The sequence below is a fragment of the Camelus bactrianus genome, chromosome 6, assembly GCF_048773025.1.
Source record: "Camelus bactrianus isolate YW-2024 breed Bactrian camel chromosome 6, ASM4877302v1, whole genome shotgun sequence".
In the NCBI taxonomy this organism is placed as follows: domain Eukaryota; kingdom Metazoa; phylum Chordata; class Mammalia; order Artiodactyla; family Camelidae; genus Camelus; species Camelus bactrianus.
Genome location: NC_133544.1, coordinates 89,945,440 through 90,067,335, shown reverse-complemented (window position 1 = coordinate 90,067,335; position 121,896 = coordinate 89,945,440). Strand labels below are relative to the sequence as shown.

Sequence of the window (121,896 nt, the reverse complement as noted above, 5' to 3'; positions counted from 1 at the left end):
CAAGGGGAATTATCTGGATACTTGGAAAAGACCGGCAAAAAGCCAACCTGAATAACAGGTCTGAAGGTGCCAGACCAGCTCAGCAGGCCACAAAACTGTTAACTGGGAATGCTGAGCTGGGTTCATTTCTGTTGGCTCAGCAATCATTTCAGCATCTTCTTTGGATGCCGAGAAGCCCTCGGTGCAGGAGCAGTGGGAGCGCACCTTGAGGAAGAGCGGTTCTCCTCTGCCTGCACTGGGACTGGGAGCAAACTCCAGCATCATGTGGTCCCCACCCCTAATCTTCCAGGTGGGGAAATCGAGGCTCCGACGGGGTGAAGGGTCTGCCAAGATCACACAGCTAACCAAACCTTTCCATGCCCGGCCAAGAGTCCCCTCCACTCCATTCTACTTGAGAATCACACTTGGAGAAGGTTCGTGTGTGTGTGTGGGTATGAATGAGTGTACTCTGTGTATGTGATTGTGAGCGGGTGTGGGAAGGCTTTACATATGTGAGAGGGTGTGTGTGTGACAGGGAAAGCACTGATGAAGGAGGGTCTGAAAGGAGACTAAGCACAGGGCAGTGGTGCCTCTCCCCTTCCATGGCTGCACATCTCCTTCCGTGCACAGCCCTGAAAAGGTACTGCCTCCCTGTCCTCTCAGTTTCCTTTATCTGCCATCACCCTTCTTTCATGGATGATAAGTAACGTCCGATTTTAGTCCGTGGCTTCATATTCTTCCCACATTCAGTTCTCTCTGACTCCAGGACTTTACTAAAATTGTGCAGACTGCCCTGAGCGTGTCCTGGGCCCCCTCCACCCTCCAGTGAACGGACAGAGGGCAGTAACCAAGGGAAGAAAAGAGAAGTAGCCCGGGAACCAGGGCGTCTACCCTGAGGTGATCCACACCCAAGGCCCGGATGGAAAGTGTGAAGTGTTGACATATTTCCAAATTATCCTTTTTAATCTCACAAGCCTAAAATGGAAATCTTGGCAGATCCCAGGAAATTAGCAACTTGGAGATACGAAAACTACTATATAGCTCGGTTTAACACGTGCTTGGGCATATTTAAGACATATTTAAAATTTTGGAAAGGGCAAGAGAGTTTGGCTTTTTTAAGGAAAGGGCTGGCAGAAGAAGACTGTACCATCCTGCACGCTGCGGGCTCCAAGGCTGAGGCTTTACATGTGTCGGAGGGGTCTGATCATCAGAAAAGGCAGGGCAGGTGAGCGGAGAGAGCCAGGCAGGGGGCGGAGGGCACAGCCGGCTGGTGGCAGTGACCCCGTCATCAGGTAACCACAACCTGATTAGAAGGAAACCAGACTGGGAACCACAGGAGTTTTCACTTTCTTTGTGCTCTGACCACAAAAGAACAGAAACAAGAAGTCAGTTGTCTCTTAAAGGGACTCGGAGAGAATCGAGCAAGCAGAGACTATCCCGCCTAGCAAAGGCCAAGCCAGAAGGAATGTGGACCAGAGGTTCCCAGACAGGCAGGGGCTGGAAAGTGTTACAAGGATTCCCGGAGGAGAAGAGGAGAACCTTAGGTCAAGCAGCAATTAATGACAGCTCCCGTCCAAAGGCACCAGCCTGCGCCTCACTGCTCTGTGTCTCTCTACACCCCAGCGAAACCACAAACTTAGTCTCCTATGGAGTAGAGTACATTAATGCATAATATTTGGGTTTTTTTAATCCTTTCTTTTTATGGAAGAATCCTGACTGACCGGATCTTATGCGCTATCATTGAGATGTCAACTGTTTACACCTGGAGAAGCAGTGGCACCTTACCATCCAACCCCAACGGAGCCTTCCCTGTGTGATCCGTGACAGTTAGTGGCTCAGTGGCAATGGTCCTCATGGTAGGAGAGATGTGATAGAAATAAGATAGGTGGCAGGCCATGCAGAATTTCCTTCCAGAGCGGCACACCCATCCCCTTCTCTGACACTGGGAGAAGACTCAAATATGAGTAAGAGTTGTACTGCTATAGAAACAGCTTTGAAACTATTATGGGGGCCACATGAGTCATATTTAGTTGTTAACAGGTGTGGCCTCGCATCCTTGTGCTGTCACATCAAGTTGAAAACCATGGTTATAGATGAATGAAAGAGAAAAGAGGTGCAGGTGGGAAAGCTTCCAGGGCTCCAGGCCGTGTTGAGGTCCCAGGCTTCTTGTCCCAAAGACAGAGAACACAGGGCTCTCTGGGCTCCCTTCCCTACCAGCCTCAGCGACACTCAGACAAGCTCCCAAGCATGAGGCACATCCCAGTTCTATGATTTTGCTTGCATTCTCTTCTTTGTACAGGCATTCTAACTCTCAAAATACTTCTGCTATTCACTTGGGATATTCTTCATCTCAAAACCACACCAAAACACATCATATTCATACCAACATCAGGACAATTGTCTAAATGCTACGATCTTCTGAAACCTTCTTCAACTTTTGGGAATTTTAGAAAGCACATATGAGAAGGCACTTATCTTTCACCCAAAAAGGCACTGACTATTCTAGGACATTTGTGGCAAATGTTTTAGTTTGCCTGTACCCTGATTGAGAACAAAAAAATGTATACAAAGCTCGTTACTTCTTCTGCTATGTGCCCCGGTTTTTTTGTTCAACTCACCATGATGGAATTTTCTAATAGCATTTTAATTATCTGTCTAACTTCTCTTGGTCTCCCTTGCCCAGATGATCATCTCTGGGAATGGGATCACATCTTATTCATGTCTTTGCACAGCCCTCATCAAAAGGTCTGCGTATAGAAACTGATTAACAAATGTTTGGTTTCGGATGTATGGATGGAAATAGAAGTACAGTATGATCTGCTTCCTAAAATATACGAATGTGATCTGCTTCCCATAATGAGAAAGGACCTATAATTTAATAACCAAGTTTGTACACCCCTCCCTTTCCACTTAGAAAGTCTACAGCTATGGGGTTAGTAGTCAGCAGCCTAGAAATGGTCTTTATTGAGGCAAACTGTGGTCCCCTTGAGTTGTCCAAGGTCCTGATTTCTGCCAGGCTCTCATTCAAACTAGTCCAGCCAGGGTGTAGAAAAGCCTTGAGCCAAGTCTCATGGTGCTCCCTGCTTGCCCACAAGGGCTGATGTGAGCTGATGCAACTCCACCTGCCTGATTACACCTCTCCTGGTACGCCGAGCCAGTTGCCCCATGTTGGTTCCTGGGATTGACTTGTGATGACATTTTCTAGGCTTAGCCATTTCCTCTCACTACATATGCCTTTTTAGTTCTCCTGGCCAAAAAGGATTCTCTGTAAACTAGTGAGAAACTCATTTATTCCAAACAGTAAATGATTTGCACGGTTTGGTGTATTACTCCTCCTCAAAACCTCTGCAACTTAAAGGGAACGCAATCTTAAGTCAAAAAAGGAATTGTGGCATTTCAGGCATAAGCATACACTCAATTCTTTGCTCCTGGGCACATAGTCCCTGTCCAGAGCTACTGGCTACCCAGCCTTCTTCCCCTCCTCAGCAACGCCATCTTCCTACCATTCTTATTCATAGATGACTTTGGCCCCTGCATCATGTGCTTCATGGTCCACACGGATGACCATCCAACATTGGGATGGCCATCAAGTCCTCTTTTTTTAAAATTTTATTTTACTGAGTTTTAGTCAGCTTACAATGTTGTGTCAATTTCCAGTGTAGAGCATTATTCCTCAGGCACACAAGAGCACACACACATTCACTGTCGCACTCCCTTCCACCGTGAGCTACCACAAGATCCTGTATGTATTTCCCTGTGCTACACAGCACAGTCTTGTCTATCCATTCCACATGTATCTGTCAGCATCTACAACTTTTGAACTCCCAGTCTGTCCCTTCCCACCTCCCTCCCCGCTGGCAACCACAGGTTTGTATTCTGTCTATGAGTCTGTTTCTGTTTTATATTTAGACCATTAAGTCCTCTTAATCATTTGATCTTCTCAATCCCAGCGACCATCTTCCCTACTTCACATTGGTCACTACTCCCCAAGCCACCTAAATCTTTTCATCATGTTTCATTTTATGCATAAATCTTAACTTTCTCTCCAGCTAGCTTGGTCAACTTCTGCCCAAATGGTTTTTGAGCCTCCTGGGAACCTCCAGTCAATGAACCCTTCACTTTCTGCCAACCCATCACCTAGCCTCTTTCTTTATTGACCTCTTTATCCAACTTAGATCGCATGGCCCATCACTCCACAGCATTTTTTCCAGAATTCCAAACTCCTCTGTCGCTCTGTCCTTTTATCAGACCCATCTGGCAAAAAGTCAGCTCCGAATGGACCCAACGCCCCTCTTGCTCTGAAGCAGAGCACATGTCGAGTCCTACTGAGAAAGTAACACACAACATCTCACCATGTACTCACGGTAACGATTCTCACATGTCTTTCAGCCCTGCCCAGTACGCATGCCACTTTTCTCTCGTCAACTCTGCAAAGCACTTCTGGTCTAATCTGCCCTCCACAAACCTCTGACTCCCTCACTTCTTACCACCCTGCCTCCTTTTTCTCAGGGAACACTGAGTCTGTTATGAGGATCTCTCTCACCCACCCACCACCGAGTGCTCAAGCCCATTCCCTCCCACCTGTTCCCTGGCCTTTTCTCCCTCCCCCAAGCCAAGGCTGGTTCGTCCAGATGGCTTAAGATCCAACTTCTGCCGCTGTCAGGAAGTGTACATTGGCCACCAACCCTCTCTAATGGATTTCTCCCAAAGGCACTGAAACGCCCATAAGTCTTTTCCACTTAAAAACTGCCTTCTCTCAACCTTGCATACCCTCTAGCTGTTGCCTCATCTTTCTTTACCCTTTAAGCCAAACTTCCTAAGAATGTTGTTTCATTTACAGTTCCTCACTCTTCTCACTCCTCAGCCTACTCCTGGCTGGCTTTAGTCCCCATCATTACCCCAAAACAGCTCCTGCTTGGGTCACCAGAGATCTCCATGCCCCCAACCCAGGCCTGTTTCCATCCCCATCTCACCGCACTGGTCAGCTTCTCACTGGCCCTGTTGGATCCTCTCTACTTCTCAATACCCACTCTCTTCCCTCTGCTCTAGTGACACACCCCTGCCCCCCTCATAGATTTCCTGCCAACAGATTTTTCTGTCTCCCTCACAAGCGTCTCCTCCTTTAGCTGACTGCTTCATATTGGAATTCCTCCAGACCTGCTCCCAGGCCCCCCTCATCTTCACTGTAAACTCTCTCCCTCAGCAAACTCACCAGCCTCATGGCTTCAGATTCTGCCTATACACAGCTGAACTCTGAAATCCACCTTGCCTCAGTCTTCAGTTCTTTCACACCTTCACACTCTTTATTCTGCCAGACTCTCTCTGCATGACCTGGGCACCATGTCTTCATCCAGACATTTTGCGATCAGTGTCAAGGAATTCCTAAACCAGTTCACCCAGCATCCAGCAATCTTCCTGACCCCAAGATGCTGGTGAACATCCTGTGACAAAGCCCTCTGCTTCAACCTCAGAGCCTGCCCCGGTGTGTTTCTCCAACTGGCAAAGGATTAAGGCTGACTTTGGTGCCCAGAAGACTGGTTAAAACCCTGGCTCTGTGATTTTCTTGTTGAATGACCACAGGGTTCTACTACTTAAGGAGGTTATGTTATTTAACCTCTCTAAGCCTCGATTTCCTCATCAATAAGGTGGGGATAATAATACTCGTAATGTCTAAGAATTATACTAATTATATGAATATTTATGTAGTAGGCATAGAACAGTGCCCACCATATAATACGCAATCCTAAAGGTAATTTTATTATGAGTGTACTTATATTCAGCCTTAATGATTCCTTATTGTGTTCTTCTCTGTATAGACCCTAAAATGTTTCTATTATTCCCAAGTCCTTGACGGGCAGACACTGATCTCTTGACATTGACATGCTTCATTGTGAAGATCAAGACCTCCCCCATGTGCTTCCTCAGTGCCTTAAAGGTCCCTCTCTAGGTAGCCATGGGGTCCTCCTTCCCGCAGGCCCAGAGACTCTGCTCTGTCTCCTTACAAGGCAGTCCCTTCTTCTTTAGGACCTCCAGCTGTCACTGCTCAGGCACCTCCCTCCACCAGTCATCCACTCTACCCTTCTTATTCAGACTCTCCTACCTCTCCTTCTACCTCAGGACAGAAGGGACCTCAAGTCTCTCCTAGCCCTGAGCAAAACAAACAAAAATTAGACCTTCTTTCTCTTGCCTTTGCTCCACTAACCATCATCTTTTTTTTAAAGACAATTTCAGAAGTACTTGTTTTATTTTAGAAACTTAGTCTTGTTTTCTGAATAATTGTTAAAGTTCTTTTTAAAAAGGCCAGGGGGGTGGAGGGTGGGAAGGGATAGACTGGGATTTCAAAATTGTAGAATAGATAAACAAGATTACACTGTATAGCACAGGGAAATATACACAAAATGTTATGATAACTCACAGAGAAAAAAATGTGACAATGAGAGTGTACATGTCCGTGAATGACTGAAAAATTGTGCTGAACACTGGAATTTGACACATTGTAAAATGATTATAAATCAATAAAAAATGTTAAAAAAAAAAAGGAATGTGAACAAAATTTAAAAATTCAATACTCATTTTTTACTGTGGTGGTGACTGTCATGACTCATTATGACATCTGTTGAAATGAACTAATGGATATTTTAACAACTTTATCTCCATGTGTCTTTAGCTGTTTCTGCCCTTGCATTCAAAACTTATTTAGACACTTCAAATAACCCGGTTTGGCTCTTTTAGTCAACAATATAACATGCATTTATACTATAGGATGCTAAATATTTGATCAAGATTTGATAACAATCAACTTAAAAAATCAACTGTACTAGGAGGTACAGACAAACTGATGTAGTTAATCCATCCCCTAATCTTCTGCTTCAGACATAAAGCAGTAACCAATGGTATATTCAAGTTCAAACCAAAAGGACTTACTGAATGGCAATATCGAAGAATGAGTGAAGTGAGAGCCCCGGGTCTTCTAGAAGAGCACAATGGCAGCCTGGTATCTACACTGGCCAGAGCTTAAGAGTGGGTTCCCGCTACCCATCTTCTTGAATGGAGTCTACACAAGTTTCTCTTCCCAGCCCCTTACCGTGTGCCCTCTGTGCTCTCAAAGGCTTCCCCTCCCTGCAGGTGTGTCCCCCTCCCCGTCAGGCCTTTCTGCCACATGTCACACAGCTGACCTCGCTCCCCTCTGGAGTTGCCTCTTCCCCAGGAGGCGCTGGTACTGGCCCTCCTCGTACTCGGTCTCCACTGCGGTCTCCTCCCACTAAGCAGACACACTGGGTATGAACCTCTGTCTCTACTCAAGTCTTCAAGAAATACTGCATTTCCTTATTTTCTGTTAATTAACTGGATTTCAACCCCAGGCTCTCATCCTGCTGGGTTGGTGAGAAATTGAGCGTCAGTCCGTTTTCCTCCTCTTTTCTTCTTCTCCTTCCTCGGAGGGGCTCTGCCATAGTTCTCAGACAGGACACGGGGCTGACTAAGGCGGAACACAACTTCAGTCCCCTCTGAGAGTTGCGCTGTCTCAGGCTCCGAAGCCCTGCGCGCCCTGCTCTTTCCCACCAAGCTTGCACCCGTGAAGCTTTGGGCTGGCAGCCCAGGCAGCAGGGGCTGCCCACTCTGCGGCCTTGCCGGTGCTCAGAATACCACCAGGGTCAGCGAGAAGAACCTCACTGCTCCCCTCCAGGACCGCAGAACTTGCCCAGGGAACTCTTCAGTCACTGGGAAACCCTCCTTGCCTCGACTGCCCTCATCGTCTACAGACAGCCTTGACCTCACAAACGTCAGAGCCCTACCTTGTAAGGCTTATAAGCATAGAGTCTACAATCTGCCTCGATCAGGGAAGAAAAAACACAAAGAGAAAAGATGAATCTGGATCTCAAAAAAGTATTCCGCTACCAAATTCATCAGTGTGCTTGCCAGGAGTTGGGAGATTAGGTTGTAATGTTTTCTTTCTTTTTTTCCCACCACAGCAGATATAACCAAATATGTGTCTGGTGATATGAGTATGAGATTATGCTATATTTTTTTTGCTTGCTATTCCATTTTTAATGTCTCAAAATGAATAACAAACTTTTAAATCTCCAATAAAGCTTTATCTTCGAAAGAGACATTTCTCAATTTATGTCCCTACACCCTCTTCCTTGATGATCTCACCTATTTTCAAGGGTCTCCCTTTTGCCATAGCACAGGTGGTTCTGAAGTACATCTCACTGCCTCTCAGCCATCTCCTACATGTCAGGGTGTCCTTTCCAGCTAATCCCTGGATGTCTGCATTTGCACATGCAACAGGGAGCTCAGGCTCAACCCACTGCCCCGCTGACACAGACCCCCCGGCCCCCATCATTCCCATCCATCATCAAGTCCAGTCAGCTCAGCCTCAGAGCCTCTCAACTCAACCTCCTTTTCTCCACCTCCTCTGCCCCCCCCAATCCACGCCAGCCCCACCCTCACCTGAAAAACTGCAACAGTTCCTGAACATCTCCTACTTAACTCTCCAATCTATGCTCCACACAGCAGCCTCCCTGAGATTTCAACCCCGCACATCACGCGGGGTCCTTCCTGCATAAAGTCCTCCCGTGGTTTCCTTTCAGGTTAGTATCCAGACTCTGCAGTTTGGCCTCTGATGTGGTCTGAGTTCGGTCCCCACTCAGCTAGGTCTTCCCCTCATTCCCTACACCCCAGCTACCCTCACTTCTTTTAGTTCCTCCAACAGGCCAAATCCTTTCCCACCTTCACACCTCACGTGTGCCCAGTGCTGTTGCTCTGTGCAGAATGCCGGGTCCTTCATCTTCCCAGGGCCTTTGAGACAGCCTGTGATGGTGTTTTTCTTTTTGTGATCTTTTGTTAATGTCTGTCTTGCACTCAATGCGGGTAGAGATGTGTACACACCCCACCCCCGCCCTACTCTCCGAGCAGGCTAGTTCAGTGCCGGGCACACAAGTGGGACTCAATAAATGCTTGATTCAATAAACGAATGAATGTCTAGGTTTGAGGCTGTCCTATCCTCCCCACCTCTCCCCACCACCCTTGCCTTCTATTGTGTTTCCTCCTTCAATCATTGGTGCTTGAAAACATCCCACCCCTCAGGCTCAAAATCCTTGTGTCCCCTTTGACTCCTTTTCCTCCTCACTCCTTCTATCCAACATGTAGGCAAAATACATCATCTACCTCAGATTAGGTCCAATACACAAACTCCTCTTCTCCATTTCCAGTACTTGGCCCAGGTGACCTCTCATTCGGATGATTAAAGTTGCTGCCTCGTGTCCCCTCCCCCAGTGACTCCAGTCTGTTCTCCCCAGAATCTGCAGAATTATTTTCCTGAAGTTCAGACAGACCTCTTGTTCAAAACAGCTTACTGTTCCACCAAATAAAATCTGAATGGAGCATCATGCAGCAATTAGAAGCAACAGATTAGATTTCAACACAGCAACACGGGTGAATCTTAAAAACACCATGTTTAGTGAGAAGAGTAAGAAAGGGGATGAGATTATATCACACAATACCACTTACAGACATTAAAAATACATGCAGCAAAAGAGTAAACGTTTTACAGAAACATACATAAGCAAAAAGATAAGCATCAAATGCAAAAATGCAATTCCCTGTGGGGAAAAAGAGAATGGGAAAGCAGTGTAGAAGAGAAAAGGGAAGAAAATAAATGAGAAGGGCTTGGCATGTACCAAGCATAATAAATGGACCATGAACTCAGGAGGATAAACAAGACCCCTAGGAAAAAACAGACAACAACAACAAAACCACTTGTACCCCACATAGGTAAAATTCAGTTCATTTTCGCACCTCTCTTCATCGTTCTTAGGATATTTCTTTCCGTATCGATGTGCAAAGCATAACTTACTTTAATCAAGCAAGCACCACGGTGCGCTTTAGCACTGAGGTGATGAGCCATCCACGTCCTCATGTTGCCCAACGCGAGACAAATTCCCAGCTACGATCCTCCTGACCACTTCCTGTTAGCGATCACTTCACTCAAGCACAGTTATTCTTTTCACAATCTGAGCTTAGAGCACTATGTTAAAAAGAACAAAGTCTAATAAACAACCCTGAGCCTTTACCATAGCTTTTGGGTCCACTAGTGACACCATATTCATTTTATCAGGTATAGTCAGCTGTAAGGTACAGCTACATATTTCAAAGGAACTGGAAACTCTATATATTTTTTAATCATTTTTGATACCCCACACTTAAGCTCCCACCTGCTAGGAATTATGAATCCAAAATGGAAGTGCAGTCTCAGAAGGCATGAGGTCACTTGGAGATCAGCTTTGCTGGCAGAATCCAGGTTTCAAGGAGAAGTAATAAACATTGTGGACTGACTGGTCTCATAATCCCCATTCGTCCCCTTCCAGTCAGCACAGAATTGGAAAGGATGAATAGTTGATCATGGGATTCCTAATTCCATCTGGGTCTGCAAAACACGGAGAACACCTGCTTGCCTTGGGATGAGCATGCCCAGGACAACTGTGTTCTTTTATTCCATCTCAGACATAGAATGCCTGCTCTGAGTGCCCCTTGGGTAATACAGAAAGGCTTTGCTAATGTAATTAAAATAAAGCTGAGCTCTTTAAACTCTAAATAGATTTACTTTGGTATCTGGGCAAATAGTATTTCCTTGGGAATGAATCAGATTGGACACAGATATTTCTAAACGGTTGGCGGAGAGGTGAGAAGCTGGTATGTATTTTCCACTCCAAGGTGAACCGCTCGATAGTTTAGATCTGTTTGACAACAATTTGGAGTGGACATGCAGTATTTTAGAATAAGAGGCTTTGAAATCTTACACTGGAGTATGAATCCTGGTTCTGCTACCTAAATCTCTGTGTTATTTGGGTAAATTTTACTAATATCTTTGAGTCACACTTAAGTTTACACATTTGCACATTATGGGCAACTCTCTTATCTTTGAGAGACAAATGAACGTTACGTGATTGTGTGAAATATCTTCCAAGGTGTCTGAGAGTCAGAATCCAAGAGTAGTGCCAAAGCTACACAGGGTTTTAGCGGGGATTCGGTGAGACTGTAAGTGTGAGATATCTACAGCCACGTCTGGCATATGGTGGACACTCAAGTAGGGTCCTCGTTGTTCAGCAGTGCTCTCAGATTGCCATGCTTGTGTTTTCTACAATTAGGATTAATTCCTTCAGTGACGCTTGAAGGTTACACTTGAAATCTGTGTTTATTTCTGGCTGGAAGCCTACTTCTGGGCGCAATGCAACTCTGTTCTTTATTTTTTTTTTCAACTTTTAATTTTTTAAATTTAAGTCTAGTCTGTTTACAAAGTTGTGTTAGTTCCTGGTGTACAGCATAGTGGTTCATTTATTCATATATATTCATTTCCATATTCCTTTTCATTATAGGTTATTACAAGACATTGAATATAGCTCCCTGTACAGTAGGACCTTGTTTATCTGTTCTGCACATAGAAGTTTGTATCTGCTAAACCCTAACTCCTAATTTATCCTTCCATCTCCCCTATCCCCGCTGGTGACCATAAGTTTACTTTCTATGTAAGTCTGTCTCTCTTTTGTAAATAAGTTCATGTGTCCATTTTTCAGATTCCACATATAAACGATATCAATTGGTATTTTTCTTTCTGGTTGACTGACTTTACTTAGCACCATCCAAGTCCGTCCATGTTGCTGCAAATAGCATTATTTCATTCATTTTATGGCTGAGGAGTATTCCATTGTGTGTATACATCTATACATCTATATATCACATCTTCTTTATCCACACCCCTGGCCCTGACTGGTCAGGCCAGCCCCCTGGCATCCCCTCCACTCCGAGGTGGCTGCATGACTTGGCCATCTGGTCACAGGGTCTCTGTAAGCTTGTTTTCTTTTCCCGTTTGCTCATCTGTCAGGAAAAGAGGTTTGACATTGACATTTCTGCCTCCAGTTCATTGAGAAAAAAAAAAAGAGGAAATACTCTGCGTGTGTTTCTAGAAGGGACGTGGCCTTCAGCCCTGAGCCCGAGTGTTCATCCTCTGGGGACTTGCTCCAGATTTTCCTCTCCTTTCCTCATCCTGTCCTGCTAATTGCTTGGAAGACAGACTGAAGCAGAGTGTGGACAGAGTGGGAAGAGGTCTGCATAGGGGCTGGATTAACTGCATGTCACAGAAAGAAGAGGCTCCAACGGAGATGCTTCATTGCAAAGCCATGATCATGGGAGTGACCGTTTCCAAGACCTGATGGAGGCCAGAGCTCAGAGTGGCGCGGGTGGCGGTCCTTGCTGCAGGCAGTCATGACGGTGGCGGGCAGTGTGGGGAGCCCGACCCCAGAGCCACCCTCACCCAGCAGGTACACGTGCTGTCTCTGGATCAGCTCAGCGCCACCTGAAACTCCAGTGGGTACACAGAAGGCCCTAGAGTGGTCCCCAGAGCAGGGCTCAGGCCGCTCCTCGCCCTCTGCTCAGGGGAAACAAGAGATTCCACGGTCTGCCTGAGCATGGCCAGCACCGTGGCTCCAGGACTCGCAGGCCCAGGCCGATCAGCACGGCCAGCCCGGGGTATTGGAGCAGAATGAGGACAAGCACCAGCAGGAGTCCCTCCGAACAGCAATCCCTTCTTTCTCCTTGGGACCATTACTGACTGGATAATCCGGGTGCAGCACGAATCAGAGCTGAAGCCAGGAGAGCTTAAGCCCCTGAGCAAAGAAGACGCAGGGCTGCACGCCTGCAGGTGTGAGGACTGTGGCAAGTGTGAGCAGTGCACCCACCCGAGGCCACTGCCATCAGACTGGATCTGCGACAAGTAGGGCCTTCACTTGGCCCGGAACGTGACTGACTAGGGGACGTATGTGTGCGTGTGAAAGGTCTCACCTCTTGTTCTAATGACGACGAGGACCACCACACTGACAACTCACATTCCCGCAGCCAGTCTCACCGGACAACCTGCCCCTCTTCCTGCCCTGTCCACGGTGTCACCTTTCAGCAAAGGCTGCCTCAAATCGTGCCAGGGGTGCTACAACCCAGGGAAAAGGCCTGGGTGACACTGTAAAAATTCAAACACAGTTTGCTGCAAAGTTGCCACCGTGTTTTCCAGAGACAACGTGCTGTATCTCTGTATATGTACCACCACCTGCAACCGCGAAAACCAAGTTGTGCCACGCTACAGTCACAAAACATCACACCGATACACTGCACATTCCGAAGAGTGTGACCCAATCAGCACATTTGCAGACTGTATCTTGCCCCACAGAAACCTTTACCGCAAAACCCTAACTTCCTTTTGGGCCCCATGCACACCACACAGTCACAGTCAAACTCAACCCTTAGTTTCTAGTTTTTCTAGTGCAAATAGTATCTGTTTGAAGATCCACCATTCTGTAAAAAGAATATTTATTTTAAGAGGCTCTTTTAAGTTTGGCCTTGCTGGAACTGTTCATAAGGGATTTCAAACTGAACTGTTAAAAAGGCCTCCCAAGGCCAGGAAAGCCACATCACCTGATCTAGGTGGATTTTTCTTGTCTTGAGTTTCAGAATCTCTTGAGGTTCCTGCAACTGCCACAAAGTAGCCTTCATTATTCACTTGGAGAGGCTGCTAGGAACCTAAGAGCTTCCAAATTCAGAGGTCTCAGGTTGAAAGAAACGATAAGGGTTTCGATTCTGTTTATAAAGGTGTAATTTACCAAATTGCTGTAAGCCATAATTATCTAAAGGGGAAGGTTCCTCTATATTTGGAAAATAAAGATTAAAAGCCAGTAATATTTCAGACAAAACCAAGAATTCATACTATATTCATCAGTTTACTCCATCCCATGTAACTAAACCTTTTGTTAACAGTTTTATGAAATTAGAGATTCCATTAGACTTTTAATTTCTTACCCAGCTCAGTGGTTCGATTTGACAATCAGAAACCTGTACTTGTCGAAACGTCCTTTCCACAAACCTTTTGAAAAGGAGGCATTTTGCAAGGGCATCAGAGTAAAATCTTAACTGTCTACGAAAGACAAAGTCTAAAGGCATGTTTAAAAACCGGACTGCAATGCAATTGACAAAGAAACTTGATCAATGATGTGACACACATTTTAAGACAATAACTAGAATTATGGCCGACAACATTTTATCAGGACATACCAGATTTTTAGGAATTCCACATAATTTCTAGAATCTCTATATTAATAACATTCACCCATATAATACAATCTAAGACATTTTATCATCACTCATTCAACAATGCTTCCCACATAATTTAACATTGCAAATGAACACAACACATCTAGGATCTCTCTCTGGGATGCTCCAGGGGCCCTCTGAAGCATTTCAAAGTTAGCTGAAGGTCTAAAGAATTTAATTAAAATTTAATATCTGGGAAGTTTGTCAAAGGGCTTTAAAACACTTGGTCAGATAAGATCATAGGTCACTGCAAAACAATACTTATCCACTTAACCAGGGTGACAATAAAAGCTTTCAAGGGAAGATAGGGAACAGATCTCCTCAAGACAAAGAAATTCACGTAATCTGTTATCAAAAGCAGCTCAATAGTCTAAGAAAATTTTGTTTTCCTAACAGAGAGAGAAAAACCAAATGCTGCCTTGCATCTGTCTACTCTTAACCAAATCCATTACCTAATTACATTTAATCCAGTCTTAGATTTTCTTAGGAAATCCTGACCACGTACAAAATTCTTTTCCTTGTGTTTTTTTTCCCCCAGAAACCTCCTGCAAATTTCTGTATCCATGTTGCTTTGTTCCTTATTTTTTCCATTCAGAAACAACCAGCTCTAGGACAAAACCATCTCCTTTTTTTTTTTTCTTCCCTTTAACACAAAAACATTTCTGTTCCTCATACTTTCTTTTACTGAAAACATGCTTCCCATTTTTCTTACATACTGAAGGGCATACATTGGCCACACAGCAGTTAAGTTAAAATACCGTCTTTTCCCAAGTCATGGGGCTATAGCTAGAGTTGGACCGACCAACCAAAATTCTGCCCAAAGGGCTGTCTGATGGAATGGAAGTGGTGCCAAGCATTTTCATCTCTAAGTGCAAAACACAAACACAGACCTCGGCCAGCAGATGGCATCCTCAGAAACAAGAAAGACCAGAAACCAAAACTGAACTGCAGAAATACAGAGTGTCTTCCAAGTCCCGCTAGCCTGTGACCACTATCCAATTGGCGCCTTCCAGGTGGGAAATTCTGGTTAAGGGGGTTCCACCAGATCAGGAATTCCTACCCCAGGGATTTCCCCAAACATGGTCCAGGGGCCTCAGTGCGCACACCCGGGGGCTTACCCTCATTCTGGCGGAGGGGTCGTGACTTCTCTGAGGCTGCTTTTCTTCTCCAAGTAGCTTCCATGCAGCAGGGAGTCCAAGCCGGTGCAGGCGAGAGAAAAAAGGGAGTGTCCCCAAAGCGGAAGTGGCTTCGGCAGCTGCTGGGACAGTCTCTCTTCCATTCCCTACTTTCGCCCGAGTCCCATCTTCCAGGGACAGAAAAGTATGTGACACTGATGAAAGAAATTGAAGAAGATGTAAGTAAATGTGAATACATCTCAAGTTCATGGGTTAGAAGAATTATTAATGTTAAAAAGTATTTCTACTCGAGTGATAGACACATTCTTATGCAATGCCTGTCAAAACTCCAAGGGCATCATTCACTAAAACAGAAACACAATTATGCAATTGAAACTTGAGTTTTTAACAAATTAATAGAGTACAAAAGTGTTTAAAAATAAATTAATTAAATGTTCATCTTTGTAAGTTAAAAGAAGGCAAAATAAACCCAAGTGAATTAGAAGATTCAAATCACTTTAAACAAAGTAGATATTAACAAAGTTTAAAAAATTAGGGATTAAGAATGAAGTGAAGAAAGATTATTTTATTAATAATAATTTTAAAAAGCAAAGCTTTCAGGAAATAAAAGAACAAAACAGGACAATTCCTACTTTTCACTCTGGTTCAGCATGTAGAGTCTGGAAGTTGTCACTCTATCTACAACAAGTAAAAAAACTACACAAACCAAAAGCAGTGCCTCCTGTTAGATGGAGGCCTCAGAGAATTTAGGTCCAGGGCAATTTGCCAGCCCCGCAACAGAGAGACAGACAGATGGACACAAAGACTCTCATTTAACAGAGCAAAACTGCACAAGCAGAAACCTCCAACAGAGAGACAGACAGATGGACACAAAGACTCATTTAACAGAGCAAAACTGCACATGCAGAAACCTCCACGGACCCCAGGGAGGAACTTGAACCACAGCTGACAAACTGCTGGAGGCTCAGTGAACTAGTCTGAGAGGTAAGGGGACACGGCACTAGGAGGGGGCCCCCCTTTTTTGTTCAGGATTCCTACCAGGTTCTCACACTGAAACCTGGGGGAAATGTGCTTCACTTCCAGTAGGAGAGAAAGAAACTATTTTGAAATAGGACCTCACTTCATTCTTCTTAATGCCGCCTGCCCTCAAGAGAAATGATTTTATCAGACGGTAAACAACTGAGGATTGAACAGAACATAACTGACCTGAAATACCAAAATCTAACACACTTTAGAGAAACCATATGCAACATATGTAAGAAAAGCGCCAGCCAGAGAGCTAACCTTTACTATCCCAAATAATTCACACACGGTAGAGAAACTCTATGTTTGCAACCAATGCGAAAAAGCTGTCACTGATTGTTCATTACTTTAACAAAAACACATTCTCATTTTGGAGCAAAGACAGGTGTGTGATCACTCTGGTTGAACCCTCATCCAAGCTCCAGCCCCGGTGTATGCAAGAAAACTATAAGAGTAATCTCTAAAACACAAAAGAAGGAAAAGCTTTCTTTATTTGGAGAAGAAAACTCCGCGACTGCACCAAATAATTCCTAACGGAGAATCAGTTCAGTCAATTACACGTTGGAATCCTAGTCCTCACACAGTGACACTTGGACATGTGAGGATTCTCACTGCAGGAAACACTGTCAATGTCATAAACGGAAGAGGGTCTTCAGTGATCATCAGTCAATATTTATGATCTCACATTATGGACATGACAATATTTAAGTCAACGTGGTGAGGCCATCAGCTGGAGTTTCTGTCAGAAAACTTACACTGAGAAAACACTCTACAAAGAATCCTTTAGCACACCACTGAGCATTGGACATTTGCCAATGACCTATTACTTAAAATGGTAAGATGAAGAGGTAGGATTCTAAAGCATTCCTGTAAATGCTGAAGGCACAGTTTGAAAACAATAATCGACAAGATAAATCAACTGCAGTAGATTCATACTTGCTGACATACAAACAGTAAGAGTTGTTGCTGAACAATTTGTACATTTGTCTTGACAAAATCATGGAACATTACACTGAATAAAAATAGGCCATTTCTCCTTCAATAATGTATTACTGGTAATCATTTAGTCAAGTCCTATAGTTAGAGGAATAACAAACACTATCACAAAGGCATACATAAATCAGGAGAGAACTTTGAATGAACCTGGAAATTGACAAAAATGTCTTACATATTGTCTATATGCATAGACACATACATACATATATATTTAATGTATATTCATGAATATAAAAATAAAGAGAGAAAATTCTGATAAAAGAAAATTAAAATATAGTTTAACTTTTGGGTGGAGGCTTACAGGCCTGTCCTCAGCAGCCCTCCCCCACCGGTTCCTCCACCTCCTCTGGACCGACCACCCTTATACCCCCCTGAGCACAGCCACCAGCTTGGGGCAGGCACTCCCATAGTGGCACTTCGGCACCTGCCTCCAGGTAGCCTCGCTGCTGGGCAGCACGCATACGCGCGCGGACACACACACATACACACACGCACGAAACTTTAAAAAAAGCTACCCCTGCAAAATGCCCTGCGTGCAAATTAAAAATACAAAAATATCCTTACACTCCAGAACCCGGGAGGAGACGATGAAGGGCTTCGGTGGAAGAGCCTCTTGGGGAACCAGTTCCATCCAGCCCAACGTGGGTCCCCAGGCTTTGCCAAGGGCGCTCGGAGGTCGACGCTGCCCCCTCCTCCGAAATACTCAGCGGCTCCGGGGACACTGACCAAGCATGGGTGTTGCGGGGAGAGGTGGGGGTGGGGCGTGGGGACGTGGTCCACGCACTGAGGGGTGGGCGGGGCGAGGAGCGAAGCCGGAGTGACAGCGGTACCAATGCGGGGTACGGGAGTCACCGAGGAGACTGAGAAGCAGAAACCAATCAGAGAGAGGCTGATGGCATCGCGGCCCCCTTCCGCCCCCGCGCCGCACTCGGGACCGCCCTCCTCCAAGCGGCTCTGCACGCACCCATCACGCGCCTCTGAGTCTCCTTGGCGCCGCGCGGCCTCCCGGGCCCCCATGGCCTCCCTGGCATCTCCGCCTCGCACCTTCCCTCCCGCCGCGCCGGAGGCGCACGGAAGGTAAGAAAAAGAAAAAAAAATAGTTTTTCTTTCTTCTTCCCTTTAGCTTGGCGAGCGTGCTGACTTTCGGATCTGTTTGCCCCCCAGCTCGCACTCACCTGCAGTCGCCTGGGACTGCGGGTTGAAAGCTCGCTGAGCTCTGCAGAGCCAGACGGAAGCCTCTATGCCACCGCCTGTCCCCGGGGGGAAATCGTCCTCCAAATCCCTCCCTTTCTCTGCGTTTTACTTCGAGTCCGTGCATCCCTTGGCGGTTCCTCCGATCTCTGGCCAGAGCACGCTGCCCAGAGCCAGCTTCGTCCGGCACCCGCTCCCGGGCATCTCGCTCCCCTGCCCGCCCTGCAAGGCGAAGTGGAGCGGGAAGGGGGTTTGTGAGGAGCCCTGCCTGCTTCCCGCTCCCACGGCTCCCTCTCCGCTCCCTCCGGCTTCTCTCCTGCTTCTTTCCAGCTCTCCCCAGCCGCCGTTGGTGTGTGTCTGAGTATGTGCGTGTTTTTTTTTAAATTGCTCTTTGCTTTTGCAACCCTGGGGCCAAAGCAGGGTGGCAGCAAAACCTAAAGGAGAGGGGCGTGGTGTTACAAAAAAGCAAGCAAGAGGCGCTTAGATTTGCAGCATTGGAAAGCCCGGGGAGCACCCTGGCTCATTTGTTGTCTGGGTTCCAGACAAAGGCCTTTCAGGTTTTAGAGCTAGCTTCTCCTTGTTCTCAAGGCCTCACACCTCCTCCAGGTTTAGGATCCAAGGAGTCCTAGTAAAAAGTTCTCCCCTAGGCCGTCGCAAGGGACTGTCAGGGTGAGAGTTGGGGGGATTTCCAAGAAGCAGCAACCGTGCCTCCCACCCCAGTTTTGGTAGCTGGGCTGAGGTTCGATTTGCGAGCAAACATCTTCTAATCCTGGTGGGTTTAGGTGAAGGGGATTCCGGGGTGAAGTTGGAGATGGGAGGCTCCGGTTTGTGCATCTCCCCTTCAGTCTCTGCCTCCTGTCCCCTGCCAGCTCCGCAAGGTTCATTTTTAAACAGTAACAAGGAGCCCGTCCTAGGGGATGGCGACTGGCAGTAACATTGCACAGAACTCTGAGACAGGCAATGTGCCCTTCCCTAATTTACTTTGTTGTTAGATGTGGTGGTGGTGGTGTAGTTGCTGCTGAGAGATGGGCAGGAAAAGAGGACATAGAATACTGCAGACGTGGGAAGGGATCCATTTGCAGGACCCCTTAGAACAGCAGGGTGTACACATATCAGATCATGGAACCACGGAGAATTAACCATGGGAGGTGTGTTTCATAGCTCTTCCCTGAAAGCTCCCACTCCTTACTCTGGATGAAAAGGTCCTGAGAACAAGCTGGGAGAAAGGTCTGGTTGGCAGATGAAACTGCAATAGTGGCGGGTCACTCTCCCCTCTTCCAGGAGGTGGGCTCCGAGGAGTGCAGTGTGGGTGGGATGTTTCCCTGAAGTCATCAGTCGGATGGTCATGTGCTCTGGAGCTCCCATCTTCCAGGCCGGAAGTGACGGGGCAACATGTAAAGGGGGGACTTGCAGCTAAAACACTGAGCAGGCACTCTTGCTCCTTGTTGGAAGGACCTGGAAACCAAGTTGCATGGAACAGGGTCTCCCCCAGGTCGCAAAGCTCAGTTCAGACTTCTGGGATGCTGAGACCTGCTCCGAGCCACTGTCACCCAGGAGGGAAGGGCCTCAGGCAGGAGGAGGGAGCTGCTGGACTGCACGTGCCGTGCTTGTGAAGGATCAGCTCTGGTGACGTGTGGCGTATGAGCTTAGCTTTGGGCGCGTAACAGGAGAGGTTCTTGGGAGAGGACTGGCTTTTTCCTCTGATTGAGGGCCTACTGTGTGCCAAGCACAGCAGTCCTCTGAGTCAGGGTTGGAAAGCCAGGCACAGAGAGGTCGGGGAAAGTTTCCAGGTCACACAGCAGTAGGGACAGCACTGGGGTCTGGTGCAGACCTGATGCCAAGCCCACACTCTCTCTCCTTTCCCAGGACCGTCATGATCCCACATGGCAGTGTCCCCCAGACAGGCCCGAGTATGGGACCTGGGACCTTCCCTCCCTAACATGCCAGGAGCCTTAAGAGGGAGGGCAGGGCACTTTCTGAGTCCATGGTGCCCAGAGGCTGCTCTCAGCGAGGGGCCCAGCACACACTCTGGGCCAAATCCTAGCTCTGTCCTGAGTCACTCTGTCCTCCCTGCCTCAGTTCTTCTGTCCACACGGGGCTGGATTCAGCAGCCACTTCACAAGGTTCTGAGGAAGCAGCGCCCGTACACAGGGAGCATCGTGGGGTCAGCGGCACTGGTCTCCTCATCTCGTCCTCCCCTCTTTGCTGGACGAGAAGGAGTCCCAGCGGGGCCCAGGCTTGTCCCGATTCTAACGCCCACTCAGGGTCCAGCAGGGGGTGGTGCCCAGGCTAGACTCCGTCCTCTGCCCCTTCTTGGCACCCTCATTCCCCGCACCTTGGCTGCCTGGACACTCTGTGCCCCCCCACCACCTGGCACCCCCCCAGGTTATTCCAGTGCCCTCTGCCCCTTGGCCCCACACCTTCTCCATGTTGAGTGGAAGTGAGGTGATGGACACGCTGGGCCTCCTGGATGTTCTGGGGGAGCCCGATATCCCTGTCCTGCCCAGGGTGGGGAGAGGGTGTGTCCCCATTCACGCTCTGATTTGCTCAGATTCTTGGCACCTACTTTGCTGGGTGGATTCGGGGGACAGAGGGATGGCGTGAACGCAGGAGAGCTGGGCACAGAGGGGACGTCAGCAGAGTGTGAGGAGGGGGTGAGCCCGGGCTGGTCTCATAACCCCGTCAGCCTTGGCTTTTTCATCTTTAACGTGGGACAGACTGCTGTGAGGTGAGCGGGAGCCTGGCCCACGGCCAGACACTGTCCTACGTGCCTTAGAAGGAGGAACTCACTGACTCCTCGGGGAAATCAATGAGGCAGGGACCGGGGTTATCAATAACCCTTTCTACAGGCGAGGAAACTGAGGCACAGAGAGGTGAGGTGACCGCTTCAGATCACAGAGCCCAGGCTGTGTGGCTCCAGGGACCGGGCTCATGGTCAGTGCCTACTCTGGGTGTCCCCTCCCTCCCTTCACCTTCCACTAGGACCCACAGCTGCAGCCTCATCTCAGCGTGATTGTTCGTGGGGAGCAGGGTGGGGGCACTTGGGGCCCATTTTCTCTGAGCACTGCTTTCCAGGAGGCTGAAGGTGTTAACCGTATTCGCTGCTGGACACCCGGGCCCAGGCCAGCCATGCTGCAAGGCCTGAATCGGTGTTGAGCGAATACCTGAACATCTGCGTGGTGCCCCCCATTTCCTAGTCTCCACAGCACGCCTGCCTGCATGGCTGACACTTCCTGGCATCAGGCCTCTGCCAGGGACAGTCAAGGAGACCAGAGCTGCTCAGCCAGGGACAGGGAGCCTCATGGGCCCTGTGGCTGCCCCACGCCTCTCTTGGGCTGTCCCGGGCCAGTCCACAGGGAGGCCCAGCCAGCTTCCAGGAACAGCAGTGAGGTCCCCACCCCAAGGGTGTGGAGTAGGTGTTGAGGGGTGTTTCCTGAGGGTGACTCTGCTTCTGAAGGGGCCAGGCTGCTTTAACGTCCATGCCAGGCCCCCACCCCTGCTGGCCGCATGGAGCCAGTCATAAAGGACACAGGCCATGGGGCTGAGGTTATAACAGGTCCCTGCTCCCTCTCTGTGCCTCAGTGTCCTCTTCTGTAACAGAACCAGTAACAGGGCCACGGGAGGGCTCACTGAGACCCTGCTCTGTGGCCTTGGGTGGCCACTGCCCTCTCTGTGCTTAGTGTCCTTGTCTGTAATAGAGAACTAGTAACATTTTTCCTATTGACTTTTGGTCACGTTTTTCTGAGTCCTTTTCCGTACTGGGCCCAGGGTGCTCACAGAGCTCACAGACTGGAGAGGTAATCAGAGTGTGGTCACAGCCCTAGGGGTCCCAGGGAGGCCAGAGGGGATCACCAGCTGGGAGGCGTCAGAGGGGTGGGGAGAGCTGAGCCTTGGGGCTGAAGGATCCTACTGGTGGTGGCCTCTCTCACAAGGGGACTTCACAGGGAGGAGTCAGTCGTGGGGTAAGGGCTGAGCTCAGTCTGGGGCATGCTGACCTGGAAAAGCTTAGCATAGGTATGTCCGGAGGAGCTGGATGTAGGGGACGAAGGTGCCACCGGGGTCAGGGTTAGAGCTTGAGTCCCAGATGAGGTGGGGCAGGGGTGCAGCAGAAGGGGCTTGAGGACGTCCAGATGTTCACTCATTGGGTCCTCAGGGTGGAGATCGTCACATCCATTTCACAGCCACTGGTGCCTAACAGCTGGGTCCAGGGAGGTCACTCAGGAAGCACGTGCTAACTTGATGCAAATTCTTCCATTTCCACTTTAAATCCCTGGGACAGAATTGGCTAAATTCAAAGCTTGGTGACTCGGGTTAGTTAGCTAGAAAGTTGAACCCAAGGTTTACAAATAAAAGCAGCATACGGATTGAAGGCAAGACTAAGAACCCACAGGATCACTAAGACTGTCCACGCGCAGACCACTGTGGCCTCGGGGCCTTTGCACTGGCCATTCTCTCAGGTGGAAACTTGCTCCCTCTGCATTGCTTGCTCCTTAAACATCTCCAGTATTCTGCCCAAATGGCCTCCATGACTTTATTTTTCTCCATGGAACATATCACCGTCTGATTTTTGTGTACATTTTACTTATTTTTCTCTGTATCCCCCACTAGGCAGTCTGCTGCATGAGAACGGAGACCCGCCTGCTTCACTCCCTGCGGTGCCCGGTGTCTGGATCCCACCCAGCACACAGTAGGGCCTCAGTGAATGTGTGCTGAGTGTGTAAACACTGTACACCACTGACAAGCATCTTCCCTGAAGTGACGGTAAGGGTCGTTCATTCACTACTTACTGAGTCCTACTGTGTGCTGGGCACTGACCTGGGCGGGAGGCACGCAGTGAGTGAGACACACAGTGAGCACACAGAGCGTGTTAGGAGGGACACATGCTCTGGAGAACACGCAGGGCTCGGGGAAGTCAGGAGTGGAGGGTGGAGGAGAAGAGGGCCCGGGTCGGGGGGGCAGTGGTGGCAGAGGAGACAGAAAGGTGGCACCCAGGCCGTGCAGGGCCTGGTGGCCCCTATGAGGGCTTTTCCTCTGGGCAGGGGGGACCATGGCTGGGAGCGGAGCAGGGGGTCGGGTCCTGAATGCTGTGCAGGAAAAGAGGCGGGTAACTGCTGGGGAGACGTGTGTGCAGGAAGCTGTCCCTGTAGACTGCAGGCAGGGAAGGCTCCCCTGAGGAGGTGACATCTGAGCTGAGCCCTTGTATGGACCCTGTTTCTACCTTCTGTAGACTAGATGTTTTCATCCGCCCTGCAGGCCTATGCAGGACACGCCCTGTTCTCAGTCACCTGGACTTGGCCTCCTGCCCCCTTTTTGGGCCCTCCCGCCCCAGGAGTCCTCCTGGGTCTAACCCCCCACCTCCTCCACTGGACTCAGACTCATGCTGAGCCACTGTCCACCTGCCCGACTCACCCAGAGTCAGGTCCAGATCCTCGGGGCCACCCTCCCACCCCAGAGCCCATGAAGTTACTCAACCGGCCGGTCCTCAGGCTGCTCACCTGCCTTGCCCTTCCTTCCTGCAGAAACAGTCCTGTCCATGGCGCCCTGCTCCTCCGCTCCTGACCCCTGTGATGTGGCCCCGCGTGGTGTGGCCCCGCGTGGTGTGGCCCCGCATGGTGCGGCCCCCCGTGGTGTGGCCCCGCGTGGGGTGCCATCCTGCCTCCAGTCCGGTGAGTAGAAGCTGCCTTTTCAATGGCAGTTGTCCCCTGATCTGTTGGCCTTCTGAACCTCAGGTTTCCTGCTAATATAATCTATTTCACACCAGCCTGCGAGACACTTTGCAGACAGAGTAAACAAATGAAGAACAAGTGACCTCTATACCTTTTTCAGCATCGTCAACAAGTTTAATATTTTAATATAGATTAGAATTCCTTTTCCCCATAAAGTCACAGGCTCTTTGAGGGTGGAGGAGATATACAATTTTTCAGTCATACATAAACATACATATATTCATTGTCACATTCTTTTTCACCGTGAGCTACCACAGATCTATATATATTTCCCTGTGCTATACAGTATAAACTTGTTCGTCTGTTCTATATATATTGGTCAGTATCTACAAATTTCAAACTCCCAGTCTGTCCCTTCCCACCCCCCTCGCCCCTGGGAACCACAAGTTTGTATTCTATGTCTATGAGTCTGTTTCTGTTTTATATTTAAGTTCATTTGCCTCCTTTTTTTTTTTTAGATTCCACATATGAGTGTTATCATATGATATTTTTCTGGCTTCACTTAGAATAACATTCTCCAGGGACATCCATGTTGCTGCAAATGGCATTGTGTTGTCATTTTTCATGGCTGAATAGTATTCCATTATATAAATATACCACAACTTCTTTATCCAGTCATCTATTGATGGACATTTAGGCTGTTTCCATGTCTTGGCTATTGTAAATAGTGCTGCTGTGAACATTGGGGTGCACGTGTCTTTCTGAAACGGGGTTCCTTCTGGATATATGCCCAGTAGCAGGATTCCTGGGTCATATGGTAAGTCTATTCCTAGTCTTTTGAGGAGTCTCCATCCTGTTTTTCACAGTGGCTGCACCAAACTGCATTCCCACCAGCAGTGTAGGAGGGTTCCCATTTCTCCACAGCCTCTCGAGCATTTGTTATTTGTGGACCTTTGAATGATGGGCGTTGTGACTGGTGTGAGGTGAGAGCTGATTGGAGTTTTGATTTGCATTTCTCTGATTGTTAGTGATATTGAGCATTTTTTCATGTGCCTATTGATCATTCATATGTCTTCCTTGGAGAATTGCTTGTTTATTAGGTCTTCTGCCCATTTTTGGGTTGGGTTTTTTGGTTTTTTTCTTATTAAGTCATATGAGCTGCTTATATATTCTGGAGATCAAGCCTTTGTCAGTTGCATCTTTTGGAAATATTTTCTCCTATTCTGTAGGTTGTCATTTTGTTTTGCTTATGGTTTCCTTTGCTATGCAAAAGCTTGTAAGTTTCATTAGGTCCTGTTTGTTTATTCTTACGTTTATTTCTGTTGCTTGGATAGACTGCCCTAGGAGCACATTGTTGAGATGTATGTGAGATAATGTTTTGCCTATATTTCCTTCTAGGAGGTTTATTGTATCTTGTCTTACGTTTGAGTCTTTGATCCATTTTGAATTTATTTTTGTGTATGGTGTAAGGAATTTAGCTTCCTTGCTTCATTGCTTTACATGCTGCTGTCCAGTTTTCCTAGCACCATTTGCTGAAGAGACTGTCTTTATTCCATTGTATGTTCTTGCCTCCTTTGTCAAAGATTAGTTGACCAAAAGTTTGTGGGTTCCTTTCTGGGCTCTCTGTTCTGTTCCGTTGGTCCATATGTCTGTTTTTGTACCTATTGGTCCATATATCTGTTTTTGTACCAATACCATGCTGTTTTGACTACTGTAGCTCTGTAGTATTGTCTGAAGTCTGGGAGGGTTATTCCTCCAGCCTCTTTTCTTTTCCTTCAGTAATGCTTTGGCAATTCTGGGACTTTTGTGATTCCATATAAATTTTGGTATGATTTGTTCTAGTTCTGTGAAATACGTCCTGGGTAGTTTGATAGGGGTCGCATTAAATCTGTAGATTGCCTTGGACAGTAGTATGTTCATTTTAACAACACTAGTTCTTCCAATCCAGGAGCATGGGATATCTTTCCATTTTTTTAAGTCTTCTTTAATTTCCTGAATCAATGTTTTGTAGTTCTCCACGTGTAAGTCTTTCACCTCCTTGGTTAGATTTATTCCTGGGTATTTTATTAACTTGGGTGCTATTTTAAAAGGGATTGCATAAGGTTTTATGATTGTGTGATTGTAATTGTGGGAGCAGCAACCAAAATAATGTATATAATAAAAAATATTTCTTAATACATATCCAATAAATTAAAGAAATATTGAGACAATACTACCAAAATAATATAATAACATAACACCAGATATAAATGTGTGAAAACAATTACATTAGATGCTTTGAGTAATGGTAGTATAAATAGAGCAGTATTGTCAGCCATAGAACTAAAAGTCTGTTTCCTTAATGTTTCCTGTAGTAAAGTTATATTGTTTGCAGCAAACAATAATAATTTACAATATCATTTTTTGTTTGATGATTTCTGTAAAATTAAATTTAAAAATCACATCTGTCTAAGGATTAGATATAAGTGGCTAAGTTGCTGTTTGGTTGCGTAACTTTCTTTTACTGTTCCTTTTTTGTACAGTCTTACACCTATCAGAATATTTAAGCATCCATTTTTCGGGCAGGGAGGGCTAAGTGAGGGATTGGGGATTAACACACAAGTTAGTATATATAAAATAGATAAACAACAAGGACCTACTGTAGAGCACAGGGAACTATGGTGAAATATTTGTCATATAAAATGGAAAGGACTCTGAAAAGAAAAAATATAGATGTATGTATATGCATAACTGAATCATTTTGCTATATGCCAGAAACTAACATTGTAAGTCAACTATGCTTCAATAAAAGTTTTTTTAAAAATTCCACTTTTGTATATAACGGAGAAAGTAAGTTGAAGATCACATGAACTTCTGTGTTTTCATCAAGGGCAGCTATTTGTGTAAATGCACCTGCATGTTCCCACTGGTAGTTTTTGATATTCAAGGGAAAGGCAACTCAAAACACCAACAGCTCTTTGTAAAAAAGTAACAATGATTGTGGTTTCAGTAGGGGTTTTTACAAACTTCTCTTTAACTCTGTGCCTAAATTATATGACACAGAGAATACTAAAATAAAGTTCTCTCTGTTAGTAAGTGATTTCTACCAATGGTTCAACTGTTGTACTTTAAAAATTAAATGGAAAAGCATTAAAGGAATTTAAATATGAATTGTATTGGGTGTGCATTAATCATCAAGTATAAAAGATGGACGGGGTATTTTTATTAAGTAAATATTCTAGCATTACCCTTCATAGATAGACAACTGTTAAAGATGGATGAAGCAGAAATAAAAATAAAATCTTGAAGATTCTGAAATACCTTAGAAATACTGTGTGTTCAATAAGCAGTGCATTAGGCTTAAAGTATCAGAGCCTTAAAATATAGTTAATTTATTGATAATAGAAATCTTTAAAACAGGTATCAGTGAATGCCATTTGGGTACATCTTATTATTTATGTGCAAAATACTTTTCACCAAGTTAATATCTGTCCATCCAATAAATAACAAAATAAAAAAGGATTATTTGTTTCATTCAAAACAAGTAAGATACTTGCTTTTCATAGATGCTTTTCCCAGTTTGCAAAATTCTTCCCCAAACCCAATGCTGCTTCTTGTAACTTCAAATAAATACACGTGAATATTGAGATTCGTATTACCTAAGTGACTTGCCAGAGTTTTCACAACCAACAATTACAACAGAACGAGTATTGAAATTTCTATCAATTCACCATAATATGTAGGATTTTCACTTTGTTTTCAACCCCAGTTTTTATCAGAGTCTGGATCGAATTGGTCTTAGTAAATATGTTGGATTGAGGTTGACTTCTAGGATTGGTTAACTATTTACAGAATAAATAATGTCTAGGCTAATTACTAACTGGGAAAATCAGGTAAAAAGATTGTGAAATCTCATTCATTGATTTTTATTTTTACATTTAAAATTTCAGTATTAAAGTATAATTGACAGACACGTGTAGAAAACATACTGTATGTCACGGCGGTTTGATACACATACTCACAGTAACAGAATTCTCTCCATGTAGTTAATTAACACATATCAGCTCAAATATTTGTCTTTTTTTTTTTTTTTTTTGGTTGAGAAGACATAGTTTCTACTCTTAAAAAACATTAATTATACAGTAAGTGTTGTCAACTATAGTCACCATATGTAACATTAGATCCTCAAAGCTTATTCTTCTCATTGCTGAAAGTTTCTAGGCTTTTACCAACCTCTCATTATTTCCCCACCCTCCATTCACTGGCAGTCAGTTTTCTACTCTCTATTTCTTTGAAATTCACTTTTTCTTTTTTAGATTTCTCATCTGCGTAATACCACGCAGTCTGGCTTATTTATTTTGCATAATGCCCTCAAGATCCATCCGTGTTGTTAGGAAAATAGAAGGATTTCCTTCTTTGTCGTGGCTGGTTAATATTCCCCTTGAGTGTGTGTGACTTCCGTATCCATGCATCCTTGGGTGGTCATTTAGTTTCTGTCTCTTGACTATCGGGAATAATGCCGCATGACAATGGGTGTGCAGATACCTCTCTGAATCCTGTTTTCGTTTTCTGTGGATGTACACCCAGAAGTGGAATTGCTGAACCATATGATAGTTCTGTTTTTAATTTCTTTTAAGGAACCTCCATATGGTTTTCCATAATGGCTATACCAACTTACATTTCCACCAGCAGTGGATGTGGGTTTCCTAATCTCTGCATCCTCTCCAACTCAGGTTGTGTCTGTCTTTTTGATGACAGCCACTCTAACGGGTGTGAGGTGATACCTCTTTGTCACGTTGATGTGCATTTCCCTGATGATTAGTGACGTGGAGCAGCCTTTTATGTCCCTACTGGCCATTTGTATGTCTTCTTTGGAAAAATATTTATTCAGTTCCTTTGCCCATTTATTAATCATAATTGTTTGTTTTTTTGGATTGAGTTGTATGAGTTCGTGTATTTTGGATATTAGTCCTTATCAGTGATATGATTTGCCAATATTTTTTCTCATTCCATAGGTCGCCTTTTCATTTTTTATTATTCTGTTTGCTGTGCAGAAATTGTGAAGTTTGATGTAGTTCCACTTACTTATTTTTGCTTGTATTGTCTTTGCTTTTGGTGTGAAATGTGAAGAATCATAACCAAGATCAATGTCAAGAAATTTACTGGTGTGTTTTCTCATAGGAGTTTGATAATTTCAGGTTTTACGTTCAAATCTTTAAACTATTTTGGTTGATTTTTGTCAATGGTATAAGATAGGGTCTGGTTTCACTTTTTGCAGGTTTCTGTCCATTTTGTTCAACACCATTGATTGAAGAGGCTCTCCTTTCCCCACACCCTTCTTGGCTTCTTGGTCATAAACCAATTGATCACTGATATGCAGGTTTAATTCTGGGCTCTCTGTTCTATTGCGTTGATCTATTTGTCCTTATTAAGGTCTGTATTATATTGTTTTGATTATTGTAGCTCTGTAGCATTTTAAATCAACGTGATACCTTTAGCTTTGTTCATCTTTCTCGAGATTGTTTTTAAGATTGCTACTTGGGTCTTTTGTGGCTTAATACACATTTTAGGATTGTTTGTTCTATTTCTGGGGGATATCTCATTGGAATTTTAGTAGAGATTACAGTGAACCCGTAGATTGCTTCAGGTGACATGAACATTTTAACGATATTAATTCTTCCAATCCACGAGCACAAAATAACTTTTCATTTATTGTTGTCCTCAGTTTTTTCATCAGTGCCTTACAGTTAATAGTGTGAAGGTCTCTCACCTTCTGTGTTAAGTTTATTCCTAGGTATTTTATTTTTGATGCAATCATAATTTAAGCTAAAGCTCAGGCTGTGTTTTGTGCAGCTCTTACCTCCATTGTATTGGATCGGCCCTCTGGCTGTCCAGCAGAGCACCGTTTCCCAAGGGAGGTTGATCACATATTGATCATGTAGTTTTATTGCTGTTTTGTTCAATATGAATGCTTTAATAAGTGGTTTTAAATAATACATAGTTTAAAGGTTATGTTATATATACTAAGTCTATATCTACTGTATATGTTTTATATAAATATATGTGTGTGTGTGTGTGTGTGTGTGTATACACACACACATACACTAAATATATTCATTTAGTACATTAGTAAGGTAGGTAGTTTCAAGAATCAAATACTGTCTTTTTGGTCCAAAACAAAATGCTGGTTTGACTAGTAACATTTACTATACGCTGAATTTCTTCATTCTGGTAAGATAAGTGCAGTTTTCTCATTCATTCCATCAAGTTATTTGGTGAATCTCTACCTAGGAACAATCTATTTCTTCTTAGGAAAGTCATTAAAAATTTTTTCATGCCCTTGGTTGCCCTTCATGCATCCTCTCTTCCGTCTACAGTGTTAAATACTTCTAAAATTCCATAGTCCGCCATGCCCTGAAAAGAGAAGAAAGCCTCTTCCAACACTAAAGTATTTTATGTAGATGATCCAGCTTCTCATAAAGATTCTCTCTGATTATATAGCTTATGAAAAGTAGAGAATAACTTCACGGACGGCCTGAGAAAGACTGTCTTTACTCCACTGTATGTATTTGACTCATTTGTCAAAGATTAATTGACCAAAAGTTTGTGGATTTATTTCTGGGCTCTCTCTTCTGTTCCATTGATCCATATTGCTGGTTTTGTACCAATACCATGCTGTTTTGATGACTGTAGCTCTATAGGAATGTCTGAAGTCTGGGAGTTACTCCTACAGCTTCGTTCTTTTTCTTCAGTATTGCTTTGGCAATTCTGGGTCTTTTGTGATTCCATTTAAATTTTAGTATAATTTATTCTAGTTCTGTGAAAAGTGTCCTGGGTAATTTAATATGAATGGGATTAAAACTGTAGATTGCTTTGTGTAGTATGTCCATCTTAACAATATTAATTCTTTGAATCTAAGAACATGGGATGTCTTTCCATTTCTTTGGGTCATATTTAATTTCCTTAGTCAATGTTTTGTACTTCTCCACATATGTTTTTCACTTCCTTGGTCAGATTTATTGCTAAATATTTTATTTTTTTGAATGCAATTTTAAAAGGGATTGTTTCTTTACTTTTCTGATAGAGATCTGCAGATACTAACTGATACGTATAGAACAGATAAACAACAAGTTCATGCTGTATCTCGCAGGGAACTATATCCAATACATTGCAGTAGCTTATGATGAAACAGAATATGAAAACAAATATACATATGTTCATATATGAGTGAAGCATTGTGCTGTGCACCAGAAATTGACACAACATTGTGAACTGACTATCCTTCAATAATATGTGTGTGTGTGTGTGTGTGTACACATATACACAATAAAACAGGATCCCAGGAGGCCTCAGTGCACTTGTCCCAGCCCTTAGAAACCATGATAATGTGGCAAAGTCCCCATTTAGCACATATCCAGTGTTGACCAGATGACATTCAAACAATTCAGTGCAAATTCTTTCCAATCCTGGCATTGCCCAGGTATCCTTGACCTTCACTGGCAGGTGGGCACAAATGGACTCATGTGCACATTGACAGTGGAATCTCACCGGCTTGAGCAGGAACGTGCGCAGGAACTCCCTTCGCAAGATAATCTTGGGAGGCCTCAAGAAAGTGGTTTCCCAGCGTCCACACCCATCTAGGCATTGCCAGCAGTCCTACCTCTGGCCACCTCTCTAGTTGCAGCTCTAGCACTGAGGTACCACTACGCCTAGCTATGTGCCCACCAGCAGCATCAGTCCTTAAGAGCTCAGCTGTCTCTGGAAGGGGGAAGACAAACATTCTCTCCCTTGGTGGTAAACTCAGTTATAGGGGTCTCAGGCTGGGTTGTTCAGGCCCTGGATGTCAGTGAATTACTGAGATGACATTTGTTCACCCACACTCTCCACTGGATCAGGGGAGCTCAGGCAGTTCAGCCGCAGTAGTAGCTATTCCACTGGCCCTAAACTCCTGTTCTGCACCCAACCACAGCAGACCTGGGCTGGCTGTGCCCCAGGGGCCTGGCCTTCAAATACCCTATTCCTGAAGTTAGGTGATTCTCTGCCCATCTTGTATGCTCTGACCTCTAACCAAGGGATCCCAATATCTATCTCATCTGCACAACACACTGACCAAACTTCAGCTCCAGCCCAGTCAGTTTCCCCATTGCCTGAAACCAACTTAGTGCTTAGTATTATTATCCTGGTTTAATCATTTTTTTTTTTTAAGATAAACTGAAGCCTAGTAGGTTTTAAGTAGCTTTTCAGAGGTGAAAAGGTAGGAAGCAGTGGAACAGGAATTCAAAACTTGATCTCTCTTGAGAGAACTTGAACGTCTTTGTCCTTCTCACTCCTGCATGTTGTACCCAGATGCCTGTTACCCTGACTTCCCCTCATCACCTGCAGTAGGCTTACTCTAACCTGTCCCAAGAGCAAACCCCAGATGCCCACTACTGAACAGAGAGACTAAGGTAGGGGTGGAGGGAAAGGACTAAGCAGAGGACAGAAGGAGCCAGTGAGCCTGGGAGTGGGGCCTGGACTGCCACTGAAGTCACTGGCAGGGAGAGGGACTAGAAAGGTCTGTCTTCAGGGACTCCCTGCCCTCCCAAACGGTGCGCTGGCATGGGCTGCTAGTGCTCATTGCCAGAGTCAAACACAGACAAGCTACGGAGGTGAGAAGAAACTAACAGAAATCATAGGCTTCCGGTTTCTAGTCTAGGGTGCGAGGAGCTTGGAAGTCATCCCTCCCATCCTCAAAACAAGAAAAGATGAACAGACCGAAAAGAAACAACTCTTCCTAGACCCATCAGAGAACTGAGGTCACAGGGCAAACCACTGCCCTGAGAATTGGAGAAAGCAGGCAGATGCTTTATACGGTATGATCAGAGAAGCCCAGGCCCAGTGTGGGCAGGGACTGGAACCAGCACTGTGACACGCAGGCCCCAGGTCCAGCTTTCTCCACGGGACGAGCACTCCAGATGAGGGAAGCACCAGCCTCTCTCCTACTGGTCAGGGCTGGCACAAGCTGTGGTTGCCGCTGTAATGCTCAGCAGACCCATGGCTGAGTCAGTGGGCAGCACTTACCAGCCTTGACAGCTGTGAGCCTCGGCTGCGGTCAGTGCCCGTGAAGTCTTGAGGAAGGCCAGCCTTCCTCCTGCAGGGAGGCAATCTTGAATAAGTAAACCTTGCCCTCTCACTACTTCAAGAATCAAAACCCAGCCATGACAATCTCAGGTATACAGCTATGAGAAATGAAAACATATTTCCCCACAAAAACTTGTATACAAATGTTCACAGCAGAACCTTATGATATAATGCATAATTGTGAGAAAAAGTGGGAAATAAAGTATATTTTCATTTTTGCTTGTATCTGAAACATTGGAAATACCATATAAGAAACGAAGTAGTTATCTAATGATAGTAGGGGAACTAAGGTGTTGTAAGGGTGGAAGTGAAACTTCTCAATGTACAGCATTCTGTTATTTTAACTTTAAATTGTGAATGTGTTCTAAATTTGAAACATGTTTAGAAACCATAGGAATTATAGTCACCGACTAGCCTTGAAATATTGTAAGCATGAACAATGTTTTTTAAAATATATATAACTATTCAAAATTTGAGTTGGGAAGAACAGTGGTAGAAGAGAATCTGTTAAATTTTCAAAACAGACTCAATAGATAATGTCTAAATTGGAAACACAGAGTTTAGAAAACACATAATGTCTTTAATTTATTTCACAACTTCTTAAGGCATTTCATAATTTTATTGATTGATTTCCCATCACAAAGATACATTTATTTGAAATGCAGTACTTCCTCCAGTTTTGTTTTAGTTTTTTTCTTCTATTAAGTTCAAATAAAATTACAATGAACAATTTTGGTGTAAAAAACAACTTGTATACAAATATTCACAGCAGAATTAATCCTGATAAACAAAAAGATTACAAATCTGTAGGGACACCAGACCCGCCCCCGGGGACACGAGAGCCAATCCGAGTGCACGCTTCCCGGCCCCGCCCAGACGCAGTCCTCCGCCCCGCCCCTCCCTCCACCCACCCTAAGGTCAGTTTGCCAGAAAGTCGGGCGGCAGCCTGTCGGAGCAGCTCGCGGTTCTGCGGTTCTCCCGAGCAGCGCCGGCCTTGCTCCCTCCGGCCAGCGGCGGCGGCGGCGGCGGCTGCAGCGGCGGCAGCGCAGTCCCTCCGGGAGGCGCGGTGTTGGCCGAGCGGCGGCCGCGGAGCTTCTTGTCCAGCGCGGCGGCGGCAGCGGCGCGGCCCCGAGATGGTGCGCGGGCAGGTTGTTCGACGTGGGCGGTGCTCCAGCAACCTGCTACACCGGCGAGGGCTCCCCCGGCGTCGTGTGGTGAGTGTCCGCGCCCCGCCTGCCGGCCGCGCCCGCCCGCGCGGCCCCCCGTCCGGCCTCGGCGGGCGCAGCTGCGGCGTCGGCCCCTGACCCGCGACCCCAACCGCGAGCCCGGCCCCGACCCCAGCAGGGCTGCCCCGCCGTCCGCGCACCGGGGGTCTCTGGCGGGGCCAGGCGGCTCGCGCTGGGGCGTTACTCGCGGCTCTTCCCGGGCCGGCCCTCGCTGGGCGCGTGGAGTAGGAGGGTGGCGAGGGGGTGGGAGGTGGAGGCCGGGACCCGGGCACTCAGGCACCCTCAGGACCGTAACAGGGCCCCGACCCCCGGGCGCTCCCCTCGGGGCTTTCCCTTGACGTCCGACTGGGAAGCCAGGAAGTCCTGAGAAGTTCGCGGCGGGGCCGTGGTCTGGAAAGAGGTCGGCAGCGGCGTGTGTGCACAGCCCCGAAATCATCATCTTGTTTGCCCCCCTCGCCTGCGTTTTCCGCGGCCGGCTTTGCTTCAGCCCCTTCCGTGCTGCCAGGGCTGCTCTCCTGCGCAGCCTTTCTAAGCAGCGTGAGCGGCACTAGTGTTGGTGTGGAATGTTTCAATCTTGAAGTTTTAAAGTGGATGTTGATGTGGTACTGTTCCCGCTTCAGGAAGGTTAAGTCGGCATTCCTGTCTTGATTTTTCCAGGGGTCATTTGGAGTTGGGCCTAATTTGACTTTTTTCTCCTTTTACCGCGTGTGTGAGCTCAGGTACTGGCATAAAGGCACCTAGACATTTTAATACAATGGCTGTGGACTTTCCCAGTTACTGCTTTAGTGCTCAGTGTATATGCAGCCCTGATGGAGTTCTTGCAAACCGCATACAGGCTCCCTTGTGTGGCTCCAGATCCCTGAGAAGCCTTTGCCGAACGGGGGGAAGGCTTTTTTTGTTTTTTGGTTTTTTTAGAACCAGCTACCTGTCATATTTTGTGCTGACGGAGACTTGTGGAAGTGTAGGCTCCCTTACACGTTAACTTTCATGTGAGTGGGTCTTTCGTGTTGCATGAAGGAAGCAAACTATTTATGAAAATTCGTGTCCACCACCTTGCGGAGAGGGAAGGGCAGGTCTCTTCTTCAGATGAGAATGTATTTCGAGGTGAAGCCGGTTCCTAAGGTCGCACAACTAGAGTCGGACTTGAGGTTGCAGACTAAGAATTTGTTTCAGTTGCGGGACCCCTTTTTTAACTCCCTGTTTTCCTTAATTAATGTTGTTAACAATTTTGGAGGTTTAGTGTATTTTACTCTTACAAGCAAATTTATTTCAGAAACGTGTTCGAATTTGAAAGGTCATAATTTTAGAAATGCATTGAGGGAATGTTTTACCAAGTATGCTAGCTAGGTACAAAGACTAGTTAAACTTCATTGAAAAAAAAAGAGAATATTTTCATCATCTTCAGGAACAGAGTGCTTCACAGCACTCTGAATGAATGGACCTGACAAACAGTCTAAGTGAAAGAAGCCGACTTTAATGGCCGCATGTTGTATGATTGCATTCATGTGGAAGTCGAGAATAGGGAAACCTACAGAGACAGTAAGAGGGTTAGTGGTTGTTGGGACATAGACGTGGAGACAGGGCATAAAAGCTAAAGGATATGGGGTTTCCTTTGGAGGTAATGAAAATGTTGTAATATGTATTGTGACGATGATGACAAAATCTATGACTATGCTGAAAACCATGAAATTATACACTTAATGTGGGGGGGATTATATGATATGTGAATGTCTTAATAAAGTTTTTATTTAAAAAATGAGCTGAAGCAAATATGGGAAAATGTTAACATTGTGTGATATCTAGGTGTTGGCTCTACTGTTTCTATTGCATTTTTCTATTTTTGCGTATGGTTGAAACATTCCTTTTCAAAGTGCTGGCTCTTACAGAAACCTGCATTCAGGGGGAGGAGGAGTAAAAGCAATTTCAGGATCATTTTTAATGAATTAATCGGTGATCTCCAGATGGTTGGCTTTTACTCTCTTACAACATTGCAAAACACATCTTATTAGTTACATTTGAAGTTTTTTAGACCCATGTGTAAGAATGGTTATTCATTTCCCTCTTAAAAGCACACATAAGTATTATTTTTATTTAGTTTAAAACCATCTGAAACTTACATAATTCCAAGTACAATATAAAGAACTTTTTTTTATTAACTCCCATTTGGGAGTGAGTTACCAACCTGATGCCCCATCACCCCCAAAGACTTAATGGGGTGTTTCGGTCATCTTCCTACATAATCACAACACAACCATCAAAGTAAGGAAGTAAACATAGATCATTCATATTACCCAATCCTGAGACCTTTATTAAATTTCATCAGTCATCCCAGTAATATCCTTTATAGTAAAAAAAAAAAAAAAAAAAGATACACTTAAGAATGTGTTGCTGAGCAGTAGAGTGGGTGCTTAGCGTGCACAAGGTCCTAGGTTCAATCTCCAGTACCTCCAATAAAAAATAAAATAAAATAAATTAATTTTAAAATACATAAAGAAACCTAATTACCTCCCCCCAAAACCAAAACAAAGAATGTGTGTTGCGTTTGTCACATCTCTTTAGTGTCCTTTAGTCAGAAAAGTTTCTTCAGTCTTTCTTTGACTTTCATGACCTTGATACTTTTGAAGACTGCAGCCAGTTATTTTGTGGAATAGCCTTCAGTTTGGCAGGAACATCACCAAAAGTGATGCCGTGTTCTTCATGCACCTCATCAGGTGACACTCAGCTTCAGGAGCACAACCAACCATCCCGTGCCTTCCATCTTAAAGTTTTAACACAGTCTGTGATCCTTTTCTTCTTGTGTATTGTCTCAGTTTTCTCCAGGTTAATTTTCTTTTTTGCTTTCATCTTAGACTTTTGTCGAGTGTCTGGTGATCCTGGGCTGTCCATTCAGAAGGAAAGGCTTGGTTTCCACTGTGCCCTGTGCCCACGCCTTCAGGGGCGGCTAGTGACTTCATTTCTGACCTTTTCTAGGGTTTCACATCAGGGCTTGGCTGGGTATTGCTGGACGCTCTGCCGCAGGAACTTAGGCTTAGTGCCATTTTTTCTTAGTTACTCCTTGTCTGTCTACGTTCTATCTTCTAGAGTTTTCTGACATCTCCCCTCTGTAGTCACTTCATCTCCTGTTCTCTTTGTACTTTTTATGCCTTTTTATTCCTTTGTTATTTTAGGGGGTTTTGAGACGAAGTGAAGACAAACAGATTTTTAAATCATAGTCTACATTTTTTAATGAACATTTATTTTCATTTATTTTTAATTTATGCAAATGGTTGTTAACATTCTCATTTTTGGGTGAGGAGATTTAGTCTTCTTTTTACATTTCTAATTTTGGTAGCTATTGAAAGGTACAAACTACTATGTATAAAATAAATGTTACAAGGATTTATTGTACAGCACAGGAATACAGCCAGTATTTTATAATCACTTTAAATGGAGTATAATCTACAAAAATATAGAATCACTATGTTGTACTCCTGAAACTAATATAATCTTGTACATTAACCACGCTTCAATACAAAAAATACACCCATCATGTCATGGACGGTTCATTCTTATGGGAGGCAGAAAATTGAGCTGAAGAAGTCAAACAGTGAGTGGTTCCAAGTGCTACGTAGAGAATGAAGGACACAGTGTACTAAGAAATGACTTGGTTACTCTTCTACTGGATCAACAGAAAATAACCTCTCTCAGGTAGTGATTTTTAAGGAGAAATATTCACCTACCAGGTAAAGAACAAGGAAACAGCATTATTTGCAGAGGGAAGAGTTAGTTCAAAGCTCCTAAGGTGAAATGAGCTTGGCAAGTCTGGGGGAGAAGAAAGGCCACTGTAGCACGAATGGACAAGGGGGAAGAGTGGTATAAAGTCAGCGAGTTGGACACTCTCAAACCCACCCAGGGCTTTTTAAACCGCAAGGAGTCTGGAGTTTATTCTCATGTGATGGGAGGCCAACAGAGTGTTCTATATTGGGGAGGAACAGAGTCTGATTTATGTCACAGACGAGGCTGGCTGCATTGTGGTGAAGGAATGCTGGGACAGTACTTGGGAACTGTCTCAGTGGCCTAGGTGAGATGACGGTGTCCTGGGTGAGGATGGTGGCAGTAAAGAGGGAGAGAACTAGAGGGATGACAGATATGTTCCTGAGACATAGGTGACAGAGCTTGGTGACAGACTGACTATCGTACAGATGAAAGAGAGAACTGAAGGAGTTGCTTATGAGACAGACTTACAGTATAGTTTTTTAAAATTGAAGTACAGTCAGTTTACAATGTTGTGTCAACTTCTGGTGGACAGCACAACGTTCCAGCCACACACAGACATACATACACTGGTGGGAAGGGGATACACTGGGAGTTTGAGATTTGCAGATACTAACTACTACGTATAAAATAGATAAAAGCAAGTTTCTTCTATATAGCACAAGAAATTATATTCAATAACTTGTAGTAACCTATAATGGAAAAGAATATGAATACAATATAGCTTTTAAAAATAGAAACATACCTCTTTCATGAACTATTCAAAATCTTTATCCAGCTCTTCTTTGGAATAATGCACCATTATCAATAATTGTCACCACCCGAAATAAACATTCCAAGGTATTTACAACATTGGAAACACTAAATGACAAGTGATTACAAATAGCCTTCAAGGAGATCCATATCACATCACAAAAACAGCCAGTCATGAACTTCAGAAATTTCTCCTTTGATTTAGCTCATATGTACAGTTATTGGCCATTAGCTCATATGCACAATTCTTGGCCAGTAAGCTGGACAAGAAATTTCTAATTTATTAATAAAACTGGGGACAGTGGTTAGCGTCTTTTCGCCTCCCCGGGCGCAGGTTAGAGTGGTCGCAGTTTCCCAGGATAATCTGGCGGATGGGAGCAGTGACTGCTGCACGGCTGGGGCCTCCAAGGCCTTCTTCTCTGCGCTCCTGGGAGTCACAGTCAGATTCATTTACATCTATGTTGATTTCACACATATGTGGTCGTGAAGATGGGACCCAGGATGCAGACGGTCTGTCTGCGTACTTCCACCCTGAGGCCTCCCTTGACATCGGGTAGAAACCCGATATCCACTTTTCCAACTGCACAGCATTCATTCATCCACGTGTACCAGAACTGATGGACCCCATTCCCTCTCCATCAACCTTAGTGTTGCTTTAATTCCCACTGTTTCAACCAGTGATGTGATGAACACCCTTGAAAAGACATTTTGAATAGCTGTGCAAGGACTTTAGTGGGATGAACTCTAAGGATCAGCACTGCTGGGGCACGGATGCAACTGTGGCCCTTTGATGTGCCCTGTACCCTATTCCCCTGGAGAGAAGTGTCTGTTAACTCTTCCCTTCCCTCCAGGGGACCTGCTGGGGCCTCTGCCTCCTTACATTGTCACCAGGGCTGGTTGTCACCAGGCTAAAGACCTGCCAGCGTGATGGTGACCAGTGCTGTCCTGCAGTGTGTCCGTCTGCCTGTGTCCTCACCTGACAGGTCGAGCATCTCCAGCACACACTGGCCACCTGCGCTGCCTCTCGTTGGAACTGCCTGTGTGTGTTGGGTTTCTGTTGGGAACACTGGATTTCAGGAGGATTTTGGACCACAGGGACGTGAAACCTTTCTCCAACATTGGGTTATGAGGAACACTTTTTTCAGGTTGTGGTTTGTCTTTCCAGCTGTTTTTCTGGGGTTTTGCTTGTCTTTTGATTTGTTTGGTTTTATTTTTGCCACAGGAATAGCTAAGCATCTCCCTTCTGTCCTCTGGCTGTGGTGTCACAGGGGGAACAGTAGTGTCTACCCTGAAATTATGCACAGTCACTAAAAGGGCTTCATTTTGTACGTCTCATCTTTAGTCTATCTGGATTTTCCTCTCAAAACATAACAATGTTAATTCATATAAAAACAAAAAAATTCACCAGTCCTCACTTAAGAGATTTGGGCAGACAGAAAAAGCCACCTTTTATATGATGTCGGTGATAGGGAACCTCCAGGATAGGTAAAGAGTCAGAGAGAGAGAAAGGGGCTTAGTTTTTGTCAGGGGCTGGGGGAGGGAGGAAGTGGTGTGTGCTTTGGTTGCAAGCTTTTAGTCTGAGGAAAGAAATCGTCTGAAATAGACAGTGGTGTTGGGCTCACAGCATTGTGAGTGCACTTAATGGTCCTGAATTGCACAATTTAAAATGGGAAAAGGCTAAGCTTTATTCTTGTAAACTTAAACCATAAAAAAATAGATGATTCTGTATTAGAAAAGAACAAATCTGACTCCACATTAGATCTGTTCTTTTGGCTTTAACCCTGTGCCCAGTTGCTTTAACCCTGTGCCCAGTTTTTGAGGCTTTGTCTTGCTAGCTCTGCACCCTTTGTTAAACAATGTTGCCTTTAGCCTGTCTGGTAAACAGGAGAGCTATTCTCAAGGTTTTGACCTTTAAGGATTTAACACTTCTGCACTGCTATAAAGACAAGCTTCAGAATAGAAAATTAAGTTTGTTTTGTTAGAGGTTTTACAGGGGCACCATGACCTGACCCCACATGGACAACTGCAGACCAAGATAATGGCAGACTGATGTCCTGGAGAACCATCTTCCCCAAGTCAGACTTCAGGCTCCTTTTCTACTGAAAAGGGGAGGGGCTGTGGTTGGTTGTTGCAAACTTCTTGGTGTAGGATTTCTTTGTTCTTGGAATCCTTTCCAGCTGTCCAAGTGGGTCAGGTCATGGTGCCCTGTAAAACCTCCAACAAAACAAACTTTACTTTCTATTCTGCAACTTGTTGTCTCTATAGGAGTGCAAAGTGTTCACATCCTTAAAGGTCAGAGCCTTGAGAATAGGCTCTCCTGTCTATTTCAGGCTAAAGGCAACATTGTTTTGCAAAAGGTGCAGAGCCAGCAAGAGTAAGCCTAGAAAACAGGGCACAGGGTAGAAGGAAAAGAAACATTTAATATGGAGTCACATTTGTTCTTTTCTACTACAGTGCCTTTTGGTGAGAGTTAAGAGGATGTTTCCTGGGCAGGTCCTCCTCTGACCCAGGCTGGGGTTCAAAGCAGGAGCCCTGCCACATTCACCATGACTGTGATCTCTTGCAGGGCCTCATCTCCTGCAGAGAATGTAACAATTATCGGTGATTAAAATTACCTGTCAGAATCACTTCAATTGCCTATAAAATATATCATGGTGGGGGTGGGGTGGGAGGAGGCAGGCAGGGGACATCTCATTGGTCCCTCAACAGTCAGTCTCCTCTGATGCAAGGGACCAGGGTCATGGTAGATTCCAAGGTGGCCAGGCCAGCGTAGCTGCCTGCTTGGTTCTCCAGCCTTGGGTTCCTAACATGGACACTTTCTAATCTCCCGTCCCTTGTCCCTCTCCCGGCACGAATGAACATGGTCCCTGCACCCACCTGGGCTGAACCCAGGCCCCTCACACAGCCCACCACCTGCTGTCCATCCCTGGGCTCAGTTGTACCCTCATCCCCCAACAGGTCATAGTGCCCAGCGCCTCAGCCCTCAGGGTCTGGATCACCATCCGGCATGTCAACCACCCAAGGCCCACAGGGCAGTGGTGGGCAGCCTGGGACCACCCTGACCCGCAGGCTCAGATGAGGCACAGGTCTCGGGGTTGAGGGCACCCAGGGGGAGTTGGAGCTGCCTCCAGCCTGGCCCGCTGCGCCCTGTAGCCTCAGACATTGGCTGTGCTGCCTCACACTAGGCCGGGTCCCCTGCTGGTGGCAGTCGTCATAGTGACCAGAGCCCAGAATTCCCCGCCCCACGTGTGGGGTAAGGGGTGAGGGTGTCAGGTGTCAGCTCAGGGTAGGGGTGCATTAGGGGTGAGGGGGGATCCTGTGGTAAAGGGGGACAGTCTGAGGGGTGAGGGGGACCATCTTGGGATGTTGGGGGAATCCTGCCTTTTTTTTTTTTTTTTTTGGTTAGTTTGAATGCTTTATGTTTAAACAGTGGAATAAATACCATTGAAGTTAATTGACAATCAATACATTCTATGCAGCACAGCGCAATTGATTACGCACCAATGAAATGTCTAATTACAAAGATGCACAGTGTCCTTGATTAACATTAATATCCTTTCAGCCTATCTATTTGCACTGTATACCATGTGTAACATTGTGTTAATCATTAATCATACTGATTGCATTAGTCATTAATCATTAATCCCTCCGAAATCAAAATTTTTTTGACATTTTTTATTGATTTATAGTCATTTTACAATGTTGTGTCAAATTCCAGTGTTCAGCACAATTTTTCAGCCATACATGGACATATATACACACTCATTGTCACATTTTTTTCTCTGTGAGCTACCATAACATTTTGTGTATATTTCCCTGTGCTATAGAGTATAATCTTGTTTATCTGTTCTACAGTTTTGAAATCCCAGTTTATCCCTTCCCACCCTCCGCCCCCCTGGCAACCACAAGTCTGTATTCTCTGTCTATGAGTCTATTTCTGTCCTGTGTTTACATTTTGTTTTTGTTTTTTTGTTTGTTTGTTTAGATTCCACATATGGGCGATCTCATATGGTATTTTTCTTTCTCTTTCTGGCTTACTTCACTTAGAATGACATTTTCCAGGAGCATCCATGTTGCTGCAAATGGCATTATGTTGTTGGTTTTTATGGCTGAGTAGTATTCCATTATATAAATACACCACATCTTTATCCAGTCACCTGTTGATGGACATTTAGGCTGTTTCCATGTTTTGGCTATTGTAAATAGTGCTGCTATGAACATTGGGGTGCAGGTGTCATCCTGAAGTAGGGGTCCTTCTGGATAGAAGCCCAGGAGTGGGATTCCTGGGTCATACGGTAAGTCTATTCCTAGTCTTTTGAGGAATCTCCACACTGTTTTCCATAGTGGCTGCACCAAACTGCATTCCCACCAGCACTGTAGGAGGGGGGAATCCTGCCTTGAGACAGTGGTGAGCCATAAGTTGTACCTAGCAGGGTGGAGTGTGGGAGTAGGGACCTCGGTATAAGAAAGAGCCCCATCTTGGGGGTCCCTTTGGAGACTGGGCCTGGCTGGGGCTGGGGGCAGTAACGGGGAGGGGGAGGTGAGCAGGGGGAGTGGGGCTGGGGACTGTGGCCTGGCCCGGGGCCAGGGGTGGTTCTGGTTCAGTGCCTGGGACCTGGTCGGTGGCCGGGTGGGGGCCTTGGGGATGGAGACCCAGAAGGGCGGGCAGGGAGGTGGGCCCGCACTACCGCCCTGCCCAGCCCCGCCAGGCTGTGCTGGGCCCCACACTGCTGGAGCCCCAGCCCGAGTGTCCGGTGTGACGCGCCTGCGCGTGGACGCACAGATGCTCGGACTCCGGAACACGCCCAGAGCGTGTGGAAGCCGGGCGGGAGCCGGGTGCTCCCCGACCATTTCCCGCGGAGGAACGTGGCCTCGGGTCTGGGCCGCCATGTGCCATCGCCTGTGCTGTTGTCGCTGGGCAGGTAAGGGGGCGCTGGTGGGGGCGCGCAGGTCGGGGAGCCGGCGGGTGAGGCCTGGGCTGCGTTGGGGAGGCGCGCAGGGAGGCGAGCGCAGGTGAGGTCTGGGCCCCGCAGCCCCTTAGGACCCTGAGGCAGGTCCGGGCCGCCGCCCTGGTTCGTGGTGCCCCTCGCCCCCCACATTAGTAGTCCTTGAACTCCGCGTCGTCGCGGCCGCTCCTACGGGGAAGCGGGAGCAGCCCCGGGAGGTGAGAGGGAGCACCTCCAACCGGCCCTCAGGCCTTGGCCTGGTCGCGGGAGGCGGGTGCGGTGCGGTCGCGGGGTCCCAGCGGCGGCTGCGGTGGGATGGGGGCAGCCTCGTGCGAGCCTCTGGATTTGTTTCCTACTCCCCCACGGCTTGTAGTGGGGTGATCTCTGCTTCCCCATGTTCGCGGGGTGCATGTCTCGCGGTCAGCCTGCTCCTCGAAGGCGGAGGCGGTGTTCTCAGGGTGCGTGGGCTGTGCTATCGGCGGCGGCGGGGAGAGGGGTCTGCCCCAGGGAGCCTGTCGATTTGCTCCCATCTCCCCCGCGGCTTGTCCTGGGCTCGGTCTCTGCTGCACCAGGTTTGCGGGACTCAGGTTACAGGTCAGTCTGCTCCCCGGAGGCCGGCGCGGTGCGGTCAGTGCGGGGCCGGCGACAGCGACAGCAGAAATGGGAGCAAATCCTCGCGCTCGCATGGGGCAGCTCCAATCCCGCCATCGCCGCCGCCTTCGAAGCTCTGACAGCACAGCATCCGCCTTCCAGGAGCAGGCTGACCTGTAACCTGAGACCCGCGAACCTGGGGTAGTAGAGGCCAAACCCAGGACAGACCGCGGGGGAGTTGGAAGCAAATCCACAAGCTCACCTGGGCAGACCCCTAATCCGCCGCTGCCGCCGCTGCCTCCAGCCACACCGCGTCCGCCTCCTGGGAGCCGGCTGACCTGGGGATGTGCCTGGGGAGATGGGGGCAAATCGTCCCCCAGCTCGCCAGGGGCAGCGCTCCTCTCCCTACCGCTGCCCCAGGTTCGCGGGACGCTTGTTTCCAGGGCAGTTGGCTCCGGGGAGGCAGGCGCGGTGCGGTCAGGGGACGGCGTTAGGGTGCAGGTGTCTTCACATTGGAATTCGCTCCAGATACATACCCAGAAGTGGGATTGCTGGTTCAAATGGGAAGTCTATTTTTAGTTTTTTGAGGAATTTCCATACAGTTTTCCATAATGGCTGCTCCAAACGACATTCCCAGCCACAGTGTAGGAGGCTTCCTTTTTCTCCACACCCTCTCCAGCATTTCTCATTCATGATTGCCATTCTGACTGGTAGGAGGTGAGGGTTCATTGTAGTTTTGATTTACATTTGTCTTATAGAGATACTGAGCATTTTTTCATGTGCCTGTTGGCCATTTGTATGTCTTCACTGGAGAAATGCGTGTTTAGGTCTTCTGCCCGTTTTTGGATTGGGTTGTTTTTTTATTATTAGATTGTATGAACTGATTATATGTTCTGGAAATTAAGCCTTTGTCAGTCGCATTATTGGCAAATATTTTCTCCCATTTGTTGTCGTTTTATTTATGGTTTCGTTTGCTGTGCAAAAGCTTGTAAGTTCAGTTAGGTCCCGTTTGTTTATTTTTGCTTTTATTTCTGTTGCTTGGGTAGACTGCTCTAGGGGAAGATTACTGAGAAGTATGTGAGATAATGTTTTGTTTATGTTTTCTTGTAAGAGACTTAGTGTCTTGACTTATATTTAAGTCTTTAAACCGTTTTGAATTTATTTTTGCGTATGGTGTGACGGGGTATTCTAATATCATTGATTTGCATGCAGCTGTCCAGCTTTCCCTACACGATCTGCTGAAGAGACTGTTTTCACTCCGTTATATGTTCTTGCCTCCTTTGTCAAAGATGGTTTGAGTGAAAGTTCGTGGGTTTATGTCTGGGCTCTCTATCCTGTTCCATCGATGCGTACGTAGGTCTGTTTCTGTACCAAGACCATGCTGGTTGGATTGTAGCTCTATAGTAGCGTGTGAAGTCTGGGAGGGTTATGCTTCGTTCATTTTCTTCAATAATGCTTTGGTAATTCTGGGTCTTTTGTGATTCCGTGTAAGTTTTAGGATGATTTGTTCTAGTTTTGTGAAAAATGTCCTGGGTGATTTGATAGGAATCTGTAGGTTGCTGTGGGCAGTATGGTCATTCTAACAATATTAATTCTTCCAATGCAAGAATCTGGGCTATCTTTCCATTTCTTTGTAAGTCTTCTTTAATTTTTTTGATCAGTGTTTTGTAGGTCTCCACATGTAAGTCTTTCACTTCCTGGGTCAGACTTATTCCTAAGACTTTTATTTTTTTTGGATGCAGTTTTCAAAGGGATTATTACCTTCGTGTAAATAAACACCACTGATTTCTGTATGTTGATGTTGTGTCCTGCTGCCTTGTTGAATTCTTTTACTAGCTCTAGTCATTTTTGTGGGGAGCCTTTAGGGTTTTCCATGTACAGTATTATATCATCCACATATAGTGATAGCTTTACCTCTTCTCTTCCAGTTTGGATCTCTTATTTTTTTTTGTTGTTGTTGTTGTCTATTTGCTCTACTAGGACTTCCAATACTATATTGCGTAGAAGTGGTGAGAGTGGGCATCCTTGTCTTGTTCCAGATGTTAGCAGACAGGCTTTCAGCTTTTCAGTGTAGAGTATGATGCTGGCTGTAGGTTTGTTATAAATAGCTTTTATCATGTTGAGATATGTTCCCTGTATACCCAGTTTAGTAAGACCAGGGGCTCAGTGTGGTCAGGGGGCTGGGAGGATGGCAGCAGCAGTAGCGGTGGCGGGAGGAGAGGGGCTCCCCCTTGCCAGCCAGTCATTTGCTCCCATCTACCCCTGTGGCCTGGCCTTGGGGCAGCCTAGCTGCCTCAGTTTCATTGGGCCTAAGTCTTTAGGTCAGTCTGCTCCCAGGAGGCTGGCATGATGCAGTCAGGGGCAGTGGCGGGAGTCAGGCTGCCCTGTGCAAGCCCTTGAATTTATTCCCATCTCCCCAGTGGCGTGGCCTGGCCTGGGGTGGCCTCTGTTGCCCCAGGTTCGCTGGAGGTGCGTCCTCAGGTCAGCCGGCTCCTGGGAGGAGGACGCGGTGCCCTGAGCGGGCAGTGTCTGGCCACGGGCAAGGACTCCCAGAGGACTGGGTTCTAGCCACGGGCAAGGACTCCCAGAGGACTGGGTTCTAGCCTGGGGTAGCTGACTCTCCTAACCTTTATTTTGCTTTCTCAGGTGGTAGCTGTAGCGGTGTTTCCATTATAGGATATCAGTAGATATTGGTAGGTCTCTGTGCTATACAGAAGAAACTTTCTTTAAAATCTATATGTATAGTAACTAACATATGTAAATCTCAAACTCCCAAATTTATCCCTTCCCACCTCCTTTCCCTGGTAACCATAAGATTGTTTACTATGTGTATGACTCTTTCTGTATTGAGTTCAAATGAATTCATAGTGTCCTTTTTCTTTCCTTTTTTGGATTCCACATTTGAGCAATGTCATATGGTATTTTTCTTTCTCTTTCTGGCTTACTTCACTTAGACTGATGATCTCTAGGTCTATCCACGTTGCTGCAAATAGCATTATTTTATTCTTTTTTATGGCAGAGTAGTATTCCATTGTAAAATATACCCCAGTTTCTTTATCCAGTCATCTGTTGCTACCTTTAGGTTGCTTCCATGTCTTGGCTGTTGTATAGGGTGGTGTTGTGAACATTATGGTGCAAGTGTCTTTTCACATTACAGTTCCCTCCAGATATATGCCCAGAAGTGGGATTGCTGGATCAGATGGTAAGTCTATTTTTAGTTTTTTTGAGGAATCTGCATACTGTTTTCCATAAGGTCTACACCAAACTACATTCCCACCAACAGTGTAGGGGGTTCCCTTTTCTCCATACCTTCAGCATTTGTCATTCATGGACTTTTGAATGATGGCCATTCTGACTGGTGTGAGGTGATAGCTCATTGTAGTTTTGATTTGCATTTCTCTGATAATAGCGATAGTGAGTATTTTTTCACGTGCCTGTTGGCCATTTGTGTGTCTTCTTTGGAGAATTGTTTGTTCAGGTCCTCTGCCCATTTTGGGGTTGGGTTTGTTTTTTGTTACTCAGTTGTATGAGCTGTTTACATATTCTGAAAAATTAAGCCTTTGTCAGTCACATCATTTGCATATATTTTCTCCCATTCATAGATTATTTTCTTTTGCTTATGGTTTTCTTTTCTGTGGGGAAGGTTATGAGTTTAATTGGGTCCCATTTGTTTATTTTTGTTCTTCTTTGCATTGCCTGGGTAGACTGCCCTAGGAGAACGTTGCTAAGAATTATGTCTGAGAATATTTTGCCTATGTTTTCTTTTAGCTGATTTATCGTGTCTTGTCCATCTGCATCTTAATCCTAGACTCTAGATCTGTTCTTCAGTTTCAAATTTTGAGCTTCTTAGAGAACACCTACTCTTAGCTCACATGTCAGATTCAACATGTCTTAAACTGAATTCGTAATCTTTTTCTTGAACTGACTTCCACTTGCAGCATCTCTGCTTACTCAGTGGGATAATCATTCTTCCGGTCCTGGATACCCAAAGCCTTGGACTGGTCTCTGATTTCTCTGTCTCGCACCATCTTCCACATTTTGTCAGCTCCCGGAACTGCACATTCTTGGTTTCAAGTGTCCATTCTGATTGCTGATACTCTGATGGAGAGCTTTCATCCCTGACACCTGAATTCCCTCTGTTGAGCTCTTGGATATTCTTTCCCCACCATTCAGTCCACCTACAGTTTCGACCCGCCAACATCGAGAGTCAAGTCAAAGACTTACTGCAACCAGATCTCTCAGCCAGGTAGTCTCGGCCCTCCATCATTTTGGCCCTGCGTTATCTGTTCCAGTCATTATGTGCCTTAGCCTCCTAGGGTAGCCTGTGCTTTATCACAAGCCAGGAGAATCCAGCTTTTTCCCATCCAGTTCTCAGTTAAAATAGCTTAGAATTACCCCAGGAACCAGTTGGAGCCCCATCCCCTTTATAGAGTCTTCCCTATTTACTCCAACTCCTAGCTCCTCTTTGTATTCCTGCACTGTTGATGATCGATAGCCCGTAATCTTGGCTTTGAGTACTGACTTGGTACAATTCCCGGGTGGTTTCCAATGTTTCTCCTCACTTAGCTGGTAAGTGGAGAAGGCTCCCATGTTCAGCCTCCTTTATACCCCTCACCCTGCTTAGCATTGGGCAACAGTGGGCATCCAGGCAGTGCTTTCCTACTTGATTTATTCACAGGGGTGGTGGTCTGGAACATAGCTAATAACTTTTAATTCAGTGTTGTAATTGAAAATGAGGAAGGCCTAGAAAATCCATAAGAATTTATCTCTATGTTGAGTTTAGTGCTTAACCTCAATGATTTTCTTAACTGTGCATTTACATTCACATAGTGTTCAGTGCTTGTACGTTTCCCTGAGGCAAGCAGGTGAGATGTCATTATGTTTGACTTTCACGTTAGATTTCATATTGGATATATTTGTGGAATGAGAAAACCTTATTTTATTAGTACACAGCTGGGAGCCCAGAGAGACTAAGTGCGTCACCCAGGGTCACCTGGTCAGTGTTGGGCACAGGCCAGGACCGTGGTTCATATCTTTCAGCTGATGCTGCTCCTCTTCCAGTGCCTTTTCACACCAGTGCTGGGAAATGTAGCCCCATCAGCCACATGGCCAAGTCCCATTGCTGCCCCTTTACCTGCCAGTGGTGGCAATGCTACGAAAAGTGGCAAAAGAAAGGTCAGAAATAGGAGTGGTAAAAGACATGGAAGTGCTGGAAGTGGATCCTCAACCTCCTCCTCCCTGTTTGAGCGCCTCACACGTGTCCTACCCTGACAGTGCTATTCATTGTTTATAACATAGTGTTTACCATCAACCTGATCTTGCATAAGACATGCTTTTACCCTGGTCCCTTCCCTGCTAGTAGTCACTGTCAGGGACAGAAGGTGCCTGACTGTGCTCTGTGCATGTCTACTTGCTCTAAAGAGAAGTGGATGGAGATTGGGCAGTCACACAATCCAAGCAAATGAGACTCTTGGCACTGAAGCTTACTTTGGGAATGGAATTTTCTGTTTATTAATTAACCTTATTAATACCTTTATAATTTTTATTTTGCTTGGTAGACAGAATCACAGAGAAGGCATCAATAGCAGGAGTTGAAACCACTTTTTTTTAATTGAAGTATTGTTTACAATGTTGTGTCAGTTCCGGCGTACAGCATAATGTTTCAGTCATACATATATATACATATATTTGTTTTCATGTTCTTTTTCATTATGGGTTACTGCAAGGTATTAAATATAGTTCCCTGTGCTGTACAGAAGAAACTTGTTTATCTATTTTCTACAGAGTAGTTAGTATGTGCAAATCTCAAACTCCTAATTTATCCCTTCCCACCCGCTTTCCCACTGGTAATCATAAGACTGTTTACTATGTATGTGAGTCTGTTTCTGTTTTGTAGGTAAGTTTGCTTTAAAACCACTTTCTTTGTGAATTTATGAAAGCATCATGTATATACCTCCCACATGATATTTTCTCATCGGTAGGCTAGAAATTCCCAAATTTCCTGGCAGATGAGCGATGACAGTGAGTATGTTTAGAATTTTGAGACACAATAAAAGATAGCTTTTATGATTAAACAGTCTTATGTCTTACCCATTATTAGTTTAGATCATTGTCAGATACAGAGGTGAAAAAGTATACATCATAGAGAAAGGTTTCAGAAGTGTAAAAAAATTTAATTATCAAGTGATTTGTTTATATTGGCCAGCTATTCCACAGAGGTCAAAATACTTAAAAAGTTTGCGAATTCCCCAGAGGTGAGAACTTGACCAAATCATGCTATGGGTGTTGTTGCATTTACTTTAAAAAATAATTTATTAATTTTTAATTAAGTATCAACATCTTCTAACTCATGAATTTATCTTTAGGTAGCCTCAAGCAGTGTTCTTAATCCGTTCAGGTGCCAGTAGTTTAAATCATACAACACACCTCTTTTGTGGTAAAATGAGGCAAATCACATGAATCTTTTCCCTACAAAATTACCGCAGGGGTTGTGTGGCCCTGCAAGAGCAGTGCTGGTCATTACAGCTCGGTTTGCAGTCCAGGTGTTAGTCTGATTCGTTTTTGTCTAAGCACCCCTCTTGGTGGAGCCGATCTTGCCATCTTGCCTCAGACTTGGTTTAACAACCGGATGAGAGATGCTCAGCTTTCTGCATGGAGGGCTTTGTAACAGCTCCTTGGTTTCCCCAGTCGGTGCCCCGGAGGGGTGGCTGTATGCTCCCTGGGAGAGCATTTGCTCAGCAAGGCAGAGAGGCTCAGTGCCTGGGGGCAGGAGCAGAGAAGTTGAAGGGGTCTCACTTTAAACTGCTTCTGGGGAGTTCCTGACCCCTCCTCCCGTCTCCTCCAGGGTGGAGCGTGGTGGGCGCTGCTCCGAGATGCTCTCAGTTCTGCCTTTTTTTGAAAACTGAATATACGAAAAAAAATCTTGTCTCGGTAAATACCAAACTCCTGTTGTCTTCCGTTTTGCTCTCGCTGAATTGTTTGTTTTTAAAATGTCATACTCTGTTTTGGCTTGGGAGGAAATGGCCATCCATGGTTTATGAGGAAAGAAGCCACACAATTAGTGACAAAGAACATCCTAAGTGACAGATTCCAGACAGAAGATTCTAAGTGGGTTACAGCCAGAAGTGCTTCCTGGAAAACTCCGTACCCACGTTCCCTTCTACCAATAATATAACTGTTTCACAAGAGCTTTAAGTTCCTCTTTTTATGAAAAAAGAATTTGTCAAGAGGGAAGGTTGGGGAACTTTCCCTTAAAGGGTCGGATAGTAAATATTTTAGGCGCTGCTGAATAGGAGTCAACATCAAGGATAGTGCGCATACCTGCACAATTGTCAAATGTCACCATTAAAAACGCAAAAACCATTCTTAGCTCCCAGACAGCAAAAAGAGGTGGTGAGTGGGATCTGACCCCTGGGCTCTCCTTTGCCCCTCTGATCTGATCATGACCATAAACATGGATCAAAAAGCCAAAGAGATCTCTGAATTGACTTCAGATCTTGCTTTGTTGGTTTCCCTTCAGTTTTCAGGTGGCCATTCCTAGATGCCCTGGGTCCGAAGTGAGGAGAAATAGCAGTCATTTCAGGAAAAAAAAGGAGGTCAGGATATACATATTCAAAAAGCACCTGAATGCTTGATTCAGTCACTCCCGTGCCCATTGGCCCTGACTAAACTAACTTCACATCAAATTACTGCGCTCAATTTTAGATTTTCTAACTTCACTAGGACATAAAGATGGACTCAAAAAATGAAAAAAAAACTAAGATGATTAAAAGTCTATTATTGCAGATACTATTATATATGAAATAAACAACAAGCACCTTCTGGACAGCACAGGGAACTCTATTCAATATCTTGTAATAACCTGTAATGAAAAAATATGAAAAGGAATCACTGAATCACTATGCTGTACACCAGAAACTGACACAACATTGTAAACCAACTATACATCCATTAGAAAAGAAAGTATATTAAAAATGAGAAACCCCTTCCTGGAAACCCTTTTGCCTAGGGTTGAGCAGGACAAGGAACGAAGTAAACACACGAATCCAGACTCCAGAGCGCTACGTGGTGTGTGGACTAGCCCTTCTCTGCTTTACAGAGAGAACTGAGATAGATTTGGATCAAAATCTTGGTATGACATTTGAGGAGGAACTGATGACACTGTTAGTTGTTAAATACTGGAGTAAGTCCCTCTAGGAGGCTGTCAGTACTCTCCCCCATGCAGAGAAAGGCGTAGTTGCTCAGCATGGTTTTATCCAACTTAACCTCTAGCAGGGCAGCAAACTTCTTCATTCATTGACTCGTACCTCCTTCATTCTCTCATTAAGCTTATTTCTAATTAGCATAGGGCTCAGGCACAGAGGGTAGGAGAGTGTCTAATATAATGCTTGCTTTCAAATAAAGTCTAGAGATATCAGGGTATTTCTACTCTTACATCTGGATTTTTCTGCCTGTAACTTACACATGGGAACATCTGGCTGTTGGGTAGTACATTCTCATCTTCCAGCTTTGAAAGTAATGCATCTGGTTGAAGTTGTTAATCATGAATTACTCAGTATGTGCTGTGCTCCAGAAATTGACACAGCATTGTAAACTGACAATACTTCAGTTTAAAAATGAATTAAGTATTCTGGTTCCCATAAGCAAACGCTTGGCTCTGATATAAGATAATGGATGATGTCTGTAAAGTGCTTCACACAGTTCTTGAAAAAGAACTGCTTCACAAATAATAATAATAGGTATTATTAATTTTACTCCAGAACCTAAGTTTCTCAGCTCTTCCCTTCACCAAATCCCAAAAGATAGGAAAGTTTCCTTTATGTGACAGTCATCCGTGGAAGTCTGGGTGCTAAGTCCATCTAAGTGTGCCCTCACCCTGTCCCCACTCCCCTATTCATAGTTGTTGTTCGAAGGTGCAGCATATGCTTTTTAAAAAAAAAATATATATATATTCATTAGTTTGATTTTTTAGACCCCATATATATGTGCTAACATACAGTGTTTGTCTTTCTCTGTCAGACATATTTCACTAAGCATAATACCCTCCTGGTTCATCTATGTTGTGGCAAATGGCAGAATTTTACCCCTTTTTATGGCTGAGTAGTATTCCATTGTATAAATACATACCACATATTCTTTATCCAGTCATGTAGTAGATGGACATTTAGGTTGTTCCCTGTGCTCTTTTTTTTATTATTCTTGTTTAGGAGGGAGGTAATTAGACTTTTATTTATTGATTTTAATGGAGGTGCTGGGGATTGAAACCTGGACCCTTGTGCATGCTAAGCCTGCACTCTATCACTAATTCTTCATCCCTGCTCTCATATGCTCTTAATATTCACTTTATCAAAATAAATTACAACCAAATAATGTACCACATTTTGCCATGTTTTAATCAAATTTGCTATTCATGAAGCTGTATCATTACATTTCTATGCCTTCCTGTATTCTTGCTCAAGTAGGTTTTAAAATATTAACAGTGTTTTTTTATTATACAACCTGTTTAAAATTTCCAAAGTCCCTTCCTCTGTGTAATTTCATGAATGCCGCAGCAACCACGTGAAATCGAACCAGCCTTTCCAGCTCATTGTCCCCCAGCTTTATTGAGATATAATTGGCATGCGACATTGTGTGAGTTTAAGGCATCTGATGTGTTGATGAGATCCTTCTGTAAATTGCAAACTGAGTACCATGATATTGTCAGCTACCTCCTCCGCCCCCGTCACAGTCACCAGTTTGTGTGTGCCTGGTGAGAACATTTAAGACCTGCTCTCTCAGCAGCATTTAGGTACATGATCTAGTGTTCTGTGTAATCGCCATGCTGAGCACTGGTCCCCAAACCTGTCAGTCTTATAACTGGTGATCTGTTCCCTGTGAGCAACACCTCCCAGTTTCCCCCACTCCTAAACCCTAGCAACCACCACTGTCTTCTGTTTCTGAGTTTTTCCTTTTTAGTTTCCACATATAAGTGAGCTCAGTGCTTTTTATTTTAATGATACAGCTGCATTCCCGAGAGGTTAAAGGACTGTTAAGTGAATTGTATCAGGAGGTTGAAGAATCAGCCCTCCAACTCTGCTCTTCTTTCTTTTTTTCGTTGAAGTGTGGTTGACTGACAGTGTTGTGTTGGTTTCAGGTGTACAGCACGGTCATTCAGTTATTTCATTTCATATCACACATATCCATCTGTGAACATACATTATGTTGCATATTTCTTGTTAGGATACAAGAGTTAATGGATTTTGAACAAACTATAAATAAAACCTGTTGTTAGGATATAAGAAAGTTATTGGCTTTTACACATTTATCTTCTAAGGCACCAGAGCAGCCTTTCAGTTGATGTTCTTGAGTTCTCTGGTAAACAGTCGTATCACCCAATTATAATTTTGTCCCTTCCTTTAACTTACACAAAACTCCTTTCTTTTTCTTTTTAATCACATTTTTCAGGACCTCCAAATTACTAAACAAAAACAGGATGCTAGACATCTTGTTTCTCATATTAATGAGAACCTAACAGATATTCTTAAGAAGTTTTAAAAGTATCCACTTGAGCTAAGTTTTTAGGAAGCATAACATACACCACATGCCTTTTTATCATACACTGAAATCACCATCCTGTCCTTCTCTAATCAATTCACATGATGAATTAATACACTTCTACTGTTAAATCATTCTTGTATTCCTTAATTATATTTTTGAGCTTATTTCTATACTTGCTTTTTTCAGATTTTACTTAGGATTTCTGTATGTGTATCAAGTGGAATTGAACCATTGTATTCTTTCTTTGTACTAATATTTTAGCATCACTAATCTCATGGGGTAAACAGGGCAGCTTATTCTATCTTTATCTAAAGTGTTTTAAGTAACAGGAAAACTTCTAACCTCGGAAAAGAGAATGCAGCCCTAAATGATCTGAGTCTAGTGCCTTCGGGGCAAAGAAATTATATGTGAAAGATACTATATTTCAAAATTTGTATTTATTGTCTTTTCTTGGGTCGATTTTGCTAATAATTTTATAAGTCAAATGATTATGTTTCAATACATTTTTATTTACAATATAAAGTTATATACATTATCTTGTAATTCCAAAATCATCATTATCTCTTGACAGTTTCCACTTTTCACTTTTTTTCTTTTTTATCATAGAAGAGTCAGTTTACAATGTTATGTTAATTTCTGGTGTAGATCTACTTTTCACTTCTAACGTTGTGTTTTCTCATCACTTCATACTCAGATTGTTAGTTTGTTCTATTTTTTTTTTTTAATTTCAAATTAAACTTGCTCTTGGTTTAATTAAGTTCAGCCATTTCTTGTTGTTACATTCATTTAACACACATGCACATGCTCCTTGTTCTGCAGCTGGTGTGGGTGGACACGATGACTTGGCCAGTGTGGCCCCTGGGCCCTGTGTGCTGGGACTTTCCAGAGGCACCCTGCATACCTGTCTGGAGCCTAGACTGGGGACAGCATGAAGTTAGACATGAATGTTCACTGGAAAGGGCTGTCTCCAAGGTCCCTTAGGGCAGTCCATACAAGCAGCAGGCTGCATGCACTGCTGAGGGGTCTCCTGTTTGCAGCCATTGCACACCAGGCCTCCTTGGGGAAAAGAGCATGGTGGGCTTAATTGGCTGCAGAAGGAGTATTTTTAACATGAACTTTTAAAAATTGAATTATAATGAACATATGGAAAATCACACGGACTATAAGCATGTAATAAATTTCTGCAAAATGAACTCACCTGTGCAGTCACCGCCCACATTAAGAAATGAACACTACCCTTACCAGCACACCCCAGCGCATTCCTTACGCCTCTTCTCATTAACCATCTCTCACCCAAAAGATGCTGGGTGTTTTTCTGATTTTTATTACCAAGTACTAATTTTGCCTGTTTTTAAAGTTTATGGAACTGGTATTATCCAGCATGTGGTCTAAGGCTGACTTCTACTTAGCATGTTTGCGGGGTTCAGTACGTACTGTTCACCTAGGAATAGGGTGATCATATTTGGGAGTATTTCGCAGTTCGTTATGCTGTTGGTGAGTATTTGGGGGTGTTGCTGGTTTCAGCTGTTCTAAATAATGCTTCTGTGAATGTGCTTGTGCATTTTTTTTTGAGTTACAGTCAGTTTACAGTGTTGTGTCAGTTTCTGCTGTACAGCAGAATTCTTCAGTCATACCTGAACATACATATATTCATTTTCATATTCTTTTTTTACTACAAGATCTTGAATATATTTCCCTGCGCTGTGCAGTATAAACTTGTTTATTTTATATGTATTGTGCATTTTTTTTAGTTACATATTATGCATTTCTGATGCATGGTGCACTTGGGGTGGGATTGCTTTCCAAAGTGATTTTTACCCCCAGCAGCATTAAATCAGAGTTTTCATTGCTCCGTACCTTCACTAACACTTTTAACTCTGTATTGCTTATAAAATTGTGTTTTTAATTTATGCTTCCTTGTTGGCTAATTATGTCATATTCCTTTTCATGTCTTTATTAGCCGGTGTGATGCCCTCTTTTGTGAATTGTCTGTATCGTTTACTTGTATTTTTTAGTTGGCTAATTTATCTTCCCGATTTACAGCTCTTTATACGCACAGGGCACGTGTATTTCAGATAACTTTTCCCATTCTTTCACTTCCATATTCCCTCGCTTAATGATATCTTTTGAGGAACAGAAGACTTTAATTTTAGTGAAATCTAGTGTTTTCCTTTTAGAATTCTTTGGGGAAATCTTTTAAAAATCTTCTTACTAATGTCTTGAAGATATCTTTAATGTCTTGAAGATATCTTTGGATGTTTTCATTTAGAAGTTAATTGTTTGACCTTTCACATTTAGGCAGTAATTCACCATTAATTGATTTGCTTGTGTATATGATATGAAGGGTCAAGAACTACTTTTTCCCATATGAACCTCCAGTGGCCTTATTCCCATTTATTGGCATGTTCCAGCAGTGCCATCTTTGTCATAAATAAGGCAGATATTTTCTGGACTTGCTGTTTTGTTCCATTGCTCTGTTTATCTTTGAGCCAATTTGAAGTTCTCTTAACGACTATAGCTTTACAGTGTATCTTCTTTTAGTATAAATGCTTCAACTTTTTCTTCTTCAACCTTTTCTTCTTCAAGAGTTATCTTGACTATTATTAGGCTTTTGCATATTCATTTTGTCAGTTTCTGAAAGCATTAGGGCTTTGATTGGAACCACACTGACTCTATTAATTTGGAGCGAATTTACTTCTTTTAGCATGGAGTCTACCAACACTCCATACAGTACTACTCCATAAACACGATGTAGTTTTTCATTTATTTAGGACTGCTTTAATTTAGATTTTGTAGGTTTTTGTGTCAAGATCTTATACATCTTTTATTAGATTTATTCCTTGGCTGTTTGATCTTTTTAATGTTAAGATATCTTTTTAAAATTGCACAAATTTCTTTTGCTACTATATAGAAACACAGTCGGTTTTCATATATTGAACTTGCATCTAGAAACCTTACTAAATTCACTTATTTTCATGATTTGTAAATTCTTTTGGCTATTTTTCATGTATAATTAAGTCATCGGTTAATAATGACAGTTTTATTTTTTTCTTTCTGATCTTTGCAATTAAAAACCTTTCTTATTACACTGACTAGTACATCTGTTCCCATCTGTATAATTTCTTGATCTCTGAGAAGAAATAACTGACCATTAAAAGTGATGTTAGGTATAGGTATTTTATAATTGCTGTTTATCAGATCAAAAAAATTCTTTTATTCCTAGTTTGCCATGACTTTTTAATTAATAATGAAGGTTGGTTAGAGAGAACACCAAAAGCACAAGTAAAAGAGAAAAATTGATGAAACTGTACTTCTTTAAAATTAAAACTTCCAAAACCCATCAAGAATCATCAAAAGATAAGCCACAGATGGAGAGAAAATGATTGTGAATCATATTTCTGAAAAACACTTATATCCAAGAATAAAACAAATTATTTAGGAAAAAAATTAGCAAAAGATTGGAGTAGACACTTTACTCAAGAAACTGAATTACATACTCAGTTTCTTTAATATGTATTTGTGTTTTCAGATTTTCTGTTTCTTTGTCAGTTTTAGTAAGTTGTGTTTTCCTAGAAATTTGGTTGTTTGTCCTTTTTCAAATTAATTGGGCCAGAGTTGTTAATAATATTCTCTCATTGTTTTATTGTCTGTAAAATCCTTAGTACTGGCCTTCTTTCATTCTTGATTGGAATTTGTGCTTTCTTTGATTTTCCATTATGAGTCTTGCTAAAAGCCCTTTTATTTATTTTAGTTTTTCTCAAAGAACAAGCTACTTTGATTTTTTTCTCTTGCACATTTATTTTCTATTTAAAAAAACTTTTTTACTCTAGTTTTTTATCTTTCTTCTATTTTGGGATTTTTTCTTCCTTTTTTCTATTTCTTGTTAGGGATACTTGATAAGGATATTTGACTGCTTTGTCAGCTCCTGTGAGAGGTCTGTTAAAAACCCACTGTGGTTGTAGATGTGTGAATTTTTGCTTCTTTATATTTTAGAGCTGTGTCTTTTTTGTATTTTGTTTATAATAACAAACATGATGATCCATTAAAAAATTCTTAAGAATTATAAAGTGACCCTCTGTCTTGAGTCATGTTTCTTGCCTTACTCTCCCTTGTCAGAGATTAAGATGACTTTACAAGTTTTCTTTTGCTTGATATTTGCGTATTTTTTTACCCTTTTTCTTTAGCCATTCTGTGCTCTTACACTTTAAGACGTATCTCTTGTAAACGGTATCAAATAAGATTTTAAACTCTCCTTGCATAACCTGTGTGAAGATTTCCCTGTAGTGTTTCTTTTAGTGTAGGCCTTCTGACGTCTGATTGTGTGGGTGAGTGTGTCTGAGTGGGTGTGTGAAAATGTCTTTATTTCACCATCATTTTTGATGCATAGATTTGATTCGTTTGAAATTCTAGGTGGGCAGTTATTTTCTTTCCTGACTTCAAAGGTACTCATTTTCTGCCTCACACTGTTGTGTGGATACAGCAGTATTCCATGACTTCTCTGCTGGGACTGGTGTGCAGTGAATGGGCCACAAGTGTTACGAGCAAACCTTGATTCTTTGGCTCCTGCCATGGCTTCCAGCAGCCTGGTCTCTTTAACCTGAGTGTGCTTTTCAAAGCATGTTGTGTGGCCACAGGGTCAGAATGTTGGTAAAAGCCCCCCATCAGACCTCTGGTTGGTGTGTTAGAGGGCATCCTCATGGTGTCCTGAGACCATAGGACATGATGGGTCCCATGATGCAGTTACGGGGTCCCCTCAGGACCACCTCATCCAGAGTCCTCGTCTGTCCCATCAGCTTCCACTTCTGCATTGCTGTCCCATCAGCTTCCACTTCTGCATTGCTTTGGCTCCTCTTTCATCCACTCCCTTCCCCCGTATCACACTACATTTAGCTACTTCTGTTAGCCAGTATGTATTAGCTAACATGCGCTAAGCAACATTTTATATTCTCAGTTTACAATTATATTCTCAGTGTTAAGTGACAGTGAGTTTGAACCATAACTTCGTTAACAAATACATCCTACTAATTTAATGTAGAATTTTTTGGCCCTATTAACTTTTTTTCTCTGCTAAATTTTAACTTTTCATAGAAGAAAATTAATTATGAAGATACTATACCAGACATCCAAAAATGTTTAAAGAGTAACGTATTGAGTAACCATCACCTAACTAAAGCAATACAGTATTACAAATAAGGTTGAAGTTCTCTGTGTCCATTGCCAGTCACATCCCTCCCCTCTGCTGAGGTCACCACCAGTTGAATTTGGAATTTATTATTTCCATGCATGTTTTGTATCCCAAAGTAGCATTCTTCTTTTAAAAACTTATGTAAATGGTTATTATCCTGTGTATCTTTCTGTAATTATATATGATTATAAATATGTTACACTTATTTCTATACTTACAAGTCTTCCAACATTGTTAAATTTATCCATATTTAGACTTTAATTCCTTCATTTTCATGATGCACATATAACATTCTGTTGCATAAATATGTTCCAGTTTTATTATTAATCCTTTTGTTGAGTGTCTAGGTTACTTCCAATTTTTTGCTGTTTTTATATATGTTACATTGAATGTTATTGTACATGTTTCCTTGGGCGTGTGTTTGAGAGATTTTCTAGGGTGTGTATACCTAAGAAGTGACGGGTTGTGGGATGTGTGCTTGGTAACTGTAGTTCTCACTCCCGCAGGAAGTGTGTGGGCTCAGAATGTCCCGGCCTCAGCTGATACTCGATATTACGTCTTGTCATGATCAGTTTCTAGTGGGCTAGTAAGAGAGTGAGGAGCTGACTGTATACCTTCTATGCTGTAACTGTACTTTGTCTTTTATTTGTCTGTTTATTTAAATAGGGACCTACCTTGTCCCAGAGAAGTTAATTTTATAAAAAAGCATGTCTTTGTTGAGCCACAGAGTAAACAATCCCTTTAGGAATTCTTTATGTTTATTTGTATCTGTTCCCAAGTTATAAGTCTGGGGTAAACTCCTAATTATGACACTGTTCGTTTGTATATACTTTCAAATGAGTGATTCTTAAATGTGATCCGTGGTCACCAAGCGGGCATCCGTGAGGGCACAATGATTTTCACAGCAGTGAGGTGCCCTTTTCACTGGGTTGGCATTTGCACTGATGGGGCAGAAGCAGTGGTGGGTAAAGTGCCAGCATATTTGCAGGAACCAAGAAAGTGGCATCAATCTGCAGTGATTTTGTTAACACAAATGGGTTTATTTGTATTATTCAATGAATAAATAAATATTTAAAAATTTTTGTTTCATTTTATAATAGAACAACTGTTGGTAGATTTATATTATATAATCTGAACAAAGCCCCTTCCTCTAAGAGTATGAAGGGGGCCTGAGACCACAAAGCTTGAGACCCATTACTTTAAGCACATGGTAGATGTATGAACAAACAAATATTTTATCCTTTCTGATTCTGACCAGCATCTTCGGGAAGGAAAAGTTAGGTAATAGAATTAATTCCTTTGGTAGATAAATTCAGTCTTATATTCAAGTTATATATGAATCTTAAGTAAATTTTCAATTCATTGCCTTAAAATTTTGTTTATAACTGGATTATATTTGTAAGTAAAACACTTCGCAGGTGCTGATCTTATGGAAAGAGTCAAAATGAATTCCAGTGAAGTTGTCCCTTTTGTCTCCAAAATAAGAGCAGTGATTAATGAAATCAGTAAGCATAATTACATTGTCTGTTTAGCATGCTGCAGAGGACCTTAAATATCAGCTTTAAAAAGTTGCACACTGTCTTCTATATAAGCTTTGACTAAAATATATAATTAGATTGTCATGACCTAAGCTGGTTGTAAAACAGCATGAAATATATTTAATTTGAAAAATTGTGAAAAATATTTTATAATTTTAAAGATGCTTCCTATTTATGATGACACGGTATATGCAGGTAGTTATTAGAAAATAAGAATTTGGTGTAAGCCTTTGACATAAAGTATCTATATTTCTTAAATAATTGCATACACAAACATTTAGGGATTTGGAATTTTTTGTTTTTTATGTAAATAGGATCATTTTATGTAATGTTTATATTTGCATACGCATCAATTTACTTTTTTTATTAATGCTTTTTAATACATTGCTGCATAGTACTGCATAGTGTAGTCTTATCCAAAATTTTAAATTATCTCTTCCTTAATGAACATTTAGGGTTCTTTGTTGTTGTTTGGGTTTTTTGCTGTTTTTGTTATTTATAAGACAACAATGAGTATCTTTGTACAGAGTCTTTTAGAGCATTAGTATGTGTTTATAGGATAGATGTCTAGACATGGTGTTGCAATTCTCAGGACGTACTGAATATAGAATGCACCGAAGAAACTGAATCAGTAGTTGAAAGTTTCTTCACAGAGAAAGCCTGAGACCCAGTTTTTACATGTTAAGTGACTTACATTTCAGATTCTTTCCCTAGCCGGTGAGGAACAGATCATTGCAACCGTATACTACCTCTTCCACAGAACGGTGGAGTTAGAGTTCCTTCCTTAACTCATTATTTCAGATCAGCAGGACCTTCATGCATAAATATGACACAAACAATGGAAGAAAGGATTGAGAGGTGCCACACCTGTGAACATAGATGAGATCAGTAAGTTTATTACAAAGACCAAGTTGGATTTTCACAGGAATTGAAGGGGGAGAGAAAGATTTCCACTTGAAAATACAAAATTTAATTCATGACATTAGCCAAGTAAAATCATGGGTTTTTCTCAATAGACTGAGAGAAAGAATTAGAGAGATGTCAACTCTGTCATAGGTAAAGCGCAAGGCAAGCCAGGAGGAGCAGAGCACTCCTGTTCCTGTTCTGTTTTCTTAGTAAGTGCTCATTAGGTATCATCTCCTGTTTTACCATGGAGATTTCAAATCAAACAGGCTCTGTACTCACAGACAATAAAGCAATAATAGAATATAAAAAAAAGTCAGCTGATCTCCTAAAGTCAGAAAAAAGACAGGAGGCCCCCACCACCTCTGTTCAATATGGTTCTGAAAATTCTGGCATGTGTGCAAAGGCGGGGAGTAGAAACACAATAATGGCTGAAAAAGAAGAAACATGACACTGTCTTTCTCAAGTGGTGAATGTTTCCATTGAAAATCTGTAAGGATCAAAAAATTATGAGAAAGAATGAGTGTTTCAAGATAGCTGAATATAAGATTCATATTAAAAATAATTAATTGCCTTTCTTGCTACCAGCAACAGACACAAGGTAATCAATCAAAGAAAGATAATGTTGACAGTAGGAACAAAAGTGGATCTAGAAATATATGCAAGCTGTTTGAAAAAATTATGAAACTTTATTTATGACATTAAAAAATTAAATGGAGACATTGTCTTATTGAATAGAAAGATTCAGTATCAAAAAGATGATTCTCAGAAATGAAATTAAGTGCATTAATTTTGTGAGGAGCTTGGTGGGCACAGACAGGCCCCCAAATAAAAATAGCTGAACATTCTTAAAGAAGGAAATAAAGATCCTTGCCTTATTATGCTCAAGAGCTATTTTAAAGATACAAAAATTAAGGTGGTATATTACTGGCTTTGGGATAGACGAACTGACCAGTGGAGTGGACCATAGAACCATAAAGTAGGGGAACTGATGTGGAGAGAGGAGGCGCTGCAGATCACTGGCGGGTGGCAAAGACGTGACTACAGTTATGAAGTAAAACAAACTTGTATGGTCTTGATGGAGTGAAAAATCTCTTAAACACAAAAAACACAAAGGGAAAGGTTGATAATGTTCTATGAAATTAAACTTAAGAACATGTTTGTTAAAAGACACTCTAAAGAAAGTAGAAAGAAAAGCCACAAACTGGGAGAAAACACTTGAAACACATAGCTGCCCAAAGATTAGTACACACACACACACACACACATGAATGCATGAATCAACACATGCATACATACATGTAACCTGGAAGTCAGTAAGACAAAAATGTTTCCCACAAAAGCGAAATGGGAAGTATGCGCAGGAAAGATGAGCGTCCAACAGATAATCATAGAAATGCAAATGCATACCACAGTGGGATACTATTTTATACCTAACTTAAGATTCCTGATTTTCTTTAGATAACAAGTAATCTTTTATTCCAACTACCTGGTCTTTGTTGTAAAGCTCCTATATATCCTGGCTCCTCCCCTACCTCTTCGGAGCAGTCTCTCAGAGGGGCTGTCATCCCCGGCTCGAGTCCTCCCGCCAAATAAAACATAACTCTTAACTTTTAGGCTGTGCATTTATTTCAGTCGACACACATAAGCCTCCGGTATTCTTTGGGGTCCTTATCCTCTAGTTCTCCTCATAGTTCATTTTCTATACAGAAGGGCTTCCTGGGGGTTATTTTTCCCTAGAGGAAATGGCTTGTCTGGTGGGTGTTAATGGATGCTGGTGGTGGAGGATCCTGCATTGTACACTTGGGGCTGTTTTCACATACAGGTGTGCTGGCGCCTGTTCATATGGACCTGAGCATCGTTAAATTGTCAGGAATTTTGTGAGCTGCTTTTCAACAACCATATACATCTTGAGATCCATCATTGTAACAGCATCAGTAATAATACAAATCAGAACGTATCCTTCCTCTCTGACACCACTTTCCCCTCTTGCGTCCTGTTGCATGTTCATTTTTTGCAGCTGGAGTATCTTTCTCTGGGTTCTAAAGGGTGATTGAACTTTGTTCTTGGCCACAGTGGCTACTGTGCTCTGCTTGTTTTTAATGAAAGGGTCTAAGGAACTTAAAGGCACTGGATGCATTTGAAAGCTGTTCTATTAAAATAGAGATGAGAAAGAAGTTCTGTATATTGAGTCACTGAATTACTTTACTGTTCCTAACTTCTTAGAAAGCTGCTTCTTAAGAAGTAACCCCAAAATTCTACAACAAAATTTAGTTCTTCTGCTCTTTTCAAAGAAAAAAAACCTTAAAATGCATGGCTTTTTTTTGGGAGATATTTTATTCTAAAGAAATTCTCAGGTTTCTCAAAAGTTGATCATTGTTACAAGTCCCCACTGTCCCCTTCAAGCATGAGATGTCTAGGTAGAAAGCAGTAAGTAACTACTTTGAAATGTGCGTTAGCAAGTCAGCAGGGATGTGCAAAGATGGGATTATCCTGGTCTAATAACTGCTCTTGTTCCTCAGCTTTCCACCCCTCCTCCAGCTGCATGATCCGGGCACCTTACTGCTGGGGCCACTGTTGTGCAAATTAGCAATTTAGAATATGCTGTTCTCAAGCAGAGGTGTTTAATTACCTACTTAGGACCAGTATTTGTCTAATCAGGTGGTATTTCATGAAGATCTAGAAAGCATTTTTAAAGTTCTCTCTGAAGTAGAAACTTTGAGGGGGGGAAGTCTTGATTCTCTCAAGTTGAGGCCTCAGGGAGTTCCTATCTAATGGTAAAGAATATTTAAAATAGGTTTTCACCAGAATTTTAAATTGTAGGCTCTAGTGGGATGTGGATGATAATTCTGTGAATGATCTTCCACAGTAATCCTTTAAAATGCCGGGCATTTTTGGCTCCCCGCCACCCCCCCCAAAATAAAATTGCAGAAGCTTCAATTTAGCTATGTAAATGCAGAGCTTAATTTACATTGAAATACAAGTAATTATGTTAAGAGGACAGATTATAAAATTCATCTGTTTAACGACATCATTTTTTTTAAGATTTCGTTATACTGTAAATTTTTAAAGAAGGAAATTGATTTTGAAAGTTTTCAAATTCTCTGATTAGTTTTTCTTCATGTGATTGAAAAATCAGTTGTTTTAAGTATTTTTCTGTCAGAAAAAGCTGTCTCTCTGGGTCAGATACATAGAAAATATTTTTGTACAGTGGAACAGAAAATTTTGTATAAAACTCATGTAAATTGTATGGGATAAACCTCTTCTCAAGAAGTGCTTCTCACTTTTCTTTTCTTGGCATGCTTTTGAATTTTAAAATTGAGACACACTTTTGAACTTTAGAATTGAAAGGCTCAAAGAAATAAAGGGTAAGTCATAATTAAAAACTAAAGAAGCACAAGACTATAGAAGCACATTTCTATCAGACTTCTGTGTTAGTCACCTTTCTGCAGGGGTTTGTTACGGAATCAGACTTTTTTTCCCCAGCCTAGCTGACTTTGTACAAGAGAATATTCTTTCTGTTTTGGTGACTGCATAATCTGTCTTCCTGTTGCCTTTACCTTAAACTAGAAGATACAATACAGTTCATATTGTAAGTTGGTCTTACGTCAGAACATCAGCTCAATTTAATAGTTGCTCAAAGGCTTTGCCATAGATGTTTATTTTATTATAGAAAAGTTGTATTTTATACATTACCAAAGTGCAGTGAGCTTCTATGAATTGTTTTGATAAATGTTGATTGAGGCATACCATGCGTAAATCTCTTGATGTGGAGGTTGGAGATGTGGATTCTAGTCCTCTCTACCATTTGGTACTTTTCCTGTCTCCTTGTTGTGAGAACATTGTGGGTTTTTTCTCTACCTATAGGTAGTATCTAGCATAGTAACTGGCCCGTGGTAGATCTCCGATTCAAAGAGTAAATTGACTGGGATCCTGTTGGTGTAGCAGTTAACAGAGCTGTACCGGTTTCCTCTCATCTTCAGATTGGATTCTCCCTCGGAATTCCTTTCTGTTTGCCTGTACCTGAAATTCAAAGAATCATGCTCATCCTGGCCTGAGTTTGATTCTTTCTCTTCCGCCCCAGTTCGTGTTGTTTCCGGGATGTGACTGAGGATGATAGAACAGACAGAGATGGACCAATTTGCTTATTTATCGTGATTAGTAAATTAGGACACTGTCCTTTGGCTGGATTAAAATGGGAGGTGTAGCTCAAGGGTTCAGGTTTGAAATGTAAAGGTAGTTGATGCTAAGGAGACATCCAAGTTGGAGATGTCAGGCAGGCAACAAGGGAGAAGTCTGGACAGGAGCAGGTAGTCCAGGATTGAGATGTGAATTTGGGAGCCATCAGAATGTTGATGATACGTGAAACTCTGGCCCTGGGTGAGTCACCTAGGAAGTTAACTGCAGAGAGAAAAAATGTCTGGTAACCCTGAGGCATTATAATGTTTTAAGGCTGAGATGAGAAAGAAGAACCAGAATGGAGACGGAGAATGATCAACCTGGGTAGGTAGGTGGGAAGAAAACAGTATTCTGATACCCAAAGGAAGAAAGACTTTCATGAAGGAGGGAGGAGCTTTTGCTGACAGGCCAAGTAAGATGCGTGGTAAAGAAATTGCTTAATATTACAACCAGCACCCTTTTGGCAACAGCGTTGAGGCTACGGTCAGATGCTTAATTTGCCTGGGAGACAATGAAAAACTGCATTCTTTCTGTAGGGCAATTTTGGGAGATACCTTAGTCTGAGTACCACCAGGCTGGGCTTTCTGGTTTTAAGTACTTTAAAAAAAACCCCCAAAAACTAGTTATCTGAAACCTATCCTGGTTATGGACAAATACTTCCTATAATTTGATTTCTTGTAAATAAACTGTAAGTGAATGTATTTGGAAAAATTTTCCTCTAAAATATATGTATATAGCTTTCTATGAAGCATAGCATCTGATTTATCATGGCTTAATTGTAGTCTCGGATGCTGACTTATCATGGCAGTCATAGTCTCTGATGTAAGATTCAGAGTTTTTGCCTATGAATAAAGTGTGAATAACTTTTACGGGAGTTTAAAGTATTGTATTTGTCATTTCATGCATTTAGTCATCATATTCCTTTTAATTACATGAAATGTTCAACTAAGAAATGTGCTTGTAAAGGTATACATCCACCTAAAACTCTATAGTATCCCATTTTAGGATTTAGATATTCTCCAGTAATGAACATAAGAGAGCTTGCATCAATTCCAGGTGTATCCCTGTTAAGCTTTCCATTTGGTTTAGAGGCATCTGATACTTACTTGAGAGAAATCCAGAGGTGTTATTTATTTTTTTTCAGTTTAAGTTTATCACCATTATACAATTCAAAGCTTTTTCAGATATTTCATTTTTGTTTTGCTTTATCTGAAATAAAGCTTATTCTGAAAATACTTAATCGGTACCACAGTGACTATTATAATACAATTTGAGAGATTATACACTTGCTATGTTACCTTTGCTGTTGCCTATTTTGGCTTTTATTTTAGCTGTATTATGTTAAGAATTGTTTAGAAAAGAACATTTTCAAAGTTTGAAGAATTGTTTGTCAGTCTGCCAAGTTGACCTGTTTAAGTAATTTAGTTAAATTGGATGTTATCCAGCGTGTATTTTACATGCCCCCTACCCCCCATTTGATGTAATAACTAGAAATTGGAGGCACTGTATTACGGTGCGTGAAAGGTTGATTGGTGAAACACTCTGCTTAAGTCTGACTTTAGTTTTCCAAGTAGTAATTTCCAGATCTCAATTTTAGTTTTCTTTACCCTCTTGCCAAGAGTGATGGAAAGCTGACACAAGTACCTAGGAGTTACTTGTTTTCCCTTATGAGTAGTTAACAGCCCCTGTTTATTGAATCATAGTCTAGAATGGAGTCATTACACGTCACAGTTTGCAACTATGGTCTCTTGTCTCTTTTTGGAGTTTATTGCTTTGGCTGCTTTCATTGGGGTTATTAATCACATTATGACTTTGGACAGTTTTGTGAAAATTATAATGTGTTGCTAAATATAGCAAGAGTAATGAGCTTATCAACCAAGCTCTGTCACTTACTCTTAAAATATTACCCTAGAATATTCTAGAATTTGACAAGACTAGAAAAAAATGACTTTAAATTTTTTTGGCTTTTTTCCACTTTTTTTTTTTTTGGCGGGGGCAGTAATTAGGTTTTACTTATTTATTTTTAGAGGAGGTACTGGGGATTGAACCCAGGTCCTTGTGTGTGTGCTAAGCATGCGCTCTACCATTTAAACTAAACCCACCCCCATTTTTTGGCTTTTTGATATTAGCACTTAATTCCACAAGGAATATCTGTGTATGTGTTTAATGTAAAAATTTAAAACTCTTTTCAGCAGCTTTCCCTCATTCTCTTTCTCTCCTCATAAGTAATTATTGCTCATATACTAATTTAATATGTAGATTTTTAGTCCTTTTCTTGTTTTTTACTTGAATATTTGCATACATAGATTGCTATATAGATTATGTAAAACATGTATATGTATGTATGTATATGAAAATAATCACAAGAACAGGTTTTTAAATTTTTTTTTTGGAAATGTATAATATTTAGGAATTTACCCATGTCATCTAGATTTTCAAATGTATTGGTTTGAAGTCATCCACCATGTTCTTTTATCTGTTTAATGTCAGAAGCGCCAGCAGTGATGTCCCCTCTGCACTCCTGATGGTGTCCTGATTCGTGTCCTCTGTCTCCTCCTTTGATCAGTCTCTCCAGAGCCTTCCCAGTTTTATTATACATTAAAAAAAATCTGTTTAGGGCTTTGTTAATTCTCTCTATTGTTTGTTTTATTAATTCCTATTCTAGTTTTTATTAATTCCTTCCTTTTTTCTTCAGGTTTAGTTTGCTGCTTTATTTTAAACTTATTCAGATGGTTGTCTGTTTCATTTATTTTCTGTCAGTTAGACATATATCAGACCGTCTTACTGCATCCTTTTATCTCTGTATTTTCCATGTTTGTTTTTCCTTTCTTCTTTGCGAATAGTTTCTTGTCACCTCTCCACCAGTTCAGTAATTTTCTCCTAAGCTGCACCTGATTTTTTACAAACGTTGAGTTTTTTTGTTCATTTCAAAATAGTTTTTGGTTCTTTAAAAAATCTGTAATGTCACTTCTTTGTGTGCAGTTTACATTTCCTGCTTGGCTTCATGTTTTTGAAAGTCAGCGTTTGGTGATACGGATCTCAGTTTTGTGTGGCCCTTTTCCTTTTTACTGTTTCCCTTATCTTGTTTCCTTGGCTATTCTTTGGCTGTGTGATAGACATTGTAATTTGAAGTCTGGGTTTCTCCCATGTGGATTTTTGTCACTGCAATGAAAAAAAAAAAAGAATTTCCTAGTATTGTTTACTACGGATATACCATAATGTATATAATTATTCCTTTATTGATGGCTTTTAGGTAGTTTTTAGTTTTTTACTATTATAAACAACAATGCAGAAAATAGCATTAAACATAATATTAGTGTATCTGAGGAAGCCTCAATAAAGAGATACATCTTTCTCTCTGAGGTTTGGAATAAATTAAAAAATGAAATAAAAACTAGGGAAAAAAAGGCAAAATATTTTTATGACTGGTATTAGGTAAGTTGAGGTTGTGGCTTCAGATCTGTTGATGAGGTTTGCTCATTTGGATCGCCGGCATTAGACTCACTTCCCCCAGACAGAGCTGCTCTGTGCTGGCTCTGGCTAACTCACAGGGCACCTGAGCACACATGCAGGAACACGTGTGACCTTGGAGGCCAGGCACATTTCCAAAAGAAAAAAGGAGGTAATAGCTCAACCAAGAACATGTGCATTTATTCATTTTTGAATGAGCCATTTAGATAAATCATTTGTTAGGGTAGAAGAAATTTGGGGACCAAGGTTGCAGGAGAGGGAGACCCACCTCTGTAATGCTGTATGTATTTAGCATTTTAGGGAAGAAGAGAACCTGTCTAGACATGTACTCTGGACACTTGCCAGCTGGGAGACTGAGTAAGGAGCCTTGTCAGAAAGCATCTCTGGAGGCAGGTGGCTGGAGCTGGCCCTCTTGCTGAACTGATGTTCGATGCTCGCCTGTTGAGCCAGCTTTCTGCACTCTCTGCTAAGCTGCTGAAATGGCAAAGAAAATGTACCTCCAGGCCACGCATACTCGTCTGTCCCCAGTTAGCCAGTGTTTCTGTTGTTATTTCCTGGTTGACTTCTTGCAGATTGGTCAGAGAATGGCTGTAATATTTGTACTGTTTGGAATGTACTGTGTTTCTGCTTTGTGGATGCTCACACTGTGTTACCTGGTATATAGATATTTTATCACTGCTAGATCTTCATTGTGGATTTTTGCTTTATTAAGCCTTATGAAGTGCCTTTTGGGTTTTTTTTTTAAGCCCTTTTAATGCTTTTACCCCATTGTTGCTCTTTTTTGTTAAGATTATGAGGTGTTTTCTTTGTGTTTGACTCTGAGGTGCCTACCCATTCTTCATATTTTTAATATTTTCTGTTTTGTTTTAGATGTCTTTGTATCGTTCTGCTTGTAGTTGGGTTTTGCTTTGTGATCCAGCTGGAGTTTTTTCCTTACTGGATGAATATAGCTCCTTTAAATATATTGATATGCTTGGTGTTGAGCCCATCATTATGATTTTCTGTGCCTTCTGATTTTGATGATTTTATATTTAAAAAATCATTTTAAATATGCTGTGTGTTTTTCTGGTTTGTTCTGTTTGTGGACTTATTCTAATAATGGGAAAGGGTTGCATTTTTGTACTAGGGGTTATCTTTATTATTAGAACTTTATGTGCTGTACTTGGTCCACTGTTCCTTTAGAAAGTTCTGTTGACTTCTTCAAATGAGCAGTGATGGAATTGGCATCTTTCCAGTTTTAAATTCCTTCCTCCCACCTTTCTCTTCTCCCAACATTTTTCCTTATTGTTTTCTTTATAGTTTTAAATAGACTGGTACCTGTATTACTTGATTTATCAATTTTAAATTGTGTCTCTCGTTTATAAAAGATTCAGGGAACTGGTGTACTTTGTTTTGTTTAATTTATCATTTTCATGTTAATCAAGTAATACACTTTTTAAAAACAGGTTTATTGAGGTATAATGTACGATAAATTGCAGCTATTAGAGTGTACAGTGTGGTAACTCTGACTTGTGAAAAGATCACCATAATCAAGATGGCAAACATATCCATCACCCCTAGAAGTTTCCCCAGAAGGTTGGTAATCCCTTTGTCCTGCCCCTCCTGGTCCCTCAACTTGTCCCCGGATGACTACAGAACTGCTGTGTATCACTAGACACTACTTCCCATTTTTAACATTTTTTTAATGAACGGAACACAGTATGCATTAATTTTGTAAGTCTTTTAATCAGCATATTTCTTTTGCAACTCATCCGTGTGTATCATGGATCAGAAGTTGGTTCATTTTTAGTGCCGAGCAGCGTTCCATTGCAGGGAGGTACCACGTGCTGACATTTGGGTTGTGTTCCGTTCAGGGCAGTTACACATAAAACTGCTGCAAACATTTGTGTGTTAAATCTTTAACTGTCTTTACCTTCACTAGTCTTCCCCAAAGAATTAAGGCTCTTACTGCTTCTATTTATCAGCATTCTGTGGATCAGTGAGGTGGTCAGGTTCTCTGTGGGTTAGTCACGGTATCCAGAGCCTTGCCTGAGGATCTTGTGAAAATGCACATCCTGACCCAGTAGGTCTGGGTGGGACCTGGGATTCTGCATTTTTAACCAGCTTCCAGGTGATGCTTATGCTACTGGACCACGATCACACTTTGAAGAGCAAGGCTGTAGAGCCTGAGAGTTGACGCAAGCAAGGCAGTAAATAGTGTAGTTTCTTCCTACAGGTGAAAGTAAACTACTTGTAGTGTGTGTTTTTTTTTTTTTTTAATCAGAAATGGAAATAACTACATTTGCCATTGTCAAGCAGCATTTGAAGTGCCAAGAGCTTTGTTACATCTGAAGCAGCAGTCCATAGTGGAAGTCATTACTCAGGTACATTTGTTACAATCTCCCAGACCAGTCTGCTGAGTGGGAGCGTGGGGACTTACCTCGCCAGCATCCCGTCTTCGCGTTTTCCGTAGTGAGGCTTTATTTGATTTGGAGTTTTGGTGGGAAGAGGGTGCTCTGGTGTTGGCTCTTCTTACTTTAATGACCTACACAGTCACGTACCAGAGACGGTCTGGGTTGGGGGCGTCCTGGGAAACTCGAGTCAGAACTCTAGTGTAGTCAGCTGGCTGGTACCTTGCCTCTGGTTCCTAGGGTCCCCGACTGGACCCAGTGAGCTGCGGTGTTGCTCCAGATTTCCAAGAATTAGCAGAGCACAGAGCCAGTGTGCTCGTCAGAGTTCCCTAGGAGTGTCGGCATTTCCCTTTCCTCAGATACATGGTCGCAGGTCCTTTGGGATGGATGTCCTCCTCAGGGACCCTGGGTCCGGGCTGTGAGGGCTGGTGATAAGCAGTAATGGGGGCAGTGGAGACCCTGGGGCCATACCACCTGCATTCGAATTATGCCTGTACCAGGCCAGTAACAGCAGCTTCTCTACTCAGTGTCCCTGTCTGTAAAGTGGAAGTTGCGATAGTTCGATGTCATAAGACTGGTAGGAGGTTCAGGTAATGTTTGTAACATGCTTAGTCCTGTGACCACACGTAGTAAGCACTTCCAAGTATTTTGCTAGATCCACAGGTAGCAGTGAAAAAGAAAGAAGGCAGGTGGGTAAGTGGTAGGCTTGGAAGAATCAAGCAGCTTTTCTCACTTCGCACAGTGGTCACTGTCGTGACTCCTGAAGCGATGGCTCCCACTTGCGGCCCTGCAGCCCTCTGTGCGATGGGGTGAGTGTGCGTGTGGGCGTCCAGGCCTGCTCCTTTCTCAGCAGCCTTGGCTGGGCTCCAGGAGAGCCAGGGCACAGCCAGCCTGGAGGCTTTGGGCAGGAGTGGTTTTGTTTGTTTTTTGTGGTTCCTTTGAAAGTTGATGATGGCAGTGGGAGAGAATACATTAACCTGACGGTAAAGTTTTGGCTGAAATTAGGGGCCATTAGCAATTTATTATAATTTTCAGTTAAGCTTGATTTTATTTGTTCTCTTTGAATGATTTCAATAAAGTCAGACTTCTGGTATTACTCGATGGACATTTCTTTTGAAATATTTGATTTCTCTGTTTTCTGTGAGAACACTATTCAAGCAAAACCAAATTTAAAAGTAGTGTTTTTCCTTAATAACTGCACTGTTTGTATTTTTCCGGAAACATCTGAAAACCTACATTATGTGTTGCATTTACCTCAGAACTGACAGGAGACCCTCAGTTGCCTTTTCCCCACATTCCTGGCCGTCTGGCCCCAGTTGTGCCCACAGGGGTGTCCTGTGGACTCCGGGGTAGACGGGAGCCTTCCTCTGCCACTCATTTATTTTTCTCTTAAAATAGCAAAACTTTGCTTGTTTTCTTTAATTATATTTTTAGGATCATTCAAAGAATTATTCTTTGTCATACCTGGCTCATTTCCTGGTACTAACCTCAAAATAGTACGCGGTCCTGCTGGTTGCATAACGTCCTGAGTCATGATTTCTTCCTGTCGCTGTTGGGAACAGCCATTGCTCCTGGTGGTTCCTGTTTCGTTCAGTTGCACTGTTTTATACAACTGCCGTTTTGATTTTTCTTGGGTCTTTGAAACTGATAATCTGCCTTTCTAATGGTGTGTCTTACTGAGTTTCCTCTGAGATTATGAAGTGCTCCAAGTAGAAGAAATACTGCACGTAAAAACAAGCACATTAGGTAATTACGGCACTAGCATGGACTTTGAGATGGCTCATGTTTTCCTGAAAAAAATAAGTAAGAGAAACATCTTTCAGGGAAAAATTAGGCTTCTGCAGAACTTTAGGATTTATACAGTAAAGATTAAAATTTAATGACTCATTGACTACTTATTAAGCTGTTCTACTTAATCCTTTAGTAGGAAAAATTTTATAGATTGCCTTATGTAACGCTAATTTGTGTTAATTAATACTTGAAAGTACTAAGTACTGTACCGATTTAATGAGTTGAGAGTGTTAATACCATTTTCCTTGGTTTTTTTTAATATAAGGAACCCCACATTTCTTGTCATTTGTGTTATATGTAAGTTGTAATGTTAAAAACTTTTATCTCCTTGAGAAAAATGTCTTAAGTTTTTAATTGTCACATTTAAAAATAATTTTCATTACTTCCAAAAAGTAGAAGCATATTGGGGAATAGTGTTACATTCTCTAACTTCAGAATTAGGAAAAACTTTAGAAGGAGATGAATCATTTCAGCACCCCATGCCCCTAGCCCCCTCATCTCCTGGGTCAGTATGTTTGTTTTATTTCTCCTCTTCTCCTACCACTGCATTATATAAACCCTATCCTCATACTTTAAGTCATGTGGAACCTAAAATCTGGCTGTTGGACATACCCCTTTCCCTTTCCCCTTCATTTTTTACCGAGTCCAAACTCGTTCTGCTCGCCACATGACAGGCCAGTGAATTGGGAGACGAGGTGTTGGGGCAAGGAATAGCGACGTCATTCGGAAAGCCAGCAGATGGAGAGGATGGCAGGCTAACATCCTGGAGAACCATCCTGCTCCAGTCAGAATACAGGCTCCTTTTATACAAAAAAAACCCCCAAAAAACAAAAAAAAAAACCCCAAAACAAACAGGGGAGGGGGGATGTGGTTGATTGTTGCAAACTTCTTGCTGCAGGAATTATTTGTTCTTGCAGCTGTCTGTGTAGGTCAGGCCACAGTGTCCCTGTAAACCTCCAAAAAAAACAAAGGTTATTCTCTATTTTGCAACTTGCCATCTCCACGTAAGTGCAGAAATGCTGACATCCTTAAAGGTCAGAGCCCCAAGAATAGGCTTTCCTGGGTATTTCAGGCTAAAGGCAACATTGTTTTACAAAAGGTGCAGAGCGAGCAGGACTGAGCCTAGAAAACAGGGCACAGTGGTCAAAACTAAAGGAACAGATCCAGTATGGAGTCAGATCTGTTCTCCTCTATTACAATTTTATGTTATCAAAGTAAGGTTTGTTTATAGACCTCTCACGTGAAGGGAAAAGGTATATTCATTAATCAGTTTCATTTGTGTTTTTATTTCTCTCTTTTACTGACATTTTATACCACTGGAAAAATGATGCTTTTTAACTTTCTGTTGGCTTAGTGTGATTTTTAAGTATAATGTTTATTTGAGGATATTAACTAATAAAAATGTAGAGCAAAGCCTTGTCAACCCTTTGAGCAGCCACTGCCTTTGTGTGGCAGCACTAAGAACATTACCGACGACCAGGATTGTAACCTTCCCGGATTCTTTCTGTTCGGCTTCAGGCTTATGAAGTTATGTATATTACTTTTGTAATTTGCAGTTGGTTTATTCCTTTTCCCCTTCTATTCAGTCCACATTTTCAGTGCACAATTTGATGTGAAGAAAAATTCCTCCTTCCATATGTATCAAATCAATTTATCTCTATTTTTAGGGAAAAAGAAATCTAAGGCATATGAGATAACCCCTGTTTACCCTAGGATGGAATTTTCAGAAATGGGAAGTCAAAAGCGCACATATTTAAGGCCTGGGTTTGATTCTGGAGGCCCTTTAAACTCACTTTTGTGTTTTCTTTTTCTGAAGAGTCAGCTTCCAGCAGAAACTTATTAGTGAGTGTTGAAGGCTCTCTGTGTTGACCCCCATGTTCACACAGCCAGGAGAGAACAGCCCCACTCTCTTCCCGTTGCTCCCTCCAACTTAGGACCTCTGCAGTTTTTCTTTTCTCTAGAAGGCTGCACATGTTCATGTTGTTTCTTTAAAGTATTAAGTGAAAGAAGTTGATAATAAATCAAAAAGTAGAGAAAACACCAGGGTTAATGTAATGGAGACAGAAGAGGCAGGGGATAACCTTGACATCTGTCGCAGAGCGATAAGAAGGATGTTACTGATCAGCGTTGATGTGATGTTAATCTTGCTTCAGGATGGACAGTGGTGTGAATGCTGTGCTGGAAAAATACGTACAGAGTGCCTTGGAAATGTAAAGGAAGGGACTTTTGACTTGCTAGGCATTCCAGGCAGAGGACAGCTTGTACACAGGTGTGGATGGGAATGGCTTCTGGAGGTGCTTTAAGTAGTTTGGGGCTAGAACACAGAGTAGGTGTGAGAGGTTGGAGAAGAGGTTGGGCAGGTGGGCAGACTTAGTTCATCAGATGCCTCCTGTGCCATGCTGTAAGTTTGCTCTATTTTTACCCTGAATGTGGAATAAGTCATTGTACTATTTTAAATAGGGGGATAGCATGACTGCATTGTAGAAAGATTTTCCTGCAGGAAACATGGACAATGCATTGGAAGGGGCAGATTGAGGTGAAGGAGGTCCTCCTGCTGGTGAGAAATGAGGGCCTCCTCAGCAGGGGTGGCGTGCGTGCTGGCACCCTGACTCCAGTTCTTCTGGAGCACGCTGGAGGCGCAGGAAGGAGCAAGGCTCACCCACAGCACCCACCGCTTCTGGACCGCTTTGACTCTGGAGATGTGCTGGTCGGTCCAGCACAGGGATGGCAGATGCAGACAGCAGGTGGGCAGAATTTTAAAAGAGCAGCCTGAGTTCACTTCAGCAAGTATAGGTGTAATGAGATTAAATATAGATATGTGTGTATATATAACATACATATGATACATGTGCAGTTTTTTGTAGAATACAGTTTTAAAAGTGCATTCAAATGTAAGAGTTAGCATTTTAAATACTCTAAAAATGTAGGCGCCTGGTCTGTTAAGTCCAGCCCATGTGCTTGCATCCTAGTGTCTGGTTTGTTGTCCCACCACGTGAAGGATGTGTAGGAGCTCCAGGTTACAGACCCACATGGCCCTTCCAGGGGAGCTGCTGTGGGTTCTCCGTGCTGAGCACACACTAGAGCATTGCACGCCGACGCTTACGCGCTAGTACAAGGTGTGTCGGAAAGCCTAGGCGTTGTAGCAAATGAGAGGCATCGTGAAGACTTTTGTATTTTTTTATGAAAGAACTAACGTTTTATTATGCAGAAAAGCTATAAATGCATCACTTGTCGAAGTGATTGTCGCGAGGAAAATCCTGCTGAACATCAGGTGTTCTTTCCCCACCTGTACTTCTTCAGTAAACGCCTCGTGATGGAATATTTATTTTTGTCAGTGTGAAGATTACAGAAAAGCTAAGCAGACGCAATCTTAGTATCTTGTTGATTACACTCCAGAAAGAAAAAGAAATGGCAGAACATTAAGCCTAAATGCCATTTGCTATAATTACCCCGTGTGAAATGTAACTGGTAGCTGTCAAGCTTTGATTGAAACTCACTGAAGGTTAGCGCCAGCTGCATGCATTAATTGTCTCTGGGAGCAAATGCGCAAAACCGCAGCCGCCATTTGGAAGCAAGCTTTTTTGTAATTTGTTGTGAAGTATTTTACGATTGAGTTCGGATGAATGCTGCTGTAACTTCCAGTTTATTTATTTATTTTTTTTGCATCATTTCCAACAGACAAAGTCCTGTTATGTTACATCTGAGGTACTCTGTGTAAGGGGTGTTTCCATATTTCATAGTAATGAGTATTTAGAGAAAGGGAGCTTACTATTTTAAAGAAGTGTTTTGAAACATCTATCTAATAAATATTTGAATTATTAATATTTAGCTTTTTCTCCATATATGAAACCCAGTTTATACAGTGGCATTTTTTTAAGGTGGTTTGCTTGTATTAGAATCTTCATAAAGTTTATGTCTTTTGAAAAGTGTTGAAACAGACCTATTGTCTATAGCAAAGTGATGAATATTAGCTGGCGAATTTATTTGTGTACAAGTATGTTTTCGTGGGTGAATAGTTAGTGTTTGATTTGACAGCTGCCACGTACAGCGCCAGATACGCTGTACCAGCATTGTCACAGATTGAGTCTGTCTTCACATTGATCGCAGTCTGAATTGTGCAAAAACTCTATGCAGAGCCCAGACAGAATGTGTTTATTCCTTGACTCCCTTGCAGGGAGCGTCTAGTGTGAGGCCCCGCCTACGAGCCACAGCTGTGAAGGCGGCTGAAATTCATCGCATGACACTGAGGAACGTTGCGGTGCTGCTGGACAGTTGATGGTTGCAGTAGACGTTTGCTGCTTGTTGGCCACCTAGCATTCTCCTTTCTGAAAACACTCCAGTTTCCAGGAGGGGAACTCTGGGCCTGTTCCTGCTAGGGAGGGAGCCGGAGTCCCCCCTCCTGCCCTTGGGCACGGAACCTCGCCGCCCCTGGGTGTGGGGGCTCCCCCCAACCCCGGCCTCTCCCAGAGCACGACCCACTGTGGCCCAGCCGGGTGTCCTGACTGGTGCCTGCCCGTTGCCTTCCAGAAATCCCCCTTTCCTTACGCTAATCAGAACCAATTTCAGTTGCTTATCACCTTCACCACAATTTTAGCTGGTTAAAGACACGTATCCTTCTCAAGACTAAGGTGATACTTTGATTTCAGTGAAAGTGTCCAGTTGGTGGCAGTTTCAGACCCCATTGCTCGGAGACGGACCACACTTGCCCTGTAAACCCTGCCAGGCGATCCCTTTTCATCTTCTCTTGGTTAGTGTTTGAGACATAATTTATACAGGTCTGGATAGCAGGCTGTAAAGGTATTTGGTGGTATTTTTCTGTTGGCTGAATTATATTTAAAACTGTAGGAATCCTTCCCAGTGCCCGAGTGTTAAAAGCCAGTTAGTTACTGGATGGTGTGTATCGTAAAAGGGCAGCTGAAATAAAATGTTTCTTCAACTGATTTTTTATTTAATGTAGGTTTTTTTTTAAAAAAAGCAAGCAAAGTATGTCATTTTCTCTTCTGTAGTTTTAAAGCAATAGTTTTAGGGTTAGAAGATGACTAAACTTGAAGCGTTACATTTTAAAACTCACTCATGTAGAATAAAATTTGCCTTTATCATTGAAGACAATTGTTTTCTATAAAAATCTAAATGTTGCTGGAAGAGCTATGTATTGAAAATAAATTGCGTATTTTTTCACTCACGATGAGCTCGTGAAATGGAAAATTTGAGCATTTATATTTAGATCTGTCACTGCATGGTTTTTGTATTAGGTTACTCTCTGACCCTGTCCCATCTTTCTGCATTCAGCCCTCTGGAGAGTTAAGCATTTCTGTAGCGAATCCCTCTCTTACAAGGGAAGTTTCTCAGCTCTTGGAAAGAGTTAATTGTCTGAATCATATCACTGAATAGGATAGACCTGGGGAAAGGCTAGCGCGGCTAGCTTTTTGCTTTGTATTCATTTTTATTAATATATGCTTCTCTTCTGTTCTCTGTGCTTAGATGTATTCTACACAGTATATTATAACAATTATATGTGGATTTACCTCAGAGTACCTAGATTTGGCAATGTGTATGCTAGAAAGGTTTCAAGAGAAGACCCCGACTTTCAAAAGAAAGCTGTGAAATAGTTGCAACTGGTATATTAGCATAAACAGTAGGAACTTGGAGTTTTAAAAAATGTGTATGTGGCGTGTACAGAGCGTTACATGTTTCTCAGTGCAAGCGTGCGTGTGTGCTCTTCGTGTATTCACGGGTTTTGCGAGCGCTTGGATTCCGTCCCCTTTCTGACGTAGGAGTGAGCGATGTTGGAGCGGGCGGCACCTGGAGGGTGTCCTTGTCGTAGAAGTTGTTCCACAGGATGGGGAGGCCCGTGGGGCAGCGCTAGAGCTTAACTTAATCCGAAGTTTGGATGAGCTACTTCGTGCTTTCAAGTACAAAAGAAAGGAAAACACTGTTCTGTGCATAAACTTTTAACGGTAATGTTGCTGAGAAGAGGTTGACTCTGTGGATCTTTAGTTTTCATCTGAGTGCCTCCTCAGAGTCTGCTGGACTTGATGTTTGAAGACCAGACTGTGTGTAGTTAAAGCTGGGAGTTAGTGGGACAGATCTGTGAGTCCAGGAGTAGGAATAGGGTTCTGGGCAGGAATGTGATGTTTGTGGTGGGAGGGGCCAGACCCAGCCAACCCGCACTACTGTCCGTCCAGGAACCGGTGTGGAGAAGGTGGTAGGAGCCTTAGGGACGGGGAGCAGTCGCAGAGTAGGGAAGAGAGACAAGGAAGGGGGAAGCAGTCTCTTTTTCTGCCCCTCTGTGCTGCCTGGGGCACCCACTGCGCTGGAGAGGAGATGGCCGAACACCACCCGTGTGAGACTCGGGCTCCCTGGAACCACCGACAGCAGGAACGGGACATGGCAGTTGAACGGGTTGATCTCTTAAGCTGAAGCCACAGCAAAGGGAGAAAGACGTGCGTGCCCGCAGCAGCCTCACGTCCACTTTGCACCTGTGGGGGGTGGCGTGGGGCAAGCAGATGAGGCCCAAAGAAATTAAAAAAAAAAAAAAGCAAGCAACTGAAAATGTACATCTGAAAACATCGGGTTATTCTGCCTGGCTGTTACAGACATTAAACAAGAACCAGACACCACCACGAAAAGGGAGCGGGTGAACAATCAAAGGGAAAGACAGGCCCCGTTTTGCGTCGTGAAGGTTTGGAGTTAAGGCTGGGTGTAAGTCGCTGACCCAGTCGTGTGGCGGGTCACTGGTTATGGCTGGGACGCTGGTTGTCCACAGTTTCACATTTGGAAGCTGGCGTACCTCCAGCGCGTGCATCGCTGACTCTGGGTCTTAGGGATGCATCGGTGGGTTAAGCTGACACTTCCTTTCCTGTTACAATACAGAGACCTGCGTCCCAGGCTGGAGGTCTGGTTTTACTCCTGATCACCTTTGTGCCTCTAAAGCGCTCTACTGAAACAGACCTGAAAGGGGACAGGTGCACACAGGGTTCCCGCAGTCTGTCACATGCTCATAGTTTCCCTAAAATCTTAATTTATTTTACAGTTTATGTAGAGTTTTCAGTCTAGCCTATAGAATATTTATATTAAACGTGTGCCTTTTAAGTTACCCATGAATAAGATATTGAAGAGGGGGAGGGAGCCCTACCTCTTTCGTCAGTTAGTGGGCGAGACGTGAGTGCCCGTGCCCTAGACACGGGGCCACAGACACCCAGCTCGGGGGCTCCTCTTACTTGTTAAAGACGAGCACTGACTTGTGTGGGGCCTGCGTTCCCTCCTGGGCGATTATTCTGTGAAATCTCATGTGACACTTGCTGTAAGGAACTCTTGCTCTGATTACAAAATCAAAGTATATGACAAACTCTTTCTTACAAAATGGCTTTTAGATGTTGTGTAATTCTTACCCATAGAGGCCAGTCACAGAGGACTTTGCTCAACAAAATTTACTACTGTAGAGGCTGCAAATGATCAAATTCTGTTTGCTTGAAACATCCTTGGAAGGTAGTCATCAGTACGTGACATTACGTTACGCTGTCATCTCAACTTTTGCCTGTGAGCCTCACTTTCCAGTGTAGGCTTAAAGACCATTAAGCCTTCTGGCCACGGAGGTCCACGAGGCAGTGAGCACTGCCATTTGCCATCTGCCCATTTTAAGGCCTCATCAAAATGAAAGCACAGACTGTACAAGAAAAGAAAAAAGGTTTAGTCGTTAACCAGTACATAGCCAAGCTAAGGGAGAGGCCTCGTTAACAACTGAGTTCTCAACAGCGTTTTTGGAATGTCGGAGGTGAGACAGGTTGAAAAGCCCTAGTAGCCTAGATGTGCTGCACGATGGCGTCTGAAGATGTGGGGCGCAGGCCGTCTTTCTCAGGGAATCGTGGAGGCTCAGCGTCAGTAGCCGTTCAGAGCTGACACCTTGGACCCGTGGCTTCCATAAGCAGGGTGTGACTGAAGGGCTGGTCATCAAACTGTGGTACAGATAGGTCCCCCAGCGCCCCTCTCCCAGCGAAAGTGCACACGCTCACAACGTGCGCACAGACGTCCTCAGAGCAGACGGAGGTGGCACGTGTTATTAGGCAAAATAGGCAAAAATTGTTTCTGCTTAGGATATGAAACTAAATTCTGATAAGGGTTTCGGTACCGCAGGAAAGCCCTCCTTATCTGGGGATGGGGAGGATTTCCTCCTCAACAGTCAGGTTCCCTTTTGTTTACACCAAGGAAGCCTGCCCAGCCTGGTCAAACACAGTCTAGAATTTCCAATTTGAGACGAAGCCCTTCTAGGGGGAAAAAAAAAATAGACCAACTAACAGAGCCGAGAACAGTAATCCCCATCTTCCTCTTTTTTCATCTTTTTTTTTTTTTAACATTTTTTATTGATTTATAATCATTTTACAATGTTGTGTCAAATTCCAGTGTAGAGCACAGTTTTTCAGTTATACATGAACATACATATATTCATTGTCACATTTTTTTCGCTGTGAGCTACCACAAGATCTTGTGTATATTTCCCTGTGCTACACAGTATAATCTTGTTTATCTGTTCTACAACTTTGAAATCCCAGTCTGTCCCTTCCCACCCCGCACCCCTTTATATGAACAGAGAACGAAAGGGTCGTTGGGTTTACAAGGAAAATTGACAGAATGAAAGGAAAAAAAAACACGGGCCCTAAGGAAGCAGCTGATGCAGCAGCAATGATATTACAAGAAAAGGCTATTAGATTTATTACTATTTTTTAAAAAGGATTACTGAAATGAAAATCTAAGAAAATACAAGTGAAGTAATCTTCCAAAATGTACAGCAAAGACCAGAAGAATGCCGGAAGAGATACGTGGGAAAGGAGTCTGTGAGGTTCGACACTTGACTTAATAGAAGTGGGAGGAAAGCAACAAGAGAGAAGTGTGAAAACAGAAGGGAAGGCAACTCCCGGAGGCAGAGGTGACACGTGTCTTTATACGAAAAGGGCCCCTTGAGAGCCAGCACGAGTAACAGAAGCAGCTCATCCATGGGTGTGCGTTTGTGGAGGATCGGTGCTTCAGGGATGAAGAGGAGACTGTAAAAATGTTCAGAGAGGGAGAAAACAAATTGTCCATCGACGAAGAAGTGTCCAGCTGAGGGCGGCAATGTCTTCTCAGTTTTAATGGTGGATATTCTAAGTATTGCCAGCAAGATCCAAAGGGTAAACACACTTTTTTTTTAACCCAGAATTCTGTATCTGACAAACTACCACTCAGTTGTGACAGCAGAATAAAGGCGTTTTCAGGTGTACAAGGCCTGGAAAGATTGGCTTCCCGAGTACTGTTATTAGGAAGGTAGTTGGACGTGTGCTCCAGCCAAACAAAAGAATAACCAATAAAGACAGCCTTGGCCTTCTGGAAATAGAGGACTCAACCTAACTGGGCATCAGAGCAAACCCAGGAATAATGGGAATAAAATAGATCCAGACGGCAATCGTTCCAAACTGGAGCCAGGAGTGTGAGACATCTGAGGGAGAGGAAGGATTGACAGCCTGGGGATGTGTTACCCCCAGCCCCCCACTCTACCAGAAAGAAAACCATTAGGAACCCCAGGAAAAACTCCTATTTTAGCCTAAATATGGGAGGAAAGGCCTTGCTTTTAAGCAGTCCGTGCCAAAGAAATGGGTCCATTTAATCTTAAAACTAGAGCTTTTTTTTTTTTTTTTTTTTTTTTAATTTCTTGGAGTGGTCACAGGATCATGGCATTGAGTTTGTAAAGAATGAAGTGTAACGTTAGCACACCTCTTGGCCTGGCATTAAATAATATTTATACATCATAATGTGAATGCTGGTTGTTGATTTTCAACTTTTAGAACCAGTCTGTGATCAGAAAGGTTTGGTTGCTGTTTACTTCAAGATACGAATGCTGACAGCCTTGATGCTGTTAAAGGAGAAGTGTGGCTGACCCCAGGTGAGCTGCGGAAGGGCAGAGGAGAGGTGTGTGATGGCTCCAGTATCTGAGGAATTGAGACGCAGACTCAGCTTAGTGGAGCAGGGAATTTATATTCTGTATCCTTGAAATCGTAAGTAATTATAAAACGGCTAAATACTGAGAGGGACAGGTGAAGATTAATGATGATGAACTAAATTTTAATTTTTAAATCTAGGAAAATCAATAGATACTACGTCAAGTCGTTAAATCTAGAAACTTTTAGATAAGAGTGTATTATTTGGGGATACAGAGAGAACTATCAGAGGAGCAAAAAACGAGAACAGTCGGAAGTTCTCCTCTGGGGGATGGGCTCAGGGTGTGCAGGAAGGGTGCACACACATACATCCTACTGTACTATTAGATTTGTCCTACGCGTACATATTTTGAGAAGACACCAGACAGGCAGCTGGCCCCCGGGCCCGTCTGCCAAGCCCCGAAGCGCTGATTAGGGGCACGGGCTCTGGAACTGGACCACCGAGGTACGAATCTCAGCTCCCCCACTAATTGTGGGAGGTAGTTTTCTCATTTTTAATATGAAGGTAATGGAAGTACCAGGCCACAGGGTGTCGTGAGGTCAAGTACGTAACGTACTTGCAAACAGTGCCTGGCCCCGGCAGTGGCTCTTGCCGCTTAGCCACTGGAATAGGGTCCAGGCGGCCGTTCAGTTTACGCTCATGAGCTGGGTCACCACAGGGGGAGCACGGGAGGCCGTGTCTGTGCTCAGCAGGGGCAATGCTGTCCTGCTGTGTGTGAGGAGAGTGGGGAGACCCTAGCAGCTGGGCCCGGGTTCTGGTACCTCTCATAAATGATCCCGCTGTCCCCAGGTCACCTCTCCAGGGTTAGGAACGTAACGCTACGTTGAACTGTTTCTATGGGAAGACAGATTCGAAGCAAATTGTCTCCGTTTATACTAAATTTTATAGGAACATAACTAATGTAACACTAAGGTTGGCAAGTATTAAATATACAGATCGGCCTTTAAAGATGTTTCAAATAACTAATGTATTTTGATGGCATTTTGCAAGAATGTATTTACAGAACTGAGCAATTTGTTGAAGAGTATGAACTATATGGAATATAAACATGAAATGCTTTTAGTTTTCTCCAGTTACTGTGTTCAGCTGAGCTTTTACAAAATCTCCTTTTTCTTTTATTAGTTCATTTCTTGATCGATCCCATCACTCCCTAGTTACCTTTGGTTGTTCATGAGTTTAGCCCAGTTTGAAGCTTCCGTCTCAGGCCCAGCCTAGAAGTGTACCTTTTTCTATTTCCAGCCATACTGGAGTAACGGAGACCAGGTTTGCCCTTCTGCCTTAAATAACTACAAAATTGAAAATACACATGGAACAACTTTCTTCAGAGACTAGATACAGACAGCTCAGGTCCGTGATCCTGAGAGGAAAGAACCAAACAAGCAAAGTCCTAAAATTACAGCTCTCTGCCTAGAGGCGTTTTCTAGAGAACAGGGTGAGACAGGGGGACCCAGGCGCTTTGAGATGGTCTCTCTTGGGATGCAGTGGATTAAACAGGTGAGATACAGTCTAGGAGAGAGAGCGGCTGCACAGAACGGTAGTTGCAGAAACTTGCACAGTGGTGCCCTTGAGTTTGTCACTGATTAAGATGCACTCACACAGAGTAAAACTCTGCAAGGCCCGATGAAGAATAACCAGGTAACTGTAAGGAGACTTACCCCCAGACCTCACACAAGAGAGACTGGGGAAAGCTGCAGCCTCTTGAGTAGCAGGGTGGAGACGCTCTGTAGGACACGATGTGAGTTAAGTAGCTATCCAGAATGGTTGTGCGAGTAGGGCCCAAACTAACCCTAACGTAATGAGTTCTCTAAACCTGCCCTAACAAAGCTTAACGACAAGCCTAGTGAGGGTCCACCTGCACTGCAAAGAACTTAACTGTCTGTGGGCCACGGCCCAACGTGCTGTAAAGGGAAACAGCAGAATGCAGTACACAGCACATCAAACAATGTCTGGCAATCAATCCGAAATTTATACACAGGATGAAGCAGAAACACGTGACGTAGGGGGAGAAACCATGACTAGATAGAAGCAGATACAGCAGAGATGGTGGAACTTGCAGAAAAAGACTTCAAAACGACTTTATATTTGTGCTCAAGGATATTTAAAATGAAAATGTACGTAAGGAGAGAGCTAGAAGGTGTAAAAGAGAACCGCCTGGAACTCCTAGGGCTAAAAATCGGTCCCTGAAATGAAAAAAACTGCTGGGCGGAATTAACTGCAGACTAGATGCTGCAGAAGGGAAGTTTGGTGCATTTGACAACACAGAAGTAGAAATTGCCAAAACCAAAGCCCAAGAGAAAACTTGGGGCAGCATCGAGTGGTCTGACAGAATGTAGTGAAGGTCTCAGTGCTCACAGTCAAGGTGGGGAAAGAACAATACTTAAAAAAAAAAAAAAAAAAAAGACCCGTCCTGTACAGTTAGTTCCGTGAGAGCTCTGGGCTCCCCCCCTCCAATCCGCAGGCTCCAGGAGATCCGGAAGCACCAGAGGGTGGAGGGGGGGATGGGGGCGCATCCGCATGTGTGCAGCCCTGGGTCCCTGTGTGTCTGCTGCACAGGGAGGGTCCCACAGGGCCCTGTGCACGTGCGCATTATTTGCTCACAAGGTTCTAGAGCCACGTCCTAGCAACAGACCAAACAGTGTGCTCTTGGCCTTCAGCAGAATTGGCAGTGAAGGACAGCGCTCAGAGTCCTGCTCTCTGCCCTTGACCTTACCTAAGTGCCCTATGGGCAACTACCTGAGCACACCCTGCCCCTCAGCCCCGCCCCGAGCCCTGGGGGGCCGGCACCTGCCGCCAGGGCCCGGCCACCTCCAGCCCGCTCCCCGCCATCGCCGACTGCCCCTGGCCGGCCCGGGTCACCTGGCTCTCCACCAGCTGCTGGCCGCTGGCAGGCCAGCCTACAGGTGTCCCATGACTTTACATCGACGCCTTGTAACAGCGCTTCACAGAAGATGCTCCCTGCTCCCGCGGACCCTGCGCTCCTTGCTGGGCGTCCTCAGCTCCTCCTGTAGTCTGGTCCGTCGGAGGAGGGCCGTGCTGCGCGCCGAGACCTCCACGCTGTCCTGCAGCTCAGCGTCTCCAGCGGGCACAGCCACCGTCTGTGCAGTGAGGGAACAGCCCCGCACTCCTGCGCTGCCCGCAACGCCCGGGTGTGCCCTGGACTCGTGCAGGGAGGCGGTGTCGAGGGCCCCTGGTGAGAGCGGGAAAGGGTTGGCCAAGGAAGACCTGGCAGTCCCAGAGGGGGAAGATCAGAGGAGCCCGGATGGCACCAGGGGTGAAGAACCCGAGAGAGGCCCCGTTTCTTTCATTCCGAGGCCCGGGTCTCTGCAGAGGAACCTCTGTGCCAACAACTCAGAAGACGTCTGCGTGGAGAAACCCCAGACCTCTTGCGTGAGCTCCTGCCCCCGGAGAGATGCCATCAACAGCTCGTACAGCTCCTCCCAGGGTTCGCCGCCAGTGCGGAGGAAGAGGGGTCCCGCACGCAGCGGACTGCCCCCGAAACCCTTGAAGAAATCGAGGAAGGAGAGCCCCCAGCCTCCCGCTGAAGCTCCGGTGGTCTCACCGCAGACGAACTGGCCCGACAGGGATGCAGACACAGCCAGAGGGCCGAGGGGAACCGAGGGGAACACATCCGATGGTCCCAGGCCCCGAAGATGCAGGTTTTCTCTGCTGCCACACAGGCGAGGGGAGCCCCTGAGGCTGCCCCCACCCCCTGAACTGTGTTCCCGAGTCACCTCGGAAGACCTCAACGTGGAGAAGAAAGCAGCGTTCCGGCAAATCAATAGCATGTTATGGGGTGAGACGGAGGCCGGCTTGGCTCCCCCGCCCTCCCCGGACGCTGAGGTCACCCCCAAGGAGACCACTCCACCCTCTCAGCCTCTGCTCTCGGGGGCTCCCCAGACCACCAGTGGGAGCATCTTGCCCCCTCTGCAGGCCCCGCAGATGACCCCTAGTAGTGACCAGGCCTTCGTCACCCCCGCTCAGGGGACTGGGGTCACCCCCGTGAATAGCAGTGTACCCTCTCAGCCTCTGCTCTCGGGGGCTCCCCAGACCACCAGTGGGATCATATTGCCCCCTCTGCAGGCCCCGCAGACGGCGCCTAGTGGTGGCCTGGCCATCTTCACCCCTTCTTCGGACTCTGGGGTCACCCCCATGGAGACCACTCCACCCTGTCAGGCTCTGCTCTCGGGGGCTTCCCAGACCACCAGTGGGAGCATCCTGCCCACTCAGCAGGCCCCGCAGACGGCGCCTAGTGGTGGCCTGGCCATCTTCACCCCTTCTTCGGACTCTGGGGTCACCCCCATGGAGACCACTCCACCCTGTCAGGCTCTGCTCTCGGGGGCTTCCCAGACCACCAGTGGGAGCATCTTGCCCCCTCTGCAGGCCCCGCAGACTGCCCCCAGTGGTGCCCTGGCCTTTGTCACCCCTGCTCAGGGGACTGGGGTCACCCCCATCAATAGCATTGTATCCTCCCATCCTCTCCTCTCGGGGGCTTCCCAGACCACCAGTGGGAGCATCCTGCCCACTCAGCAGGCCCCGCAGACGGCGCCTAGTGGTGCCCTGGCCGTCTTCACGCCTTCTTCGGACTCTGGGGTCACCCCCATGGAGACCACTCCACCCTCTCAGGCTCTGCTCTCGGGGGCTTCCCAGACCACCAGTGGGAGTATCTTGCCCTCTCTGAAGGCCCCACAGATGGCCCCCAGTGGTGGCCTGGCCGTCTTCACCCCTTTTTCGGACTCTGGGGTCACCCCTATGGACACGACTCCACCCTCTCAGGCTCTGCTCTCGGGGGCTCCCCAAACCACCAGTGGGAGCATCTTGCCCCCTCTGAAGGCTCCGCAGACGGCCCCCAGTGGTGCCATGGCCTTCGTGAACCCCGCTCAGGGGACTGGGGTCACCCCAATGTATAGCACTGTACCCTCTCAGCCTCTGCTCTCGGGGGCTCCCCAGACCACCAGTGGGAGCATCTTGGCCCCTCTGCAGGCCCCGCAGATGGCCGCCATTGGTGGCCTGGCCTTCGTCACCCCTGCTCAGGGGACTGGGGTCACCCCCATGAATAGCACTGTACCTTCTCAGCCTCTGCTCTCGGGGGCTCCCCAGACCACCAGTGGGAGCATCCTGCCCACTCAGCAGGCCCCGCAGACGGCCCCCAGTGGTGGCCTGGCCGTCTTCACCCCTGCTCAGGGGACTGGGGTCACCCCGATGAATAGCACTGTACCCTCTCAGCCTCTGCTCTCGGGGGCTCCCCAAACCACCAGTGGGAGCATCCTGCCCACTCAGCAGGCCCCGCAGACGGCCCCCAGTGGTGGCCTGGCCGTCTTCACCCCTGCTCAGGGGACTGGGGTCACCCCGATGAATAGCACTGTACCCTCTCAGCCTTTGCTCTCGGGGGCTCCCCAAACCACCAGTGGGAGCATCTTGCCTCTTCTGCAGGCCCCGCAGACGGCCCCCAGTGGTGGCCTGGCCGTCTACACCCCTGCTCAGGGGACTGGGGTCACCCCGATGAATAGCACTGTACCCTCTCAGCCTCTGCTCTCGGGGGCTCCCCAAACCACCGGTGGGAGCATCTTGCCTCTTCTGCAGGCCCCGCAGACGGCCCCCAGTGGTGGCCTGGCCGTCTTCACCCCTGCTCAGGGGACTGGGGTCACCCCCATGAATAGCACTGTACCCTCTCAGCCTCTGCTCTCGGGGGCTCCCCAAACCACCGGTGGGAACATCTTGCCTCTTCTGCAGGCCCCGCAGACGGCCCCCAGTGGTGGCCTGGCCGTCTTCACCCCTGCTCAGGGGACTGGGGTCACCCCGATGAATAGCACTGTACCCTCTCAGCCTCTGCTCTCGGGGGCTCCCCAGACCACCGGTGGGAGCATCTTGCCTCTTCTGCAGGCCCCGCAGACGGCCCCCCATGACGGTGTGGCCTTAATCATCCTCACCACCAGCCTGTCTGCACTGAGCTTCTGTGGGCCTAACCTAACTGTGACACTTCCTGCTAACCCTGGGACCTCTACGCAGCCCATCCTTGCGGTCCCTCATGGGCAGCAGTGTGGAGCCGCCGCCTGTGACAGCTCTTCGCAGTATCGAAAGCAGGCAGCTCCAGCCCCAACCTCGGACCCACTGTCCGCTCCAGGTCCAGTAGCCTTCAAGCCCCCACCAAAAGCATCTTCTGACAGTTTGTCATCCAGAAATCCCACCATGGGCACTCATGCCAGCACCCAGCCGATGTCTTCTGCCACCTCTACTCTGTTCCCCCGTGGCTGTGCAGCTGCCGCCTACATGCCCAGCGTTGTGACCAGGGCTGGGCCCAACACTTGGCGGCACTGCCCAAGATCTGCCAGCTCGAGCCCAGTCCCCTGCAGGTTCGGGGTCTCAGCTGCATGTAAGGGTGGCAGGAGCCAAGTGGGTGACTTTGAGCTGTGCCGCCTCTTTGCAGCTCTTCGCATCACAGAAGAGGTGACGCGGAGCCCGAGCACCACACGCTGCCGTGGGGGACGCAGGGGCCTGAACACCTGGGGCCCCGTTCACCAGAGCACCCCCATGCTGGCCACGGGACCCAGAACCAAGCAGCAGCCTGGGTTTGGAGGCACTGCTGCCCCCACCTTAAGTCCCACCCCCGGGGGCGCCCCCAGGCAGAGCCCCTCTGCTTCCAGCCGAGGGCCCGGCACCTCTCCCAGCAAGGCTGGCATGTCTGTCCTGGCCTGTGGCAGCAGCCCGCCTGCACAGCGGGCACAGGAATGAGCAGCCACACTGTGAGGGCCCGCCCATCACCTGTCCAGGGCGTGGCTGCACACAAGGCTGCTGGGCCATCCAAGTCATCTTCCTCCAGGTTGGGATCCCCTCCCTTGGAATCTAAGAGGCGGATCATGGCCTGAATTGGTGACTTCGGGAGACACAGTCAGTGTCCCCTACCTCCCAGGCTGGACTTCGTGCAGGCAGGCCCCATTTGGGGGTGAAACACAAGCCTGGCCCTAACTTCTGGAATCCCGGAGCTCCCTGCCTGCGATCTTGTCCCCAGAGGTGGTTGACTTGAGACTGTTACCTGATCCCACTGATCCCAAGTGGTCAGAGTCCTCAGGACAGTAGACAAAGGCCCTTGTCCTGTCCTCTCCGGCCCCAGAGCAAGGGGCACACCCCTGCTGCCTACAACTGACTCCTCCTCTCCCCATTTTCCTCCCAAAACCCTTGTGTTTTTTCATAGCTTATAATAAAGTTTTGTTCTTGTTTGCATTAGAAAAAGACCAGAACTTTTCTGAATTTGGTAAAAACTAAGCCCTAATGCTTTAAGGCATTTACTGTACGTAATAAGTTAATTTCTATCCTATGCGTCTAAGAGCAAAGTACTGTCATCGAGACATTTTAAAATACTCATTAATTTCACTTTCTCTTAGCTTTCTTCTCTCACAAAACTCTACTTAAGAAAGGCTACTAACCAGTTAAAAAAATTAAATGTTAACAACAAACTCGTAGTGAAGGTAGAATGAAATGCTAAAAATGCTCAATCCCAAAAAAAGAACGAGTAATAAAATAGATGAGAAAGACAGAAAAACATCAAAATGGTAAATATAAACCTAACCAGAATGGGTCATTATATTAAATGTAAAATTTTTTATGGAATTAAAAAACAGAGATTGATTTACAAAGTAAGACTCAATTACATACTGTTTATGAGCCCTACTTTACAAGGGTACAGATACGTTAAAACTGAAAGGATGGAAGAAGACGTACACGCTCACAATAAATAGGAAAGCTGGACTGGCTCTGTGAATACTGGAAAACTAGGTTTCAGAGCGAGGAACGATGTCCCTGTGAGGGACATCGTGAAATGACAGAAGGGAAAAGAGTGATCCATCAGGAGGGTGTGACTTCAAGTGCGCCTGCCGCTGTGAGAACAGAACTTCAGATGCTTGAGGCAGAAATTCTCAGAACGAAAAGGAGAAATGCGTAAATCCACTGTTTCTCCTGGAGATTTCGTAGTTGATGGAGCAAATGGAAAGAAAGTAAGTGAAGATACAGAAACCTTGAAATGTATTTGGAACAGCTTGGCCTGAGTGATCTTTTCGGAGTACTCCACCCAATGACCACAGAATTCAAGTTGTCTTTAAAGTTTACGTGGAATAGCCATCAAAATAGGAAGATGGACCATAAAATAAATTTTAATGAATTTTAAAGGATTGAGATAATACAGGCCATATTCTCCGACCCTGACAGAGTTAAATTAGAAACCATTAACTGAAACTTACATGCAAACCCTCTAGATACTTGGAAATTCAAAGAATACTGGGTACACCTATGGGTCAAAAGAGAAATCAGAAAATATTTTGAACTTAAGGAAAATGAAAACAACATTAACTTTTGTGAGACGGTGCTAAAGCAACAGAGCAATCAGAGTTTTAAAAGCTTTTATGAGAAAATAAAAAGATCTGCCATCAGTGACTGAACCTCCACTTTTAACAAAGAAGAGGAAGTTAGTGGAAAAGACTTGGTATCAACAATAGAGAAACATTAATAAAACCCAAAGCCCATAGTTTGAGAATGTGAGGAAAAAAAAATTAAGACTGCTAGCTAACCTGATAATCAAGAAACAGAGGAAAAAAAAAAGAAGACACAAATTGCCAGTGTCGAGATAGGTCATCACTGCATATCCTACAGATATTAAAGGGTTATGAGAGAATCTTAAAATAACTTTATGTCAGGAAATTCACCAAAACTAACACTAGAAGAAATAGAAAATCTAAAATACTTTCACTTTATATATATATAAATGAGTAGTAAAAGTTAGATGAGAAAGATAGAAAAGAAATATCAAAACGGTAAATTTAAACTTAACCAGAATGGGTAATTATATTAAATGTAAAGTTTTCTATGGAATTAAAAAACAAAGATTTTATATATATATATATATATTTAAAATATATATATATATATATATATATATATATATATAATTGAATCCGTAATTAAAAATTTTTCCAGAAAGAAAACTCTGGGCATGATGGTTGCGCTGGTGAATCTACCAACCATTTGTGGAAGAAACATTACCAATCCTGCCTGAGTTCTTTGAGAAAACAGAGGAGAGGACAGGTCTCAAGTTATTTGATGAGGCTTCCATTATTTTCCTGCCAAGTCAAACAAAGACACTAAAACAGGGAATCTACAGACCAGTATGTCTCATGGAAACGTATGTAAAAATTCTTAAAACTTTAGTGCATTAAACTCAAAAATATATAAAAAGATAAGTTGGGTGTGGGAGGTGAACTGTCTGGTACACGAGCTCCCTGGTGGATGTTCTGTTCGGGAATGTTACTGGGAATGCTGGGAAGGGGGCCTGAGGCAGATGCATTTCTTCTTCTGTCTTTGGCTTTGTGTCTGAAATGCCAAAAGGCTGGGGGAGAGATGACGGGGTAGGGTTCTGACTCTGATTTGAACGACTGATGTAACGCGGCGGGAGTTTGATGACCTCCTGCCCTCCCAGCTCTGCCACTTCCTTGTATGGGCCGCAGCCCCGTCACTCGCCCACCCTGGCTGAGTGGCTTGACGCTGTGCAGAATTAAGTGATGAGAGCTGTTCTGCACACCGTGGATTCAGCCCTCAGTCACTGGCCAGTAAACATTCACTAATTTTTTTTTTTTAATTAAAAAAGATGTCACTAAATGGGACTTACCTGATGTATAAAACAATACAGTTCATCATATTAACAGAATAAAAGAAAAATTCCATGATCATCTCAATATTGGCAGAAAAAAGCATTTGACAGAATTCAGTGTTGATTCATAATTTAGAAAAGGAAAGAAACTCTTAGTAAATTAGAATAGCAGGGTGCTTCCTCAGTCTGGCCAAAGGCTTGTATAAAATTCCTACCGCTGACATCCTCAGTGATGAAAACCTGAACCCTTCCCACAAATAATGCAAACAAGGCAAAAATGTGCACTTTCATTGCTGCTATTCAACATTGTACTGTAGGTTCTAGCCCGTGTAGAAAGGCAAGGAGAAACGAAAGGCATACGGGCTGGAAAGAACTCTATTCACAAGTGCCCCATGAGCACGTTCAGACAGAGTCTTAAGACGTTTACCAAAAACATCATTAGAACTAGTGGTCGGATCGAGCAGTCTCTGACTAGGAGGTCAACATATAAACCATCAGTTGTCCTTCTATGTATTAGTGATGAGCAACTACAGAATAAAATTTAAAAATCACTCCCATTTACAGTAGCGTCAACGAACATGAAATATTTAGGAATAAATTTGACAAACTCTGTATAAGATCCATACACTCAAAACTATCAAACGTGGTGGAGGGAAATGAAAGAAGACAAATCAATGGCGAGGTGCATAACATGTTTATGTAGTAGAAGATGCAGAATTGTTATGTCTTTTCTCCCCAAATTGACCTATAGATTTAGTGCAAGCTTAGCTAAAATCCTCGCAGCTTTTTTTTGTTGTTGTTGTTGTTGTAAAATGGCAAGGTGATTCTTAAATTTATATGGAGATGGAAAGAACAAAGTTGGTTGAATTACGCTTCCTGATTTCCAGATTTACTATAAAGAAATCAAGACAGCATCATCCTGGTGTGAGCACAGGCATACAGAATAGAAATTCCAGAAATAGACTCCCATGTACATGATCAGGGAAGTGGGGAGGGACAGCAGTGGAAGTCCCACTTGTCGTCTGGTTATAAGACATATAGAATTTCAGAAGAATCTTGGTCCTATTTTTATTAGCAAATGTTATTTTAGAACAGATTTTATGAAGTGCTATTTTACGTCACGAAATAAACCCATAAGCTTAATGGCTGCAATCTGGGTTGATGTAGATTTGTTTTACACTTTAAGCGTCACTAACTGATTTAATAGACTCACCAAAAACAATTTCAAATACTTCCATAGATTACAAATGATCAACCCCTGTTGTTTTTAAAATAAATTGAAAGCGAAATAAAACGTTTATATGACATTATTTAAATTTAATTATCCTTAATTCCTGTAAAAGAGCAGATAAAAGTGCCAGAACTTAGAACTTGTCTTCCATGTATTTTTAAAATCGAGCTGCATAATTTATAGTGCCTCAATTCACAAGCAATTAGCTTGTTTTTTGGAAATTAAAAAAAAAGACATTTTCTAAGTTAATTCACATGATACTTCTGATTTTAAATAACAAAGATCATAGCTTCACTGTGTACCAAGTTAGCATTTGATAGTTTAAAATAAAAACAACTCTATGATTCTGTAAGAGAGCGTTATAAATAGCTTTTAGATATAAAACATGTACATACACACGCATAGGCACATTTAATCATTAAAAATTGCTTGTCAGGACAGTCATGGAAATGTCCTCGTCACGATGTTTCTCAGATCTATTTCAGACTTAACGTGTGTGTTACTATATTTATCTTTATCTGATCAGCCCTTGCTGCGCGGTTTGGTTATTTTATTTTATTTTATTTTATTTTATTTTATTTTATTTTATTTTATTTTTTTTAACATTTTTTATTGATTTATAATCATTTTACAATGTTGTGTCAAATTCCAGTGTTCAGCACAATTTTTCAGTTATTCATGGACATATACACACTCATTGTCACATTTTTTTCTCTGTGAGTTATAACATTTTGGTTTGGTTATTTTATTACAAGCAGCTGTGCAAAGCTTTTTCTTTTAAAAAGGACATTCTTTTGTAGCGCTGCCTGCCGTCACTCACACATTGCACGTTTGGGCAGCAAGTTAACAGCAAGTCCACTGTAGAACTCGATGAGAGACACGATGTGACTATAATTTATGTCCGTGGAAAAACTACTCTTTTGGGACAGTTTAAATTGAAATCACTAATTTTTAAAAATCACAACGAAAGATACACTCAGGATTTTGTACCATCTCTCTGAAGAGTTTTCAACCATGAAACTTCTTATGACTGTATTTACTGTTCTGAGTGTTAATAGTGTGCCAGCGTTTAATTAGTTTGTTCTGATGCTGAGGAGTGTGTACATGTTCGCGTACACATTTAGTGAATTTATAAGACTGTCAGAAGGCTAAAATCCCAAACCTGTGGCCCAAATGGGAACTTCTGGGATATATAAACTCTTTAAGCCGAAACTTAAAATCTCACTGCAACTTTTGTATGACAGCATCCGACGTAGTTGACTTGCGAGTCTGTGCTGGATCCTGGGTCTGTTCGTGGCGTCCACAGATGGGATGAGCGTTAATCTCACGGTCTTGTATTTTGTCATCGAGCCTCAGGTGGATCACTGAACCTGGGAACCGTGTCTAGGGTCACATGGCTCACGAGGGATGTTTGATTCTAGTAGATGTATCGATTGCCTCACTCCACCACTCAGAATTGTTAGTTAAGAGCAGTGCTTTGCTATCGGGGAAGTAATCTTCACGGTGTAAACCCGTTGGGTTGACAGCGCATAAATGGTCACCAATATAAATACTTTTTGACTTCTTGTGTTAACTGTAGAGATGCTGGAACAATTTACCATTTTATTAGCTGTCTCAATTTATTTTTGTTTCTGCCGCCACTCTGTTAATTCGGATTTCTGTGACCTGCCGCCTGAGCTCATCCAGCACCTTGTGATTAGTCCCTGGGCTTGTGGTTACCAGGGGAGTGGAGGGTGGGAAGGGATAGACTGGGATTTCAAAATTGTAGAATAGACTACACTGTATAGCACAGGGAAATATACACAAAATGTTATGATAACTCACAGAGAAAAAAATGTGACAATGAGTGTGTATATGTCCATGAATAACTGAAAAATTGTGCTGAACACTGGAATTTGACACAACATTGTAAAATGATTATGAATCAATAAAAAGTGTTAAAAAAAAAAATAAAACCACCCTGCCTGGCGCTGATGCGAGGTGTCAGCCCTTCTCAGCTTGTGCTTGAGCTGTAAGCTCTTCTAAGGTGGGACCCTTAAATAATGTATGCCTCATTAGGAGGTAGTACGGAGCCTTATACTCTGACTTGGTGGAGAGAGGGCGAATAAAAAGACGTCTGCTATTTTTTAAAATTTTATTGAGTTATAGTCAGTTTACAATGGTGTGTCAATTTCCAGTGTAGAGCGCAATTTGACTTTCACTATTTTAAGGGGCAAAAAAGCTCTCACTGTAACTGTGGTATTACTATTTCTTCAAAATATTAAGGAAACATCTACCTAAAGAGACATTAAAGGTGCAAATGTCAGTAGAAGTAACAGTTCAACTCTGTAAGGTTTAATGACTTCCTTTGGCTTAAGAATGTACGAACAGTGCACGTCTCAGCTGACATAAAGGGGTGTATTTAAGACACGTTGTGGCATAATTCCGGTTCCAAGACTCGCAGCCTCCCCTGGGCCTTGGATGTGAGCATTCCGGATCCCCACCCAAGTGGCTCATTAGCCCCTTGGCATCTCTGTGGTTCACATTCCTTACCTCACCCCTGGGAACTGGCCCTTTCTCCTGTGACAGCAGTGCCATTAATGACGCCACCGCCCACAGCTCACCCCGCCTGCGAGCCCCCCCACCTCCAACCTGACATCTAGCCGCACCACATGGTGAGCCAGGCTGCGCTCGTCGCCCCTGTCCTCTGAGGGCCGTGCCTCTGAGGACGTTCACTGCTAAAATTAGCTTTTCCCCAGGTGAAGGGAAATGTCAGATGACTTCGGAAAATGTGTAACTTCGAAACTCTGTGCAAAAATTACAAAACAGCATTTGAAGTGGAATAATCTTTGTTTTTACAGGGTTTGTTTCTGAATGATTACTCTTCCAAATAATTAGAAAGCTTCTGTAAAATTAATGTTTCTAGGTGATTCTGGCATCATATGTTACTTCCATTTTCCTCTCTGAGAAAAAAGGTTTGTACATGTAGAAGAGGCACTGGTTTTATATTTTTAAAGGGAAGTTAACCAAATAAACATTATATTTAATAGCATCTTCATCATTCTGCTTTTCCAAATTTCTAAACCTTGCTACGTGTGGTCTGTGCACTAGCAGTTTGGGGGGGGCATGTTAGATGTACGGACTCCCCAGGCCCCTCCCTGACCCCCGAATCTTCATCTCCATTTTAACAAGGTGCTTGGGGCTGTGTGTGCACATGGCAAGCACCCTGTCTGGGTCAGCTGGTGATAAAAGTGAATGGGTATGATTCCCATCGAGAGGAGCACTCTGTTTACAAAACTGAATTGATGGTCTTAAAAACAAACCAACAAACAAATGGCGGTGTAGACCATACATACAAACATACAAATCACGTTTGGAAGAATTCTAATTAAGATCCTTGCCTAAGCCTCAGGAGATTGCCGCCTCTGAGAAAGGTTTTTCAGCACGTGATTTAGGAAGAGGATTTGGGTAGGTTAAAATTGATAACCAAAACCCCCAAACAGGGACAAAAGGCATTTTTTCCTGCCGCTGTGCGTTTATCCTTTCACTTCCTGGAGTCCTTTGCTGTGCTTCTTACTTACAGCCTCTTGCATTTTAATTCAAAAGACGCTTTTAAATATGCCATTGAATTCTGATTCATCACCTGTAAACAACTTTTAGGAATTTAAAATGTGATCAAATAACCGGATTCCATCTGGAGGATGGTGGTTTTCTAAGACAAAAGTAATGTGTCCCTTCTCACAGAGGACTTCCAGTTTTTCTCTCTGTGACCCTCACACGTCCTGAAGGACCTATTTGGACCTTGAGCGTTTGTGTGCTGTGGGAGGACACATCTTAATAAGGTGTCATCGTGGTTGGTTACTGATGCCCAGGGAAGAAAGATACAGATCCAGTGCCCGAAACGGATGCTGCCTGAGCCCCTCGTTAGTCAGTAGGTCAGCCCCTTCGCCGGCTTCTGTCGTACACTGATGGGTGTGGTGCTGTGCCAAGCTCTTTATCTCCTCTTACCTGCTTAACTAACTTGTAAGGAGATTTGCTGAACAGGGAAAAGCCCTCTGCTGGACACACACCACCTGCGTGCAGTTTTCTGTGTCACAGCGTGCTGTGGACTCCGGGTCACCTGCTGCTGCAACAGAATGTGACCACTGCTGTTTCCTTAAGACCTTGCAAATCTCCGAAAATAAAACTTCCATCCACTGTCTTACAACCACTGTTGCTTCTATGCCATGGATCCAGCCAAGGGAATTCCTGAATTTTACTGAGATGTACAACATGATTTGCGTAAATAATAATTAAAACCTGTTTGCATTTTAGGGCCCTGTTGCAATGAGAGTGGCAAAGTTAGCAATTAATCAAGGGATGGAGGTGAGTGCCTCAGGCTTGGGGTTTTTGTTGGAATAGGTGGTGGAGATTTAACTGATGTGAACCGTTATTTTGTTAATAGTCTGAGGTAGAGCTGTTTGCTGCAGCTGCTACTGAGAGCGTCTGAGGCTCCTTCTCGCTGCATCACTGATTTCGTTCCGCGTATAGCTGTTTTGCTTCAGGATCATAGTCCCGGAATTCAGTTGTCTCGCTGACTCCCGCTGATTTTGCCATTGAGTTCATGGAGCGGTTTACTGGCTAGTAGTTCATAGAAAACCAAAGGAAAGGGGCATTCTGTGTATTCTCAGCACCAGTATCATTAAGTACTGTCCCAAGGAGAGCTTCCTAACTCAAAGCTCCTCCTAAAGATGGAGACCATCTTTAAGTTCTCCGCGTGCTTTCTGCAGCAGGACACACAGAAGCCCTGTAGGGGCCCCGGGTTACCCCAGAGAGATGGCTCCGAAGGGGCAGAGGCCCCAGGCCGGGGGAGGAGGAGGCAGGGCAAGGGGGTGATGCGGGTACCCAATTATACTGGGCTTTTGTTTTTTTCTAATTACTTTTATTTATTTGGGGGAAGGGGGCAGTAGTTAGGTTTATTTGCTCAATGGAGGCACCAGGGATTGAACCCTGTGCACGCTAAGCAGGCACTCTGCCACCGAGCTCCACCCTCCCCCTTACACTGGGCTTTTTATTATCATAAGAAGTTCTGAATATTCTGAGCATTTTGAAGGAAGATACTTCTTCCTTGCAGACCCAGAGGCCACGGTATCTTCATGGCCTCCACAGCGTTAAAGGAGGTTGAATTCATTAGCAATAAATATATATTTTTCATTTACAAAGTATTTGATTGTTTTTTTTTTAATTCTTACATAGCAGTAACAATATTAATAGCAAAGACCCGCTATGACCCCACTATGTGCAGACCATATATATATAAATTGTACTTTATGAAGACTTGACCTGGAAGAACTCATTCGACCCTTGCAGTAACCCCAGCTGGTACCTACTGTAATTAGCCGCCCTGAGGCTGCAGCTGTGTAGGAGGGCTTCGCAGCTCCCGTGTGGTGGGGTCAGAATTTGAACCCAGGCGGCCTGGCTCCAGAGTTTCTCATGCTGGTCATACTTCTGATTACACTGAAAGAGTCTGTTCTTTTAGAATAAGGTTATTCAGCTTGAATTTATGTGTATATTGAGGATACCATATTCTTAAAAGTGCTTCTTGCTGAAACGACGTACCTTTTTATCCTCAGGTCGATCTGGTCACAGGATTAGCCATCGAAGAAGCGTGCTACGCTCAGGTATATCACACAGTCACGTTCAGTGAGGACAGCCCTTCCCTCCGTGTAAGTCAGCTGCATTATGGATCGCTGAGCGAGGTGGCACTCGTGCCTATCCTGGAACCATACAGATGAGTTAAAACTACTTGTTTCTGCTATTTGACTTAACAGCTCTTACACTGATTCTGTTGCCCATGCTGATGACTCCTGCCTCTGTAGTTCAGAAAACTCTTAGAATAATTAAGTTAGTACCATTCATGCTGTAGCTGTCTCTCTGACTCATGTTGTATTTTGTGGGTGTGGCCTTGAACCCTCACGCCAGCGTGGAGAGGTGAGAAGAAGGCGGCAGTGAGCACGTGCCTGCTGGGAAGTATTGGTGTTGGAGACACATTGGCTTTTCCCGACGTTCTGAGCCTCTCCTCCTACCCTGAAAGTTCACTCATTCAACTATGTACACAGTTTTCTTTTTTGTACACAAATGAATAAGGCTTTCTGTAGAGGAACAAATCTTCCTTCCTCCCTTCCTTTCTTCCATCCTTTTTTTAAATGGAGGATATAACTTTGTTTAAGGGCATCTAAAGTAGCAGAAGAATTTTGTTCTACCTTTCCTGAGAATTGGAAACGGTGTCAGCTCCCACTTAGGCATGGCAGCATCATAAATTAGGAGCAGTAGCCAGAGTGTGCTCTGCGCCTGGTCTGTATATGTAAATTACCACCTGTCATTGATGAGCACATGCCATGGATGAACTAAATTACCAGCCTCTTACACATGGACAACCTCAGAGTTTGAAGAAAAATTTTAAAAGCATATCTGGCCACACCTTATCAAGTGTAAGGGAACAGAAATCATGCAAAGTGTTCTGTCAGACCACAGTGGAATTAAACTAGAAGTCAGTAACAGCAAGATAGATGGAAAATCCCACCTACTGATGATGAGAAGTAACCTTTTTAATAAGGTTAAACGACACACTTCTAAATAACATGTGTGTCAAAGAGGGAGCCTCAGGGGGAATTAAAATACATTTTGAATTAAATCAAAATGAAAATACAACTTATCAAAATTTGTGAGAATGCATCAAAAACAGTGCTTCGAGAGAAATTTATAGCATTGAATGCGTGTGTCAGAAAAGAAAGATCTGAAATCAGTACTCACTTCCTACCTTAATGAAAGTGGGGAAAAGACGAGCAAATTAAGTTCAAAGTCAGCAGAAGACTATCAGTAGTACTTCAGAGCAGAAGGCAATGAAATTGAAAATAGACAATAGATAAAAAACAAAACCAAAAATTGGTTCTTCATAAAGATCTATAAAATTGACAGTTTCCAGTCAGGCTAATCAAGGAAAAAAGGCAGCAGATAAAAATTATATCAGAAATACAGGAAAGATCATTACTGCTGATCCCATGGACATTGAAAGGATAATAAAGGAATGCTGTGAACAACTATATGCTCACAAATTTCATAGCCTAGAGGAAATGGATCAATTCCTTGAAAGACACAGTATACCAAAATTCACCAAAGGAGAAATAGCTCATCTGAATAGTCCTATGTTTGTCAAAGAAATTGCAGCAATGACTAACAGACTTCCAAAATAGGAAGCACCAGGCCCAGGTGGTTTCATTGGTGAATTCTACCAGACATTTAAGGAAGAAATTATACCAGTTCTCTGTAGTCTTTTCCAGACATTGGAAGCAGAAGGAGTACTTCCTAACTTATTCCATGAGGACAGTATTATCCTGATAACAAAACTAAAGACATTACAAGAAAGGAAAACTATAGAACATTACCTCTCCTGAATGTAGATACAGAAATCCTCAATAAAATATTAGCAAACCCCCCAAAAAAGTATAAATACATGTACATATTAGCAAGCTAAATCCAGCAATGTATAAAAAGAATTATATGCCACAACCAAGTGAGATTTTTTTTCCCGATATGCAAGTCTGGTTCAACACTCAAAAATTTATTTAATTCATCACATCAGCAAGCTAAGCAGGAAAAATCATATGATTGTATCAACAAGCAGAAAAAGCATTTGACAGAATTCAATACTTATTCATGATAAAAACTCTCAGCAAACTATGACTAGGTGGGAATTTCCCCAACTTTGTAAGAACTTCTACAGAAAACCTACTTAATGAATAGAAACATTGTAAGGATGTTCCCTCTCATCACTCCTTTTCAACATCTGCTAGGAGTCCTAGCTAATGTGAAAAGAGAAGAAAAAGGAATAAAAGATATATGGATTGGGACGGAAGATGTAAACTGTTTGTAAGTGATGTACTTGTCCATGTAGAACATCCCAAAGAATCAAGAAAAAACCCACCATGACTAACAAGCAGGCAGAGCAAGATTGCACGATGCAAGGTTAATATACGAAAGTCAGTTGCTTCCCTGTATACCAGCAGTGAAGAATTTGGGATTTGAAATAAAAAACACAACATAGTTTATATTAGGTCACACAAAAAATGCTTAGATATAAATCTTAACAAAATATGTACAAGATCTATAGGGGGAAATCTGCGAAACTCTGATTAAAAAAAAACAAATAATTTAATAAAGAAATAACTTTACAAAGAAATAATTTACATAAATAGAAAGCCCATATTCATGGATAATAAGATTCAATATTAAGATGTCACTTCTTCCCAACTTGGTCATAGATTCAACGCAATCCCAATAAAAATTCCAGCAAGTTGCTTTGTTAATATTTGCAAACCAATCCTAAAGTGTATACAGAAAGTCCAAAGACCCAGATTAGCCAGCGCAATATTGAAAAACTAAAAAATTGGGGAAGTGACACTACCTGGCTCCAAGACTTACTGTAAAGCTGCCGTAATCAAGGAAGTGTGGTACTGGCAAAAGAAAAAACAAACTAATTAGTGGAACAGAATAGGGAGCCCAGAAGTAGATTCATACAAAAATAGTCAACTGGTCTTTGACAAAGAAGCAGAGGCAATTCAGTGGAGGAAGGATAGTCTTGAAAATGAAGACTGTCTTCATTTGCAGCAGCTGGACAATTACCAAAAAAAAAAAAAAAAAAAAAAAAAAAGAATGAATCTTCACAAAAATTAACTCAAAATCACTATTTAGCCCAGGGAGCCATATTTAATGTCTTGTAGTAATTTATGGTGAAAAAGAATATGAAAACAAATATATGTATTTTCCTATATGACTGAAGTGTTGTGTTGTGCTGTACACCAGAAATTGACATAACATTATAAACTGATTATACTTCAGTAATATATATATATATAAACAAATTTTTAATGTGTTTTAATTAACTCAAAATGGGTCATAGACCTAAATGTGAAATGAAAAACTATAAAACTTCTTGAAGATGACAGAAATTCTGGGAGACCTTGAGCTTGGCAATGGCTTTTTATAAAAAACACCAGAAGTATAATTCATGAAAGAAAAATCTTGTTGTTTGACTTTATTAAAATTAACAACTTCTGTTCTGCAAAGACACTGTGAAGAGAATAAAAAGACAAGCCACGGACTGGGAGAAAAATCTTAGTAAAGCAGACCTGATGAAGGACGTATCTAAGACACACAGAGAACTTTTAAAGCTCAACAATGAGAAAATAACCTGTTAAAAAGTGGGGGTAAGGTCTGAACAGATACCTCACCAAAATAGATGCACAGATGGCAAATAACTATAGGAAAAGATGCTCTACATCATATGTCGTTAAGAACGACAAAGAAAAACGAGACGCCACAATTTGGCCATTTCTTCACAAAGCCGTTGTCTCACCACATGATCTAGTGATGTTGTTGTTACATATTTACCCAAATTAGTTGAAAAGTTACATCCACACAAAAGCCTGCACACCGGTGTTTACAGCGCTTTTATTCATAATTGCCAGACTTGGAAACAACTAGGTGAATGGGCGAACTGTGGTATATCCGTACAGTGGGGCGTTACTTATCAGTAAGAGGAAAGAGCTATCCTGCCACGAAAGGACGTGAAGGAACCTTAACTGCATGCTGCTTAGTGAAGGATTTCAGTCCTAAGAGGCTGCATACTATGTGATTCCAACTGTTTGTCATTCTGGAGAAGACGACAGGGGCGGGGAGTCAGGGGTGACGTGGTGGAGCATCAGGGACGTTTAGGGCAGTGAAACTATTCTGTTCTCTGTGGTACTGCAGTGGTGGGCGCACGACATTCTGCGTTTGTCAAAATCCATGGGATATACGCACAGTAGACCCTGATGTAAATTATGGACTTTACTTACTAATACTGCATCAATATTGGTTCATTAATAGTAAGAAATGTGCCACATTAATGCAGGATGTTAATAACGGGGAGCAGTGAGGGGCCCGGAGGGAGTACACGGGAACTCTGAACTTCCTGCTCAGTTTTTTTTATGGACCTAAAATTGTCTAAAAAGTAAAATCTTAATTTTATTAAAGTATACGTGAAATGGGACAATAAGCGTTTGGAGTTAGGATGATAAATACGCTCCCATAACTGGCATTGTGCAGCTGACTGCTAGACGTCACCATTTAGGTTGCCTTTTAATTAGGTTCCCTTAGAAGCGCGGTAGCCTTGTTAATCTTCTGCAGTTGTTTTTACTTTTCGACATAGATGGCGCATTGTTTTGTTTGTCTTAGACTATTCCAACAAAAGACAGACTTGAAGGCCTTCTTGCTTTTAAAGAGAAGAGGACCCCTCGCTATAAAGGAGAATAGGAGAAACAGAAATGGTTAAAATGCCAGTGTCATAAAGGTACTTCTGGAAGCATCTCTCAGACCCAGATGTGCCTCGGTACCTGGAATCCCAATGGCCAAAGTGAAGAGCGAGTTACTCGTATACTGAGCTAGGTGTCTGGAGTGACCCCTGCGTGTACTTTGTCCCACTGTGCATCATCGCGTCCATTCAGATTTATAAAGCTGGTGACGAACACTGTCAAAACATCGACTCAGAATTAGGTACACATTTCTAAATACCTCCTGCATATGAGGCTTTCTGTTCTTAAATTTTTTAATGTGAATAATTTATATATATTGCACACTCTAGGAAATAATAATGATTGTATGTCTCCAGTGCTACCGTATGAAAATAAAATTATTTCTATATACCAAAAATGTGAAGTTATACCAAATAAAGTTCCTAAGGGATCATGCACATACGCAGCCGCACACGCACGTCTCATCCTGAAAGAGGAGCCGACAGGCAGAATTCTGAGTGAAAATGACCAAATACAAATGAAATCAGTGAAAAGAAAACTTGGACATTTTTCTCTTACCCCGTTCTTTTTGTAGTGAATAAATCATCGCCTGTTGGATTTTAGATTCTCTCGGGTGACCTCTTTACGTGGTCAGTCCTAGACTACAGTGTGGACGGTGCAGAATTAATCCAGAAAGAGACCGGGGCCACCTGAAGGCCTGGATGCTGTTCACCTCCACGCCCCCCGCGAGCAGGCGGCCGGGCCCAGGAAGGAGACGGCGCAGCCAGGGTGGCCGTCCCAGCGGCGGAGTCCTGGATGAAGAGTGAAGCCTCCTCCCTGCTCCCCTGCCCTCAGCCCTTTACGCCTGGTTCCAGTCAGGACGGGCGGTGGGCGCAGCCCCTTTCGCCCCCTTCTGGCAGAGGAGCTCGGGGTGTGTGAGTTTATACAGCCCTGCGTGGGGGACAGACAGGACGGGTGAGGGAAGTAGTGAACTGGAGAATCCAGGGCGGAGGGGAGAGAGGACCAGGGCGGCTCCCGGGGCGGATCTGCGCTGTTGCCTTTGCGTTTGATCAAAGCAGCCTACCTGCCCTGGCCGCGTCCCGGGCCACGTCCAGCAGCTGGCGATGCCCCACTGAGCCTGGACCGTGCCTGTTCCTCGCCGGCCCCGAGCACAGCAGCTGGGCATCACCGCCCCGAAGTCAAGCTTGGCACGTGCGTGACCTGTTCGTGCCTCCCCCCGGCTCAGCACCACAGCTCCCTTGCTCTTGGAAGCAGACTTGGAATGTTTAAAATCACTGAAACTTAATTTTTTTTTAACTTTGGGAAATTAGACTCAGTCTCAATTCGAAATACCTTGAAAAGAGGCAAATGTGGCCTTGGCCTCAGGGGTCCGGCGTCCTCACCACACACGTCCTTGTGCTCGGGGGCCCCTTTGCTGCTCACTCTGCCGATTTATGATGTTGGCTCAGCCGATGGGCATCCTTTGAAAGGAGCTTGTGAATTCTAAGATTCACCTTCAGCTCTGAGGTGGTGTGTACACTTGGCTGATAAACCCGCGCCCTTCATTTCATGCTGGATGATTTGCAGATAAAGTGCTGGTCCCTGTTTTCATGGCCCCTGAAAGGTTTCAGGACCGTTTTGTTCTGTCCATGTCGCGTTCCAGTGCCACCTGCATTTTAACTGAGTAGGAAAGAATTACGTTAACGGGGAGAAATATTGAGGGTGCCGAGTGACTTGACTCCCCTAACTTGGATTTGTAGTCTGTTGCTGAGGGAATGCATTTCCTAACAAGTGCTGATTAAGTCACTGGAGAGCATCTGAAAGCAGACGTCCTGTGGTAGCATCGGCGCGTCTTCCCGGCTGTCTGTCTAGACGTGTGCCTTCCCCTTGGTTTCTCTCCAGCAGAGCATCTTGCTGAGACGGACGGGGTCCCGACACCACCCTGGGCCCAGGGGCAGCAGCTGGGTGCTGGGGGCGCCCTGCGCTTCCCGGAGGGGGCGGCACCTGCGCTGGCCGGTGGACAGGCAGCCCCCTCTGTCTCCCTCCAGGGCTTGGAGTGCTGTCGCGTCCTTCCACTGAAACCACGTCACACTGACGTGGCTGGAGGTGCGGCAGGTGTATCCACACGTTCAGGTGAAGTTAAAAGACGACGGAGGGAGGATGATTAACTGGACACACATCATTCCAGGGGAAAAACATTCCGTATCAGCTCAGAGCAGGAGACTTACTGGTCTTGAAGGAACGTAGGGCTGGTTAATTTATAACTTACCTCTGAAGGAAACAGCAGTCTCCAAGCCACAGAGAGGCTCTGAGTCAAAAGTTGTAATCGTGGTCAAAATAAGACTCATTTTCTGTGCCTTAAAGGGACATTTCAGGTTTGTGTTGTGTTCAGTGAAAAACAGACCTGGTTCTCCTGTCTTTTTTTTTTTCCTTCTGGCTGTCAAAAAAACTGGTCGCAAAGTGTTACCTTTCTGCTAGCACTTAGCGCGGAGCTTTGCACATAGACTGGCGTCGTGGGGTGTCATTTTGTGGGTGCCGTTTTAACAGGAAATGCTGATTTCTTTCTGATGGACTCATGGCTGGCTGGCCATTCACCCTTTTCCTCATTTGACCTTAACTCCCTCTTCTGGTTAGGGGCCGCCCTACATGTGCTCTGATTTGGGGTCCAAAACTCCTGGCAGGCAGACGGACTTTTTCACTGTTCAATCACGTCATTATTGTTTGTCTCCCTACATAGTTAAATATTAACTAAAATGTGTGTCAGGATTTGCTGCGCTTTTTCAAAAGACAATAGAAATGATTTTCTTACGTTTAAAAAGAATGTGTACATGTGTCACAAAAGAAAACAAACAAAAAAAACACAGCATTTTAAAGTTCGTTGGCTATTCTACATTTTGAAATCGTGTCGCTCACCATGACAGCAGACCCCAAACTGTAATTCTCTGCTGGTCCCAAATAAACCCATTTTTGCTATTGAATAAATAAATAAATTAATTAATTAATTAAAAAAAGAAAAAAAGTTCGTTGGCAGTATTCTGGTAAAATGAGAATCACTCTTCCGCAGAGATGAAACAGGCTGTAAGTACCTCCTTTTTGGGAATCTTCCGAAACCCAGCCGCCCCTCCGAGGGAGAGCCGCTAATCCTCAGACAACGTGGTGCGCGTTGTTCAGACCAGTCCTCGGGGCAGAGAACTGGGCCCCACCGGGGGGCATGAAGGAACCCAGGGATGCGTGAAGAGACGCCCCTCTTGGGGTCAGGCCAGCCCTCGTGACCCTGGGCCACGCAGCACAAGCGCCAAGGAGGCAGGTTGGCAGATGCCCTTCCTCCTGAGCTGACAGTTCCCTGGGACCAGCAAAGCGACCTCAGAGCCACCCGCCTGTCCGTTCCCGTTTTAAAGTACAGAAAACACAGGACGGTGTGTTTTCATTCCATGTGACTTTTTTGACAGAATCACTGAAGACGCGGATGTGAATGAGATGGGAGGTGAGGGCTGGGGATCCTCATGGTAAAATGGCGACAGTTTGTGAGGCCCTAAGTCCATCCTGTGAGCATCCGAAAAGGGGTGGGCACCGCTGTTCCCGGGGCCCAGAGCAGGAGGCTGGAGCCGAGCGGGATTCCAGGTGGGTGGAGGGGTCAGGAACTGGACCTGGGGCCGTTGCCCTGTCATTGCTGTCGAGCCTGAAAACAGCTGAACAACGCAACCCAAGGCGCTGTGTGAGCCAGCCTTTGCCCAGACCGGTTTCGGTGTCCCCATCACTTGGATTCCGAGACTAAATGTGCGGAATGAGCGGTCTGATGGGGGGACAGCTGGGGCGACAGCGCCAGCTATTCCTGCTCAGCGCCACCTCTGAACTGAGCGCTGTTTACCTGCGTGTTCCATCCAGTACTCCACAGCCTCAGGAAATGGGTTTGTCATTTTAGAGTTTAAGAAACTGAGGCAAGAGCTGGATTTGTGGCAGGCGTGCTGAATTCAGAGCCCCAGCGTTCACTCCCTTTCGCTCCCTTAGGCAAAGGTGGCATTTTGGAACTTCAGTATGGAGGAGGTTTAAAAGAAATTCTAAGATGTTACTTTATGCAATTCCTGTTTCTGTTACTGAGTTCTGTTCACCGCACGACAGGCCAATAAATTGGGAGACAAGGTATTGGGGCAAGGAATAGAGACTTTATTTGGAAAGCCAGCAGACCAAGATAATGGCAGACTAGTGTCCTGGAGAACCAACTTCCCCATGTCAGACTTCAGGCTCCTTTTATACAAAAAAGGGGAGGGGGTGTGGTTGGTTGTTGCAGACTTCTTGGTGCAGGATTTCTTCCTTCTTGGAATCCTTTGTTCCTGCAGCTGTCCACGTGGGTCCCCTCATGGTGCTCCTGTAAAACCTCCAACAAAACAAACTTACTTTCTATTCTGCAATGTGTTATCTTTATAGGAGTGTAAAAGTGTTAATATCCTTACAGGTCAGAGCCCCAAGAATAGGCTCTCCTGTGTATTTCAGGCTAAAGGCAACAGTGTTTTACAAAAGGTGCAGAGCTAGCAAGACTAAGCCCAAAACACAAGGCACAGGGTTAAAGGAAAAGGAACAGATCTAAAAGGGAGTCAAGTTTATGCTTTTCTAGGTCCAGTGCCTTTTGGTGAGAGGTAAGAGGATGTTTCTGGACAGGTCCTCCTCTGCCCCAGGCTGGAGTTCGGGCAGGACCCCTGCCATGTTCACCATGACTGTGGACCTGATCTCCCACAGAGAAAGTAACAGTTATTGGTGATTAAAATTACCTGTCAAAGTCCCTTCAGTTGCCTGTAAACTACACTATGGGGGGGGGGGGTTGGAGGAGGATGTCTCACTGGCCTATCAGTGGTCAAGTCTTCCTGGATGTGAGGGACCAGCATCCTGGCGGGTGCCAACGTGGCCTGGCCAGTGCAGTTGCCCCCGTTGCTTTCCAGCTTTGGGTTCCTAATGTGGACACTTTCAAAGCTCCTGCCCCTCTTCCCTCTTCCCGGGCTAAAACGAACAGGGTCACCGCACCCACCTGGGCCTAGCCCAGGCCATGCACACAGCCCACCGTCTGCTCTCCATCCTAGGGCTCTGCCGCACCTTACTCCCTCCCTACCCCCACAGGACCCTGGGCCCAGGGCCTCCGCTCTGGGGGGGGGTCCGGATCACCAACTGTGCCATCACCCACCCAAGGCCCACAGGCCAGCGGCAAGCAGCCCAGGACACCCTGACCACCTGACTGAGACATGGCACAAGGCATGGGCAGCAGGGCACCTGGGCGGGAACTGGAACAGCCTCCAGCCCGGCCCACTGCACCCAGGAGCCTTGGACACAGTGCTGTGCAGACACAATATGCCAGATCCTCCTCTGGCGGCTGTCGCCATGGTGACCAGAGCCTAGACCGCCTCTCCCCCAGCAGGGTGGGGGTGAGGGGGTCAGCTCCAGATAGGGGTGCACTCAGAGAGACAGGGGATCCGCGGTGAGGGGGGACAGGCTGAGGGGTGAGGGGCCACTTGGATTGGAAGTGTCCCCACTGAAGTGTGAGGGGCACTCGGAGTTAAGGGGATCCAGCTGGGGGTGGGGGATAATCTTGGGGAGAGGGGTGAAGGGATGATCTTGGGATGCTGGGGGGACCCTGGGTAAGGCATGAGGGGTCAGCTTGGGGTGTGGAGGCCATAGGGTAGGACCTAGCTGGGCAGAGTGTGGGGGCTGGGACCTTGATGTGAGGTAAGGAGCCCCGTATTGGGGGTTTGGCTGGGGACAGGCCTGGCTGGCGTGGGGGGAAGGCAAGCAGGTGTGGGGAGGCTAGCAAGGGGAGAGGGGCTTGGGGGTGTGGCCTGGCTCAATGCCTGTATTGGATCTAGTTGGCTGCCAGGCCGGTCAGTGACCGGGTGGGGGCATTGCCGATGGGGACCCTGCCAGGCCCAGGCCCAGCCCCAGGGTGTGCTGCCCCACCACCCAGACCCGCCTGGCCCCGCTCGGCCCCAGCCACCAAGTTTCTGCACTGCAGCAGAACCAGGCCGAGGTTCCCCGCTGCGGGCTGTAGGAGGAGGGGCGCGCGCGGACGCGGGAGCCCGCCCAGAGCCTGTGGACGCTGGCGGGAGCCGGGCGCTCCTGGACCCGCTCGCTGAGGAGGAACGCGGCCTGGGGGTCTGGGCCGCCGCGGGCCGTCGCCTCCGCTGCCGCCGCCGAGCAGGTAACGGGGCGCTGGTGGGGGCGCGCAGGTCGGGGAGCCGGCGGGTGAGGCCTGGGCTGCGTTGTGGAGGCGCCCAGGCCGGGGTGCGTAGGTGAGGTCTGGGCCTGTTAGGACCATGAGGCTAGTCCGGGCCGCCGCCCTGGTTCGTGGTGCCCCCCACACCCGCCCCGCACATTCGTGGTCACTGAGCCCCCTCGTTTCTGTCGCCGCTCATAGGGAGGTTTGGGAAAGCGGGAGCAGCCCCGGGAGGTGGGAGGGCGCCAGATGGGCCCGGAGCACCTCCGACCGGCCCTCAGGCCACGGCCTTCCCGCACAGGTCGACCTGCCTGGCGACTGCAGGCCGCCCTGGACCCTCCTGGGCACAAGCGACCTGGGGCGGAATAACGGGCGAGGCCTGGGCCTTTGGGAGCGGGTCACCCTACCTTTGGGATCAAAAGCTTTTGGAAGTCTAGTTTTAGTCTTTTGAGGAATCTGCCTACTGTTTTCCACAATGGCTGCACCAAACTACATTCCCACCAGCAGTGTAGGAGGGTTCCCTTTTCTCCACAGCCTCTCCAGCATTTCTCCTTTGTGGACTTTCGAATGCTGGGCATTCTGACGGGTGTGAGGTGATGCCTCATTGGAGAGTTGATTTGCAGTTCTGTTAATGAGCCACGTTGAGCCTTTTTTCATGTGCCTGCTGGCCATTTGTATGTCTTCATTGGAGAAGTGCTGGTTTAGATCTTCTGCCCATTTTTGGATTGGGTTGGTTGTTTTGTTGTTAAGTTGTATGAGCTGCTTCTATATTCTGGAAATTAAACCTCTGTCAGTCGCATCGTTGGCAAATACGTTCTCCCATCCCATAGGTTGTCATTTTGTTTTGCTTATGTTTTCCTTTGCTGTGCAAAAGCTTATGAGTTCACTTTGGTCCCATTTGTCTGTTTATTTGTGCTTTTATTTCTATTGCTTGGGTAGACTGCCTTAGGAGAACATTGCTGAGATGTATGACAGACCATGTTTTGCCTATGTTTTTTTCTGAGAGGTTTGTAGTGTCTTTTCTTATGTTTAATTCTTGAAGCCATTTTGTGTTTATTTTTGTGTGCGGTTTGAGGCAGTATTCTAACTTCATTGATTTGCATGTAGCTGTCCAGTTTTGCCTACACCATTTGCTAAAGAGACGATCTTGACTGCATTGTATGTTCTTGCCTCCTTTGTCCAAGATGAATTGATGGAATGTTTGTGGGTTTATGTCTGGGCGCTCTATTCTGTTCCGTTGATGCATAGGTCTGTTTTTGTACCAATGCCATGGTGGTTTGATTGTGGCTCTGTGGCTGTGTGTGAAGTCTGGGAGGGCTATTCCTCCTGCTTCGTTCTTTTTCTTCAGTAATGCTTTGGAAATTCTGGGTCTGTAGTGATTCTGTATCAATTGTAGGATGTTTTGTTCTAGTTCTGTGAAAAAATGTCCTGGGTAATTTGATAGGGATTGCATTTTATCTGTAGATTGCTCTGGACAGTGTGGCCATTTTCACAGTATTAATTCTTCCAATGCTAGAATGTGGGCTCTCTTTCATTTCTTTAAGTCCTCTTTAATTTCCTTGGGCAGTGTTTTGTAGGTCTCTGCATGTAAGTCTTTACTTCCTGGGTCAGATTTATTCCTGAGTCTTTTTTTTTTTTTTGGATGCAATATTAAAAAGGATTATTACTTTCATGTATTTAAATACCACTGATTTCTGTATGTTGATGTTGTATCCTGCTACCTTGCTGAATTCTTTTATTAGCTCTAGTTGTTTCTGTGTGGAGCTTCTAGAGTTTTCCATATATAGTATTATGTCATCCACATAGTGAGAAATTTACCTCTTCTCCTCCAATTTGGATCTCTTTTATTTCTTTTTCTTGTCTATTTGCTCTACTAGGATTTCCAATACTATATTAAATAGGAGTGGTAAGATAGGAGTGGTAAGAATGGGCATCCTTGTCTTATTCCAGATGTTAGCAGACAGGCTTTCAGCTTTTCAGTGTAGAGTATGATGCTGGCTGTAGGTTTGTCATAAATTGCTTTTATTATGTTGAGATATGTTCCCTCTCCTTACATACCCACTTTAGTAAGACCAGGGGCTCAGTGTGGTCAGGGGCCTGGGAGGATGGCAGCAGCAGCAGTGGTGGCAGGAGGAGAGGGGCTACCTCTTGCCAGCCAGTCATTTGCTCCTATCTTCCCCTGTGGCTTGGCCTTGGGTTGGCCTGGCTGCCCCAGGAGCATTGGTTCCAAGTCTATAGGTCATTCTGCTCCAAGGAGGCTGGCATGGTGAGGTCAGGGTGCAGGGGGCGGGGGCGGGAGTGAGGCTGCCCTGTGCAAGCCCTTGAATTTATCTCCATCTCCCCCAGGGGCCTGGCCTTGTGGCAGCTTCTGCTGCCCCAGGGTTGCAGGACTCATCTGTTTAGGTCAGCCTGCTTCCTGGATGCCTGTACGATTTGGTCAGGGAGCGGGGAAGACTGCAGTGGTGGCAGCTGCGAGGGCAGGAGAAAGGGGGCTGCTCTGTGCCAGCCTGTGGATTTGCTCCCATCTCCCCCGTGTCCTGGACTGGGGGCGGCCTCTGCTGCCCCAGGTTCCCTGGAGGCACGTCCTCAAGTCAGCCTTCTCCTTAGAAGAGGGTGCAGTGCCCTCAGCGGACAGTGTTTGGGCACCAGCAAGGACTTCCAAAGGATTGGGTTCTAGCCTGGGGTAACTGACTCTCCTTTCCTTTCTTCTCTTGCTTCCTAAGGCGGTGGCTGTAGCGGTGTTTCCATTATAGGATATTACTAGGTATTGAACTTAGGTAGGTCTCTGTGATATACAGAAGAAAAATATTTTTAAGCCTATATATGTTTTTTATATATATATATGTAATATATATAGTGGCTACCATATGTAAATCTCAAACTCCCAAATTTATCCCTTCCCACCCCCTTTGCCTGGTAACCATGAGATTGTTTACTATGTGTACGAGACTGTTTCTGTATTGTAGATGAGTTCATAGTGTCCTTTTTCTTTCTTTTTCCTTTTTTTCTTTTTTTTTGTTAAGATTCCACATATGAGTGATATCATATGGTATTGTTCTTTCTCTTTTTGGCTTGCTTCATTTAGAATAATGTTCTCTAGGTCCATCCACATTGCCACAAATAGAATTATTTTCTTCTTTTTTATGGCAGCATAGTATTCCACTGTATAAAAATACCCCAATTTCTTTATCCAGTCATCTGTTGCTATATGTAGGTTGCTTCCATGTCTCGGCTGTTGTATAGCGTGGTGCTGTGACCATTAGGATGGAGGTATGTTTTCACATTGGAGTTTCCTCCGGATATATACCCAGAAGTGGCATTGCTGGTTCATGTGGTAAGTCTGTTTTTAGTTTTTTGAGGAATTTGCATACTGTTTTCCATAATGGCTTCACCAAACTACATTTCCTAGCAACAGTGTAGGAGGCTTCCTTTTTCTCCATACCCTCTCTAGCATTTATCATTTATGATGGCCATTCTGACTAGTTTGAGGTGATACCTCATTGGAGTTTTGATTTGCATTTCTCTGATAATTAGAGATACTGAGCTTTTTTTCATGTGCCTACTGGCCATTTGTATGTCTTCATTGGAGAAATGTATGTTTAGATCTTCTGCCCATTTTCGGATTGGGTTGTTTGTTTTTTGTTATTAAATTGTGTGAGCTGTTTCTATATTCGGGAAAATCAGCCTTTGTCAAATATTTTCTCCCATCCTGTAGGTTGTCATTTTATTTTGCTTATGGTTTCATTTGCTGTGGAGAAGCTTGTCAGTTCAGTTAGGTCCTGTTTGTTTGTTTGTTTTTGCTTTTATTTCTATTGCTTGGGTAGACTGCTGTAGGAAAATATTGCTGAGAGGTATGTGTGATAATGTTTTGCTTATATTTTCTTCTAAGAGACTTGTAGTGTCTTGTCTTCTACTGAAGTCTTTAAGCCATTTTGCATTTATTTTTGAGAATGATGTGCGGGAGTATTCTAACTTCATTGATATGCATGCAGCTGTCCAGTTTTGCCTACACCATTTGCTGAAGCTAAAGTCTTCACTCCATTGCATGTTCTTGCCTCCTTTGTCCAATATAAAGTGACCGAATGTTTGTGGGTTTATGTCTGGGCTCTCTATTCTGTTCCATTAATCTGTAGGTCTGTTTTTGTACCAGTATCATGGTGGTTTGATTGTAGCTCTGTAGTAGTGTCTCAATCTGGGAGGGTTATTCCTTCTGCTTCATTCTTTTTCTTCAGTAATGGTTCGGTCATTCTGGGTCTTTAGTGATTCTGTATAAATTTTAAGATGATTTGTTCTAGTTTTGTGAAGAATGTCCTGGGTGATTTGATAAGAATCTGTAGTTTGCTCTGGGCAGTATGGCCATTTTCATAATATTAATTCTTCCAATGCAAGAACATGGGCTATCTTTGCATTTCTGTAAGTCGTCTTTTAGTTTCCTTAGTCAGTGTTTTGTAGGTCTCATGTAAGTCTTTCACTTCCTAGTTTAGATTTATTCCTGAGTCTTAATTTTTTGGATGCAATTTTAAAAGGGATTATTACTTTCATGTGTAATGAAGAGCCACCGATTTCTGTATGTCGATGTTGTATTCTGCTACCTTGCTCTATTCTTTTATTAGCTCTAGTCGTTTTTGTGTGGAGCCTTTAGGATTTTCCATATATAGTGTTATGCTATCCACATATAGTGACAATTTTACCTCTTCTCTTCCAATTTGGATGTCTTTTATATCTTTTTCTTGTCTAATTGCTCTACTAGAGCTTCCAAAGTATATTGAATGAATAGAAGTGGTGAGAGTGGGCATCCTTGTGTTGTTCCAGATTTTAGCAGACAGGCTTTCAGCTTTTCAGTGTAGGTTATTGTGGTGGCTGTAGGGATGTTATAAATAGTTTTTATTATGTTAAGATATTTTCCCTCAATTTGACTTTAGTAAGACCTGGGGCTCAGTGTGGTCAGGGGGCTGGGAGGATGGCAGCAGCAGTAGTGGTGGCGGGAGGAGGAGGGGGGCTACCCCCTCGCCAGCCAGTCATTTGCTCACATCTCACCTGCAGTTTGACCTGGGGGCGGCCTCTGCTGCCCCAGGTTCATCTTTAGGTCTGACTGCTCCCCAGAGCCCTGGCTGGTCCAGTGAGGGAGCTGGGGTGAAGGCAGTCGTGGCAGCTGTGGAAGCGGGATAAGGGAGGTACCCTGTGTGAGCCTGTGAAATTGCTCCCAACTCCTTGTGCCCTGCCCTGGGGGCAGTGTCTGCTGCCCCAGGTTGAATGGAGGCACATCCCCAGGTCAGCCATCTCTGGGGATCCTTTCACAGTTTGGTCAGGGAGTGGTGGCTGCTGAGGCGGAAGGGGGACTGACAGGTGTGAGCCCCTGGATTTGTTCCCATGTCCCCTGAGCCCTGGCTTGACTGGGGGCATCTTCTCCCCCCCCCCTTTGAGGGACACACATTTGGTGGTTAGCTTGCTCCTGGGAGGCCTGCGGGGTGTGGTCAGGGGTCGAGTAATTATTGGTGGTGGCGGCAGCAGCTGTGAGGAAAGAAGGCCTTGTCCCAGATGCTCTTGGTGGACTTGCTCCCATCTCCCCTGCAGCCTGGCCTGGTGGCGCCCTCTACCGCCCTAGGTTCCTGGGACGCAGGGTAGGGGTCAGCCTGCTCCTGGGAGGCAGGTTTCTTGAAGTGTGAGTAGGGACAGCAGGAAATGGAAGCGAATCCCTGCTGTAGAATGGGGCAGCCCCAGTCCAGCCGTCTCATCCGCCGCTATGGCCACCGCCGCGGCCGCTGCGCCTCCCTGACCACACCGCGCCTGCCTCCCAGGAGCAGGCTGACAGGGAGGAATTCTTTCCAGGAGGCTGGGGTAGCAGAGGCTGCTCCAGGCCAGGCAGCGGGGGAGATGGTGGCAAGTCTACTGGCTCTCCCAGGGCAGCCTCCCTCCCCCGCTGCCGCCTGCTGTCCATCCCAGGACCGGGCTGCACCCTCCCACCCGGCAGCACCGTCAACCACCCAGCGCCCCCTGGCGGGCGATGTGCAGCCCGGGACCACTCTGACCCATCGGCTCAGACGAGGTACTGGACGGGGGGGGGGGGTAAGGGGGTCGGGGGGGGGCAGGGCGCCCGGGTGGGATTTGGAACGGCCTCCAGCCCCACCCGCCTAGGCCCGGGAGCCTGGGACACAGGGCTGTGTGCCCGCACGCTGCCCGGGATCCCTGTCTGGCGGTTGACGCCCTGGTGATTGGAGCCGGGACAGCCCCGCCCCCGTTAGGTGAGGGGTGAGGGGGTCAGCTGGGTTAGGGGTGCACTCTGGGTGTGGGGGATCCCGCGGTGAAGGGGGACAGGCTGAGGGGTGAGGGGGTCACTAGGGGTGGAAGTGACCCAGTTGAGGGGTTAGGGGGTCCCGCCCACGGTGAGGGCCGCTTGGAGTGGGGGCACCCAGCTGAGGGGTTGGGGGTAATCCCGGGGTGAAGGGTGAGGGGACTATCTCTGTAAGGTGGGGGGGCCTGGGGTGAGGCATGAAAGGTCAGCTTGGTTTGCGGGGGCTGTAGCTTAGGACCTAGTGGGGCGCAGTCTAGGGGCGGAGACTTCCGTGTGAGGAGAAGGAGCCTTGTCTTGGTGAGATCAATCTATCAATGGATCCATCGGGGACCAGGCCTGGCAGGGGGTTGGGAGGCAGTGACTGAGTGGGGGGCGGCGACAGGGGGCGTGGGCCTGGGGGTGGGTGTGGCCTGGCCCGAACCTGTGGTGATTCTAGTTGGGTGCCGGGACCCTACTGCAGGAGCCTAGCGTCCGCGCGGAGGGCGGGAGGGGGAGGGGAGCGCACCGACCCGCGCGGACGCGGGAGCGCGCCCAGAGCGTGCGGACGCTGGGCGGGAGCCGGGTGCTCCTGAGCCAGCTCCCGGAGGAACGCCGCCTGGGGTCTCGGCCACCCGCCGCTTGCTGTCGCTCTGCTGCCGTCGCCGAGCAGGTAAGGGGGCGCTGGTCGGGGCGTGCAGGTCGGGGAGCCGGCGGGTGAGGGCTGGGCTGTGCAGTTGGGGAGGCGCACAGGGCGGGGTGCGTGGGTGAGGTCCGGGCCGCGCGTCCTGTCAGGACACTGAGGCGGGTCCCGGCCGCCGCCCCGGTTGTTTAGTAGTCACTGAATCCCGCATCTTTCTTGGCCGCCCCTCATGAGCGGGTTTGGGAAAGTCGGAGCAGCCCCGGGAGATGGGAGGGCGCTGGACCGCTCCAGACCACCTCCGACTGGCCCTGAGGCCGTGGCCTTCCCTCGCAGGTGGACCTGCCCTGGGAGCGGAGGCCGCCCCGAACCCTGTGGGGCACAGGCGGCCTGGGGCAGGATAACGGGCGAGGCCTGGGCCTTTGGGAGCTTGTTAGCCTGTCCCCGAGATTAAAAGCTTTTGACAAGTGTCTTTTTAGTCTTTTGAGGAATCTCCCTCCTGTTTTCCACATTGGCTGCACAAAACTACATTCCCACCAACAATGTAGGAGGCTTCCCTTTTCTCTACAGCCTTTCCAGCATTTATCCTTTGTGGACTTTTGAATGATGGCTGTTCTAACTTGTGTGAGATGATACCTCATTGTAGTTTTGACTTGTATTTGTTTGATAATTAGCAACATTGAGCCTTTTTTCATGTGCCTGCTGGCCATTTGTATGTCTTCATTGTAGAAATGCTGGTTTAAATTTTCTGCCCATTTTTTGAATTGGGTGGTGTTTTGGTTATTCAGTTGTGTGAGCTGTTTCTGTATTCTGGAAATTAACCCTTGTCAGTCTCATCTTTTGCAAATATTTTCTCCCATCTCATAGGTTGTCCTTCTGTTTTGCTTATGATTTCCTTTCCTGTGCAAAAGCTGATAAATTCAGCTTGGTCCCATTTGTTTGTTTATTTGTGCTTTTATTTCTATTGCTGCGGTAGACTGCCCTAGGACAACATGGCTGAGATGTATGTAAGATAATGTTTTGCCTATGTTTTCTTCTAAGAGATGTATAGTGCGTTATCTTATGTTTAAGTCTTTAAGCCATTTTGAATTTATTTCTGTGTAGGGTGTGAGGGAGTATTCTGACTTCAGTGATTTACATGCAGCTGTCCAGTTTTCCCTACATGCTTTGCTGAAGAGACTGTCTTTACTCCACTGTATGTTCTTGCCTCCTTTGTCGAAGATGAATTGACCGAATGTTTGTGGGTTTATGTCTGGGCTGTCTATTCTGTTTCATTGATCTGTATGTCTGTGTGTTTTTTTCCCCCTCCTTTTCCAGTTTTATTAGGTAGAATTACTACAGTTTGACTGCACATACACATTATATTGCATGTAGATACATAGATACGGTATACTGTAACTTTTTTTTAGTTTACATGTATGTACTGATTCTGAGAAGAGATTAGGTTTTTAAACTTACATAGTTATTAAAGGAATAAACCCAACTACAAAATAAGAATATGGTAATCCAATCATAAAGGACAGTCAGATGTGCTTACACGTATTCAAGAAGTCAAAATGATAATTAGTACACTGGTGGCCTTATTATTATTGTTATTATTTTTTAGATTCCTCATATAAATGATGTCATATGGCATTTTTCTTTCTCTTTCCGGCCTACTTCACTTAGAATGACAGTCTTCAGGTCCGTCCGTATGGCTGCAAATGGCATTATTTTCTTCTTTCTGTGTGGCTGAGTAGTGTTCCATCTTCTTTATCAAGTCATCTGTCACTGAACATTTGGGGTGTCTCCATGTCTTGGCTATCATGAATATTGCTGCTGTGAGCATTGGGGTGCATGTGTCTTTTTGAATTTTATTTTCCTCCAGATAAGTTCCCAGGAGTGGGATTGCTGGATCACATAGTAGGTCTATTTTCATTTTTTTAAGGAGCCTCCATACTGTCCTCCATAGTGGCTGCACCAATCTACACTCCCACCAACAGTGTGGAAGGGTTCCCTTTTCTCCACACCCCCTCCAGCATCTGTCATTTGTAGACTTCTCAATGATGGCCATTCTGGCTGCTGTAAGGTCATATCGCATTGTAGTTTTGATCTGCATTTCTCTGACAATTAGTGATGCTGAGCATTTTTCATGTGTCTGTTGGCTATTTGTATGTCTTCATTGGAGAATTGCTTGTTTAGGTCTTCTGCCCATTTTTGGATTGGGTTTCTTGTTTCTTTGATATTAAGATGTATGAGCTGTTTGTATATTTTGGAAATTAGTCTCCGTCAGTCACATCATTTGCAAAGATATTCCTCCCATTTCGTAGGTTGTCTTTTCATTTTGTTGATGGTATCCTTAGTTGTGCAAAAGCTTTGAAGTCTAATTAGATCCCATCTGTTTATTTCTGCTTTTATTTCCAGTTCTCCAGGAGCTGGTTCAAAAAATGTATTTCTGTAATGTATATCTGCGAGTGTTGTGCCTATGTTTTGCTCTAGGAGTTTTATAGTATCTGGTGTTACATTGAGGTCTTTAATCCATTTTGAGTTTATTTTTGTACGTGGTGTTAGAAAATGCTCTAATTTCAGTCTTTTACAGGTAGCTGTCCAGTTTTCCCAGCACCACTTATTGAAGAGACTGTCTTTTCTCCACTGTATATTCTTGCCTCCTTTGCCGTAGATTAATTGACCATAAGTGGGTGGGTTTATTTCTGGACCTTCTATGCTGTTTCATTGGTCTATGTGTCTGTTTTTGTGCCAGTGCCATACTGTTGATTGCTGTAGCTTTGTAGTGCAGTCTGAAGTCAGGGAAAATGATTCCCCCACTTCTGTTCTTTTTCAAGATTGTTTTGAGTGTTCGGGGTCTTTTGTGTTTCCATACATAGTTTCACATTTCTTGTTCCAGCTCTGTGAAGAATGTCGTTGGTAATTTGATGGGCACTGTATTGAATCTGTATATTGTCTTGGGCAGTATGGCACTGAGGCCATTATTTCTTCAAATATTTTATTTACTACCCCTACTTTCTCCAGGTGCTCCAGTTCTACATCTGTTAGTCTGCCTGGAGTTACCACACAGCTCACTGTCGTGCTGTTATTTAGTTTTCTTTTCTTTCCTTGTGTTTCCTTTTGGATAGTTTCTATTATCATGCCATCAAGTTTATTAATATTTTTTCCTGCAGTTTCTAATCTGCTGTTAATACCATCC

At 44.4% G+C, this 121,896-nt stretch overlaps 2 long non-coding RNA genes, 1 other non-coding gene and 1 pseudogene across 3 annotated transcripts; 2 read left to right on the top strand and 2 right to left on the bottom strand.

Annotated features, from left to right (window-relative positions):
* Positions 1-9,906: 9,906 nt before the first annotated feature.
* On the bottom strand, positions 9,907-18,339 carry LOC141577985 (uncharacterized). Its single transcript, XR_012507729.1, has 3 exons — positions 17,832-18,339; positions 15,231-15,415; positions 9,907-11,853 (listed from the first exon to the last, which is right to left on the bottom strand). It is a non-coding gene; the product is annotated as an uncharacterized LOC141577985 (long non-coding RNA).
* On the top strand, positions 12,010-15,143 carry LOC105082483 (protein sprouty homolog 2-like; annotated as a pseudogene).
* Positions 18,340-28,881: 10,542 nt separating the features above from the next.
* On the top strand, positions 28,882-109,748 carry LOC123615264 (uncharacterized). Its single transcript, XR_012507728.1, has 2 exons — positions 28,882-34,437; positions 100,911-109,748. It is a non-coding gene; the product is annotated as an uncharacterized LOC123615264 (long non-coding RNA).
* LOC123619295 (small nucleolar RNA SNORA70) lies at positions 55,988-56,122 on the bottom strand. Its single transcript, XR_006727853.1, has one exon. It is a non-coding gene; the product is annotated as a small nucleolar RNA SNORA70 (small nucleolar RNA).
* Positions 109,749-121,896: the final 12,148 nt, after the last annotated feature.